General features: G+C 39.4%; 8 protein-coding genes across 10 annotated transcripts in view; 5 read left to right on the top strand and 3 right to left on the bottom strand.

The window, feature by feature from the left end:
* Positions 1-4304: 4304 nt before the first annotated feature.
* Positions 4305-10227, bottom strand: LOC139450083 (spermatogenesis-associated protein 4-like). Its single transcript, XM_071231722.1, has 6 exons — positions 10084-10227; positions 9393-9522; positions 8255-8373; positions 6895-7057; positions 5387-5573; positions 4305-4891 (listed from the first exon to the last, which is right to left on the bottom strand). The coding sequence occupies exons 1-6, from the start codon at positions 10158-10160 to the stop codon at positions 4776-4778; spliced, it is 792 nt and encodes a 263-aa protein (XP_071087823.1). The 5' UTR covers positions 10161-10227; the 3' UTR covers positions 4305-4775.
* A 233-nt stretch (positions 10228-10460) lies between these two features.
* LOC139449669 (MIT domain-containing protein 1-like) lies at positions 10461-26419 on the top strand. Its single transcript, XM_071231155.1, has 6 exons — positions 10461-10763; positions 12430-12531; positions 17294-17430; positions 22103-22189; positions 23041-23150; positions 24569-26419. The coding sequence occupies exons 1-6, from the start codon at positions 10616-10618 to the stop codon at positions 24735-24737; spliced, it is 753 nt and encodes a 250-aa protein (XP_071087256.1). The 5' UTR covers positions 10461-10615; the 3' UTR covers positions 24738-26419.
* Positions 26420-31995: 5576 nt separating this feature from the next.
* Positions 31996-37529, bottom strand: LOC139449897 (F-box/LRR-repeat protein 21-like). The gene is made up of 2 exons (XM_071231487.1): positions 37442-37529; positions 31996-34423 (listed from the first exon to the last, which is right to left on the bottom strand). Exon 2 carries the CDS (start codon positions 34396-34398, stop codon positions 32977-32979), a length of 1422 nt encoding a protein of 473 aa, XP_071087588.1. The 5' UTR covers positions 34399-34423; positions 37442-37529; the 3' UTR covers positions 31996-32976.
* An 899-nt stretch (positions 37530-38428) lies between these two features.
* LOC139450398 (putative ankyrin repeat protein RF_0381) lies at positions 38429-47897 on the top strand. Its single transcript, XM_071232089.1, has 6 exons — positions 38429-38497; positions 40152-40329; positions 40767-40876; positions 41666-41789; positions 42467-42666; positions 44454-47897. Exons 2-6 carry the CDS (start codon positions 40191-40193, stop codon positions 44661-44663), a joined length of 783 nt encoding a protein of 260 aa, XP_071088190.1. The 5' UTR covers positions 38429-38497; positions 40152-40190; the 3' UTR covers positions 44664-47897.
* A 2576-nt stretch (positions 47898-50473) lies between these two features.
* LOC139450099 (nocturnin-like) lies at positions 50474-67092 on the top strand. 3 transcript variants are annotated; one of them, XM_071231746.1, is made up of 3 exons: positions 50474-50518; positions 57707-57875; positions 60606-67092. In XM_071231746.1, exons 2-3 carry the CDS (start codon positions 57713-57715, stop codon positions 61421-61423), a joined length of 981 nt encoding a protein of 326 aa, XP_071087847.1. In that variant the 5' UTR covers positions 50474-50518; positions 57707-57712; the 3' UTR covers positions 61424-67092. The 3 variants fall into 3 exon arrangements, with proteins under 3 accessions (XP_071087847.1, XP_071087845.1, XP_071087844.1); XM_071231744.1 differs by lacking the exon at positions 50474-50518 and adding an exon at positions 52626-52690; XM_071231743.1 differs by lacking the exon at positions 50474-50518 and adding an exon at positions 52647-52690 and having other exon boundaries at positions 57673-57875.
* A 4067-nt stretch (positions 67093-71159) lies between these two features.
* Positions 71160-86024, bottom strand: LOC139449462 (dolichyl pyrophosphate Glc1Man9GlcNAc2 alpha-1,3-glucosyltransferase-like). Its single transcript, XM_071230871.1, has 13 exons — positions 85953-86024; positions 85354-85432; positions 84456-84649; positions 83882-84000; positions 82649-82716; positions 80537-80660; positions 78949-79052; positions 77233-77353; positions 76028-76167; positions 75310-75449; positions 72583-72680; positions 72079-72151; positions 71160-71437 (listed from the first exon to the last, which is right to left on the bottom strand). Exons 1-13 carry the CDS (start codon positions 86015-86017, stop codon positions 71194-71196), a joined length of 1569 nt encoding a protein of 522 aa, XP_071086972.1. The 5' UTR covers positions 86018-86024; the 3' UTR covers positions 71160-71193.
* Positions 86025-86366: 342 nt separating this feature from the next.
* LOC139450945 (large ribosomal subunit protein uL30m-like) lies at positions 86367-90946 on the top strand (the record flags this gene model as incomplete). The annotated part of the gene is made up of 3 exons (XM_071232769.1): positions 86367-86423; positions 87746-88006; positions 90260-90946. Coding segments are annotated over 3 exons (711 nt in total), but the record flags the coding sequence as incomplete, so codon positions are not given.
* Positions 90947-99763: 8817 nt separating this feature from the next.
* LOC139449405 (chondroitin proteoglycan 1-like) overlaps positions 99764-111315 on the top strand; it is a 13276-nt gene continuing 1724 nt past the window's right edge. The window contains exons 1-8 of the mRNA XM_071230775.1: positions 99764-99815; positions 101323-101485; positions 103607-103716; positions 104277-104405; positions 105408-105584; positions 106129-106250; positions 107693-107807; positions 108199-108207. Of these exons, the coding sequence (XP_071086876.1) occupies positions 99764-99815; positions 101323-101485; positions 103607-103716; positions 104277-104405; positions 105408-105584; positions 106129-106250; positions 107693-107807; positions 108199-108207 (877 nt within the window). The remainder of the gene's footprint in view (positions 99816-101322; positions 101486-103606; positions 103717-104276; positions 104406-105407; positions 105585-106128; positions 106251-107692; positions 107808-108198; positions 108208-111315) is intronic.

The raw sequence follows: 111315 nt of genomic DNA, 5'->3' as shown, positions 1-111315 counted from the left end.
AGGTTTGCTTCACGCTGATTGTCACAGGGTAGTGATTGTTATACCACAATGCATGTGAATGTTGTTATTTATCAGAAATGTAATTATGTTGGGTTTTTTCTATATTTCTATGAGATGTATTCATATATAATGGTTATAGTGACAACACGTTTCTATTTTGTCAACTGGAGGTTACAAACGAAGAGTTACAGCTGACGAGTGAATGCTCATCTTGTATAGCTCTGATTGGTAAAAGGAGTCATTATAACCATGCTGTTACCTATAGGTAGAAAAATCTTATTCTATCATGATGTTTTCAAATCCTCCAATCTGATTGTTCAGAAACAGTATCTAATCGATGTTAGACCATATCTTCCCAAGGCAAGGGAGTTAACTGACTTTAAAAGTTCAGTTTCCACATTTGCAGAACAAGGCTGGAATTATGGAATTATATTTTGGTTGAACTAACGAGTCTAATCATAGTCCAATCAAAATCCTGTAATGATATTGACATCCGGTTACTAAACAACATGTCAACTGCCGTGTTGAATTGGTTTTATTGCAGGATTTGCAGAGCATGTGTACCGTCAATTTGGAGTTATATTTATTTCCAAATCTTTTCATGTTTTTTAAATAAGGTGCTCAAGTGACAAAGCCTGTTTTATTACAATAAAAATTCTTTATTATTGATGAGATCATCATGACTGGATGCTTACTGTAATATTTAGGGGAGAATTATTTGTTAGGATATGAGTGAATTACTTGTAAGTATGTCAATGTTGGGCCAGTATAAATTAATCTTTAGATAAGTGCTGCCAGCACTGCCATTCTCCATGCCCACCCTCTTATCTTTTTGGAGCCAGACATTTAGGAGGGGTACAGATTTTGTGGCCATATATTTAGTAGGGGTACAGATTTTGTGGCCATACATTTAGCAGGGGTACAGATTTTGTGGCCATACATTTAGGAGGGGTACAGATTTTGTGGCCATACATTTAGGAGGGGTACAGATTTTGTGGCCATACATTTAGGAGGGGTACAGATTTTGGGCACTGACAGTTAGGTCAGGTAAAAAAAAAATAGGAATTCCAATTTCAAATATATATATTTTTATTTCGGCAAAATGTAAAGTAGCTAAGAAAGAAAATCGGGCCAGGATTTTTTTGACAAATTTTCAACAGGTTTTAATTATGGTATTTTGAATAATATGTTTTACTTTACCTGACGCAACATAGTGCTTTAACTTCCCTACATTTCAGAATAAATGAAATGTTTTAACCTTACTAGACGTTAGGTCCACCCGGGCTGCGTCCGTCTCCTCCTGGTTATCGTTTTGGCACCACTGTCTATGCGGTGCCTGCTATCATACCATGAAGAATATGAGGTTCGAGCCAAGGTGGGGTATCAGGGCACGGGCTTTAGTCTGTTTCAACTGTCTCTGTTCCAGTGCTGTCTATTTGTTAAACGTAGGGAAGCTTAAGCACTATGTAGTGTCAGATAAGTATAAAACATTGCTAATTCCCAATGCTCATATTTAAATTGATAGCGTGAGTAAATGAGTGGTGTTTCTGGATGGTTTTAAGAAAACACTTTCCATTGGTTTATTCTTTCACATTTCAAATTTTTGGAGTTGGATTTGTAAACATATGTAAAAACGTCTGGCCTCATATTAGACTAAAGTTTTGAGTAATTAGTGCCAATATTACTCAGGTGGTTATCATGCCATTGAACCAATTAAATGACAAATGCCTCTATCTCACTTTTAAAGAAACATGGATAATAGTCCAATAGTTTAAACTGGCTGATCGTATCTAAGTGTTGTGGTAGCCCTTTTGAATTTTGTACACAATGAGCTCCATCCATGTCGTCTGCTCAGTGACATTCGCTGAGCATTTCGATGAAGAATGTGAAAAGTTATGTTAAGTGTTAAGTGTTAGAAGGTTATGTTGACGTTATAGGACTTATCATTAGGTCGGGAAAATTACAAATCAAGATGACCTTCCCAAAAGAATGTCAAGAATGTGATCCAGTTGCTTGTCCAATTTGTCATGGCTTTCCCCAAGGATGCAAGAGCGCAAAAGGGTTTGTGGTCATAAATATTATGTCTATGTCTAGCCGTAAGACAAATGTTCATTTCTCTATTAATTGTGTATTTTTTGTTTTTAGACCTCCATTTAAGGTCAAGGTCACATGAAGAAACATGTCTCAGTCCTTAAGACATAATTGCTGTTAACGTCACAAAAATTCAAAGCAGTTAAACTGTACAAACCTACTTAGACCTGATAATTAATATGGAAGTGCTAAATGTGATGTCAGCCTCTTTTATTTCATCATCTAAAGCTGTCAGTTGCACAGCTTCTGTGTCTAATGATTCACAATCTGCTTGCAAGTTAGACAGTATTTTTCGTTTCCAATTCCTACCATCATAGCATGAGTGCTGATCACTTCTACAGTGTATTTTTTTTAATGTTGACTTCAACATCTGTTGTCAGTAGCATTATTTTTGTCATGATTCAAGAACCTTGCTACTAGCTCTGCATGCATAAACATATGCAGTGCCCTCTAGACAAGAGAGGGGAGATAACTTCAAATATAGAAGTAAACCAAAACAATGATGGGGAAACAATTTAACTCTGTTAAATAATATGTTACAGTATCACCCTGTGCTACATCACACAGTTGCTGCCAAAGATATCTGGTGGAAAATGAATCATGAAAATTAGGGTAATTGGCTTTATATGAACAGGGCTTTCCTCCCACATTAAGCTGACATGCCGTGATATATATGTTCAAGCGGCGATAAACTGAACTTACTCATTTAATTGTAGCTTGAAAGGAAGGGTTTTATTTATGATAGGTCTGAAAAATTGCATAAACACAGCATATATTAATTATTCAGTGACTCATAATGGACAATAAGACAGGCAGAAAAGATGGTATCAAGATACAGGGATCGATGATGTATTCTCAGAATCAGTTCTGGGTGATGCTGCATTCTCAGAATCAGTTCTGGATGATGTAATCTCAGATTCAGTTCTGGGGGATGTTGTGTGGTTGTAAGTTCTGGATGATGTTTCTCAAAATCAGTTCTGGGTGATATTGCATTCGCAGAATCAGTTCTGGATCATGTATTCTCAGAATCAGTTCTGGGGGATGTTGTGTGGTTATAAGTTCTGGATGATGGTTCTCAAAATCAGTTCTGGATGATGTATTCTGAGAATCAGTTCTGGCGGATGTTGTTTGGTTATCAGTTCTGGATGATGGTTCTCAAAATCAGTTCTGGATGATGTATTCTGAGAATCAGTTCTGGCGGATGTTGTTTGGTTATCAGTTCTGGATGATGGTTCTCAAAATCAGTTCTGGATGATGTATTCTGAGAATCAGTTCTGGCGTAGGTTGTGTGGTTATCAGTTCTGGATATACTGCCACTGTACAGTCAGTTTGCATGGAACCCTTTGTATCAGATGGATTGTGAAATGTAGCTCAGCAATCTCCATGCAAATGTTTTAGTTTTGTTTGAAGAGATTGATTGTAATCTGTGTGGTGAGCCAAGGATAATACAATTTATTGGTATTTAGATATGGATCAAGAAGAATTGATCCAATGCCGTGTATATATTGTTTCTTATGTAAGTAAACCACTTCATCACATTCCATACTGCAAGACCACAGAAACAACTGTTAACTATTTGTATAGATTGATGTAATAAAATTATACATGAGTAATTGTTTTGTGTTCACTCGTTAATCATACTCTGTTATTGACTGTCTGCTCTCTGGAAGGTTTGTGGACAACACTCTGCATCACTTTTGACATTGTGGTGTTTTGTTGGTTTGTTTATTTGTTGTTTAATGCTGCGCATCAATCCACGCAATGGGATACGATGACATGCATCAACCAAGTCAGTGAGCCTGCCAACCCGATCTCGTAAGTCACCTCTTACGGCAAGCATAGGTTGCTGAAGATCTATTCTACCCCTGATCTTCACAGGTCCTGTGATGTATGTAAATAAGTTATACATATATGCATAAGACTGTAGGATAAGAAATGTTGATGTGTAGGCATTTGTGGATAGATGTGACCAGTGTAGGGGATACATTTAAGTTTGATTTTCAGAGGTAAAGAATTTAAAAGATTTGTTGCAGCATGTTGGAACCTTTTCTTGCTAACTGGAGAGTTTGGGGGACTGCAAGGATTGGTCTTGTGATCCGAGAGTTCCAGCAGGAGTGTACATAGTAAGGATATCAGAGAGATACTCTGGGGCTTGGTTGTGAAGACATTTGAAGACAATGCATAGAAGCTTAAAATTCTTCTTGTGTTTTACATATTTATTCAGAATCATTCAATGTACAATGTGGAACATCAATGACTGATAATCATTATTTACAATTGTCTGTCATCTACAACAATTTTATATACAGTTTTATAACAGCATGTCAGCCTGACTGTGAGTACGACAACCACTTGTATCTACTTATGACAAATAAATACAAAATAATGTCAACACTTGCAAAAGACAAAAAAATATTTTTTTAATGAAATGAAACCAAAAAAATGAATGAATTAACCAAAAAATTAAAATTTCACATACCCACCGGTGTCAAAATCCTGACAATGATTTTAAGAAATGAGATATATTATACGACTTTTTCTTAGCTAATTTGTCAATAATGAACTAAAAAGTGGCAAGAGTTGATTTATTACAAACAACTGACTGCTTGTTGAATGATAATATCCCAAAGTTTGACATGCTGTTGTAGGCAGAAGCTGACAGTCTCCCCATCACGAGACTGGGACTAGTAGCCCTGGATGGGCATGTTGTAGAAGGCTGATTTGTCTACTTGATTCACTTGGACTTCCTTGAAGTGCACACTTGGCTCTCGTGGCATTGACTGGACGTTTGAAGTATCAGCTGAAATGTCATCGAAAATAGCAACTGTAACCATAGCAGTAAATAACACATGTTTGTGATTATTTTTCTGAGGTTATTGTTTTCTTTTATGTATGAATTCATCAAAGAAAATGACTAAAAACTACTGTTTTTTACAAAAAATATCATCCAAAATCATTCTTCTAATTTTTTCAGTTTGAAACAGTAATTACCAGTGTCTTGTGTGCACATGGTCAAGTCACACGCACATGCAATCCTGGTTTTGCCTCAGATACTAAGATTCCCGACATGGGTACAATGTGTGAAGCCCATTTCTGGTGCCCCCCTGCCGTGATATTGCTGGAATATTGCTAAAAGCGGTGTAAAACCATACTCACTCACTCGCTATAACAGATAAGCATCTTTATTTTACTAATATGTCCTGGGGGATATCGCTTGACCTCACTTAAGCTATATCTCCTGTGGAAGCCAGTTTTGGGTGATAATCATATGTATACAAAAATATATTCAACCTACTGTGTTCTCTAGCAGGCATACATTCAGTGTCTTCCAAGGCTTGACTTGCGTCAGACTTTTCCTTCAGTGGAGGTGGTGGTCTGCGTAGACTTTTTTCACCAATCGTTGCTTGGACATTAAACCTTTGTGGATCTTCAAATCTTTCCACCCTTCGGTGATCGATGTGATCATTGATTATTTTCTGTGACTGGAAAGATATTAAATACCACATTAGACACATATTTCAATTATTTCAGTTAAAAGTGACTGCATGAGTATGTGTTTGGGCGGTACACAATAGGGTACGCGAAGTACATGTATGTTTACAAATTAAACCCAGGTCGTGACGGGGGAATCATGATGGAATTCTGGAATCACTTAGCTATTGAACGACCATACATGAACATAGAGTTTTGAACCTCAGTACTAAAAGGTAACATGTCTGTGTTGTACAACGATAGAAACTAACAGGTTTAGCCCACTAGTCCTTGTAATGATAACATATAGCAAAACCCATAAAAAGTGAAAATTTCTACTAGTCCTTAGGATACCTTAACCATTGGGCAGTTTGGCAAGGACTATAGGACCAGTGCCAATTTCTAACACTGGCCTAGTTGTAAAGCGACTGCCTGTAGGGTGGAAGGTCCCAGATTTCATCCTTGGCTTCCTCATACCAAAGGGGCGGTCCGGTAGCCTGGTGGTTAAAGCGTTCGCTTGTCACGCCGAACACCCGGGTTGATTCCCGACATGGGTACAATGTGTGAAGCACATTTCTGGTGTCCCCCGCCGTGATATTGCTGGAATATTGCTAAAAGCGGTGTTAAACCATACTCAGTCACTCACTCACTCTTCATACCAAAAGTTAAAAGATGGTACTTGTTACCCTGCTTGGTGCTCGGCATTAAGGGGCTAAGACAAGCACTGGTCGGCTCGGAGTCGGTGTACTGTGTCGAGTGGGGTATTCATGTTAAATTGTGACATGATATCTCAATGGGTTAGCACTTTAAAATCGGCATTAGTCTGGACTAGTACACACACACGTGCATGCACGTCGCAATATACATACAAAAATCTTGAACACGATGTTAAACCCCATTTCACCTCACCTTGTGTCTTATGTTTTTAACCTTCAGCTACCAATAACAACCTATTCTTTCTCTGCTTCCTCTTAATATATTAATGACAAAGAATATCAGGAAAAAATGAATTTAGACTTTGTCTTGCTTTAACATAAAAAGCAAATTTGAACCATCAGGGCAAATATGGAGTATCTAACCAGAGTGTCTTTTGATATGAAATATATCAACATGAGTCGATAAAAATTTATCTCTCAGATTTGCCAATGTCACAATGGTCTGCAACTCATTGTGCTGCAAAAAAATGAAGTGAATTCTCTGAGGAGATGCCGCTTGATCTCTCTCCCAAGTGATATCTCCTGTGGCAGACAGTTTGATGAATCTGCTTATCTCAAAATGATTTCTCTTCACTCACTTGTTGATACATATTTATGTAAACAAAGAGGGACAAACCTTTTGTGCACCGAGTATGAGGTCCTGATCAGCCATGATTTCTGTGATACGTAGATTATTTTTTATCGACTTTGACGCTGTGGATCTGGCATGCATTGGCAGCTTGCTCTGGTAGGCCTTGTCAGTGAAGTCAACCTCCACCTCGGTTGGGACTTTTTTTACTCTGAATATGAAAAATGATCTCTTTAACAGCTCGATTGAGTCAAACAAACTATGATTGATTGATTGGTTTGTTGTTTTACGCCGCACTCAGCAATATTCCAGCTATATGACGGCGGTCTGTAAATAAACGAGTCTGGACCAGACAATCCAGTGATTGACATCATGAGCATCGATCCATGCAATCTGGATCGATGACATGCATCAACCAAGTCAGCGAGACTGACCACCCAATCCCGTTAGTCGTCTTTTAAGTCAAGCATAGTCACCTTTTACGGCAAACATGGGTTGCTGAAGACCTATTCTACCCCGGAATATTCACGGGTCCAAACAAACTATGAAACTGATCCTATGATCAGGCCTGATTTCCCAAAACAAACATAAGTTTTTACTCAAATCTCCAACTATGTTTGCAAAGACAACTCTGCTGAGTTTTTAACTCAATAGCATTTCTTGAATCAAACTCAGCAAAATCTCAGTTGTTGGACACAAGTGACACGATGTATAGAATTGTTTCCATCCAAAACCTGAATCAAAGGAACAGATTTTCATCCGACATATTATTCCAGTGGGTTTTCTCGATCAGTAAGCACCCTAGAAATAACCTGTCTCCTTCTCAATCTTTGCTTATGTCTATTAGCAATTGCTATTTTTGTTCATATCAAAATTTAAGTAACCATGTAGGCTAACCAAAGTTTTACGTGATTTCGAATTCAGTTTGAGTAAAAAATTGAACTCAGTTTTGTTTTAGGAAGGCATTTTGTTTTGTTTTCTCAAATTTGAGTAAAAACTCAGACTTAAGTCTGTTTTTGAACCTAAGTTTGTTTCTAAAAATCGAGGCATGGTCTACAGTATATTATTGTTGAATTGACTCAAGAAGCTTGAGATCGAGCATGCACCAGGTGGGAGTAATACAGCATCTTCTAGGTTGATTCCAAGTTCTAAGGCAGGTAAATTAAGATTTTGAGAACCACTAGGATGGATCCAGTGGTTAGTGTAGGTTTACTGAAATGCGAGCCCTGCAGATATAAAGGATGGGTTACCCAGTGGTAGAAACTAACACTTTTAGTCCACTAGTCGATAACATACAGTAAAACCAAAAAGAACGGCAAATTTCTACTAGTACTTATGCTACCTTAACTATTGGGCAATTTGACAAGTACTACAGGACGGTGCCAATTTCTGACTGGTTACCACTTACTTCCTGTTAGTGAGGATCTCGTACATCCTCTCTGTGAGAAGATTGGCAGCTCCCTCCTTGCAGTGAATGGTGCCTTCTATGAAGTCCTCAGGGATTTCAAGGTGCTGGCGTTTGATGAACTGAAAGGAGTTGAAAAAACAATTTGATTTGTCATCCTGGGAAGTGTTTTATCCAAGTATCATAATTGTGAATACACATGATATTGTGGATCAGATACTATGAAACTATCTGAATTGCTGCAGCACATAAAAAAGGTTATCAGGAACTAAGATAATATTGTAAGTTGTAGACGTATCACTCATAAAATCACATATGCCCCGAGTGATACAGTTACAACAAATGTATGTTACCGACATATTTTAATCTGCCATTGAAAAGAATTCAAACAAATTCAAAATTGATAGACAACAGTTGTTCAATTGAGCTGAGGTCAACTTGTGCTATGTCACGTGACTTTCATTGACTCGGAAAAAACATGCTGCTTTTTGCTTTGGGGTAAAATGGATTTATTCTCATGCTCAGAAATCCACATGCAGCCTGTCTTCTTCATGGTGGGGTATAAGGAATATATTCTCCCCCTCAGAAATTTATTTCCCTCCCAAGCGGGATATTTAGTATTTTATCACGATCATGTGAACAATTCAGATCTGATCATTCTGACATGGAGGTATCATAGGCCCATGTATATTGCACTACATTTCCATACCACACGGCCATGCTCAAAGTGCCAAACCATTACTGCCCAGTTAGAGGATCAGTGTGATCATTTAAAGAAGGTCGTTCTGACATGACCCTTAATGGGATATCCTCAGATCTTTGTTTAGCGATAGCGAGAACTAAGATCTGATTTGAATGAGATTGGTACTAGAATGGACAGCCTCTGGAATTGAAATACCTTTCAAAGATATTCCAACATCATTTGAATTGCTGAATCAAGAGAATACTTGAAGCAAATGTGCTTCAGTGTGGAGCAGGACTGAAGCCCTAGAAATACTCAGGAGTAAAGCTGCCAACACAGTTACACATCCAACTACTCACCACAACCAACAATGCTTAACTTCACCTGATTTGTGACCTGTGACCTGTACATAGGACCTCAGGCCACCACAAAAGTGACCCAGTGGTAAAATAAACTCACATTTTTCAACAAAGACCAGTTTTTCTGTTTGGGATCTAGTGATGTTCCATTGTAGTATGAATGCATCTGTATTTCTTGTGGAAAGTACCACGAAAATATCTCGGCTACGAGGTAACCATTCGTCAAGTCCCTGAAACAAATCAATATACATATGTAACTCACCTGACTGACAGGTACAATACTAGAAGAACTAGTCAATATGTTAAGGGAGCATGAATGCAGTATACCAGAAACCTTCCGCCATTTTGGTAAGGGATGTGTATGAAGTGTTCATTGCAGTCAATGACACAAATTATTGGTAAAGAGACATTAATTATTGTTATGATACTGACAGGGGTGATGTATAATAGATCATAAATGTGCTGTTTGTACATGATAGATCTGATCGGTAATTGAAAATTTTTCAAGAAAAAAGTACATGTCACCAACATCTGTGTATACAAATTATGGTGTGATAATTGATGGCACACATTAAGTTTAGGGTATTGTAATCCTCAAAATTGGGTTTTAACAAAATATTTCTCTCCCAGATATTTAAACAATAATGACTTGCCCGCATTATCTTGCACCTTTAAAAGAATTGAATTTCAAACACGATTTTGATAATTATTCATTTGAATCGGAAATTTTGTTGACTTCAAGCATGGGTACAAACACAGAAATCGCAATTGTTAGTTATTGATTAACATACCACTTCGGTGTTTTCATTTGCCATGTCAAATCTAGACTTTGGATCCACCTCAAAACTTCTCTGGACAACCCAGACATTATTAAAGCCACCAACAACGAGGTGTTATGAATGTGTGTTCTCGCTCTGACATACACTTCTCCATAAACTTCCGTCGTTGCCAATGACAACGCTGTGCTCCGATGTGAATATTACTTCATAAAATTGTTTTTATGGTTTTGAATACAGATTATTAATCTTAAACATTTCTATCGGTGTTTTTTAAGTCGAGTTACGTTTTTGTATAATATATGTATGTATACTTTAGGCTCTCTTTTAATATTCATAGATTTGGCTTTACCTCGGTACTTGCGGAAGCCAATGACTTCCGGTGTGAACAGACGATTGAGTCGACGAGTTACATGATCAATGTGTTTTGACAGTCTTTTGAAACTAGCTGTCATATAAAACAAAGTACTTCAGAACATCAGTTCGATTTTTTCGTTCATGATGATTTCACAGTTTTAACAGTGCATTAGTTTTATGTCTTGAAAGCATGGGTGATGCGGCGAAGTTGGCAGGAGTGGAGGCTTCTGCAATAAGTCTTTTGAAAAGAGCTGTAGAGCTTGATTCGTCCAGGAGGTTTGACGAGGCAGTTACGTGCTACCAGGAGGGACTACAGCTGTTATTAGAAGTGCTTAAAGGTAATAGTTTTAGCCTCTTGCTAGTACATTCTCACAGTGACTAAATCTTGCCGAATGAGCACCAAAACAGTTACACTCAGTTACACTCAGGATGCGTGGAAGATCGTTTGTCAGCTTGCAGCTAGGCTATGTTACCGAGACAATCTTACTAGCCAACACTTTACCATGCGACCATGGCCACATGTCAAATAATTAGTGCTTGTTTACCTAGTCATCAGCACCCGATAGTTTGCCTTGATATGCAGGCGTAATAGCCATGATTTCCTGCAAAACTTCATAATATTTTTATGGGTTTACCCAATATTACATTATGTATCCTTGTGTTTTGTGTTTTCGAGCCCCTTACAAGTATTTCTCGATGTGTTTATCGATGTGTCTAAAACAATCCCAATACACTAAAATTAGGTCTTACCTTTGAGAACATTTATTTCTGTCCATACTTGGATTGTTAAATGACCATGTTTCGTTAATTTTTTAGAGATAAGTAGATCAGATGTCATCTGTAACTGTCACATGATTCTGTGCCCCTCCATAAAAGTGAAGTTATGAATAGATGCACAACATGACCAGTCACATGACATTACAGACAGGAAATTTACAAACAGCAGCCGATGCATTTTCAATGCATACGATTGTTCTGATCCGAAAATATCATCACATCAAATTTGACTAAGATGTGCATTAGTGAAAAAGTAAGTTTGGGGGTAAATTTTCATTATTTATCATACTTCTTGAATATCTTACCTCATGTAGCTTAATTCATATCATAACTTTTGCAACAAATAGCATTGCTGTCTTCACTGGACATGGAAGCATTCATGTAGCTTAATTCATATCATAACTTTTGCAACAAATAGCATTGCTGTCTTCACTGGACATGGAAGCATTCATGTAGCTTAATTCATAACATTACTTTTGCAACAAATAGCATTGCTGTCTTCACTGGACATGGAAGCATTCATGTAGCTTAATTCATAACATAACTTTTGCAACAAATAGCATTGCTGTCTTCACTGGACATGGAAGCATTCATGTAGCTTAATTCATAACATAACTTTTGCAACAAATAGCATTGCTGTCTTCACTGGACTTTGAAGCATCTACCTTCATTATGTCATTTAATCGCTTTGTTACATATTGTTTACAGGATCGAAAAGAGGTGAGGCTAAAAAACGCCCATCCTGTCCATGAAGAAGAAAATCTTACACACCGCAAACTGTATTTGAGGTAATAAGCACCAGGGGCGCTCTCAAAATTAGAATTAGGGGGCTCTTATTAGAATATTATTTTGGTGAAAGAGTTGAAAGATCATAAATTTCGTGGTTTATGCTTACAGCCTGAATTGATGAAAAAGGAAAGTCTGTGCATATTATATACATGACAGATATATTTTTCCAGAATGTTTGCCCGTAATTAAGGGTGCATGTAACACATGAGTGCATACTATACACAAATAGATAAGTCTTGTGGACATAGATCAAGCAGAAGGGTGCTAATTAGGATTGTTCACTAGCCAAAATATTAGCAAATATCGCCGTAGGCGCTTATTAGAGCAGGGCACTTATTACCTCAAATACGGTACATATTGGATCGTGAGCAAGGTATCATGATACATATGGGATTGCACAGTTTTGTATCATCCCAGCCCTAATGTATTGGTTTACAGGTACTCAGGATGACACAAAGAAGAAGAAATATCGTGAGAAGATATCGGAGTACATGGCTCGGGCAGAAGAACTGAAGAAGCATGTCAAAGATGAAAAAGAGGGTAGGACAGTAATCTTGTCTCAAGCAACAAGTGATCTTTCAGCAGTTTTTCTTCAGCCTAAACTTTACCATTATGTGTAGTATTCCTTCTCATAATGCGCATGTCATTTACAATTCCAGTCTGTGGTCAACTGATAAATAATGTCATTACCACTAATACCAGGGGTAACTGTTCATTTCTTGTTTTTTTTAGAACCATTGATATGTATACTACATCCTACTCCAGTCTTCTCCCCAATGTCAAAAGTCCCACGAAGAAATATTTGTAATTCGACGACATGCTTGATGACTCTTCATGCTGTTGATGAATACATATTTAATTTTTGATAGAACTTTCTGTTCTTGATCTTAGAAAATCAATATTTTCTAGACCAGTCCAGAGGATTGGTGTAAACCTTACTTCGGTAGTCCTCAGAGTTTGTACCTAGTCCTTCTTGAACTTGACAGAGAATTTCACTATGTTTACATTTCTGTCTTGTTCAAGCAGGACCAGCTACAATCTCTGTCAGTTTAATTCAGTTCCATTTTGTAGAAAAATTAAAATAATGGAGAACTGGTTCAGAATTAACATGATTATGGCCCTCAAAAGCTTCTACTCAATGAAGACTACCATCATCATGATCATTGGATTCTTGCTGGTCCTCAGAACAATTAAGTAGTTTCTGGCTAGATAATGAACATGAATTTCAAAGGCTGTTACACTGTGTTCTAAAAGTGCAAAGTACAAAGATTGAACTATCATTCTGGGTATTTAATATATATTCAGCTTTCCAGTTCTTCGGTCAGGTGACATGAGAATAGTATAAATCTTAATATCAGTGTTTGAAATCGTTTTAAAATCCAGCAAGATAGTCCGTCAGGTGACCCATAAATGTTTTCTGCCCATCTTCAAAGTTACCTGTCCGCATTCAGACATTATAAATATTGAACAGTCGTGAAAAATAAGATACAAATCACATCTTTATGGACATGATGGTGTTGAAATAATGCCAAACACTTACTTGAGAATCTTAAGAGCGTTTATTATATAACTGAATACTTAAGTAGTCTTAAACATGTTAAAATTACCTGCAATGCAGGAGGAGAAAAATTTCAAGGAGCCAGACAGAAAAGTTACCAGCCACGGGCATTAGAGCAGTCAGTTATTTTGGACACTGTTTAGCATGCTTAAGTGATGTAACATGCTTAATAAGACATCAATTAAATTTTGTCTAGTAATATTCTATGTGTACCTCATCTGTATGGTGTAATTGTTTGTCTCGATGGTGTTTTCTCTAAGCATGTTCAGTTGTTGAAAATATGAAGATATATTTCAGAGCCATTGGATGACGGTAAGGCTTTGTAGGACCATCTGTGGGTCATTGGAGTTGTCACAATTGTTACCATGGTAACAAACTGATAACTATGGGACAGTTTGTGCACAACATGGCTTTTCTTTAGTCTGCAAGATTTTATGTTCATGCTGTCACAATCTCATTGAAGTCAGATATTTTACTCAGATACGATACCTCTCTGCATGAATATTATCATGATTAGAGCTAAAACAAACCCTTAAGTTGAATCTTCTAATCTTCTAATTAATGTTAACAGTAATAATCCTGATATCCTGTGTTTGGAACTTTCACCAGGATCACAGTTGACAGAAATCCCATTATCACATTCCATGGTTACAAAGAAAGAACCATTATATTTGAAAATTGGAGTTTCTGGATTGGCTCCATTTTAATTTGATCAATACTTGTCATCCTTCTTGACTTTGATTTCTGTTGGCCTTCTCAAGCTGAAAACACTTCAATGTATCATCTAGACTCTCCCAGGTACAGATATTTGGCAGTAAGAATGTAAAGTCTTGTTTGCGGTTGTTTATTATTTCCCAGCTTTTACATGTTTTAAGTCTGTGAAGATTCGGGTTAGAATTGGTCTTCAGCAACCCATGCTTGTGGTAAGAGGCGACTAATGGGAGCTGGTGGTAAGGCTTGAGTTGATGGCTCTGTTGATGCATGTTGACTGCTGTCATATAGCACTGATATAGCTGGAACCATGCTGAGGGTGCCATTAAACAACGAACAAACCAGTTTGGGGGTAAACATTTCCCCCAAATCTCATTACCACGTTTATTTGCCAATGAAATTTCACATCATGTTGCATAGATTTCTATGCACAGAATACAGTACTCTACATTTAATTATGGTGAAGTCCTAGACATGCTTGATGTTTGATTTATTTGAAGAATATTATTTATCTGGTTTGCTACAATCTCATTAAAATCAGATCTCAGTTCTTGCTATCGCTAAACAAAGATCTGAAGATATCCCAATAGGGGTCACGTCAGAACGACCTTTCGCGAACTTTGAGCGACCACCTGAAATGACTTACAAGAAGTCGACATCAGCCAATTAGAAAGCAGCTTTCTCGAGCTTTACGGCACTCGTTTCAACCTGGTGACTTCCATATCAGACTACGCTTGAAAAATATGTTGACATAGTTCTCGATTAAAATTTTGAACACTGAACAAACAAACATTCTGGAATGGCTAATATGATGGTTGAGATGGTATGGAAATACTTCCCACATACTGTGTAACGCCTCTTTTGTTCAAATGTTTCTCCCGTGGAAGCGAGGGTAGGCGATAGTCGTACGGGCCGTAGCTCGTTCGGAATAACCTGTGTTTACGTTTTCAAGGTTGCATGATTAGAAAACACATTCCAACTGTCACTTTCATGATCTGGTAAGTGACGATCTGATTGGTCGGATGAAAGGTTGTTCTGAAGTGACCCGTAATGGGCTCTCCTCAGATCTTTGTTTTGCGATAGCGAGAACTAGGATCTGATTTTAATGAGATTGGGTTTGCTAGTGCTTCCAAACAAAAGAGCTTGTGTCATGTTGTGAATAGTTAATTCCTTCTAGATTTACAATTGCCAGACCAATTATATTACACGTTTTACCATTGATTATTTAGGTCAATATGCATGATAAGAAAATTGATAAAACAAATCATGTAATTGGGTTCGAGTTGGTGTGAAAAACATAAAAATATAGAGAAACAAGTGGTCTCATTTTTTGTGGAAAATTTGAGCTGACGACTCATCAACGTTTTCCTATTTTGTCTTGTGTTACCGTGACTACTGATGGTGCTGATGAAGAACAGTGCCAGAAATAGGTGTGCAATGATGATTCTGTTTCACACAATCTTTTGTTGGGTACATCTTTACCAGTGGTTATCGGGGAAATGTTCGGGAGGGAACATGGTGAGTGGGTATTTCTGTATCATGTGTATGGAAGTGGCTGTCTATGTCTTCATGACCCATGAAGATCCAGGTTACAATTGGTTACAATTCAGCAACCCATGCTTGTCGTAAGAGGCGACTATGCTTCTTGTAAGAGGCAACTAACAGGATCAGGAGGTCAGGCTCACAGACTTGGTTGATGCATGTCATTATATTCCAATTGTGTAGATCGATGCTCATGATGTCAATCCCTGGATTGTCTGGTCCAGACTTGTTGATTTACAGACCGTCGTCATTTAACTGGATTATTGCTAAGTGCGGCGTTAAGCAACAAACAAACGAACTCTGTCTTCATAATGTTCATTGCTGAGATTTTTCATGATTTGGACTTTCATGATTAACCCAGTACTTGCTTATCCATGATGAGGAATCATTGAATGGCACAATCTCTTCCACATACAGTTTTTTGTACCACGATAGCTTCAGAACTCCAGAAAAGCTGTGTATTTGCATAATATACGCAAAATAAATCCCCACAACCCAATTTATCTGGAGTCGCTTGCATACAAAGTTCTTTTGGATAAAACAATAGTATAAGCATGATAACAACACTCTTCAAAATTAACTCATGTAGCCCTTTCAACTTGTGTACCTGTTTTTCTTTAAAGATTTTGTTTATGGCAGGCACCACAAAATACATACTCTACTGTTTAATGCATAAAAAGGACATTTGTCTCCCTTATTATTTATCAGACATGTATTGCTGTTGTGAGCTTATGTGACATCTGACACATTTGTGGCAGCACATGGTGCACCGGTGGCCCAATCGTCTAAGGCACCTTGATTCACATCGCAGAGTTGCGTCCCTTGGGCATGCCAGAAACCAATGATTGTGGGTTTGAATCCCGGTTCGCCCGATTATGTCTCTAGGTTAGTCAGCACCATACCCATGCTCGTGGGTTTCACCGAAGTGGTAAACATCTACATCACTTCGGTCTTTCCTCCCACATTAAGCTGACACGCCGTGATATAACTGGAATACTGAAAGTTACGTGAAAGAGCATTTTATGCAGAATTTTGTTTCAAATGTCTCCTCAATTGTATAAAAATTGAATAACTGTAACTTTCCTGATCTGGCAAGCGATGCTCTGGGCGGTGGGATGAAAAGTCTTTCTTACATGACCCGTAATGGGATGTCCTCAGATCTGTGTTCAGCGGTTGCAAGATCTAAGATTTGATGTTAATGAGATTGAAAATTATCAGTACCCAATGTAAAGATAACATGTGAATAAATACTCAATTGTTCAAAACATTATCTGTAGCCCTGGAGCTCACCATATGTTTGCATTGGACGCTGATTATAGTGATTATATATTTTTATAGGAGTATACGTAATCTGTCAGGCTGGTGGGTATTGCAACACGCAGCCTTTAACTTGTGGGTGTTCCTAAACTTGTTTTGAGTAGTATCTTTCTTTGTTTGGGGTTATTACATGTATTCTTCGACTTTGACACAACTTTCGTTTGTGAATTTCAGCTGGAAAATATCATGAGCAAATCCACATTGAGGCAAATGCTACAGGTCACACTTACGAGAACTTGTTCTCTCGCTTTATCGACAAGTCTGTGTCGGAAATAGAAGTGGAAGACCCCTACATCCGATCCCCTCACCAGGTAATATCAACACCTCAATCTTACATGGAAAGAAGTCAAGGAAGTCACCAGTCAATCATGATTGTTTGGGAATCATTTAATCATAATCACTGTGGGGAAGAAGAGGGATGATTGACAAAGGCCTGATTATGACTATCAATCTTCCGTTTGTTTCATTACTTAGAATGATAGTGTCATAAATATTATCAATGATTCTAATAAACAACAATATATGAATTTGTTTGTTTGTTGTTTAACTCTGCCCTTCGCAATATTCCATCTATGTGATGGTGGTCTCTAAGTCATCGAGTCTGGACCAGACAATCTGGTTGACATCATGAGCATTGATCCATACAATTGAGTAATTAATTCAGTCAAGTCATGGAGCTTCACCACTATTACCTTACTCTATTTAGTTGTCTCTTATGACAAGCAAAGGTTGCTGATGACAATGTATTTGAAATAAAAGCGACTGAATCCTTCCCATGAGCATGAGCATGTGTTGAATCACTATCAAATACTGACAACTAGGGTTAGGACGGGTTACTCGGGTCGGGTGGGTCCTGAGTAGGACCCAGGTACCCATAGGACTACCCGGACCCGTGGTTAGTCACGTGATATATTGTTTAATGACAAAAACATATCTTAAACTCTATGGTTACACTATAAGTCACTAATGTTCCCATTTCTTTCTGACAATGCACCCATTCCTTCTGACTTTTATGTTTGAATAAAGATAAAACTTCATGCAGTAAACTTTACACGCGTATCTAAATACATTTTGCCAGGGCTATGGTCAGCTTTTCCAAATCGGACAGTTTGTATCTATCTCTAAATATCTACAGCGGGTACCCAGGTAGGGTCGGATAATAGGGTGGTGGGTACCCGGGTGGTAAATTTGGACCCGTCCCAGCCCTACTGACAACATCTTTCACCTATAATGTGCTTAGCCAAAATATTAATCTTAAAATGTCTGAATCTTAAGAAGACTAGCACTGGTACAACTTATCTGTCTCCAATACCCTAGAGAATAAATTAAGAAAATAACCCAACTCAACATGCTCAAGTCTAGAAATTAAGTATTGTTCTGGGCTCCGTTTGGAGTATATTTTGTATTATGAAGATATATATATATATTTGTAGATAAGATAACTTTATTTCTGGAACTAAAGGTTAGTTTGTGGTATATCATATGTAATCAGATAAATCACTATGCCAAACCTGAAAAAAGTTGTCTTTTAACCATGTTAACCGTTGACTTAAAGGGGCACTGATCTAACGCAATTCCCCGGGACTGGTTGTTGCCTTTGTTATTGTTTTTTCCCAGTGAGTACCCGGATGTAGAGCAGAAATCTAGACTAGCTCGCGACCTCTGTTTCGCAATTCGTAAGCGCATTAGTCACTTATATAGATACCGGTAGTAATAAGAGCGTATGGTCACATTGATCAACAAAATGAAATACAGTTTTCGAGATAATAAGGAAATGTAGGTATCTTTGAGGGTAGCATCGGTAATGGTGACGAAGTTTTGATAAGTCACTTGCTTGGTAATGTTGCGATTTCGTTTACACTATTTTTTCTTGCAACACAAAGTAAATATTTCACCTGAGCATTGCTTTTTTTATAGTGTGTATATTTTTTTACTGTCAAAATGTGTAACATATTTATTAAACGTCTAAATATTCAGTTATTTGGCAAATTGACTGAAAAACATTTCCATCTGTATTATTATGATAACGAATTCCAAACATTTTGATGTTTAATGTCATCACCAAGAGACTGAAAATGTGACGTTGAAAAGTACATTTCTATGTTGTTTGGCTTCTAATCCTACATAATAATCTGTTGTGATGTTTGTAGGCCCTTTTGATCGTCTTAATCAATCTGGACAGATTTTTTAGTCAAATTGACTGAAATATTTACACATTTTGTAAATTGCCTGAGAGAATCACATTTTACAAATTGACGGTAATCTATACACGCTTACAAAGGGAATGACCTGTGAAAACAACGTCTATCGCACATTGAAGAATTTCCCAACCAAGACGTAGAGAAACAAGAACGAATCGGTTCAAATGAAGGAAAACAAAATGCAAATACCATAATTACAACTTACCAAATTTATGTTGTATAAATAGGCAGCTTCCTTATTCGAGGAATGTATCCGTGAATATCCACACAAAGGAATAATATCCCACTCGTCTGCAACTATACAAAATAACTTATTCGATGTCACGTGTCTCTGTAACTATCAAATATTCTAAAAGATATATATCGTTTCGGGATATATTATAACCAGTGTTCGTTTCTCAACTGATCACTTGGATTGTTTCAAGTGTTTCACATAGGTGTCAAGTCTCAAGGGTCGGCTGAGAAAGGCCACGTGACAACTATTTTCATTACGTCCACGGTTCCTGAAAAATCCATTGAGTTTGATAACAATGAGCAACCAATCAACGTATTATCAGTTAACCCTTTGAACAAAGTATGTTGATTTACATCGGCACTTCACGCCATGGTATGAGTGTATTCCCTTTGTTTTAGTAAACCTAGACATGTAAACACTCACTTTTGACATATCCACTGTGCAAGATAACAGTGATTAATCAACGTATTTTCTGTTAATCCTTTGATGACTAGGAACGTTCCGTTGATTTACAAAACAAAAAGTAAATCAACTGATCATTCATCTCTTGCTGGGCTGCCACATGCATATTACATAAGGCACATTTCACCTCACTTCAAACCTGGATTTAGATTGAATAATTACCCCAGACACAATAAATGCCAAAAGAGAACCTTTGTCAGGTAATCTAAGTGGTGCTACCACTAATTGTACCTGTAATAAATTCATTAACTGAGCATCAAGTGAATGACGACAAATACACAAGTGTAGGGTTATACGAGAAAACGTGGATGACAACAAGGGAGTAGTAATCGTATTACGCAATCCGAAATCTGAAAATGCTTTCACTGCATGGATACTTTTTTTAGTATTAAACTAAAACCATCTGGGGTATTTCCAAATGACGACTTCCGATGAGCTCCGCCGTTCTTTTTGTCTGTTTGTTTAGGCTGAAATAATTAATTAACATGCGCCCTTTGTCGAATCTTTATAGATCACAGTTAACCAATCAGTGTGTAAAACAAATATTGCCTCCAGCCTCTAAGTATATTTAGCTGTCCTTGCAGACGGTAGCCCAGTCTCTGGTCACGCTCAGTTGCGTTGCGTATCATCCGGGTACTCACGGGGGAAAAAACAATAACAAAGGCAACAACCAGTCCGGGGAATGGCGTTAGATCAGTGCCCCTTTAACATATGTAAAAATACTGTTTTGTTACCACATGTTTGATAGAACCAGACATCACCAAATCCTAATCTAAAAATAACAGTTATAAGTTTCGTTACCCAATTTACATGGCCTTGTTCCCCGTACAAGTGCAACATATTGTAACATTTTGGGGGTAAACGGGATTCCTGCATATTGAAAAGAGACAGCCAATATTTGACACATTTAAAAACATCAAGCAACTGAATAGAGTATCTACCACACTCGCCTAACACCCCATTATTTGAAGTTGATAACTTTACATTTAAAAGACGCTCACAGGCATACAATTGAACTTTTTCTAGTGGTTCTATATCACTGAACCCCAAAATTATTGGTGTTATCTTTGCAAGTGAGGCGAGTATGGTTTCAAGGAATGTATACTACTTAAAAGGACCATGAACACCTTTCTTGTCTGAATTGCAATATTATTTAAAGCTTTCGACCACAGTAATCTATTGCTAAAATACCAGACAAGATAACTGTATCCAGTAACTACTTCAACCGCATTTCCATCATAATACCACTTTTCATAACGCTATAAACCTCCCCCATTTTTAAAAACAACTATTTTTTGTTTTTGATAAATTCACTGGCATTTCCCATTTAGCAGTTTACAACAGTAATCATGCAAGATATTTAACTTCATTTGTAAGTTGTTGACAGTATTGCCAAACAAAACAAGGTCATCCGCAAATGGAAGTAGATATGAAAATATGAATAAATTCCGGATATAACTGAACATCAAAACAACAATTTTGTTCCATTTCTGTAACCAATTCATTTATAAAAAATTGAAACAAAAAAGGACTAAGCATACACCCTTACCTCACACCCATGAAGCAATCAAATGTACCAGATACTCTGTTGTTTGAACGAACACAAGCTTTTACATTACTGTAAATGGTTTGAAACCATGTTTTTCCAATAGCTTCCATAGAAGATGATGCTGAATGGAATTGAATGCTTTAGAGAAATCAATAAATGCTACATAAAACCTCTTTTTACGTGAAAGATAACGCTGAATGACAGAATTTAAAACAAAACAGTTATCAATAGTTGAATAACCTTTTCGAAACCCCGACTGACATTCAGATATTTTGTCAAGTGTTGCAGCCCAGTACACCAAGAGGCGACTAACGGAATCAGGTGGTGAGGATCGCTGACTTGCTTGATGCATGTCATCATATCCCAATAGCGTTGAATAATGCTCATGATGTCAATCACTAGATTGTCTGGTCCAGACTTGATTATTTACCACTGTCATATAACTGGAATATTGCTGAGTGCGGTGTTAAAAAAAAGAAGAAAAGTAACACACATCATAAGGAGGATTGTCAGAGGCTGACTGTTTGTCTGTACAGGTGTACAACTTCCTGCGGTTCTGTGAGCTGGTTGTGAAACGTGGCCCCAATGTGAAGAAGATGAAGCTCATCACTGGAGCTGATAATGTGAGTTAATCAGAGTACCAGTAGAAACTCAATAACCTTGGGACACTGGTGGCCCAGTCGTTTAAGGTGCCACAAGGGTGAATGGTTGTTTCAGAAACCTATGATTGTGTGTTCGAATCCCAGTTTGCCCCAATTAGGCTAAACAAAATAATAGTCTTGGTTATCAGACACCGCCTGCATCTTCATTAAGTACATGGCACGTTTCATTTATATTTCCATATTTTTTTTCAATTTCAAGAAATCCTCAAATATTCTGTGTCTCGAACACATGACTCAAGCTACAATATAGCATGCAGTTACTTCCCTTTACATGCGCATTGCTGCATGCGCATCTTGTATGATGGTCATGGCGGCAATAAGTGGTTGTGTGCTTGTTTTGCCATTTGTAAAGTTAGTCAATGAAAACAAGAAATTTACATAAATCATCACTAGACATTATGATTACAATTTCAGTGGTATTTGGGTGCTGTATGCTGAACAGTGTTTCATATGCAGAGATTAAGATCACATGTGTATTTGTCTCGGGAATGGCAATCAGCTCTCGACACATTTTCTATGCATGCTATGGGTGATTTAGTTCAAGCAATATCGGTACTTAATGTCTGCAGTACATTTCCTTCCACATTAAGCTGTCGTAGTGTGATCATTGAAATATTTGTTGCTTGCAGTGTTTTGCTAAACGTCCCTCACTGATCATGCTGAGAGGTCGACCTTTACTATGTTCACCAATATAGTGACAGAAAGCTGTGAAGCAAAAGATAAATATTTGTTTTCTTTTACCTTGTTTTTCAATGTGACAACTAGCAATATGATGTCAGCAATAATCGGAAGCTTTTGTTTCCTTGTTGCAGGAGGGCCAGGGGCAGCAGCAGCGACTACACCAGGTAGGGCAGAGTCTACACCAACATGGCATACAGCTGGAGGTAGACTTCTCAACAACTCTACATGACAGGGAGATCAGGTATGACTTTGACCAACACTAACTTTGACCTTGACCAACACTAACATTGACCTTGACCAACACTAGCTTTGACCTTGACTAATTGTTTAGACTTAGTCAGGAATAATCTGGAATTTTCATGGATCCTTGACCCATACTGTAACTTTCCCCTTGACTGATAGTTTAACCTTTACAGTCATGCCCCGCTTATACAGACTTCAGATATCCAGAAACCTCAGTTCCCGGACGATTTTCATTCAAAACGAAATAATTACTATATAAATTTACCCGTATATACGGAAATTCATTTTCCGGAACCGGATGGTCATTTTCATACACAAAACACTGAAATGCACACAAAATTGTCTCACTTACCCGGACAATACACTTCCGCTGGTGGTAATCCTTATGCTGGTGGTAATCCTTTGATTCGTGAGAAGTCAATTAACCAAGTGACACTGAGTTACGATTGAGACAAGCTTGTTTATTGTACATGTAATTCCATTTGATAAATATGGCATCTGTGGAGGTCAGAGGTCAAAGTTGTGACTTCAAACTGTGAGTATGGCCTGTCAACCACCAAAAACGTAGCGACACGCAGTTACAGCAAGCGAAAAAAGGGAAATTTGTCTGTTTAAGGAAAAACACCCGTCAGCAAGTTTGGAAACCATCAGTAAGCATTATGGCACTGAATTTGGACATACCATAGGAAAATCGACAATTGTTGACATTATAAAAGACAAACAGAAGTGGCTAAATCTCCCGGAAAGTTCAAATGACTTATCACGATCCCGTGAAGCAAAACACCAGAAGCTGGAAGATGCATTATATCTTTGGTTGTTTGACATGACAAGTTGTAATGTGCCCGTTAATGATGAAATGCTGATAGAGAAAGCTCGCGATTTTGGTGGCAAAATGGACATTTCTGAGAAATATTATCAGAACACAGGCGATCTGGACAATTTGGAATTATTGTTTAAAATTCAAACCTCAAAATGTGGTTAAGTTCAAACTTCCATGACAGATTTTTTGAAACGTGTATGTCTTGAATAAAGATTGAGTGGATGTGTCTGTTTGCTCTGTCATCTGTCATGAGTTGCATAGTTGAAGGGAAGTAACTCTTCCTGTAAGAAGCTGGTTTCAGTTATACGGAAATTCGTTTATACGGACGATTTGTGAAATGACGCAAGTGTCCGTATAAATGAGGCACGACTGTACTATTTTCACTCAGAGGATAATGTGAAATTTTCATTGATCATTTGTCATTATACCAATTCATAAACAAAATTTTAAAAAGATGTACAATTCCTTGCTTTTTTTTATTGTTTGTTTTTGGTTGATGTGAAACTGAAAGGAATTCCAATATTACCATGATCACAACTTTAATCCATTGTACATGGCCTACCAACCTCATTAGCGACAACCTCTTGTGGTTTCAGATTCAACAACGGCTGGGTGATCAAGATTGGACGAGGGCTAGACATGTATAAGGCCACAGAGAACAAATTCTCTATAGGATTCTGTGACTTTGAACTGAGACACTGCCATGAAACAACTGTTGATATTTTCCATAGGAAGCATGTGAAATCTGAGCCTTCTGAAAGCTGACATGTGAGAGATCTGACCCTCTGACCCTGTTATGTGCAGTATCAAGGTCGTTGCGTATGTGATACTCAGAATTACAGCTTCCACAATTCAGTGGTGGCGTGATTAAATGGCTGTTTTCTGCATATTTGTACACCATGAGTGTTGTGCGATGAATGACATGATATCTTTTTTTCTTGTAAAAGTTTCAATTACAAACTTTTTATCTCATATTCTAGAAAAGGTTACAAATTTCAAGCTTTTAGCAACCAGTATTTTAAATTGATGTCAGTGCTTATATCTGTTAGCTGCCATGATCTCCTGGTAGCGGTTTCTCCACAACATCAACATCATGATCATACCGGTGCAGCACATGGCTTTAGCAGACATTAATGCTGTGATAGAAATGAAACACCAATTGACACAGCTATATCTTTTTCAAAAAGAACAAAATAGATTTTACCATTATTTAGGGTAGAGCCTGGTAATTTATCATGGGGGGGGAGGGGTCATGAAATAATGTAGACCAATCTCGATCCTCTCGAATAGATTGCTCAAATAAATGACCCAGTCTCTTATACCATGGTATAAAGCTCTCCATTTTGAGCCCGTCGAGATCAGATTTTAGGGTTTGATTCCCCATGAGTAAGTTGTGTGAAGCCCATTTCTGGTGTTCCCAACCATGAAATTGGTGATCTATTGCTAATAAAAAGTGACATAAAACATTGCTCATTCACTCTCTTTAACAAAGTTTCCAATGCAGGGAGTGTGGGTTTGTTGATGGTTGTAGTTGATATTCCATTATGTTTAGCTTTGTTTTAAGTTGACACTCATGTACTGGTATGCAGGACAGATGTCTTTGTATATAAAGTGGAGTTTGATTGTACTAGTACTGTAGTCTATCACACTTTTTGATGTAGGAATTAAATATTTTATGATTATTGTGACAGATGCTTGTTGCTGTGCAACACTGTTGAAGCGATTCCCTGTTTTATCACTTTCCATCCTTGTTGACAGATGAATGTATAGAGGTGCAATGTACAGAGGTGGGATACGTAGCTGAATACGCCAGAAAACACGAAGGCCACGAACTGTAATACTAATGTATTTCAGATGAGTGGAAAATGGCAACAGGCTGTTCCTGCTTGTTAAACTATTCGGAGTCATGAAATGTAACATGGAAGCCAACATGGTCCAACATAGCTGATTTGTAGGACTTGTGAAGCTCTTCAAAGCTTCCATTTATTATATTTAGATTGGGTTATACTTTCTTTAGGCCACACTTTTTAAATTTTATGTCTCACAGATTTATTACAGCTTTTCCATAGAAAGTCGGTTGAAATAAAAATAAAATAAACAGCTAGCGCAATTATTTATTTATGTGAAGTCATTCTGCTGTGGAGTCACTGCAGCTAGCTTCTTGAATCACTGATACTGATGTAGACATGGAATTTATGATAACATTTTATATTGTGTAAGCATGGTAAGAGGGCCTATAGTACTGTCTGGAATCGTAATTAAAATAAATCTTTTCATGTTAAATTTATTTCTTTTCCCGCTGCTTTTCAGTAGGGGCGGTGTGCCCATGAAATGAAAAATATAAATTGTGTGGTCTTAAGTTTGTAACAAATAAATATATTGTCATGAATCACTATAATGGTCCGTATGTATTGTGTATCATTTCAGAAGGCAAAGTATTGAGGTGCGTTGAGAGTTTTAGTGTTTCACCCATTTGAATAAATGATATTTATGATGACAAGCTGTTTTCTTGTTTTCTTGTTTTCTCTCACCAAAACTGTTTTAACTCGGCTGAATGTAGCGTTTACATGTAGCAGGGCATGAAGTCATCTCTTACCTCATCATGTTGCCGATGGGGTTAACGTCTTTGGTCATGTGGATAAGGCATCCAACCCCGAATCAGAAGATTTTTTTTTAATCCCAATATTGGACCCAGAAATGCTATTGCTCATATCTTGTCGCCCAACATAGACCTGAGCGTGTTCATATCACCTTTGAGCAAAATATTTCTCGGTACCACAATATGCAGGCCAGGATGTGCCTTCTGTCAACACAGGAGTAAGCGTCACAGACACCATCTCAGAGACAGTATACTGACTCCGAGCAGTTCAGTCCTTGTTTTATCCCCAATATGCTGAGTGCCAGGCTGGGTAATATTATGCACCATATTTTAACGTCCTTTGTTATGACACGGCCAAGGATCAAACCACCAACCTTCCGCTCTCTGGGCAGATGTTTCTATCCAACAACTATAGACCACAGAGGCCGTCTAATAAACCACAATTCTGGGTTCTGGATTCTACACCGTCATAGGTTATTACAACACAGATATATAATAAAAAGATTAACAGTTTATTACAAAAGGTAAAGTTGTATTTAACTATAAACATTAAAAATTAGTAAAATGACATGTTTCTTGTTTACAATTATCACATGTCTTAATACATTAAACAAAACCATTGTCATCAGTTTGTCTGCATATATGTGTTAGTATAAAAAATGTTTGTGTTGCCATTGTGAGACTGCTTTAGACCATCTCCCCGAGGCAAGAGAGTTAACTGACTTTAAAAGTCCAGTCTCCACCCTTGCCGAACTAGGCTAGAATTACTGGGCCACCAGTGGCTATTGCCAATTATGCTCCTTCTAAGCCTCTCCTATGGACCAATCAGATTCTACCTCTCGTATCACTTCCGTTTGCTTCACACAAAATGGTGGCGCCCAGTCAGGATGATCTGATCCATAATAAAGATCTATATTATGATAAAACGGGCCCTACATCACAAAATGCATCAAATCACGTCAGCACCTTGATTAAAAACATGAAAAGATTTGGAAAATATCTGCTGACAACGAGTTGGCGGTGCACATGTTTTGCAAATCCTGCAATCGATCGAAATCTGCACGACAGTTTACGAAACCGGATTTCGATTTCGGTGTTCGATTTTGATTGGACTATGCAAAGACTTGTTAGTCCAGCCAAAATGTATCTCCATAATACCAGCCTAGTTCAGCAAGGGTGGAAACTGGACTTTTATTGTCAGTTAACGCTCTTGCCTCGGTAAGATGGCTTTTGACAGATAATAGCCACTTCTGCCACTGAGTGAGTGAGTGGATTTGGTTTGAACACTACTTCCATCATGTCACCTTGATGTGGGAGGACTGAATATGTGAACTCTGCCTTACAATTTCGATTGTTCATACGCCACAATGGTCTACATGTCTCCTTGAATTTGACCCATTCAAAATCTCCTGTGGAAGCAAGTTTTGGATAATAAATGAGAATTCTTTCACACTGAAGGCTGTGATTTTGATTCATTTGAAGTTACATTGTGAAAAATCCACAATTCACATTACCTCCTTTGATATTCTATCAAAATCATCCATTTCCATAAAAGGCAATTGCAACACAGAATTACAAGGTGTAAGTATAATATTAATATACATATGAACATTATTGCATGACATTAATACATGTATAAATGACATAAAATGCATTATCAATACTTCATGTGTCTGAGCAGTACAGGAAGTACAGTAAGCACTCTGAACCTTCACCTTGAACCTTCACCTTGAACCTTCACCTTGACCCAAAATATTTCTTTAATATTATGCCTACCAAGAAACTAACACTCTGTAACCGGGAATGCACATATTTAAGCCCAGGGCTAAATAATAGGTTATATCACAGTTTATCTGATACTATAACATAGAAAACTAAGCCCTGAGATTAAATATGGAAAATATGCAAATACACACACATGTACAACAAAGTCTCATCCAATTTTATGAACTAAGTCTTCTTAAATTCTGAGGTACAATAAAACACTAATGCTACCCTTAAACACAAAAACATCATGAAATTCAATTGAGGAGTGTGTATCATAAATAAGCCTTAAAAATGCATTCCTGGTACCCATGGACACAAATAAAATTAATATTATTTTCAATAATTCTCTCAGAGAGATATAAGTGCTATATGCTATATGTATTGCACATACTTTATGTGTTGTACTTGATAGTCTATACGTATTGCACATGCAGGCTTACCACCATATTGTCTATACACAATAAGGGCTGGACTTAGTAACTGTTGCACCTTAAGAAGGCATCTGTAAGGTGCTACTGTCATTTTCAGTAAAAAAGTGTTGGTGTGTCACGTATATATACACCACTTTCCCTTGTTGACAGGTGTATCAGTCAATACACATCGAGAAAACCATGGCAACAAGACTGAAAGTGTGGTATAAGAGCCAATTAAACAGACCACAGTGATAATAAGTTTGCAACAAAGCTCCTATCAGTGATACTTTGTTACCTTGATCTCATTTGGGTGGGTTAGGAAGTTGTCATGCAATGCCAGGGAGCTTGTATTGTAGGATGACCTCTTGTTCAAGTAACCACACACCCAAATTAAAGATTATGTATTATCCAAAGTAGAAATCTCACAATGCAGTGAACATTCACCGTGAACACCAATATTATTGCACTTGTACAACAAAATCATGTTGATCAATTATGACAAATGGCAAAGATTTGTTGATGTGAAATTATACAAAACAAATCGGAGTAATGTGGTAAATTTGGCTTCCACAACAGTGAAAAATAACAGCCAAAATGCAAGGGAGGTAACTCTAATACCTCAAGCACCTTACTTCTACAGTTCAATCTAAATCCAAATGCTACGACGGCACCTAACTCTATATAACTCCTGACATGTTTTTTTTAGGGCAAACTATTCACAGAAGCATCATAAATTTTGAAAAAAATGAATGTTATATTGGGACTGTTTAAAACTAAACTAACAACAGGGGAAAAATGTTGAATTAATGTTGAATCAATGTTGAAACAATGTTGTGCTTCAACGTTGTAATGACCTTGATTTATGGTTGGATTTGAAAGTTGATGATGTCGATGATGTTGAAATGTGGACATTGAATCAACATCAGATATCAATGTTGAAACAAATGTTTTATTTCAACATGTTTAAAAATATCGAAAGTTAATGTTGAATCAATGTTGAAAACAATGTAACATTTCAACATATCTTCAAATATCAAATGATGAAACAATGTTGCTACAACGTTTTTCAACATTAACCTGTGATCAACCAAATTTTAACCTTGAAACAATGTCATGTGCCTGCTGGAAATATCCTCACTTGCAAACAATTACTCATCAACTTCTGTCACCTCAATCCCCTGTTTTCTACCATACTGCACGTGATTTAATGCCATGTGTAGCCTACATGTACAGGTAAGAGAGTCTGTGTGTGATTGAGGTTTGTGTGAATATTTTTACTTGGAAGTCTAGTGTCATGTATTTCATCTCACAATATTGATTCCGAGGAGCCTCCGGCTTTCATGGGCAGAAGTTCCTATCTGTAACAGGATTCCATAGATAAAACAGTAATTACAACAAAAAACAATAAACAATAGAAATAAACAGCCAAACATACTTGCACAATTTTGGGCAAGATCAGTTTCGTCATTACCAAAGCTTTAAACAAAACAGCGAAACCTTGTAAGTCTGGGGTCTGTTTAAAAAAAAACCCTGCATTTCAGACATTTATTGTTGGCAATGTCTCTATATACATGTACTACTCAAAAGAAGTTAAGGAACACCCAATTATTTCAAGCAACGATAGGTTAACTATGGTAATATGAGTGAGTGAGTGAGTTGGGCATAACGCCGCTTTTAACAGTATTAAAAGTTACATCATGGCATGTCAGCTTAATGTGGGAGGAAAGCCCAAGGTGATGCAGGTCTAAGACGTTTACCAGTTCGGTGAAACCCAAGAGATTGCGTATTGTGCTGACAAACCTAGAAACATATTTGGGGCGAATAGGATTCGAACCCACAATCATAGGTTTCTGGCGTGCCCAAGGAACGCAACTCTGCACAGCGAATCATGGCGCCTTAGACGACTGGGCCACCCGTGCCCCCTATGGTAATATGAAAGAATTTTGTGTTCTTTTACTTCTTTTGAATAGTGTTTATCGAAAGGTACATAACCACTTTGCAATGATTCGTTAAGAGAAAATTCATTATTTTATATGCTATCACTGTGAACCATCTCAATAATATAGTTACACTGTGTATAATCTTTGCCTTTGGTATGACATATCCCTCTGATGTGGGAAAATAGCGACATTCATGAACCTCATGAGTGCAGTCAAGATTGTTTTTTTTCAACCAGTGACATTGTAAAAACCAAATAAAATTCCATTAACCCACCAAACACAATTAATAGCCTCACATAACGATTCTCTCTGTCTGAAACTGATAACAGAAACATGTTCAATAACAGTTTTCACAAACATCCACATGGTGTTATCCTGCCTATCAGCATTCATCTAAATATATACATGTATTCACAGATCTGTATCTTTTGCTGCTGATAATTAAAAGAAAAAATGCAAAGATCAAACACAAAATGTGCAACTCAAAAGACACCTGATTAAATGACAGATTAAATATAGTAATATGAAAATCGGACGGTCTTAACTTCGTTCGAGTAATATTATTGCAATAGTTTCAACTAAATTTCTAAATTGACTGTTTCCTAAGAAATACTCAACATTTTCCAAATTAATATCAACATAAAAAAAGCCATCAACATGAAGCCTGTACCCTGTATAAGCAATGTAAAATGTTGTAAATATGGGTCAGTGACACAAACCCCATGGTAAATGTGTAAAATAAATGCACTGCAAAACCTCCAGTACATCATCGTGTACAAGATGTGAGATTAACTGGGATTATTTCCCAAATGAGTACAAACCACAAAGGCCATTCACGATTCACAAAAGAGAAATCCTACCCAACATCACATCTACGTTCAATGTACTGCTTTATTTATAGTATTACCTTATTCATCGTACTAAGTGCAATGATCCAGAAGTGTCAACTTCTAGACCAGTCCGCAAGTAATCTTTAATAACTCTCCTGTAAGACCAAACACTTATATGACAGTCCATATTTTCTTGTGAAAATGACAGATTTGTTACAGTGCCAGCAGTACAGAATGGGTACATAATTGCCAAGTGACTATCATCAAAAACATTTTGGTTTCATCGACGTCTGTTCTTTAGCTCAATCTCTAAACACAAATTCCTCTTGTGTATGGTTTTAATCAGCACCCAATTTGGCAATTTTCAGAGCGCCAAGGACATTTTTTACAGCAACTACAGCATTATACTGTATGGATGTTCACCGGTGTTGGCAATATGTTATAAAAACATAATCCATCATCAACATCAAACTTTCTAATAATTAATCCTAGTTTAAAATTAAAGATTGAAATGAAACATTGAAAACAACAAGATGTGCTCATGGCTGGAACATTTCTCATACAACTTTCTATTAAAAAAGAGGTTGATGAAAATAAGTCATGATTGATTTTTCTTGTAAAACAGATCTACTGACTTTATCAAACTGATAATCATAACATCAATATAATAACCCCTGAACACATTTGTAAATAATACTGACACATATTTGATGTAATCTCATAATTCTTTGGTTTGGTAACCCCCAAATTCAAAACCTCCACAGCAAATCTATACTAAATGTCAATACTGAGGGACCATGCCGACAATAAGAGATGAAATTATTCCAAAAAGATTTTCAGCTTCTAACAGTGCAGTTCAGTTGCATCTGGAATGAACCATTTTAAACCCACACTGACAGTTACTTGTCATGCATTGCAATGCATGGGTTAAACCCCTAGTGGAGTTGAGGCGTGTGTTTTGGGTAGCTTTTTCCATCACCTTCAATATTGCGCTTTTATATTCTTTTTAACAGTCGTCTATTTTAACAGTTTCAAAAAAGCATCCAATCAGTGTGACAAAGGCATGAACAACATGTTCTTCAACAGTTAACCACATTGTCAACATACTCCGACCTTTTGGTGCTTGTTGGCATTCACCCTAGTTTTGCCCTCCAAAAAGTTAAATATTATATCACTTAAATGTTCTTCAGACAACGAAGACATTTGTTTATCTAATTTCTGATTTGTTGTCAATTTGTTTTGTGAACCAACTAACACACAAATAGAAGGGCTAAAACAGCATCACAGACAGGGCTGTTTCATAAACACTCAAAAATGGTTACATATTCAGATACTGTTTTGAAGAACAAAATAATCTGCAATGTCCTTGTATTTTTTCACCTACATGAACTGGTATTATAAAAACTTTTGTAAACCAAGAAATTAAAAGCCTTTGTGGCCTATGGACAGTCAAGTTTATACTGGCTTCCACTTGTACCCCATCACTCCTGAAACCACAGAACTCATTTGTTCAATTGTCTCTTCCCTGTTGTCGTCATGGCGATGGAATCTATGCAGCCCTACCAGTATATACTCTCCAGCTTCGTTCCTCCTGATGGCCTCATCCGCATCCACATCATCCCCATCTTCATCATCAAACGTGTCCAGTTTCTTTTCAACAAACTCCAGCTTTGACCACTGTCCAGATTTCTGTGTCGCCATGGTAACAACTGTGGAACACTTGATGCTCCCATGGAACACCAGAGTCCTCAGGCCAGAACACTTGGACACCAGGTATCTCAGTTCAATGTCTACATCAGAAGTGTCGGCATAACAGATGAAGTCTTTTAGAGACGACATAAACTTGTCTGTGATGGAGCCAATAATCTGCCCATTACATCTTGAGTATGGAAGAAAGGTGATAGACTTGAGCGGCACCTCAGGACACAGGAGGAGAGAGAGTTCCGGGTTCGGAACCTGGGACATCACAGAACACTCCACCTCCAGTTCCGGACTTGCCAGCACCAATGTCTTCCAGATGTCTGATGATATGTCTGGAATCTGGAAGGCTTGGTTGAAGGCCGAATATGTGACATATATCTGTAGCAACTTGAGCCTGCATCTGTCTGGAGAAGACAGCATTGTGAGAATGTCCTCGTTCAACATGGGAGATCTCACAGCAAGGTGAGTCAGTTTCTTCAAATCTGGTAGAAACGTCATCAGAAATGAGGGTGATGGTAAAAGAGGCTCTCGCTCAGACCATGCACTGTCGTCTCTCCAAAATAAACTCAAGGATTCTAGATCCTTCAGTTTTTCATTCTTTACAATGGCGTTGAAAATATTGAGGTTATTTTGAGTGAATATCGCTGGATACATTGGCCATGATCTGATATTCAATTGTTTCAATCTAAAAGCATTATTGATAAAATTTATGAAAATTTGTATATCTGACTTAAATGGTGGAAATCCACTTATATCAAACTGGGTGATCAATTTCCCTGCCTCAAGGGTCAGACTCTCCAGACGACAGACTTCGCTAAGTTTTGTCAAAATTAAACGACTGTCATCATCAAAAGTGCTCACATGACCAAATATTTTGATGGTGAGCTTCTGAAACAGATGGCCAAACTTGTCAATCATCTGGACCAGTCTGTTTGGAATATAAGTGTTACTGAGCGAGAAGTTCGTTGACCCTCCCGTCAAGTTGACCTTGACGTTGCTCCACAAGGAGGGGTGATAGAAGTGTTGATACAAAGCCTGACAGGTGATGGACAAGCTGTATCTGTCCTTCAGTTGTAGATACTGCATAATCTGAACCCATGCCACCTCTGGAAGCAGACCAAAGTCGTAATTCTCTCGTCCTGTATCCACAGTAATCTCACTTCCGGTAACCTCCATGGCTTTGCCCCGTCCTGGTTCAGCACTAGAAAACAGAAAGAAAATTCTAAGCATTACAAATATACTACCGTATTTTCTTGGATATAGTGCACACTTTCTTTCCCAAAACACAGCTGTGTAGAAGGGTGTGTGCATTATACACGCATAGTAAGTTTTGAGCTTTTTCCCCCCAATGCAAAGACATTACCGTGAGCATGTAACACTGGAAATACCATGTCAACAAATCCATACTGAAGTACAAATTAATAGTGTAATTACACTGTCTGGCTATAAAAAGTGTTCATTGTATATCCGGACATATGTTTGTAACTTATTTCATTAATTTTATTCACATTTCATGTTTAACGTTTGCACTTTTGGTTCCGGAGCCAGCACTGGACATTCTAAGCGATACAAACGGTAAATTTTTAATGTCAAATGTTCGCACATTCTGAATCCTACGCAGACCTCAAGGTTATTATTTTCCAAGGGATACACTGGGTCACCTTGTTATTTTCCAAGCTAAAACAATGTTTAAGACACAAACAAAATTTCACAAGGAGTAAACATTTAAATATTTAAACAATGTAGATCTAGTTTCACAGTCAAAACACTAAAGCATATTACTCGGTGGGGCCAAGTTCTGAAGATAAAAATTCCAAAGAGTAGAAACTGGTCGATATTTGAAATAGTTTCGAGAGGTTTTGTATTGAATCAGTCACATGGGGTCCTGGTCTAACAATTGTGTATCATATCTCAATTCTGTTGCGATAAATACCCTACGCCCTTTCACTACTATAGGATAAATTTGGAAATGATGTCAGTCACTGGTCACAAAGGTGACTTCATGAAAGGGAGAGATTGAGTGAGTGCATTCAGTTTAAAAGCACTTTGAACAGTACTGTAAATCGTGAAATTAACGCAACATGAATTAAATGCGAAAAATGCGAATGGTCTTTGCTCGCATTAATAAACATCGCATTTATATTAACAATAAGACATTTTGGTTAGCAGAAATATCAACTTAGACATACGCTAAAAACAAACAACTATGTATTCCACATCACTCTTTATTGAGCAGCACTTGTAACAAGTATATACACAATGTCATTCAAGCACTCATTACATCCTGTGAATTGTCAGCGCTGGGGCCAAGACAAGAGTTCTACTCACTTATGTCATCATGATTGTGAATACTAGTACTATTTAGTCATGTTATTTATACCCCAATATTGGAGACGAAAGATTTAACTTGAGTTGGTTCAGTTTTATTGTATTTCCTGTGAACTTCCTTAATTTATTCATATTGAATATATAGTGTCGCATTCATATTGAGTCGCATTTTTGGCTAGGGGTCAGTGGTCGCAATCTTTTGGAGACGCATTAATTTCACGATTTAAAGTATCTCAGTTATTTCACAGTGTGTCAGCTTCATATTGGAGGAAAGCTTGAAATGAATCACGTCTTAGACGTTTATCACAAGCACAGGAATGGTGCTGACAAACCTACAAACATAATCAGGTCAAATCCGGGTACTAACCCACGATCATAGGCTCCTGGAATACCTAAGGGACAAAACTCTGCACCACAAATTGCAACTACTGATAGATGAGTTGGTCACCTGTGCCCCTACTTCATGATAATCATTGAAATGTAGAGGTTGGTTGCACTGTAACCAGATATGGCCACCTAACACAGGGCTCTTCAGGTTCAATACTACAAGTATCATTTATAATTTTACTGATTCAATACAATTTTCCTTTTTGGAGACCTATGTACAGCTGTGCATGCCTATATATATTTTCATTATCATGATTGTCATTAAAACCAAAATGTCTAGGATATTACTTTTTCCGTTTTTAATGCATGGGTACCCGGTAGGATGAGATGGTAACGTGACTGTCAACTTTCTAGAGCCTGAAGGCAGCTTTGGTTGTATCATGGACACTAAGGGTCCATGGCTATATACTCAGCAGGGAGCTGAGACTGAAATGGAGTGCACATGCACTGATCCACTGACCGGGGTACTAATACCGTATTCGACATAATAAGTGCCCAGAGCACTCTCCAAATTAGAAATAGGGGGCTCCTATTAGAATATTATTTTGGTGAAAAACAAGGTTAAAAGATCGTAAATTTCATGGTTTATGCTGACAGCCTGAAATGTTTATATTCGACAGATGTATTTTCCTGAATCTAATTTCCCACAATTAAGGATGCATTTAACACGCATATTATACACGAATAAATACGTCTTGTATACATTGATCAATCGGAAGGGGTGCTTATTGGGATTGTTCACTAGCCAATATATTAGCAAATATAGCCGTGGACGCTTATTACATCGAATTCGGTAACGTACGTAGTGTCAAGAGCATTTACTTAATTGTGAGTGGAATTTGGGGCACTGTAAATATGGGCTTTTTAATATCTAGGGTTGGCTAAAAAGATCGATAATCTGAATGATCGTCGATGAGAAGAACTATTAACTATTATCGATACTAAATTGTTGTCATCGATAATAACTTACATAAACTATTGTGATGAAATATATTTAGATTTACTGGTCATGCATACACTGAAGTTGATTGAAGTTTTAAAACTTTATGCAAACATATAAAGTCAGTAGGAATATGTACATAGTAAGAAAGATATGTGAACACTTGTCACTTGTAGTGTAACCATAGTTTTCTAGCAACAATATAATCACGTGACTATAACCACGGGTTCCGGGATGTCCTGTGGGTACCCGGGTCCTACTCAGTTCCCATCCGACCCAAGTACCCGAGTTACCCGTCCCAGCCCTTATACTCTGTCGACACAACATAGACACAAACTATGACAATGTACAACAGTTTGTCGGTTAAATGACTCAAGCACCGAAAATAACTTTTCAGCTTTAAAGGATAATTTTATATATAAAGCATCACCATTTAAGATCATGAAGATACGATACTAAGATTAAACCCTAGCTAGGCTACTTCCGGGTTACTGCGTATATCAGTGGAACAAAGTACAATTGAAAAAGATTTTCTGTTGATTTTAACACATCTGATCAACATACCTTATAACATTGTCACCTGAAGCCCAGACGACGCCTCACACACATCTGAGGTTTGTCTCTAACCAATCAAGTAAATTCCGGACACGGGAATCTCCCTATGTAATATCTATAAATAGACCAAATGCGGATGCGTTCGTGCGATTGTTCGCGCGATTGTTCGTGTTCTTGAAACATAGGTTGAGCAGGGAATCGTAACAACGCGAAGCCCACTATGGCCTATTTGAATCTGTTTCGAACACAAAAATTATAGAAGTCGACTGTTTGTGGTAGTTTCTGCATCAAATCCTCAAAAAAAATTATTCGTTGTTTTTCTATGTGTTTATAGGTAAAAAAAAATATCATCAAAACAAATGTAACTATGTTGTCATGCTCAACTGCGCATATGTGGCTATACATTATTGGGGTGTATGTCATGTTGATGTGGTGTAAGGTGTATAATTATCTCCCAGTCATGCGACACGCCCTCAGTGAGAAACAGCCTCCGTGATCTAGTGGAGGAAGTCTGCCCGAAGAACGGAAGGCTGCGTATTACCAAAAGACGTTAAATTATACTTGTTGTTACCTTGCCTGACGGTTGGCATTAAAGGGGCTAAAACAAGGACCGGTGGGCTCGGAGTCAGTAAACAGTGTTTGAGTGAGGTATCCATGTTAAAGTGTGACGTGGGATCACAATGAGCTTGCACGTTGCTATATAAGTGCACTTATCTTGAACGCGAAGTGAAACCCCTCATCTTTCAACAATACACTATTTTTCATATTTATATGTTTGATTGGTGACTATCAAACACCATTAGTAAAAATCATGTGGCTCATGCTAGATTATGCAGTTACAGTTGGGCAATGTTAAATGAACTTTACCTCAGCTAAAAGAGCCTGAAAGACAAACTTAACTAAAGCTGCAAGATACGGAAACAAAGTGCGGTTAGGAGCTGTACTTTTGGTGATGTCGGGAGCTTAACACCGACAACGAGAGTTAGCTCCCTTTGTAAACACGCTCTGTCATGATGTGTTGATTGTTGATACTTCGTCTTGCAGAACAGAAGAGATCGTAGTTAGGTATAACTTTCTTTTCGAATGTTAGTGTTAGTTGATACAACTATAGATATACACAAATTTTAATTTTTTATGCTTTGTATACGAAAGTCACTCGAGCCGAGAATAATCTCACGGTGCCACATGACTTGACGACGTTTGCGATTAGAGTGAGTGAGTGGATAGTGTTTTAGGCCACAGTCAGTTGTTTTTGCAGTAGCCTGAGCAGCGATCTTGTTGGTACGATGATACACAAGCAGCCCGGTCATACATGGTTGTGAACAATTCTCGAAAGATCTTTACTTAAGATACTAATTCTTTGAATGTATAACAAAGTATAATAATTAACAAACTGCATGGTTGCAATGAAAAGAATGCTCATTGTTAGGAGAATGAAAATCTTAAAACAGTCTTTATATCGAGTATGATTTTTGCATTCAGTCAACTGAAGAAATATAAGCATAAAGTTTTGTAGTGTCTATCGATGTTTGACGTTTAGTTCACCAAAATGGAGACTAAAAAGACAAATTTTCACACCCTGTTCTGGCTATCAAAATGTTTTCTTCTCCTGTTCAAAATATTATCAACATTAAGATTCTAACCACAGACCTTCTGATCCGAGGCTGGGCGCCTTGTCCACATGACCAAAGAGGTTAACCCCGTCAACAAGATGACAAGGTATAGGATGTCGTCTGTGGGACGACTCCACACCCTGCTACATAATCCCCAGTCAACAGAAGGCACGTCTCGGGCCAAATTGTAGGGTACTGAGAAAATCTCATTAAAATCAGACCTTAGTTTTCACTACCACTAAACAAAGATCTGAAGACATCCCATTAGGGGTCACGTCAGAACGACCTTTCATCCGAGGTCGGACAACTTGTGCACATGACCATTGAGGTTATATCATATTTTGCAAGAAATATCTTCTGAAATGCTTGTAAATTAAAACCAACAAAACACTTCTCATACCGGTAATCATAATAAAAGCAGAGTCCATTGTAGGATTCCCACTATAACATAACCATGTGTTTATGAATCTCTAAAGTAGAGATTCTAGCAGGTGTTCGCAAACAAACATGGGAATGCATGGTACATGTTAAAATTTGTTTGTTTGTTTGTTGTTTAACGCCACACTCAGCAATATTCCAGCTACATGACGGCGGTCTGTTAATAATCAAGTCTGGACCAGACAATCCAGTGATTGATATCATGAGCATCGATCCAGGCAAGTGGTACACAATGACCTGCATCACCAAGTCAGTGAGCCTGACCACCCAATCCCGTTAGTTGCCTCTTACGACAAGCATAGTCGCCTTTTACAGCAAACATGAGTTGCTGAAGACCTATTCTACCCCGTATCTTCACGGGTCAAAATAGGAGGTGAGTGAGTTACATTTAACGTTGCTCAATGTTTTCCACTTTGGTGAAACCTAGACCCATGATCAAGTGAAACCAGGATTGAGACCCACAATCATAGGTTTCTGGCGTGCCCAAGGGACGCAACTCTGTACAGCAAATTGCAGCACCTTACACAAACTTTAAAATGTGTGAACTTTGTATATTTTCTCCACATGTCTACCATTAACTTTTTGAATGAAGCTTTACTAATTCTCCGAATGCTGTAACACAGATCACATATAAAGACAAAACTTAATATTCTGTTCTTTGTTCACAGTCCACAATGAAATAGACAGAAGAACTACAAATTACGATTATGTCTACCCTGGAGCAAGAGTTGCACAATGCAGTGAGGGGTGGTCAACTGCCCCAGATTCAATCTTTGCTCAAGAAAGGAGCCAAAATTGATAGCATCTACTATGGATGGACGCCACTGCAGCAAGCCATTGATGTTGGTAGGTGTTAAGAGAAATAGGGAATTGAACATGTTGAAGCATGGAATTATTTCCCTTTTGTCTAGAACAAGGAACATTTTGTAGTAGCACCAGAAGTGTTCAAAATAACAATAATAATAGTTGTTTTAACCCTAATATAAAAGGTACTTTTTCTCACTGTTAATTGTGTTCAGGCATGTAGGAAGGGGTAGAAACTAACATTTTTAGTCCACTAGTCCTTACAATGATAACACAAAGCAAAACCCTTAAAAAATGGCAAATTTCTACTGGTCCTTATGATACCTTAACTATTGGCCTGTTTGGCAAGGACTACATGACTAGTGCCAATTTCTAATGCTGCATTTGGGGAGAAAAGGATAGTTCATTAAAATACAGTTATCACCTAATTGTAACATTTCTACCCTGTGTTGTACTATATATTCAAATTTCTTCCCAAGGAAATGAAGATGTGGCGATATTTCTAATAGGGGAAGGCTGTGACATCAATTACCATGACAACAACCATCTGGCACCATTTGAGAATGCTGTCAGAAAGAACCTGGCCAAAGTAAGATTCCTTAGACTGAATCCATCTGATGCCATCCTGTTAATGTAAAAAGGGACAGGTTTGCAAAGCTCCAGATAAGCTGTGTATTTGTGTAAAATATTCACAATAAATCACCATGACCAAATTACTATTGAGTTGCTTGCACACAAATATGCATGAAGAAATTTGATACCCCAATAGTATAACAACACTGGCTTAATTACCCATGTCTTATTTAAGGATTGACTGTGTATTTTTTTTCAGCAATGCTTATAATTAAATTCAACAACGAAAACATACAACATATATATATATCAAAAGAGGCAAAAATGACGAAATTGATAGACATGACAGTTGAGGAACTGAGGCCTGCACGTTTGCTGTTTCATTCCTTCTCGGTCTCAAAGGGTTGTTTGGACAATGAATATGCATGAATTTCGCTAAATATCTTGTGCATGACGATACACATGAGCAGAAAGGGAATTCTCTCGACTGTAATATTGGAACTCCCGAACATTCTGTAGTTATGTAACTGTGACATGTCCCCGTTTAACATGTTAAAAGCCAGTACCAAAACAAAATTCTATCTCAAAGGTTGATTGCTTGTTTAAAAAACATTGAGATACACAACTTGAAAGGTTGTTTCTGCTGTTTGTGAAGAAGATACCTATTAGTGGAGTAAGTGATAACATTGTGCAAGGGTGGTTTCAGCATTTTTTAAAAGGGTGGGTTCCGGGTGGGGGTCTGGACCCTCTCTGATCTGCCTTTGTTCTGTTGGTGAAGACTAAATCGCTAATTTATGACTTTAAGGTGTGTGAAGTATTCCTGAAGAAGGGCATCGATGGTAACCTTGCGTTGTCGGATGGGGAGACACCGCTGAATGTTGCTGTGGAGAAAGGCAGCACCAAGCTGGTCAGTGTGCTGGTCAATGAAGGTATTGTATCAACTGACATGACTCTCTTGTAGAAGATAAAGACATTCACTTTCTTATGGATTACTCTTTGTAATGACGTTTCATGGCAACTTCTTGCTCATTTCTTGTCACCATTTGTTCAAGAAATATACAACTAGTGGGTTTTGATAAGAAGTACAAGCTTTAAAAATATTTAACCAAATTTTGATAATGATGATACCCTCAATAGAATCCAACCTCGGAAATGTTGGACAAGTCAATTTTATGAACAGGTGGGCAAAGTTTGGTATTTCCACTCACAATCCTCACGTCGATTACCTGTACCTTTTTTCCTAATACCAACTGTCAGATCTCTCCCACTTTTGGATGCAATTGTTTGGCCACTGCGTTTATCTGTGCATCCCAGCTACATCTCTGGGGAACATCTCACTAGACACTTGACTCAAAAGTAACGTTGTCCAATACATGATGTCATCAAGTTTGGAGTGCATATTTGAATCATCAGAAATGACGTCATGATAGAACAATTTTCTTTTGTGAAATAAACCACGCTTCTTTCTTCATAGCTCTTTGCGATTTATCGCATAGCTCTCTCATGATTTATTCTCCCTCGAGTCCCTGCATTGTTTAATTGTACAATCAACAACCATGAGTCGTTTATTTCTATCTAGTTATTACTAAGTGGTTCTGTTTCTCAGGGAAAGTTGACCTGAGCTGTAAAAGCAAGCGAGGACAGTCGCCGCTGTACGTGGCGTGCTCCGAGGGCCTGACTAAGATTGCCTCCATGCTGGTGACCTCAGGGGCAGATGTCAACTTTGTCTGTGACGATGATGGGCAGACTTCACTCATTGCTGCAGCTAGCAGCGAACACCTGGATGTGGTCAAGCTTCTCTTAAAAGTAAAGTTTTTATTCTAGCTTCATTAAATGTGAAAGATCCTGACATTCACATTCTCACTCACAGTATTACTAGTTAGCTTTGCTGGTGAGTGGGTATGCTCTAACATAACTGAAATACTGTATACTTATAGTGATGAGAGGGTATGGTTTTATGGCAATTTTGGCAATTGGCAGAAGGCACCAGAAATGGGTTCACACATTATACCCACATGGGGAATCAAACTCAGCCTTCAGTATTTCAAGCCAACGGCTTAGCCACTAGGCTACTCCACCACCCCTGCTACTGGGCAGGTGACCATGCTTGTCATAAGAGGTCACTAACGGGATTGGGCGGTCAGGTTCGCCGACTTGGTTGATGCATGTCATTGATCCCAATTGCGTGGAGCGATGCTCATGATATCAATCACTGAATTGTCTGTTCCAGACTGGATTATTTACAGACCGCTATCATATAGCTGGAATATTGCTGAGAGAGGCGTTGAACAACAAACAAACAAACAAACAAATACTACCGTGCTATACATATTTGTGGTTTATGCTCGGCTTGGAGGACTGCCTGCTTGGTCCTGTGGATAGTGTGTCTTCCCAGAGAGTGGAAGGTCGGTGGTTATGCTCAAGCATGTTAAAAGATGGTCCTTGCTTCCCTGCCTGGTGTTTGGCATGAAGGTGATAAAAAACAAGGCTGGCTCGGAGTCAGTCTGTATGTCTGAGTGAAGTGTTCATGTTACAATGCAGCATGGTATGTCAATGGGTTAGCACTAACAGGAATTCGACATTAGCAAATAAAAAAATAGCTTCCTAGAGCTTTACAGCAGTAGCTTCAAAATGGCAACTTCAGTTCCAGACTAAGCTTTGAAACTTGAAAACTGAAAAAAAAGTATTCTGGAATGTTTAATAGATGGCCAAAATTTTATTGGCAGTAATTCGCCCGGGCAATGGAAATTCTTTTCTGTTTCATATGTTTATCGTTTTTGAAGCAAGAGATGGACAATGTCTAGCATTCAGAATCAATCTACAGCCCGTAACTGTCATTCGGTTAGGCCTCTGTTAACCTTTTCGAGGTTGCATGATTAGAAGACACATTAAGAATTTGGCGAGCTCATAAGAAACACTCTGACTGGTTGGATGAAAGGTCGTTCTGACGTTATCTGTAATGGGATGTCGTTAGATCTTTGTGTTGGGGGAGAGAGCACTAAGATCTGATTTTAATTCAATTTCTGGTAACATGGGTGTGTGTTGCTAGTAAACACTGTGCCAGGGTATGCTTGTGATGCAGTGATTAAAACAAATTTAAAACCCCAGAAGTGACCAAAAGTGGGCAGGTGACCTTAAGATATTGCCTGCCCATCTTCAAAGTTACCTGCCCACATTCAGACATTATAAACTTTGATAAAACTTAAAAAAACAGAGACAAATCTTGATTCAGTTGAAATAATGCAAACAATTACATGTACTTGAGAATCTATGAGGAGTTCGGATAAAACTGAATACGTAAGTGGTTTTATCTGAAAGACAGGCGGGCAGTTTGAGGAACATTTCATGCAGCCTGACAGAAATGATTCCAGCCATAGGCAGACAGGCAGGCAGTTATTTCAGACTGGGTTTGTCTGTACCATACCCATGCTCATGCTACACTGAATGGGTAAATGTTTGTGCATCAGGGTGGGTTTTCCTCCCACAATTTGACATAACATGATCTGAATGAAGGACAGCTCATAGTGGCATTTAGGTGACATTTAACTCACGCACTCACAGAAAAGTTGACATTGTTTCCCTCTTCTGTGCAGTACAACGCAGATGTGAACCTCCAGGACACAGATGGGTGGACGGCGCTGTGGCACGCTTACACCAACAGCAGCGAGGACATCATCGAGCTGTTGCTGAAGGCAGGGGCAGACAGAAACATCCCCAACAGCGACGGCCTCACCATCATGGAGGATGCCAGGGAGAACGAGGATGACGAGATGCTGATCTTGTTCCAGAAGTATCTCACATGACACTCGTCCAGAGCGTCACAAACTCACAACACAATGAAAGTCCACTTTTTGTGTCATGACAAGCTTTTCACATTTCAATTTCAATTATAGGTTCGGGTGTTTGTTAGTTGAACCCATGCTCAAAAAAACCCAGCATATGTCTCACTCATCACTTCACATTTAGCCATGGGTAATCTTCAATCATTATGGTATCATACTTCGCTCCTATGATTATCAACCAATCAAAACATGTGACACAAAGCTGTGGCACTGATTGGAAAGGGAGGTAGCTCCAGTGTGCACAGACTGTTGCACTGACAAGCTCCTTCCCAGCGCGTGACACCTTCCTTACACTCTCAGTAACATCGCTGCCACCAGTGTGGGCGCGGCCATTACAAAAATCTTGAAATTTGCCCTCTAACCCCAAACGTAGTAACTTTGATACTTTTGTTTGTCTTTGGGAATGCCATCATATTTCATTTTGAAAAGGTTTACGACTGACAATGTTTTCCAAATGAATTTACTTTGTTGTTTTAATAATCAGATTGGTTCGAGATTGCAGACTAACGGAAAATAAACCAACTTCTCCCTTACATTCTTACCATATCAATAACACGATAGTTTAAATGAAACAGAAATTCAAATTGACAAACGAAGAAAGTAATTTAGCAGTGATAAGTGTATTCGACAGTCGTCACTTGTTTGTAAACATAACGGTCATTCGGTTGCGAGTTAAACTCCAAGCATGGTTGTGGCCACCTATTCAATGTGGGGAGTTTTGACTGGTGGCAGCGATAGTATAGAGAGCTCCGCGAACGGGCTATCGCTGTGAGGAGCTTGTTGCACTGATAGGGAAGGGAAGTAACTCCAGTGTGCAGAGATACCTAAAGAGAAGGTGAAAAAATTTGGTTGAGAGAAAATAAATATATAGGTTCCAGAGCTCCAGTTATGCTTCTTATTTGCATAAAATATGAAAAATTATTACCCATACCTAATTAATTGTAAATGAGTTGCCATCACATACTTTGCAATGACATACAACAATCTTAGTGCTAAGATCACTTTGTGTCCTGGCCTTCTGAATCGTGTACTGAACTGCCAGTAAAGAGTAACATGACTCCTGGCCCCCATTTCATAAAGGTATTGTAGCACTACGACAGTCGTAAATATATGTTAAAGTATGTGAGTTAATATATTCATAGCGCTTTGTGGGACGGGGCCCAGTAGTTCAACCTACACAGGATAGTCTGACACTTTACTTTTATAATGCTTTTCCATGTTTCAATGGGTATCATGGTTTTTATTGGGAGAGGGTTTCCAACTTGTGTTTGCTTGTGTTATTATCCCATCGTTTACTGAAAAGGTATTATGTGTCATTTCAATGTTGTTTTCTACCTTTCCACACAACACCCTCTGTAAATAATTCTAATTTGATGGAATCGCAAGGTCTCAAATATAATGTGGCCCTTTTTCATTTCATTCCATATTGATCCATCTTCTCGAGGCAAGCGTGTCCACTGGCCTATATCAAGGCCTAGTTTCTACCCTTGCCACATCAAGGTCATTTTTCTTGGCTCAACCCTGGCGCCACCTCGCGTAGATCATGAGTTGTGTTTCTTGTAATGAAAACACAATATCCAATCAGATCGCTGTTCTTATTCTGTATGGCTTCACAAAGTTGGCAACTACCATAGGCGACAACCTAGTCGATCAGATAACGAAAACATTCAAATTTCATCCCTGACGCAAAAACATAGGCAATCAATGAAATCAACTACAATCGTGGATGTTGATTTTGTGAAACGTTCTCTGATTGGACTATCGATATGTGTGATAGTCCAATCATATTTAGCACAGGAAAGTGGGCTTGATGTGGCAAGGGTGGAAACAAGACTTTGATAAAAAGGCTAGTGGACGTGCTTGCCTCGGGAAGATAATATGGAACATGTTGAATAGCTTTACATTTACTTTGGTCAATTGTATATGACAAACTACAATAAGATTGTATCTGTTATAAACAGCCCATAAGTGTAATTACTGAACTTGCAGTACTTACATGTTGTGTCGGACATGTTTCATGATTCAGATTGTACAAAATGAATTTATGATTATAATTTATGACTTTTTTATTACAACAGAAGGAACATATCTTTTGAGGTAACAAAAGGTCCAAACTGAAAATTTTAAAATTAGTTCATGTACAGGGTGTTCATCTCACATGCATAAACACCATTGTAAAATATGTCGAAGTTGGATTAAAAACGTATATCTGAATGCCAACAGTTTCCAACAATTCAAAGTTTTGAAACGGTGCTAGTATTTTATCTTTGATCTTCATAGCACACCCAGTTAACATGCGATGGCCAAAGTGTGCAGTCACGCGTACCAGTACCCTCTCTCGAGCAGTCACCTGTAATATCCTCTACTGGTTAAGCACAATCCCTACAATAAGTGCACTATCCCTACAATAAGTGCACTATCCCTACAATAAGCGCCTTCTGGAAACTGTCTGAGGATAGCGGCAAGTGTACAGGAACAAGGCATTGCTTGCTCCCATGTGCCAGTACTTAACTCACAACCATTCTAACCAGACTAAGTTAGAGAAGAGATCTTGTGGTTTAAATCGGAGATAAACATGTATTTTCAAATAGAATTTGGAACCAAATGTGCAGCGTGGACACTAAAACTAGACATACATTCCTTTAGTCAATTTCTATCATGTTTTTTGCTCAAAATGTATTACCAAAACATACTTTGAATATTGTACTAACCACAAATCTGCATTTTGTAAGTTATAACTGTACATATTATTTATTAAGAACAACTACCAACAATTACTGAGAAAGAAGTACTTTTGTTTTTAATATTAGTCCTGGCTGTTTCAGTCAGAGGTGGTTATTGTGATTTAATACCTCTAATGGACCAATTAGAATCGACTAATTTTCAAACTTATGGTAGAATTCTTGTTTTACAGATTAGGCCAACATATAAACATGCAGGGGAAAAAGAAAACCAAGTAAAATTAGTAAAACAATAATATATGGATATTATTTTTGAAAATATTTTTCTGTATGTTCACTTTTGCAGGGGTGGGGTTGTGGTTTGGGGAAAGGAGGCAATGGCCGCACTGTCAGTCTACATACATTATATTATTCTTTCAACTGTCTGGTGTTATTGTTCATACTTAACAAGTAATATTACATTCCGTCCTTGTGGATATTTTTTATTGTTGGAAGAAATGTTTAATTTCTATATTTGCAAAAATTGGAATAAATTGAATTACATTGTGGAATTGCTTTGTTTGTTCTGTGTTGTCAGTTTCAGATAGAAAATTTAAGAAAACTTCACTTTGCAATATCAAAGATTTCATGGTAATAATTGTTCAGGGATTTGATTACAGAATGTTAACATCTTTTGCCATCTTGATTATCCGACCGCCTCCGTGGTCTGGTGGTAGAGTGTCTGCCCAGAGAGTGGAAGGTCCAGGGCTCAATCAACGGCCGCGTCATACCAAAAAAGACATTAGAAGATGGTACTTGTTGTACCCTGTCTGGCGCTCGGCATGAAGGGGCTAAAACAGGAACTGGTCGGCTCAGAGTCAGTATACGGTGTCTGAGTGGGGTATTCATGCTAAACTGTGGCATGGTATCTGAGTGGGCTAAGTGCAATAATCTTGGACGTGGCATTAAACCCCATTTCACCTCACCTCACCTCTAGATTATCTGTGGAATGTTTACATGTTTTTCTTGTGGAATCGGGTCATCAAATTCTTTAAATGGTTATATGTCATTGTATAGATGGCATGGGATCTTACTCATGCTATTAACGGGGCGGTCGGGTAGCCTAGTGGTTAAAGCGTTCGCTCTCCTTGCCGAAGACCCGGGTTCGATTCCCGACATGGGTACATTTCTGGTGTCCCCCGCCGTGATATTGTTGGAATATTGCTAAAAGCGGCGTAAAACTATATTCACTCACGCTATTAACCACTGGTTGATTACATGTCACTGGAATATTGATAAATGGGGCGTAACACATTCACTCTCACAATCTATGCCTACACACCACATTCACAAAATATTCAGTGTCAAATAGCACGCATATTCTTAAAACGCTCTTGGAGGTGAGGTGAAATTGGGTTTAACGTAGCGTCCAAGATTATTGCACTTATACAACGACATGCATGAACGTGTGTGTGTGGCTGCTTGTACTAGTCCGGACTGATGTCGATTTATAGTGCTAGCTCACTGAGATACCATGCTGCAGTTTAACATGAATACCCCACTCAGACACAGTATACTGACTCCGAGCCGACCAGTCCTTGTTTTAGCCCCTTAATGCCGAGCGCCAGACAGGGTAACAACAAGTACCATATTTTAACGTCTTTTGATATGACGTGGCCGGGGATCGAACCCCGGAGCTTCCGCTCTCCGGGCGGACGCCCCACCACAAGACCACGGAGGCGGTCTTCTAAAACGCTCTTGGAAGAAGACCTAATACATGTTTTCTTTATACTTCATGATGTTCATTTTGCTCTACACTGAATTGTTCCTCAATACCACTCACAGGGAACAGTGGTGCATTTAGGGCCACATTTCCATGATCTGATTTGCACCCTTTCATCGCAGGTTCGAACATCAAAATTACCCTATTATGATTCTTGGTCTTGTCAGAAGCTGTATTTCATAAAGTGGTATTTAAACCTCTACGATCTCCGTTAGTTTAAGATTCCTTTGGAGTGAGTGAGATGGGTTTAACACCGCTGTTCACAGTGTATATCGCTGTGTGTCTGCTTATTGTGAGAGGAAAGCCCGAAGTGATGCAGGTTTCAGATGTTACCACTTTGGTGAAACCCAAGAGCACGGGTATGGTGCTGACAAACATAATCGGGGCGAACCGGGATTCGAGCCCCAAATCATAGGTTTCTGTCGTGCCCAAGGGACGCAACTCTGCACAGCGAATCGCGGCGCCTTATATGACAGGACCACCCGTGCACAGTGCCTTGGAAGTGTGCTGACACGCTTTATTATTTCCGAAACCCCATTCAAAGCGGTTATGGCTGAAACGGCATCAAGAGAAAACGGTACCTTGACTGTCACGGTATCTTCATACTATTGCTATACTATTTTGCAACAAGAAAACTAGACATTAAATAGGTGTCTTATTTTAAATTATATTCAACTGTACTTTCTTACAGGGTATGAAGATATATTTTCTTCACATGCAATATTTCCAACAATATATCTTGTAAGCTCACTTCTCCTAAATAAAGATGTATAGTAACTGATTCGCGCAAACAGATTTATTCCAAACATAACGTCTTGTAACAATACCTTTTGCCAAAGAAACCAGTTAGTAAAGACTCGCCCGATAAAATAAAGGTGCATATAAACGCGCAGACTTTTTACCAACAGTGCGTCTTTTAATCACGTCTTCCTACTAGTGAGTGGACACGCCCGTTTTAGCCTAAAACCCCTTCATAGCAGATTTAAACCCAAGTCACTCACTGACTTCAACAATGGCGTTTGCTTCTGACAACAGTTTGAACAACATCGCTGCATTGAGTGCAAGAACTAGTGACAAAGCTCACTTGCCATCAATGTTCATTGCAGGGCGTGCGGTTTGTCCTTGGACGTGTCAGTGACATACATCCAAATGGTAGGTTATTGTTTGTTTACAGCAGGATTGCATGCAATTATCACGCATCACACTTGTTGATAAATATGGATATAACTACGCATTGTCCCCTCACGGCAAACTTTCTGCACACTGACCTGACTTCCTTGTGAGTCACTGTGAAGCACAGATCCGGAATACAGCAACACGGGTCAAGTCTTCCGACTCCTGTCAAGCCAGCTTGAAGCGTTTTTCTGATCGTTGTAAGTTTTTATTGTTTCTAATGCACTCAACAATATTCAAATCTAATCAAAAACAGATCTCAGAGCTCGCTACCGCTGCACGTAGCGAGAACGTAGCTGCGCCCCTCGTGGTTTATCGTCCCTGCTGTGTTTTCTTGTTCGATACACAACTCTCACTCGTCGTTTATTTATTTGTTTGTTTGTTGTTTAAATCCGCACTCAAGATATGACGGCGTCTGTACATAATCAAGTTTCGGCCAGAGAATCCAGTGATTGATATCATGAGCATCGATCTACGCAATTGGAATATGATGACATGAATCAGCCAAGTCAGCCAGCCTGACCACCCGATCCCGTTACTCGCCTCTTACGACAAGCAATGTCGCCTCTTACGGCAAGCACGGGTTGCTGCATGAAGACCAATTCTAACCCGGATCTTCACGGGTCACCAATTTTATGAAACGAGTGAATAGTTCTGGTATCTGACGAGCGAAATCGAGTCAAATACCAGAGCTGTTCACTCGTTTCATAAAATTGGGAGCGAGTATCATATTTTTTAACCTGTCGTTTATTACTTCTTCTTTTTAAATTTCATTGTGTGTCAATAGGTAGACATCTGCACTATCCACAGAATAATCCAATTGAGTTTAACAGAATAATACTTCAAATACATTGAAAATTGACACGTATAATTGTAATACCATACAACGGCCAACCTTTAGAATTCAGTGATCCGCTCTACATAGCCACCTTAGCGCTGGTGTGATCGCAACTCCCATACTTCAACAAAAACCGCTACGGTCGCTTTGTGGAACGGGGCCCTGCGCCGCAAGGTTAACAAACACGTCATAATGTCCTATGAATTTTAATGAAAGATACACCGGCGAAACAATGCCATGTGACGTCAGCCAAGCAACAGGGTTACTGGTGTTATCAAGCGTACAATAGCTCCTCTCAGTAATCTATCATCTCTACATGCAAATGTCATTGAATAAACCCGGTGGTGTTGAGAGTTTTCATTGTTTGTTAGCAAAACCGGTTGATATAGCTAAACTATAGTTCCTGCAGTAAATACAAGCACGCGTTTTGATATTCTAAGACTTGCATGGTCTGTTTTGGATATATTCCCGTGTTATGGGTTTTCGGAAGCTTAAAAAACACTCGTAGTTTTCTCGCTAATCGCAACTGTAAAACATCTCACTCACTTATTAAAGACGACTTTATCTTAAAAACAGGCGATAATCTGAGTATTTACAGTGTTTGTAAAATCTGGTCATGCATACACTGAAGTTGACTTATGTTATATCTTTATTCAACGATATGAAAAGTCAGAAGGAATGGGTGCATAGTCAGAAAGAAATGCGAACTTTAGTGACTTGTAGTGTAACCAGAGCTCTAGATACTTTTTGTCATTAAACAATATGTCACGTGACTAACCACGGGTCCGGGTAGTCCTGTGGGTACCCATCCGTAAACGTATGATGTCCGAAAACCTATGATCCAACGATATTTATTTCAGGGTCTGTACATGTATGACAGACTACTAATTGTTGTTCCGAAACGTTGTGTTCCTCATAATAAAGAAGTTGACAACCATATATTACCGGTATCTTCCTTATGTGTATAACTTCTAAATGCCTTTCAAAGCCCCGATTTTCTTGTTGGATTCCACCCCCCACCCCACCACCACCCCTGAAAATGCCAACATTTTCACAAATATTTAATAAATTTCCGAATCTTCCAAATTCAAGCGAATTGAGAACCAGATTATTCTAAATCAATTTTTTTTAAAGTGAGTTACAATGTACTTTTTTTAACTATGTACAATACATTGTTATATCACTCTATTAACTTTCCAAGTAACTTCAGTTTTTGTTGATAACCTTGATGTTTCATCATCTTTTAATGTGTAGCGCGATCTCACAATGCCTAACCGAAACTAGTGTGAATAACTACATAAATTTTGTATTTGAGTATGGTCAAAAACTCAAAACAACAAAATATCTTTCTGTTTCACAAAGACTTATGGGCGGATCGCCCTGGCCCATCCTGTACAAGCCAAAGACGTTCTTTTAGTTGCAATGCGCGTCCTCTGAGCGCATCTATAGACAGGATCCTAGTAATTTATGTCACATTGCACTTCCGGTACGTTTGTTGTTGCCATTGACTTCGTTTATAGAGATTATAATAAGGGTAAGATCCAAAGGGCATTTGTTTTGAAAGGTTAACGTGACATTGTGAAATATGCTGCCTGTATACAATATACTACATAATGTTAAATAACAATATCCGGTTTCTGAACTCTTGGTGTTTGAAAATGACGTGCTGTGTCCGGATTTCGGTCAATAACTTTCCGTTTCGAGCGGCGTTTCGTTACAACGGTTGTGCTTGATAAATAATCGAGTGAGTTTGATACTATCTGACATCGTTAAGAATGGTTGAGATCCACATATCCTTTTTGTCAGGTAATAAATAACAGTCTCAGCAAGTTGGATTCAAGTCATTCATCTGTGTAATGGTTTTTGATCAGCTGATGATGTGGATCAATCAAAGTTTTAACGATTTGCTTGAGTACATAGAGGCTTTTCACATGTGGCACTTATTACAAAATATAGACAGCAAATGGGCAGACAGGGTAAAGAGCAAGGGAAGGTCATGTCAATACAGTACAGAGTTCAAATCCCAGTTCGCCCCGATTATGTTTCTAGGTTTGTCAGCCTATACCATGACTTGAATCCAACTTGCTAAGACTGCTATTTATGACCTAACAAAAAGGATGTGTGTATCTCAACCATTCTTAACGATGTCAGTTGGTATCAAACTCACTCTATTATTTATCAAGCACAACCGTTGTAAGGAATATGGTGCTCGTGGGTTTCACAAAAGTGGTAGCCCTAAACGTCTGAGACCTGCATCACTTCGGCATTTCCTCCCATATTAAGCTGACATGCCGTGATATAGCTGGAATACTGTTTAAAGCAGCGTTAAACCAAACTCACTCACTCAGTCAATACAGTTCATTTCAGGCAAGCCCATATAGGCTAAGGTAGGGCTGGGATTGGGATGTGTAACTCAGGCACTATTGAACTCACTCACTCAATACAGTTCATTTCAGGCAAGCCCATATAGGCTACGGTAGGGCTGGGATTGGGATGTGTAACTCAGGCACTCAGGTTGTGTGGATCCTGAGTAGGACTTGGGTACCTACAACGCTACCGGGCCCCATTGTTAGTCACAAGATATATTGTTTATTGGTGCCAACAATAAAGCTCTGTGGTTACTCTACATATTGCTGATGTTGACATTTCTTTTTGACTATGCACGATTCCTTCTGACTTTTATATGTTTGAGTCAAGTTAAAGCTTCAGTCACTTCAGCGTAAGCAAGGTCAGATCGTTTTATACGTGTATCTGAATAGGTTGTTCCAGGGCTTGAGACCTGAAAGGGGGTCAGGTACCTGGGTAGTAAATTTGGACTCGTCCCAGACTTAACTATAATATATTGTCCCAGTCCTAGTCATGCAATTCGCTACTCAGAGTTGTGTCCCTTTGGCGTGATAGAAATCTATGATCAGGGGATTTGAATCCCAGATTCACCCGATTCTGCTTCTAGGTTGTCATCACCAAGCTCTTGGATTTCACCAAAGTGGTAAATGTTTAAGACCTGCATCGTTGTGTGCTGACACACCATGATATGACTGAAATTTGGTTCATAGCTATGTTAAACCCGGCTCACTCACTCACTCACTCACTCATAGAGTTGTGACGATACACATTGAAACCGATACGATACTTATCGCGATATTTGCTTTACGATTCAATTCGATTCGATATGTATAACGATACACAATTTACTGCTGAACATGCCTGTTTTTAAGAAAATCAAATCTATGAACTAAGTTCCGCAGTTTTGTTTTCTGTAATCCATGTAATTTTGTTCTTAAATTCAAGAAGTTAAATGAAAAAAAGATCTCAAAAACTTTTTATTTGAAACTTTTATTTAGGAAAATACAAAATAAAAATCAATTTGGCACACAGTGTAATTTGGCACACATATGAAAATAGATATTTCTTGGCCATTAAACCATGATTGGGTAAAACACAAAGAATTTTCATCACACTGAAATCAATATATTTTCTATTTATGCTGAATTTGCTTGTCCCTGAGCAAGAAATATAATCAAGCTTATAATGAACAGTTAGGAATGGACTTGTGGAGGAACTGAAACTCAGTTTTCATACCCTCAGTTTACACAACTTGAACTTTAGAACACACAAAGTGTCACAACTGACAATACTGTTACTAGAAATATTCAGTAATGATTGCAAAAGTTCACTCAGTCAAAATGTTAACAAAAATAATATCAAATATCAATCTCAATTGGCACTTGATACAGTCAGAAAGGTACAATAATAATTAGCACCATACCTGTTTATGAAGGAATTCTTGCAGAATAAAAGACTTGAATGAGTTAAAATGACCAATCACTAAAATTCATTCAGTCAAAAGTGCTAATACCATATATGATCTATCAAAACATATATGACATTGCTAAGTGTTCTTAAAAGTCAGCAACAAAACTAACAAAACAGTACTTGCTTTACAAGTCAGTCTTGCACACAAAAATCTTAATCTCAATAATCTGTCAAATTCTTAACAATTAATAAAAGTCAATTATCATCATTAAACAAAGATTGCTGCAAATGACTATCTGAAAGTGTGTAACACTTGTAAATGCAAATTCAAATAATTCAACTGAAATGAATAATGAACCTTATAACATTAGACTTTCACATGTCTAGAAATGCTTAACATTCTTTTTCAAGAAAATCATTCTATCCACATGCTTCCAACTCAGATTGGCCCTTTGAGCTGTCATGATGTCCCCAGCAGTAGAGAAAACTCTCTCTGAGGGTACTGATGTGCCTGGAATACATAATACTGACTTTGCATAGTGTGCTATCATTGGATACAGATGATGATTCACTCTCCACCAATCAAGTGGATTGGCACCCTGATGACTCGGCACCACTGTCTGCAGTGTCTTGTTCTGTCTTGACAACAGCGACATCTTCGTCAACAGATGAGACTGGATTCAAATTGGGCAGGGGTGGGTCCATTGGTGCTGTGTTCGGTTCAGGTTCCTGCTTCACCTTTGTCAGTGGCTGGAAACTGAAAATAGAGATTGCATTGTTTTCATAAATTCATGTACCCGGTACATGAAATATAAACTTCAGAAGAAAATTATACAAATTTCCAAATTGTCATTCATAACTGATAAATTTCATTCTAATTATTTTTTACTTTCTTAATACAGTGAGTTAGTATATGGAATATGGCCTGTGACATTCAAGTTTAAAGGGATAGAATAAACTAGATATACATACACAATTGCTATCCCAGTACTCAGCTACAGATGTTGATAGATCTGTTAAGACAGAAGCCTTTTCATCATCCTACAAGAAGGGCAGGGACTTGAATCTTGGATCTACTGCTGATGCAGTATGTAGAATTTGCAACACTTCTGGTTTTGTATACCTCTTGTTGAGATCAGCAGATATGGCTGTCTTGACCTCTTTCACAAAAGGTGGATCTTCATCTTTGATGCACATCTGAGTCTTTATCAAATGGAGCTTTGGGGCAACAATGGACAGTGTTGGAAACTTCTCCTCACAAAGGACTTCAGTTGCTCCTTTGAGTGGCCGCAGAAGATCAACAAGAAGCTCTAAGTTTTGGATGTCTGTCTCGCTGAGTGTACTGATATCTGTTTCCTTTCTCTTGATTTCCTTAGTTGCAATGAGAGTGGCATATATGGCAGGCTGACGTTGGAGGTAACTTCGAATCATATCATGAGTGCTATTCCATCGCGTAATAACATCCAATTTTAGTTTTGTTTTAGGCAGATCAAGTCATTCTCGGTTGATCTTCAATTTGGCAAAGTCCACTGTGCTCCTGTGAAAGAACGCCACTATCCTCCTGAACCCTTCCCAAGAGTGTGGTTACTCTGGGTAACTTGAGTCCTTTTTGGGTGGCCAAATTCAAAGTATGAGCGAAGCAGGATATGTGTTTCATGTCTGCCACCTCCGCCGCTATCCCCATATTGGCAGCATTATCTGTGACAAGGCCAGCCTGTTTATGCTGAAGACCCCACTCTTCCACTGCATCTTTCAGCACTTTACCACTGTTTACCCCTGTGTGTGACTGCTCGATGATTCTTGTCTGTGGAACAAAGGGAACTATTTTCCATTCAATGTTGATGTGTTGGCTTGTGATTGTAATGTATCCCTCAGTGGATCAGCTGGTCCACCCATCAGTGGTTAACGAAACTGCTGACTGAGTTTATCTATGACTTCTTGCTTTGTCTCCTCATACATTTCTGGAATTATTTTCTTTGATAAAGTTTTTCTGTTTGAAGTTTGTACCTCGGCTCCAGAGTTTCAATTAAATTCACAAACCTTTCACTCTCAACTATTGAAAATGGCTGGAGATCTTTGACAATAAACTGAGCAAGAGTCTTAGTGATAGCCTTAGATCGTTCACTATTAGGAGGCAGTTTCTCTTTACGACGAAACATGTTCATGATATTCTCACCAGCAGAATTCTTCGACGACGAGTTGGAAGTTTGAGGATCCAGTTTTGCCCTCTTGTGAATTTGAACATCTTCACTAGCATGGCGTCTCTTCAAATGGGCTGCCATATTCATCGTGTTGTCATTATATGTTGACATGGTATTGCAAATAGTGCACGACACCTTTGTTTTGTCTCTCGACAGAAAGAAATGCTTCCGCACAGCACTTTTAAACGATGCCGGAGGCTTTATAAACTCTGACACATTGCTTGCTTGTCAAGAGCCGGCATTTTAACTAGCGAGGCTAGGCGAGATTAAACGTTACATAGCAACCTCAAACATGGCGGTGTCCACGAGACAGCGTTTCCGGTTGTATTACGAGTAAATGTTTTGTTTCAGAACAGATTAATTTATTCAATGAAATGTATCATTATTGTATGGATACATAGAAAATCATATCGATATATCGTATCGGATACCTAGAGATCGTGATTCAAATACATATCGATTTATCATCACAACTCTACTCACTCACTCACTAATGTTTCTCATTGTAATTCCTGTGAATTGTACAATTTGACAGAGATTGTTTTGATTGTGTTTGCAGGGCTAATGTATTTTTGATGCCATCTCATTGCCAGTTAAAGATGAGTGCTGAAGAATCTATGGGAACTCAGGTTGTGTTAAAGGAGGTGCAGACTGCAGTGTCCAAGAAGAATCTACCCTCCCTTTTAAAGAGGCAGTTTAAATCCCTAAGTGATGAGGATGGCCCCTGTGTAAGAATATTTCAATGGAACATTTTGGCGCAAGGTACTTTTCTAAGCTATTTTTATGCAGGAATAGAACTAAATATTTTTGTGCAACAATGTACTTGTTCAATCTCATTAAAATCAGATCTAAGTTCTCGCTACAGCTAAACAAAGATCTGAGGACATCCCATTAGGGGTCACGTTAAAACGACCTTACATCTGACCAATCAGAGCGTCGCTTACCAGATCATGAAAGTGACAGTCGGAATGTGATTTCTTATCATGCAGCCTCGAAAACTTTAAAACGGGGTATTCTGAACGATAGTTACGGGCTTAACGACTGAATCTATACAATCTAGACCATATATTAGCCATTCGAGAATGTTCTTTTGTTCAGGTTTCAAATTTTTAAGCGAGAATTTGTCAAATATGTTTCGAAGCGTAGTCGCCAATTTGAAATAAGTGTCGTAAAGCCTTCTGATTGGCTAATGTCGACTTCTTGTCAGTAATTCCATTGGTCGGTCAGAGTTCGCGAAAGGTCGGTCTGACGTGACCCGTAATGGGATGTCCTCAGATCTTTGTTTAGCAGCAGCGAGAACTAAGATCTGATTTTAATGAGATTGGTACTTGTTTGGATGTTTTATGTGGGCTCTTAGGAACCTAAGTGTGACAACGAGACAAATACTGGTCAATGAATCAGATTATGATGTGAGTCTATTAATCTTGTAATCAATATATATACTCAGCTTCATTATTGAAGGGTCACCTAGGTATGTAGGGTGTCGAACATGAACATATACCAACAAGCGTCAGTAGGTCCGCATATGGTATGAAATGGTTCATTCAAGATGCCACTGAACTGCACTCTTGGAAGTTCTACATTTTTTTCATATTATCGGTGTGATCCCTCAATTATGATGCTGAGTATAGTCCCACACTCAATATCACTCCATGGTCACTCTGGTTAACATAGAATTACAAGTTAATCAACCATAGGCCGACACGAGCCAGCACGCATGTATTGTTTAAGCGGAAGTACTCTACTCAGCGCTAATAAGCGGTGCTATTTGGTGTGTGATTGGATTAATGTATGTTTGGATTAAAGTGAGGATTCTCCTGTTAACCTGACAGAGGACGTTTTCTTTAGATATAAATCCACTGATGCTTGAGAGGAGGGGGTGTCGCATTCATATTGAGTCACATTTTTGGCTAAGGACCAGTGGTCACATTCTTTTGGCGACACATTAATTTCACGATTTACAGTAGCTTAGCTGTTATGAAATTACTGATTGTAATCTTGACCCATCATCTTCCCGAGGCAAGGGAGTTAACCGACTATAAAAGTCCAGTTTCCACCCTTTCAGAATTAGGCTGGAATTATGGAGTTATATTTTGGCTGGACTAACGAGTCTATGCAAAGTCGAATCAAAATCCTGTAACTAAATCCCCAACTGCCGTGCAGCTTTCACAGATATTTTCCAAATCTGTTTGTCTTTTTGATCTAGCTGCTCATGTACTTTGAAGCACTTAGCCTGATAAGACCCTCTTACAGATTTTAATTATCGATCAGATTGTCTTGACTGGGCGCCACCATTTTGTTTGAAGCAAATGCATGTGATTTGAGAGGTGGAATCTGATAGGTCAGTTGGAGTGAGTAGGAGGGACATAACTCATAATAACCACTAGTGGTGCTACGATCAAGCCCATAAATTCCAGCCTACTTCGGCAAGGGTGGAAACTGGACTTTTACAGTCAGTTAATGCCCTTGCCTCAGGAAGATGTGACCCCTAAGCTGGGGGTCCATCTTTAAACCCATTCATTATCATTTCACATAGGGCTAGGCAGTAAGGAAATATGTTTGCCACCTTCTTTTTCTTTGAGATTTATAATATACTTTCCCCAAGCCCAAGGTATATTTTGTAAATAATATTGTGTATTAAATGGTTTGTACAGTTTACTTGTGTGAAAGTACATTTGTCCCTTATTTATCCTTTATATAATAACCATTGTCAAAAGGTATCAAGACATGGGGTTTCTGGGTTAGAATAGGTCCCCAGCAACCTATGCTAGTCGTAGGAGGATTGGGTGGCCAGGCCCGATGACTTCTTTGATTGCGCTGCCATGTACTCCCAGGTGTGGATCCGTTAATCATAAGTTTATTTGCAGGCCACTGTCGTATAGCTGGAATATATATAGCTGAGTGTTAGTTTTACCTGAGTGTGTATGCATCATGTATCAAGTATCATGTATCATGTATCAAGTATCAATCATCAAGTATCAAGCATCATATATCATGTATCAAGTATCATGAATGCATCAAGTATCGTGTATCAAGTATCAAGCATCATGTATCATGTATCATGTATCAAGTATCATGAATGCATCAAGCATCATGTATCAAGTATCATGTATCATGTATCAAGTATCATGAATGCATCAAGTATCATGTATCAAGTATCATGTATCAAGTATCATGAATGCATCAAGTATCAAGTATCATGTATCAAGTATCAAGCATCATGTATCAAGTATCATGAATGCATCAAGTACCATGTATCATGAATGCATCAAGTATCATGTATCAAGTATCAAATATCATGTATCATGTATCAAGTATCATGTATCATGTATCAAGTATCAAATATGTATCATGTATCATGCACCAAGTATCATGTATCAAGTATCAAATATCATGTATCATGTATCAAGTATCAAGTATAAAATATGTATCATGTATCAAGTATCAAATATCAAGTATCAAGTATCATGTATCATGTGTTGGTTGTTTCAGCCTTGAGTCAGGGTGATGACAACTTCTGCCTCTGTCCAATTGAAGCTCTGGATTGGGACAATCGTCACTTGCACATCCTGGAAGAACTGCTCACCTACAATGCCTCCGTGCTGTGTCTTCAGGAAGTGGACAGATTCTCTTTTCTTGAGGAGAAACTGAAATCTGTGGGATATAAGGGAGTATTTTTCCCCAAACCGTACTCCCCGTGTCTCGACTGTGACATCTCGTACGGACCAGATGGATGCGCAGTCTTCTGGAAAACTGAGGAGCTAGATCTCCTCGACCAGGAGAACATCGTCTTGCAGAATCTGATGGGATATGCAACAAATCAGGTCTCCATCATCTGCAAATTTCAAACAAAGAAAGGAGGCAAGCAGTTTTATGTTGCTGTGACCCATCTGAAAGCCAAGAATGGATTTTCGGATGTTCGATATGAACAGGGACATTTTCTTAATGCTACACTGGAGGCTATGACTGGCAACCATCCGGTGATTGTCTGTGGAGATTTCAATGCTGAACAGACAGAGAAAGTCTATGAAGTGTTCCAGAAAAGTAAGGTGGGACTGGTCAGCTCCTATGCCCAGCTGTCCGGGGATGGGTCCGAGATTCCCTTCACCACCTGGAAAGTCAGAGGAGGGATTACCGGCAAGAAGGAACTGAGTCGGACAATTGACTACGTGTGGTTCACGCCAAGCAAGATAGGTCTGAAGTCTGTGTTGATGATGCCAACCGTCCACGAGATTGGAGAAAACAGACTGCCATCACACACATATCCGTCAGATCACCTGTCACTAGTCTGTGACTTTGTATTGAAGTAATTGATGATTCCACTTAGGACAACTCTAGGATATTAGGCTTAGGGACGACCATTTTCTTTTTTTTCGAAATATGTAAAAAAATTATTCTTTTTCATTCTTAATACACTCTACATACCTTTTTTATCCAGTTTTCGAAAGTTGAACGAGATTAACAATCAGCATGATTTTCTAGGGCTGGATAAGCGTTATCGTGGGGCTCTCGCCATACATAAAATGGTCCGTCTCTGATGTAATGTACCTCATTCCCTCACATACAATGACTATTGACCAACACCTCTTGCTTGTGACATACCATTGGTATGGATTACAGCTGATTTTATTTATGTATTTATGAATGTCAAAATACCTGAATATAATTGGTCAATCAGGGGGGTGTCAAAATCACAATAAAATGCCTCTGATTGCACAGCCTTTTTACTGCTTTATGTTACCTAATTTGAGGTATATAAATTAGTTCGTACCAAACACTTTTGAGTCTACAAGCACAAACCTGCTATATGGCATCATTTTCTGTAGATTTTAGAGTTATTATATGGTCTTTTATTATTGTTTTTGGTTTAAAAAAATAGATTATGTTTAATGCAGCACTCAGTGATGTTCCAGCTACTTGAAGGCAGACAATAGTAGCTGAGATTACAAGACCGGAGAGAATGTTACAGTACTCAAGCTTGGAACTAGTGGCTTAAATCGACCGATGAAATGAGGTTTTATATATACTCCAGATATATTCCAGATTAAAAATTTGTCAAAATATGTTTCAAAGCGTAATCACCAATTTGAAATTTGTGCCGCAATGCACGAGAAATCTGCCTTCTGATTGGCTAATGTTGACATCATGTCAGTCCTTCCATTGGTCGGTCAAAATTCGCCAAGTGTCGGTCTGATGTGACCTGTAATGGGATGTCGTCAGATCTTTGTTTAGCGATGGTGAGAACTAAGATCTGATTATAATGAGCTTGAGGAATTCCAAAACAGATTCCCAGTTGTTCCTCATGAGAGGTCACAACATGGGAGGTTCAGGACTTCAGAAAGTCATTGTGTTCACAAATCTGATAATGTTTACTGGAAAGCTTGTCCTATGGATACAGATTTGGTTTGGGTTTGAACAAGTGCTTGTAGCAGGGTCTATAAAAGCGACTATGCTTGTCGTAAGAGGGGACTAACAGGATCGGGTGGTAAGGCTCGCTGACTTGGTTGATGCATGTCAACGGATCCCAATTGCGTGGATCGATGCTCATGATGTCAATCACTGGATTGTCTGGTCCAGACTCGATTATTTACAGACCGCCGTCATATAGCTGGAATATTCCTGAGTGCGGCAATAAACAAAAAAACAAAACAAAAAAAACAGGGACTATAAAATTCTATCATTGACATGTCTAGGTTCATCATCTGACGACATCCATTGCGGGTCACATAAGAATCACCTTTTATCTGACCAATCAGATTGTAGCTTACCAGATTAGGAAGTTGACAGTAGGAATGTGCTTTCTAACCATGCAATCTTGAAAAGTTAAACACAGGGTATTCCAAACAACAGTTATGGGCTTTACGATAGAATCCGTCAAAAACATAGTCTATCTGTCGCTTCAGTGGGACAAACATTTGAACGGAGACTTTGCATAGCCCATGGGAAGTATTGCCATAGCGTCTAGGCCTTCGATTAGACCGTCCAGTATGTTCTTTTGTTCAGTTTTCAAATTTTGAATCAGGAACTTGTCAAAATATTCGCCAGTTTGAAAGTAGTGCTGTTTAGTGGAAGCAAGAACGAAGATCTGATTTTAAAGAGATTGCTCAGATTGAGTGAGAATTAGCCTGAATGTATTTCTACATGAGTTAATGCAGTGGTAGATAAATGGGGATACACCCAACTCGCCTAAAATCCGACTCGCCTAAAAAGATTTTGACCCGACTCGCCTAAAAAAAATTTGAGTGAACTACGGTCGTTTTTTGTATTTTAGAATAAGTATGTAACTATCAGAAATGCATAGTAATGCATTTTATACACATAATGTAACTAAATGTTAGTGTTGTAGTCTCGGTCCCAATAGCGTAACCGACTGGGCTCTGACTCACTGACTCAACATGAAGTGCAGATGTAAATATGACAGAAGACAAATTCTATGGATGATACGTTGTTGTTTTTTATATTATTTCCATACTTGTGTATGAATATACTAGTAATTGTGATCATTAGGCCTAACCTAAGTTATATTTGCCAAACACATACCAAAATATCATATATATTTTTTAGGCGAGTCGGATTTTAGGCGAGTCGGGTGCAACTCGATAAATGGACAGGGAGCCTGCAAACAGGATAGGAGTAATGTCAGCAGAACCATCTTCATCACCAATGGCTTCAATTTAATAAAGTACATGATATTTACAGAAGTATACTTAAGGGTACACCGGATATTGGGCCTAAGGTTCAGATATATTTTTTAATCTGTACATTCCAAACATTCAGCATGGAATTCCAAACACTTATGTTGTTCGAGGCTGATCCAGTGGATTCAGACAAGGTTGTAGGGTGCACACTTTCTGAAGCTTTCCAAACACTAATACTTTCAGAAATGTACAAGATGCTGGTTATACTAAAAGTAAATGTATGACATGACTATATTGTTAGCTGAAATGTTTTTAATATAATTACAAGATTATTGAACACGATTTGCCCATTCACAAAATACACTCGTCCTTTCTGAAATGATGTATGAGACTAAAAGTATGTTTTAACACCACATACATATACTCACTTTTAAGGGGGAGGAAAGTGATATTTGAAAAAGTGTTTTGGTTGAAGTTTCTGGTACAGAAATTACAAATTATTCCTCACCTATACAAATTTGTTTTTAAGTTGTGTGCCCTACCTGAGTGTGAAAATGTATTCTAGGAATCAATATTTTCAGGATGAAAATATAATATATCTAGCCATTTCCTGAAAACAAAGTTCTAGAACTAGATTAGGACCAGAAGATGTTGAAGGCATTTTTGGGGGGAATATGAAAATATGGATGACCATTTTTTAGAAATATGTTTTTAACTTCTGACCCAAAACACTTTTGTGTTAGAATAAAAAAAAATATTTCTAGAATCTTGCAAAGCAGTACAGAGACGACTTTGCCATAAAAATAGATACTTTCCTGAAGGAATTACTTTTGTACTGAGTAATGTGACAATGCAGTGTTAACAAGCTCCTCACAGCGATAGACTGTTCGCGGAGCTCTCTATACTATTGCTGCCACCAGTCAAAACTCCCCACTGTGATAGGTGAGCACAACCATGCTTGGAGTTGAACAACGCAATCGAATACACTTACCCCTGCTAAATTACTTTTCTTTGTTTGTCAATTTGAATTTGTATTTCATTAAAACTATCTTGTAATTGATATGGTAAGAATGTAAGGGAGAAGTTGGTGGATTTTCCGTTTGTCTGCAATCTTGAAACCAATCTGATTATACAAACAACAAAGTAAATTCATCTGGAAAATATGGTCAGTCGTAAAACTTTTCAAAATGAAATATGATGGCATTCCCAAACAAAAGTATAAACGATACTACATTTGGGGTTAGAGGGCCAATTTCAAGATTCCTGTAATGGCCGTGCCCACACTGGTGGCAGCAATGTTACCAAGAGTGTAACGAAGGTGTCACACGCTGAGAAGGAGCGTGCATTGTTGGGGGGCACGGGTGGCCCAGTCGTCTAAGGCGCCGCGATTCGCCATGCAGAGTTGCGTCCCTTGGGCACACCAGAAACCTATGATTGTGGGTTCGAATCCCGGTTCGCCCCGGTTATGTTTCTAGGTTTGTCAGGACCATACCTGTGCTCGTGGGTTTCACTGAAGTGGTAAACGTCTGAGACCTACATCACTTTGGGCTTTCCTCCCACATTAAGCTGACACGCAGTGATATGACTGGAATACTGTTAAAAGCGGCATTAAACCCAACTCACTCACTCACTCACTCACTTGCAGTGTTGACAGTAAGGGGAAGTAACTCACTCCAGCCAGTCAGAATTTATTTATTTTTTGGGAAAAAGCCATAAACTATCATGCAGTAAATATACAGAAAGGATGCTTAGTGTAACATTTAAAAAAATGACATTGGTTAAATTGGTTAAAGGTTTTTGGTCTATTCCAGTTCCAAAGTTCATTGAAGTGTGAAAAACAGATTCATCAGATTTGAGACACACTCCCCAAACCACCAAAATGCTTGATTAACTTTGAAACTGTTGACACCGTCCAAGAGAATGAGATAAAAAGTTACCCCCCAATTCTTCCATATTACTATGGTTAATCAGTCATGTCATTTCGTTGTAGTATATAGAACCTTGGATATTAAACGACAAGTTATGGTGAAGCATTGATCTCACAGATGGCCTTGGATACTCACTTGTGATATGTGTACATATCTGTGACTGTGATATTTTCTAGAATCGTTTAGGTTTATAGAAAGTTTTAATGAATGAAATACCTCAGTCCCTGTAGTAGCATCTTCTCGAGGCAAGGGAGATAACTGACTTAAAAAGTCCAGTTTCCACCCTTGCCGAACTAAGCTTGAATTCCTGGGCTCGCCACCAGTGGTTATTATGAGTTATGTCCCTTTTAACCCTCTCCTATGGACCAATCAGATTCCAGCTCTCGTATCATTTGCATTTGTTTTAAACAAAACGGCGGCGCCCAGTCAAGACGATCTGATCGATAGTCAAGATCTATATTATGATAAAACGGGCCTTAGTTGCGAAGTGCATCAAATCAAGTGAGCACCTTGATTAGAAACATAAAAAGACTTCGAAATTATCTGTTGACAACGAGTTGGTGGTGCACATGCTTTGCAAATCCTGATATTGACCGAAATCTGCATGACAGTTTACAAACCGGATTTCGATTTTGGTGCACGATTTTGATTGGACTATGCTTAGACTCGTTAGTCCAGCCAAATTGTAACTCCATAATTCCTGCCTAGTTCGGCAAGAGTGGAAACTGGACTTTTATAGTCAAGTTAACTCCCTTGCCTCGGGAAGATGCTGTAGTAGATGTGTAGGTATGCTTGAACTTATGACCTACAATTGTCTGTTATGAACACCACATACCAAGTTAGATGAATAAGCGTCAATGTGTAGTTTGTTGGTGTGCAGGTTTGTTTGTAGTCTGTCTCCCAGACCCTAGAGAATAAATAAAGAATGAATCCAACACAAGTCTAGAATGATTTGGCAAGTCTAGATTGCCTTAGCTCTTTGTCTGAAATTAAGCATTGTTCTGGGCTCCATTTGGATTTTATTTTTTAGATATAGATTTTTTAAAAAGAGAACTTTATTTCTGAACTGAATGATAAGGTATGATTGGTCCATGTGACCTTGATAAAATACGATGTAATGGTATGCCGCCTTGGATGGGAATAAATTTCTCAGCGGAAGAATAAATCCCTTATGCCCCAACACGAGAAAAACAGGCAGCATGTGCTTTTCTGAGAGGAATAAATCCCTTATTCCCTGCTTCAAATCAAATAGCCTCACTTTGTCCATGGAAGGCATGTGACATAGCACAAGTTAACCTCAGCTCAATCGAACTGCTGTTTTCTTTCAATGTTTAATTTATGTTAATTCTTTTACAATGTCACATTCAAACATGTCGGTAAGATGTATTTGTTGAAGCAGGATCATGGGGGGTACATGGGGTTTTCTGGGTCCCTTGTTAGGTTTCTAACCTATAAAACGGGGGGTCCATGAAACCCCATGTACCTTTCATGATCCTGCTACAACTGATAGTGTTTTTACGTTGTATATTGCATTTGACTTTGTTTTTATATATCTGGGGCGGTCGGGTAGCCTAGTGGTTAAAGCGTTCCCTCATCACGCAGAAGACCCGGGTTCGATTCCCGACATGGGTACAATGTGTGAAGCCCATTTCTGGTGTCCCCCGCTGTGATATTGCTGGAATATTGCTAAAAGCAGCGTAAAACCATACTCACTCACTTTTATATATTTCTCCGGTGTATGTCAAGTGTGTGGACTTTTATGATTATCGAAAGTGAAAGAGGAAGTACTATATGGTGTTTGATTCTTGGGCATAAAATTTGAGAATGAAAATGGGCCTGTTTTAATATCGGACTCATCATTCTCAAAATTACATTTACTGAATTAGCCCATACTCCTTTTTTGTTGGTTAAGGCCAGATGTTATTATTCTTTTTCTGATTTTGATAGTGAAATAAACTATACTCACTATAAGTATATTATTTGAAATACTGTTACTAAAACATTTTGAAAAATTATCTTTGAAACTTCAAAACAACGAATTATGACACATCATGAGAGAAATTGAATAATGTATTTGAAGCTGGAATTTATAATTCTTTGAACTAGCAAATCTGTAACCCCCCCCCCCCCCCCCCCCCCAAAAAAAAAGTGTCTGTCCAGAACAGGATTCATTAGATATTAGACACTAGACATGAATTGAAATGTTTTCATAGGGCCTGTATAATAACATTGTAGAATTAGAGTGAAAGCCAAAAAAAGTTGAAGTGTGCAAGTATACTACTCAAAAGAAGTTAAGAAAGACCTGATTCTTTCATATTACAATAGTTAATCTCTCATGCCATGACAGATTAACATTGCAAATATGAAAGAATCGGGAGATCCTTAACTTCTTTTGAGTAGTATATATAACGGGATCATTATCTCATTACATCAGGTCTGAGTTATCGCTACCACTACACAAAAGTGGTAATGAGCACTAAGATCTGATTTTAATGAGATTGAGAGGATCACCACTGACGTCCGTCTTGTCATGTCATCACAGTACTATATTATTCCACGTTTGAAAGGGATATATCTCTTACCGGTATTCTATCACACTCCAAACTGCTTACTTATGCACATATTCACACTCAAACAGAAGTTGAGCGGTAGTGGTGAAAGTATTAGTGAATTACCAGCTTCATGGTACACATTATAGGGTAGCACTGTCCTACGTTATTAGGTGTATGAACGTCAGTGTCAAAGGATATCTTGTTATTCATTACATAATCAAGACGTTTCCACCATTGAGCACAGTCCCAGTGCTTTAAAATGTCTGTCAATTATATGGCAAATTGTAATCCCAATCAGACACTAATGAGACAATGACAACACTGATCAATGAGGCTTATAAAAAAAAAGAATTGGTTCTCAGGCAATGGTTTTTGAAAATTTAATGCAGGCGGGCGGTGCCTTTTTTGTGTGTTTTTTTGTTGTTGGTTGTTCATACTCGTTTGTTACCAAGAAACAATTGTGTAATCAATAAAAAATTGTGTACAATGAACCTGGAAAAGGGCCTCCCTACAGAAATGTATTCCTTGATGAGTAAAATACTGGAACACAGTATTTGACTACCGTTGGGCTTCGAAATAAAAACGAAACGTGCGGCAAACTTTATCATGATGCAGGCGGTGCCTTAGAACCAAGACTATTATTTTTTTTAAAGCCTTATATTGATGTGTTTCAAGCATTCAAGTTGTGATATACACACAAGTATTATGAACACAAGTCAGATGTATACATATGTACTATCTACTAGTATGAATATTACAGTGAGTGTCTGTTAAGCATTAGCCATGTCAATTAATCAAGTTATTTACATCTTGTGAGAAATAGTCTGGACCAGTTTCTTAGTCACCAGGTATGTGTCTCAATAAGTGGGTGTTAGCACTATTGTGCATGACCAGTGAATGTATTGACACTTTGCATGTTGGAAGTACAATAAAAGTTTAGTTTGGGTATCAATGAATTGTGTTGTGTTGACATTCAATGTTCTGTGTTGGATTCCAGTCAGAATAGGTGCCGGTACCTCATATTTGTTGCAGAAGCTGACTTACATCAGAATTGGGTCAGGCTGTATGTTTGCTTGTTGTTTAACGCCGCACACAGCAATATTCCAGCAATATGACGGCAATTTTTAAGTAATTGAGTCTGGACCAGACAATCCAGTGATTGACATCATGAAGATCGATCCACAGAATTGGGATAAGATGACATGCATCAACCAAGTCAGCGAGCCTGACCACCCAATCCTGATAGTCGTCTTTACGACAAGCATAGTCGCCTTTTACAGCACGCAGGGGTTGCCGTAGACATATTCTACACCGGATCTTCACGGGTCGTTGGGCTCTGTGACTTGGCTGATTGCGTGTCATTGTACCCATGTTCAGGGATGTGAGCAGGTTTTCCCCCCCAAAAGAGGAAAACTCTAGGGGGGTTTGGAGGCATGCCCCGTCCCTCCTCCGAAATCTCTTAAACATATGATTGCATTTTAAGCAATTTCGTGCAGTTTGGACACCACCAAGAAATGTAATAAGTCAATGGCAAAAGTCAAGTCAAATAAACCAAGATTGCGGATGCAGTAAAATTTTGAAGTTTAATCAATACTTTTTAAAAATAGGGCATCGCTTCCGCTCACTCAGCTAGCCACCGGGTCTGGGAGCAATACTGCCATAAACTTCACCCCCATCCCCCAGACACAAGGACAACTGTCACAAGCGTGCAATGTCTGACGGTTGGTTGATTGGTTTGTTGTTTAACGCCGCACTCAGCAATATTCTAGCTATAGACGGAGGTGTGTAAATAATTGAGTCTGGACCAGACAATTCAGTGATTAATATCATAAGCATCAATCCACGCAATTGGGATCGATGACATGCATCAACCAAGTCAGCGAGCCTGATTGCCCGTTAGTCGCTTCTACCCCATGTGACGTGGAGCGGTCTGCATGCTGTCAGTCACTGTTTTGCCTGGTCAAGATCAGCTGGAATAGTGCTGGAAACAATGTTTGCCCACTAATAGTAAATTAATACTGATCATCTTCCTTAGAGATCCCAGGTCCCTAGCACCCGAGTCACAAGAGCCAAATAAACTGAGAATTTGTATGTTCGCAATGTGTGACCTGGCTGTGTCATATTGTGTCCGAGCATTATGGATTGTTGCTGCTATTCCTTGCTCTGATTTCTAGGCATCTCCAACATAGCCAGGCTATTGCTGACTGGTGTCAAACAACATTCACATACTTCATTACTGATAACTGACGAAGCTCCTATCCGTCTTCATCTTGTGCCAAAACAATTAACATTCTCACATCCGATGCAGCTCCTGTGCTGGATCCCCATGAAACTATATAATCAGTAAACGCTGAAGTACAGCGAGGCAACACATAATTATAGCAAGGGAACACTATAAATGTGTATTTTTACCATGATAGATGGGACCTTCTGCAGATAAACCAGTTGTTTGTAGTGTTCACCTTGGTTGAAAATCTATTTGTACATTAATAGGTTCTTGAGACCCGTGAAGATCCGGGATAGAATAGGTTTTCAGCAACCCATGCCTGCTGTAAGAGGCGACTAATGGGATTGGGTGGTCAGACTCGCTGATTTGGTTGATGCATGTCATCGTATCCTAATTGCGTTGATCGATGCTCATGATGTCAATCACTGGATTGCCTGGTCCAGACTCGATTATTTACAGACCGCCTTCTTATAGCTGGAATATTGCTGAGTGCGACGTTAAACAACAAACAAACAAAACAAATGTTGATGCAAAATTGTTAATTGGTAAGGTGCAGTACAGGAAACTGAAGACCAATTCTGACCCGGAATCTTCAAGGGGGATCAACTCTTGACGATTTATCGGTAGTCATAACAGTCATGGAATGCTGATGCTTTCAGAACACTATCACCATGGTGATAACAGAACAGGCAAGGAAAAAAAACAAAAAAACATTTATTTACATTTGTATACAGATTAACTGCTTTTCTGTTTCTTTGGTCTATCAGAAAGTGTAAGCCAGTAAAATCGAAGCCAGCAGTATGTGATACCAAATGCGCAATAAACGGATGTCAATAGCAGGGGCACGAACGGGAATCTCTGTGACAGGCCCAGTGCCGAATGCCCAACACTGTTGTATATTTCAAGGGGGACGATCCCCAGCAGGTACAGGCTCTCCAGGCTGGACAACAAAGGCAAGGCTGTCGGCCGCGCCGGGATGCTGAAACATCAGGAAATTTCAGAGTTATAGCTGGAAGTTGATCGCATGTTTTCAGTGAATGATTGAGTTTTGGTTAGTGCTGATTTAAGTAGTATTTCAGGAGGAAAGTCCAAAGTGATGCAGGTCTTTCCACTTTGCATTTTTGTTGTTGTTGTTGTTGTTGTTTGACGCCGCACTCAGCAATATTCAAGCTATATAACGATGGTCTGTAAGTAATCTGGATCAGACAATCCAGTGACTGACATCATGAGCATCGATCCACGCAACTGGGCTACAATGACATGCATTAATCAAGTCAGCGAGCCTGACCACCCGATCCCTTAAGTCGCCTCTTACGACAAGCATAGTCGCCTATTACAACAAGCATGGGTTGCTGAGGACCTATTCTACACCTGATCTTCACTGGTGGCCACTTTAGTAAAACTATGACCATGAGGGTGACAAACCTAGAAAAGTTATCAGTGAGAATCTGGAATTTAAACCCATGATCATCTGTTATTTGGGATGCTACTCTACACAGCGTATTGTGGTACCTTGGATGACTGGGCTACCAGTGACTCCCTGTTTTATTTACTATATTTGGTTTAGTCAGCTCTAGTTTGCCTGGATGGGATTCCTCGTGCAGTACAGGAACAACTTACCCATGAATTCTTCCCAGACTTGTAAAAGCGTAAAAGGTATAAAGTGCCAGAAGAAGAATTTTTATTGGTGTTTCTGAAACGAAAAGTACAGAGTTATACAACTGGTGTGAGAGGGTGAGTAGGGTTCGACGCTGATTTGAACAGTATTCCAGTAAAATCACAGCATGTGAGCTTAATGTGGGAGGAAAGCCGAAGTGATGCAGGGTTCAGACATTTACCACTTTGAAACCCATGAGCACAGGTATGGTGCTGGCAAACCTAGAAACATACTTGGGGCAAACCGGGATTCGAACCCATAACGATATGTTTCTGCCATGCCCAGGGGACATAACTCTGCTAGACGACAGGGCCACCTTACCCTTCTACAACTGGAATATACCACAAATCTTTGTCAGTATTTTCAAAACAGGTATAATCAGAAAATTGTGACTAACAACACACTGGAGGCTGTAAACCAGACACGAAATGAACCCGGCTTTGTTTGAGCGAGACAGCTGTACTTACCGAACTGTGTAAACAGAAGGGGAAACAAGGAGTAGCCACCGATGGTTGATAAAATGAGAAATATCTGAGCTTCCTTCTTCCTCTCTGTTGACAATAATCTGAAACAATGTTATAAACTAAACATGCTTAACAGCTTCGAGTGAGTGAGTGGGTGTTGGTTGGTTTGTTGTTTAACGCCGCACTCAGCTATATTCAAGCTATATGACGGTGGTCTGTAAATAAACAATTGGGATACGATGACATGCATCAACCTAGTCAGTGAGCCTGACCACCCGATCCTGTTAGTCGCCTCTTAGGACAAGCATAGTCGCCTTTTACGGCAAGCATGGGTTGCTGAAGACCTATTCTACCCTGGATCTTCACGGGCCGAGTGAGTGAGTAAGTATGGTTCTACACCGCTTTCAGAAATCACCTGTATATATACCCGAATTTATAGAATGACACCTCCCTGAATAGAATCCGATCTCAGCAATATCAGACAAGACCATTTTATGAACAGGGAACTGTGAACTGCGCCCCTCATGATTTATTTTCCCTGTAGTGGTTCATTACTCCTCCCTGTTGATTTTTTCGTAATGACAGTCTGGAGTAGTGCCAGTTTCACAGCACTAGCCCACAGAGATACCATGCCTATGGATATCCTACTCAAACAAACAAACAGAGAGACAGACAGACAGACACAGAATATTGATTGAGTTGACCATTATTTGTTTTAGTCCCTTAATGCAGAGCACCAGGCAGGGTAACATCTTTAACCATGACTTGAACAGGGATTGAACCCCCGACCTTCCACATGGAAGGGGTCAGGAATCGAAGGGGTATCTTTTCTGACAGAACATGCTTTGACATACCCTGGAAGTCGTGATCTACCATCAGTTCAGTAATGACTATTAATTATCATCCAAAACTGGCTCCCACAGGAGATATCCTTTGGTGTGATCAAGCGATATCTACATTGTAGCTATCGCTGCAATGAAATTGCATCACAATGCTTTGCAGACCATTGTGACGTCATTGGTTACCATGACGTCACAATCAATGTTATTACTAATGGCTCTGCTACTGAAGCTGTTAGCAGAATTTTTTACACTTAAGACACTGCTTATTACTGTCTGCAAATTGAAAAAGTTTCAAGAATGATGTTGGATAAATAGAGAATACTACACTCATTCTCGTTAGATACCATTTTTACGAAACGAGTGGACTTTCTATGGTATCTGACCGAGCGAAAGCGAGGTCAGATACCATAGAAAGTTCACGAGTTTCGTAAAAATTGTATCTAACGAGAATGAGTGTGGTATTTTATTTATTACCCACGTTAAATATATATTTAAGTGTAAATACATAACAACTTTCGTTCGTTGACAGACCAAACTGAAACCGGTTGCAAAATCTGGTTGTGCATGAATATTGATATATGACCAAATATGGGCATTGTTGACATGTTTATGCATACGCATTAACAACATGCGCCTGCTGTTCTGTTTGCAAACAAACCAGCACCGACGCTCAAGATCCTTTTGGAAGAAAGTCTTCAACTTATGGCAATTCAAGCGCCATGTTGTTAGTACGCAGGACACCGATAAGAAAATTTGAAATGTCACATTAGCGCCGCGCTTTGAATATCGGACCAACAGTCGGTCACACTGCCGGGGTCCTGTCTGTGCAATCAAAATGGTTCGGTTTCCTTGATCTATCAGCTGAATTTATATCATGTCCGTACCATTTTGGAAGAGGGAAATCAGACTGTTCGCCAAAGACATTCATGTTAACTGTGCCACCCTTTACTGAAGACGTGAAAATCAACAAACTCAAGTCTGCTTGCATGTCAGTGACAGCTTCGAACGATCGAAGGGCAAGGTCGCCACCGTAATAAGAAAAGACAACCGCGATCCACTCACAGCATTTTACGCTAGAGATAGGGAATGTTACTGTTCACATTTGGGATGTTTGGGGCCACAAAATCAGAAGTCAGGCACACTTCCACGGAGTTTTCGAATGATTTTTATCGGAACTGTGAACTTTAAGTGATCTGGTCGTGCTGTCGTGTTCGTTCATTCATGAACAACACCTACCGAAACAGCGCCACAAAATACGCTTCAAAGGGGACACCGATGGCACAACCGGATCATCGCAAGTAAGTCTAGATATCTGTCCAGATAGTTTAAACAGACTTCATTTCACCACGCTTATCCTTTTACGTTAAATCAAATTGAAAGTTGCGAAAATGGTCGGGTGCGTCACGCTCAAGGGACGCGCTCGATCGGCAGTCGTACATTGTAAATCGATTTATAGATCTAGCTCGATTATACGTCTGTAGGAGCTCTATGCATAACTTATATTGAATGCAAACCGAATTTGATGCGTGTGACTATCTTGTTTGGTTTAATAAAGTGTTTGTAAATATCTCTCGTTCTCATGAATTTCTTCAGTTCTGCCTTGTAATCGCAAAATGAATGACGTCTCGCGATTTTTTATGAATGAAAAAAGTAGTCCCGGTGTGACAGAGGTCACGGTTATCCAATCAAAACGAATAAAACAAGGTCAACCTTGTACGACACACGTGTGACGTACGGATTTAGTATCTTACCACCTGTATCTTCACCACGTGGGTAATAATAAATAAAATCTTACCCTCGTGCCTTTTGATATGAAACATATCAACGAGTGTTGATATATTTGATATCAAAATACACGAGGGTAAGATTCTCTATGTACCACACTTACATCAGCGGGATGAGGATGAGTAAAATGGCCTTCTCATGGACGTGCCAGCCGAACATGTAGGAGGCGAAGGCACACAGAGTGAGACAGCGGAGGAAGCTGGTCGTGCCGCGTGGGTTGTACCACAGCTTCAACATAGCAGGCTGAAACAGAAGATGACAGAGTGGAAGCAGTCTTGTTTCACAAACACATCTGTGTTTGGTCCATCACTGTAGGTAGCTATGACTATCAACCTATTTTAGCATCTAGTTTTGTCACTGAAACACAAGGGACATACGCTAATGTTTCCCAGTGTTGGAACTGCTAATTCTGATTACTCATAGTTCAGGATTTCTCAAAATGGTTACAACCCTAAAAAAAATAAATGGTTGCTATTTGGCACTTATTTGAAAACTTTCATGAAAATATGTAAGTATTTTCAAATAATTTCTTTATGATCTGTCAATATTAATAGCCCAAAAGCAACTTTATCATGCATTGTTATTTGTTAGCAGAATTGGTAAGAGTGAGTATTGTTTTCGTCGCTTTTAGCAATATTCCAGCAATATCACGAGGGGACACCAGACATGGGCTTCACACATTGTACCCATGTGGGGAATCAAACCCAGGTCTTTGGCGGTCTTCCACCGCCCCTAAATTGATAAGAAGAATAAAAAGATTGTGCATGAAAGTTGAGAAAAGTCCAAGTTTATGACACTGTACATAAAAAGTGGAGTCTGACCATCATAGCAAGGAGTGTTAGCAGCATGGTGGCCAGCGGGGACACAGAGGGCAGCACTGTATGTCGGAACTCCTGCACCAGGCCGCCGGTCATCGTAGCCGACCCGACTGCATCTGGCTGGATGACCCTTAACTGGACACCTGGACAGAACAAGACACAATAAGACACAAGACACAATGAGATACACTGAGACACAAGGCACAATGAGACACAAGGCACACTGAGACACAATGAGACACAAGGCACACTGAGACACACTGAGACACAATAACATACAATAAGGTGCAATGAGACACATTTCAACATATTGCCAGCTAAACATTTTGTGTATACATATTTGAAATTTTACTGAAACATGGACAGTGAATGAGATTATGTCTCAAAGAACATTTTTCATTAATACACACATTAAGAGGAGATATTTTTGTACAAAGGTCATAAATGGAAACATGTAGGTCTTTCTAGACACAACCCACCCCACGCCTCCCATCTACTGTACTTACCCTGGACCTCAACCTCCCTCCCTAGCCCCTCCCATCTACTGTACTTACCCTGGACCTCAACCTCCCTCCTTACCCCCTCCCATCTACTGTACTTACCCTAGACTTCAACCTCCAACCCCTCCCATCTACTGTACCTGCCCTGGACACCCCTCAACCCCACCCCATCCCGTTTACTGCACCTACCCTGGACACCCACCAACCCACCCCGTCCCATCTACTGTACTTACCCTGGACCTCAACCTCCCACCCCCTCCCATCTACTGTACTTACCCTGGACCTCAACCTCCCACCCCCTCCCATCTACTGTGCCTGCCCTGGATACCCACCAACCCACCCTCTCCCATCTACTGTACTTACCCTGGACCTCAACCTCCCACCCCCTCCCATCTACTGTACTTACCCTGGACACCCACCTACTCACCCCCTCCCATCTAATGTACCTGCCCTGGACACCCACCTACCCCACGCCCTCCCATCTACTGTACTTACCCTGGACACCCACCTACTCACCCCCTCCCATCTACTGTACTTACCCTGGACACCCACCTACTCCACCCCTTCCCATCTACTGTACTTACCCTGGACACCCACCGACCCCACCCCTCCCATCTACTGTACTTACCCTGGACACCCACCTACTCCACCCCTTCCCATCTACTGTACTTGCCCTGGACACCCACCTCCCCCCCCCATCTACTGTACCTGCTATGGTGGCAGCTTTGTCAGCCACATTGTAGAGGGCCCAGAAATTAGGTGCCCAGTAGGCATGGCACAGCCCTCGCTTGAATGGGAACAGTCGAGACAAGACCTGAGGCAGCTGTCCCTGATGGATGTACACAATGTATCAGTAGGATAGACACACATGGGCAACACAAAAGGAGTGAGTGAGTTTGGTTTTTACACTGCTTTGATCAGTATTCCAGTTATATCACAGCATGTAAGCTTGATGTGGGAGGAAAATCTGAAGCAATGCAGGTCTTAGATGTCTACCTCTGTACATGATAAACCCACATGCACAGATATGGTGCTGACAAACCTATAATCACAATCAGGAAACATTTGGAACTCAAACCCACAACCATAGGATCCTGGTACTTCCTTAAGGGACATAACTCTGCACAGCAAATGTGCAGAATCTTAGACAATGAGGACACCTATTGACCTGCATCAAATAAAGGAATCTGACCAATGTATGGCATTTATTTATTTAAACTTTTCAGGTGTCAAAAGTCTACCCAACCACATTGTTAATCTTAAAGATAAAATGCTGATACAAAGCTCAATTCCCAAACTAAAACATCAGATTAATTTGTATAATTACTGTTTTAATATTGTTCATTAGATCAAGTGAGGGGAACAGAGGAGGATGGAAATATCAGACAGTACTTCATTAAAATTCAATTAAATCCCATCTGCAGACACAATCTGGCCTTCACATTAAGATGTTATGTCTAAACATTACAATAACATGACGAAATTCATCTCCATATTAAACAAGCTGTTCCAAAAAGTGCTCCCTGACCAACTGATAGACCAATCTTAATAAGCGGTCCCTACTAAGACCTAAGAGTCTATTTTATTAATGTTTTATTACAGATTTTGTTCCACAAACAACATGATCACAGAAGAAGTATATAATTGCCTTGTAACTATTAAAAAAAAGGTTTTTAGTTTCATTGATGTTTGAACCAAGATAGTTTGAACCTGCTCAATCTCTGAAACAAATTTAACTTGTGTATAGTTTTGATAAGAGCTTCAATTTTGTCAATTTTCTAAGCGCCTATTAAGGAGAATACGGTATGTGTAATTTTGGGGTAACTACTTGTCTGAAAAACACTATTGCGATAACTATTGATATTGAAAGAAACTATTGCGATAACTATTGATATTGAAAGAAACTATTGCGATAACTATTGATATTGAAAGCAACTATTGGGATAAATATCATTAGTTTTCAGTGTATCTTTTTAGATGGAATCTAGAGTTGAATTAAACCTTGCAGCTGAAGTTTCCTTTGAATGTGATAACGACAAGACTTCGAAACACTCAATTTTCCACCCAAGTTTGTCACAAACTCCACTTGACTGTCACCCTCCGCCATTTTACTTTCAGAAAGATCGGCTGTTAAGCATCAAGGGCAGTTAAATCTAATCCTCACTCGGCAACGTTCGAGAGCGTGTTTTGGTGATGATATGGTAAATACAATCGAAACTATCGATATTCCTAACTGGAATCGATACTATTGATTGGAAACTGATTTAACAATACATTTATTGACTTTAAGTGCTTACCAATAGCAATATATCGATATTTCGATTTATCGTGACACCCCTAGTGTATTCCAGAACAAAAGGAACCCACACTAACATGAGCTATGGAGGAGTACCAAGGAAAGCAGAGATTTCACTGAAGTCTCACCATGTATAAGAATGGTCCGAATGATACCCCGAAGACTGACAGGACTGTGAGGCCGAGACTGAAGAGCCTGGTGATGGAGAACGATCGCCACTGTATCCTCCCATCTGCAACATGAATCAACAGCTCCAGCTAATGTTTGGAGTCATTGAGCATTTACTCACATGTTATCACTCACATAGGGTTTTGATTGGTTGGAGGGGCTTTCCATATACATGTAGGTCCAGTCTATAGGGTAGTTTTGCACCATGTAGTAAACTTTTTTCTTAAAACAATAATTCTGCTTAGGCTTACAAAAAAAAATATATATAGTGCGGGCGGGCGGTGTCTTCTTTAAAAAAAATTTTTGGTGGGGAGGTTATTCAAACTAGTATGTAACCAATAAACAGTTGTGTAATCAATAAATAATTGTGTACAATCAACCTGGGAAAGGGCCTCCCTACATAAATGTATTCCTTGATCATGTTGATGAGTAAAATACTGGAATACAGTATTTGACTACCGTTGGACTTGGAAATATTTAAGGATTTTAAAAAAAAATATATTAAAAATTGAAGCAAAAACAAAACATGCGGCAAACTTTAAGATGATGCGGGCGGTGCCTGAAAACCAAGACTATTTTTTTTAGCCTTATAAGTTTATAAAGGAGATATCAAATTTGCATCTGTTTATTTGTTGCTCCGACAGGGCTTGCTTTAAGGAACTTGATTTACCCTGCACTATGTTGACATGAAAAGCCAGTTGCACCAGAGAAAACCAGGTTGCACCATGGTGCTATAAATTTATTGAAGTTAAAACACAGATGCATAATCAGGCAAAGTACAGAATTTGAAAAGTTTCGCAAGTACAAAAGTACTAATATTCCAGCGATATCATAGCAGGGTGCATCAGAAATGGGCTTCACACATTGTACCCATGTGGAGACAAGCGAATGCTTTAACCACTAGGCTACCCCACCACCCTCTATTTACGTCACATTCAAGAATGATGCACTTTTGTCTGTCTGTCTGTCTGTACTGGTCCAGACATGCCTGTTTTATAGTGCTAGACCACTGAGATACCATGCTGCAGTTTAACACAAATACCCTACTCAGACACGGTATACTGACTCATAGCCAACCAGGCCATGTTTTATCCACTTAAATGCCGAGCGCCAGGCAGGGTGACAACAAGTACCATTTTATAATATCTTTTGGCATGACAAGGCAGGGGATCAAAACCCTGACCTGTACTCCAGGTAGATGCTCAATACACTATACCACGGAGAATGTCCGATGACTTAGAGATTGTCATCATAAAGCTGGAATATTGATGGGTGCTGTATTGAACAAAATAGTGAGTGAGTATGGTTTTACGCCGCTTTTAGCAATATTCCAGCAACATCACGGCGGGGGACACCACAAATGGGCTTCACACATTGTACCCATGTCGGGAATCGAACCCGGGTCTTCGGCGTGACGAGCGAACGCTTAACCACTAGGCTACCCGACCGCCCCTTGAACAAAATAGAACACAAACAAATCATATCACGAGAAAAATTACCCATTCTCCTGCACGTATTCATACATATTTGACCTTGACATTCTGTTACCTGGGGCACTCCTGAAGCAGTAGCAGCGGAGGAGGTAGACGAAGTATGCGGGGGCGATGTACAGGTAGATGTGCTTCAAGTTGAGCAGCACAGCAAACCAAAAGGCACTGGAAATATTTCTGCCCTGAAATAAAGAATTAACATTGATCGAAGGTAACTAATACTGGCTAGATTTCTGATACAAAATGGTCCTCACCATGTTCTTGCTTGTGGTCAAAGCCATCATTAAATGTTCCCAGTCGTAAACTGCCATATCAAGTGGGGATCAGGTTAATTAACTTTGATTGTAAGTTACCGTACCTTGCCAATCAACCACTAGTTCCTTACATGAAATTGTTATATATACAGCAGGGCTCGATTTATGGAACTTGATTTAACTTGTACGAGGTGCATGTTGACATGAAAAATTAGTTGCACCAGACAAAACCAGGTTGCACCCTGAACCCATAAATCTATCAAAGTTCAAACATGTGCACATAATCTTGAAGTTCCCACATTTCAATAACGTCAAAGCCCTCCCCGAACCAAAGACAAATTACACATTAAAAAGGGTCATTGACTTAATTTTGAAAATAAGTTTAGATGTGTAGAAATATTGAAATTTCCTCTGATTATGTAGGATAGATGGTAGTATTTACATGGTAAATAGCTCCCTACCGATATGTAGTTTTCTTTGGGACAGCATGTTTCAGATCTTGCCCCACGTGCGTTTGTCGGCTGCATGCCAATTTAGTGTTTTCAGTTGTGGGTCGTATGGTAAGAGCACCCCAATTGGTTGGTGACAGACGGGATTAGCAAGTGGCTGTACTGTTTAGACGTGTTGACCCAGAGGTCACATGTCCTTGCGAGTATATAAGTGATTATCGTGAATGCTCTCATGGGTCTAGCATGATCGGGAAGATCAATACAGGTGAGGGAGACAACAGCAAATTATCCTGTTTGGAGGTCAAACAATTCCCCAATCACTAATGATTTTCGGCAATAAAGCTCTAAATTATGTGGCAACTTTAGAATTTATGGGTAAACTGCTATAAAGGTGGGTTGGACGGGTGCATTTAATTAGGAAATAATGTAAGCTATGTGATGTAGCTACATTGACCGATTGTGTTCAGAGGTTTGGTAGGGTTTGTTTGTCCTCGTAGACTGTGTTAAGGATGCTGTAGTGATTATTTATTAAAATGGGTTAGTTAGGAGTTTGTTCGTCTGCTTTAGGCTGCTTCTGAGTTTTATTCTTAAGGTATAAGTAAGTAGGATTTTTGGCTTAATAATGTAAATTGTAGTTAGGAATATGATTGACTGATTTGTAATTGTTGTTGAGTTTGTATTTATATTTTGTTCATGTTGTTACAGTCGTTTTTTTATTATTTTCTGTAATAAACTGTTGAAACTTGATTATATTTTGTTGTGAATCACCTCCCTACATCCAACGAACTCAGGTCGTAAAGGACAGACGGAGGGACCGTAGACACAATCTTTAGTATTTTCGGCATCAATATCTCCTTGATAAAAGAATCACAACGCAAAGTCATGAAAATATTAGGTTTCTAAATGTGCCCAAAGCCTGATGTAATGAATGTGTTCAAAGATCAAGTTGTGTGGATGTGTAAGGGTTGACCCCAATTTAAAATTTCTTCACATGTACTTGGCACATGTACTCACAAATTTTAGGTTGCATTTTTCAATAACAGGTTGCACTGGGACATATTTTGTACAGCTCAATCGAGCCCTGTGTACATGTTAGGTGTTTCTGTTCTACCAACTTCTTAATACCAATCCCTGACTTCCCTAGTAGAATTAATAACTACATAACTTGCCATTTCACACAACTCCAAAGAATTAGTGAGTGACTGAGTATAGTTTTATGCCATTTTTAGCAATATTCCAGCAATATCACGGCGGGGGACACCAGAAATGGGCTCCACACATTGTACCCATGTCGGGAACTGAACCCGGGTCTTCGGCTTGACAAGCGAATGCTTTAACCACAAGGCTACCCGACCGCCCCTCCAAAGAAGCAAGCAATTCTTATGCAAAGTTGATTTAATGGTAAGCAATAACTGATGAGGCTGCAACAAATCATCAAAATATGGTGCATCAAATAGTTCACCTTACCTCATGTAGTCGTACAATAGACAGGAGCAGCACTCCGGTCAGGAAGCCATTGTACTGGAAATGTATGTCTGGTTGGTTAAGTCAAAAGAACATAGACTCTTTAGTCTAGCCAACATATAACTCCATAATTCTAGCCTAGATCGGCAAGGGTGCAAACAGGACATTTAAAGTTAGTTAACTCCCTTGCCTTAGGAAGATGAATTACATGAGTAAGCACAAGCTCCTTCCTGGGTGTGACACCATCATTGCCCTCCCGGTATTGTCGCTGCTCCCAGTGTGATAGCAGCCATTACAAGAGTGTGAGTGAGTTGAGTTTAACGCCGCTTTTAACATTATTCCAGTTATATCACGGGGTGTCAGCTTAATGTGGGAGGAAAGCCCGAAGAGATGCAGGTCTCAGATGTTTACCACTTTGGTAAAACCCACGGGCACGGGTATGTTGCTGACAAGCATAGAAACATAATAAAGGCGAACTGGGATTCGAACCCACAATCATAGGTTTCTGGCGTGACCAAGGGACGCAACTCTGCACAGCGAATCGCGGTGCCTCAGACAACTGGGCCACCCGTGCCCCCTCCATTACAAAAATCTTGAAAAGGTTTCCTCAAACCTCAAATGTAGTGACCTTTATATTTTTGTGGATGTCTTTGGGAAGGCATTGTAGTGAATAGGGAAAAGGTTGATGTTAACTAAATATTTCCCAAATGAAATTACATCTGTTTTAAGATTGCAGACTTATGGAAAAACACCCATCTTTCCCCTTACATTCTCACTATACTTCTTACATGATACTTAGAAATTACAAATTAGCTTGGGAAGGAGTGTTTGAGAGTGGGGTGACCATGAGTGGGTGGGTATGGTTTTACGCCACTTTTAGCAATAATCCAGCAATATCACTGCGGGGGACACCAGATATGGGCTTCACACATTGTACCCATGTCGGGAATCAAACCTGGGTCTTCGGCATAACGAGTGAACACTTTTAACCAGGAGCCTACCCGACCGGCCCAAAGGAGTGTTCGTCATCACAACAATAATCACTTAATTGCAAACATAAGGCTCAGTTGCCAGTTCAACTCCATGCATGATTGTGGCCACCTAGCAGAGTGTGGTGCAGTGCCAGCGATACTATAGTGAGCTCCACAAATAGGCTATTGCTGTGAGGAGTTTGAAGAAAGCTAATCAAAGGGAGATAACTCATCCATATGGCTTTTCACCACAAGACAAGGATACGGTCAACAATCAGAAGTCCAAAGTTGGCCAGCAGCAGAGCACATGTGATGAGTTTGGGACTCTCAAACAAGTCCTGAGTCTCATCTTTTCGACTTGGCTTCAAATATTTCCTACAAAACCTGGAAAGAACAGATAAATTGCATCTATAGTCCCAATTTTTCAATAAAGAATAAATAATACAGATGGGCCATTTCTATTCACTGCAAAACATTTTAGATGAAATAAGGGATTTTTTTAGTTAGATGAGACAATACATTTGGAAAATTTATGTCAAAAACGCCAGAGATACAATGAAACAAGTTGCCAGTTGTAAATTACGTACCTATAACATTATAGCTTGTTGAGAGAAAACATTTTATTTCTCCCAAATCATTACGTTGTCAAAATATATATAAAAAGTACTGAAATTTTTTTTAAAGAACACCTGATTTATTTCATATAATGATAGTAAATTATCATGGCCACACAAAATTCTGCTTCCACGAAATAAGACGTTCAATGTCCATGTTGCTGATTGAACATTGAGGTGGCAGTTTTTGACATAATATTACCATCTGAAAACATAGTTACTTACTGATTCACTGCATAGACAAAGAGGAAATCAGTCCCAATGACTGACAGTTTTTGAAACAATACTGTGGATTCGCTGGCATAGTTTAGGTTCGAGACAACCAGCATGTTCTTGTCAAAATACTGGGCCACTTGGGACAGCGCCATCTCCAGCCAGGCAAACAAGGGGGGGTAATCCAAGGTCCATTCAGATGTCTTCTGCAAAGACAGTTTTGTTGTACATCATAAGTCATTAAACATGATAAACTCACAAATAAAATACACTTAGATCATGTTTAATTATTACTCATAATATGAAAAGTTTCGGACTCAAGTAGAGAGTGGAAAATACAGTTTTCACGCTGTTATGTATATTGTTTCGGATTTGGAAAGGGATGGTTTTGGGGTTTGTTGTTTTTAGCCACAGTAATCAATATTCCAGATGTATCATGGCGGCCTGTAAATAATTATGGATGGGACTAACAAACCAGGTGATTGATATTATAAGCAACATCCTACACTATGGGGGCGGTGGTTAAAGCATTCGCTCGTCACTCCCAAGACCCGGGTTCAATTCCCGACATGGGTACGATGTGTGAAGCCCATTTCTGGTGTCCCCCGCCGTGATATTGCTGTAATATTGTTAAAAGCAGCGTAAAATCAAACTCACTCACTCACTCCTACACTATGGGTATACACTGTTGTGCAATCAGCCAAGTTACTGAATGTGACAACACAATGATAATGATAATTTATTCACCTTTCATTATATATATATAGGATATCTCTTTAATACAATATACAAAATTAACATCATGCTAAGTATGCTAAATTTATGTGGTTATCATGTTTGATAGTATTACTCATAATGATCAATGTTAGGAAGTATTTCTAAAGTATTTTACAAACATATAAAAACCTACCTCATAATACCAGTCTTTGATTGGCAGACTATGGGTTATTGCCAACCAGTTTCGATGAACTTCAAAATCTGTTGATCTGCTGCAAAATTACGGAAACACAAAGGTACAAGTTAATAGAACATCATGATATTTACAACCTCACAAAACATCTATTCATTCTCATTTCATGATTTAAGACTGACATTTTGTTTTAAAGAAAATATGAAGGTTGTTTGGCACTACACTTGTCATGTGAATGGCAATATCAATGTTTCGTTTATTTACATTTGGCACAAAATACTGGGTCTAAAACCATTGCCAACTTGTGAAATCTTATGCGGTTAAATCACCAGCTCACTACTACTGAATGTAGCCCACGCAAAAAAAAAGAACACAATGCTGAAATTATCGGACGCGTGAGCAAGGCAAACGGAAAGTAAGGGCCCAATATTCTCATTTAACCTGGAATCCAAGTTATTTCCCTTTGCAATGTCCCGGCATGTGACACGTGTACATGTTGACAAACATCAACTAAGCTTGTCATATTTCCAAAACAATATATATGTGACTGAAAGGTCTTCAAAAAACGTCTGTACTAGCCAAATAGGACAGACACGTACTACGTTGGCATCAAAAGTAGTTTGAAACAAGTGATCACGGAAGCGACGAGCCAAAACGTCGCCATCTTGAATATTTTGTACCTCCTTCACAAAAGAATTCTGGGCAATTTATTGCCATATCTCGGTGTAAGTCCCATCTATTACTAACAATTATTGGTGCAGATGTTTTAAACCAAAACATTTATTATCGATTTTATTAACTTAAATAATTATGTTGTATGGTCTATTTCCTTTCGCAGTACCTAAAGGCTTATTCAATAATTGGTGCGTGTGAATTATCCAATGAGTACTCCCAAGCAAAAATATAGTTTCGAATTTATCACAACGTTAACAATGACATTAGATTTGTTGTATTTCTCAGTGAACTTTAATTAAATTATAATTACTTACAGTAAATACAACATATAACTTTCAATTGGGAAATACGAAAGTAATATCACCCACAGATTCAAAATGGCGTCGCTCTTGCAGGTACATGTGTTATAGAACAGCATGCATTTGTATTTCCCCTGCTTATCTGGTATCAGATATCTGTTAAAGAACGGAAGCAAAGCAAATCTATGACAGATACAATTCTGTATATATATCTTCTTAATGTGTGACAACCTGTGTTTATGACAATGTTTATTTTTTAGAGGAAACAGATGAACGTGATTTTCTGTGACTTTGGTCCTCGCAATTGTTAATGAAAGTTGGATATCTTGAGACCTAGTTCTAATTACGATAACAGGCAGGACCCTGAACAGAAACGCTTGGAAGACGGAAGGACCACTTTGAAACCAATGAAAGGCCAAATTATATTCTTTGACATTTTGCATTTGTGACTCGATAAGTTGATTGGTTTGTTTACTCCACGATAATTAAATTTTCGTTGTCTTCATTGAAATTCCTGCATTCTGATTAGCTTAATTGGTCACGTGTTATTGCATTCATTTCCCAATGAATGTAAAAAATTAAGCCACGCCCACCGATGAGGACTTCTTTTATTACTGCGGAATGTCGGCGATCCCAATATTACAGTCGAGGGAATTCACTTTCTGCTCATGTGTATCGACTTTTGTAAGAATCCGCTATGCAGATTAATACAGTTTGCAGATTTTTGATTTTTTTCGATTAATACCTCAATGAACCCAAAAAAATACACAGTCAATCCTTAAATGAGATGTCCTATTTCACAAACTGATGACAGACTCTGCTTCCATACATGGGGTTATTGAAGGCCCTGTAGAAAGGACACAATGTTTATTTCTGTTGATTAAGGATTAACTTAGCAATGCAACACAACCGGGATAAACATGACCTGTGTAAATATGTCCAAAGTTATGTCTCTTGGTCACCAAGGTGAAGTAGATGAAGTCACCCTTGACCGGGTTATCATCAGAATGTACCCTGGGTACTAAATGATATACTGAGTTGTATCCAGATTTGTATTGCTGTATCCTTTTGCAGCCTGGCCATATCTCAGTGTACCCTGATTTTTGTATGAAATGTTTACGACATCAACCCATTTTGCACAAGGTCAGTGTTGGACTTTACCTCATGCTATTAGTCACTTGTTTAAGACCTGCTTGTTTACATGCCTCAATGGTGGTAATATACATGATATAGCTGGGATATTGCTGACTGCAATGTTAAACAACATCCACTCACTTCGGTCCCCTAGTCATACCATGATCTATGTTTCATCAAAGTGTTAAATGACAAAGCTGGCACACAGTGTACAATTGAAATACTGTTAAAAGCTGGTTAAACCCAACTCACTCACTCTTTATCCAAGTTCTTTATCCTTGCAGAGAGTGCCATTTCTTCGTCCAGCATGTCATGACTTGACGTTTGTAAGATGGAGTTTCAAGAAAAAGAAAATACCAAAGTGGGCTGACCCTAACGACATGTCCTGGGCAGAACCATTGTTTGAAAGGCAAAGGAAGCTGGAGGCTGAGGGACGGAAGAAGAAAGAGGTGTCCATGTTGCACCTGGTCCAGAGAGTGAAACCTTTGAAAGGTCGACCATACTGGGAGAGGGAAACCATGAAGACTCTCAAGTTAGATGGAAAGGTGATCAATCAATCAATCAATAGAGGTCATAGGCCCTTGTACACAGTGTTCCTGCTGGCTTTTGAAACTGCCAGTCCTGATAGATGGGCAACTCTAAGAAATTACCAGTCCCCCCTAATTTTTGTCAGTCCCGTTTTTCAACAAATAAGAAAAACTTGTAAAAAATACCTGGTTTCAATTCTTTTAACATCGTGTTCAGTGCAATTGCGTCATCTCTGAAGTAAGTTGGTTAGATCTACATGTCTTTCACACAAAGTTCAATGACAATTGTCTCTTTTTTCTTGAATATTTCGCTACAATTAAGTCGCTGCAATTATACATTTAACCATGTTTACCTCAAGGCAAAGCAAAATGTTATTTCCTTGCACTAAAAATAGACAAGGGGAAACCCTGATGATAACAGACAATCTGACACTGTTTGACTTGTATGAATATCGCTGATCTTTTGTTCAACAAGATTTATAAGGTTCTTTATTTGCCAGTGCACAGGGACTGGCAGTCACATGAATTACCGGTCCAAGCCTAATTTTACCAGTGAAAAAATGGCAATTACCGGTAAATGGGAAAACTGATACAAATAACAGTTTACAAATATGGTAGTGGCCAAATATATAATTTTAAACATTGTCTAACAAATACTTCCTTCTTTCATTTGCTTGATAAATATACAGGCAGAGTGATTATATTTGTTCTGTATCATTTGTGGCAATTTTCTTTTTTAAATGTATGCATATTTACACTAGTTATACATGTCCTTGGTAGATCTTTCATTCTAATAGCATCAAAAGTAGAACATACAAGTAGAAAATGATATTTTGTCCATATACTTCAATCACATTAAGGACAGCTTCTCATGCATATATCAATGTTTTGGCCACCTACCTTCATTATTTCTCAATAAGAGTCCCCCTCAAAACCTCACTGAAATATTTTTAAGCTTTTATTAAAATGAATTCGCTACTTGCATAAAGATACTTTTCTGGCTCTAACAAACATATATATTCTCTATTAAGGTTAGGAGAGATGGAAAAAGTAATGTTGGTTCTGTATGTTTTGGTTTGGTTTGTTGTTTTATGCTGCACTCACCAATATTCCAGCTATAAGACGGTGTTCTGTAAATAATCAAGTCTGGACCAGACAATCCAGTGATTTACATCATGAACATCGATCCACGCAATTGGAATTGATGACATGTATCAACCAAGTCAGCGAGCCTGACCACCCGATCCTGTTAGTCGCCTTTTACGAAAAGCATAGTCGCCTTTTACGGCAAGCATGGGTTGCTGAAGACCTCTTCTACCCCGGAATCGGTTCTGTGTGTAGGTCGTACCCGGATTTTGTTGTTCATAATATCAACCACTGTTTTTTTCTGGTCCATTCTTGATTACTTACAGGCCTTGTTAATGGCTAGAACATGATGAGAACATGATGAGAAATTGAAAGTTAAACGTTTGTTTGAATGATCCAAGCAATGCGGCCATTTTATATTAATTCGACCAAAGACCGCCTCCATGGTCCAGTGGTAAGACCGGCTGCCCAGATAGTTGTTGTTGTTGGGCATTGAGGGGCTAAATCAAGGACTGGTCGGCTCAGTCAGTATACTATGTCTGTGTGGGGCATCCATCATGTTATCTCAGTAGGAAAGTACTATGAAACTGACATTGACCCCCATCCCCAATTCGCTGTGCAGAGTTGCGTCCCTTGGCATGCCAGACACCTATGATTGTGGGTTCGAATCCAGGTTCGCCCTGATTATGTTTCTAGGTTTGTCAGCACCATACCCATGCTCGTGGGTTTCACCGAAGTGGTAAACGTCTGAGACCTGTATCACTCCTGGCTTTCCTCCTACATTAAGCTGACACGCCATGATGTAACTGGAATACTGTTAAAAGCGGCGTTAAACCCAACTCACTCACTCATGCTTGTCGTAAAAGGCACCTGTTTTGATGAGGTGGTCAGGTTCAGTGACTTGGTTGATTGCTTATTATCTGATGGCATAAGACATTTCTTCTAATATCAAACACTGAATTGTCTGGCCCAGGCTCTTATATTTACAGGCCACTGTTATATAGGTGAAATATCGCTAAGAGATGTTAAACAAGAAAACCAAAAAAGCCTGCGAGTCATGGACCTGGGTTCTAACCACCCCCCCCGCACCCCACCCACCCCCCATTCCATCCTAGCCAGTTGAGAAGAACATTTACTGTTTTATGTATAAGATCATCTTGTGATGTTTAATTTTTTCACCAACAGATGGGGATGACATATATTCACAAGAACATCCCCTCTGTGAATAAGATGCTGGAGAGTGTGATCCACCTCATCAAGATCACCCCCATCACATTCCCAGATGGGATTCCCGACACACCAGACGACATGGAGAACTGCTGGCTAAAAGATAACGGAGAGCTTGTGGTTAGGAAAACAGTTTATCCTGTGGAGACAGTACACTGTAAGAAGGAAGATAGAGATGTATGGACCATGGACTTTCAGACATTTGAGAAAGAGCATGAGAAGAAAATAGATACTAAAAGTGTTCACAAGGAATATTTTCCTCCCCAATATCGGTATAAATACAACCAAGATGGCAAAGAAATGAGGTATAAAGGGGATACTAATATCGGCTCGGACAGGGAGTGGAACTGATGCTGTAGTCATCAGAAGCAGTTTTGTATCTGGTCAGTGTTTGATAGTAGGAAATATATTATGAATGCAAAATGTACATGTTGTTTTTTCTTGGGTTTTGTTTCTTTCGAAACCTTGGGATACCAAGGGTTAACCAGATGAAATCCTGCATCCGAAACCTATACAAATTGAAAATGGACAAATGGACAAACCGAGTGCATGCACTGGGACGCAGAGAATTTGTATGCATGTTAAGGAATAACTGCTGAAAATTCATAATTTGCTACCACTTTCCATACATAAAAATTTCAATACACAGTCAAAAACTTCACGGTCTTCTCATGATAGTACTTAGTGTTGTTTAAGGAATTCCATATTTGTTTTTAACTCACAGCCTCTGAGCATGTGAAATATGTTGGAGTACCTCATCAAGTGCCAGCAAACATGAGTAAAACTGATATATGGTATTATATATTAAATTAAATAAAAATATTTGAATTAGAACATTCCTCAGCAACTCATGTATGCCATTAAAGGCGACTATGCTTGTTGTAAAAGGCGACTATGCTTGTTGTAAGAGGTGACTAACGGGATCGGGTGGTCAGGCTTGTTGATATGGTTGATGCATGTCATCGTATCTCAATAGCGTAGATTGATGCTCATGATGTCAATCACTGGATTGTATGGTCCAGACTTGATTATTTACAGACAGCCGTCATATAGCTGGAATATTGCTGAGTGCAGTGTTTGACCTCTTGACAAGGGTGTAACAACTGATCAAACTCGGCTGATGTACCCGTTTCTCTGCCCTGATCCCATAAACCATTGTGATTTTGACCTGTGTCTACAAAGAGCTACGACTACCCGGCCTCAACTATGCCAGTACTATTAAAATAATTTTACATCCAATACTATACAGGCACAAAGAGGGATCCAAACCCACAGTCGACCCTATTTGAAAACCACAGACACTTAGGAAAACGTTATTCACTATATTTTTCCATTCTGTATTTTCATATATCCCAAACTTCCATTTATCTTTTGGACATGTCTACATGTGGCACTGATAGTATTTTGATATGTTGCTAAGATACCACCAATGCTTCCTGGAATGTTCCTCCAGATGGTCACAAGAACTGGCCATGTTATAGTTACACATCATTATATAATCACTTTAGGTTTCTGTTTGGTGGTGGGGTGGCCTAGTGCTAGCGCCAAAGACCCGGTTTGATTCCATACATTGGTATACCGTGCAAAACCCGTGAATATATGGGTTGGAAGAGGTCTTCAGCAACCCACGCTTGCTGTAAGAGGTGACTATGCTTGTCATATACAGGATCGGGTGGTCAGGCTCGCTGACTTGGTTGATGTATATCATCGTATCCCACAGGTACTAGTATCTAATCTTTACTATTTCTTACATATGATTTAAAGTATTACTACTTAATTGTATACTCTAACAATATCTATCAATTCTGTGTAATTTATAGACCAAGTTACCTGTACATTTGAGCAAAATATACATTGGAATTCGACATTATCATCTTTACAACAGAAAATGAGAACGACATTGCTCATAATAATATATATCTTCTGTGTAAAAACAATCCTCATTCACAACTGAAAGATACGTTGAAATTAGAGAACTCAATTCGTTCTCAGGAAGTAGCTATGGGGACAGAAAGAGGTATACCCTGGAAAACGTACTGAACGAATGACATCATTTATGTTTTAAGCGAGTGAACGAATTATACATTGAACAAGGGTTGCATTACATTTTCGCTAATCATTTACAAAATACGATTTCTTCACATTTTAAAGTAATATGGAACCCATTAGAGCCAGATTTTGAATGCCAATAAGAATGTGTATTTCCTTGTCAAACTAAAATCAGTAACTTTGAAATTATAAATAGAATAGTTGAAACCTTAACGACAGTACAAGGACAATATCCGCCGTTTTCCAACAACAATATATGTATATTAATTTACATGGTAATTAACATCATCATTGTTTATAATACCGAGAAAACGAAGCGAAAGTAACCACGAATAAAGTATCACAGTTGCAAAAAACTTAGACAATAAAACGTGTCCAAGGTGAACAAGATCAGGCGCTGAATCAATGCTTTGTGCTCACTCCGGTTTCAAAGCTCATGTTAAAGACACTGCTGTCGGTGAAGCCAGTGATATCCATCTCTTTGAGAAAAGATGTGAACAAATGATAATACACCTGTGTAAGGGACAAGGTAAATGTTATACTCTCTAAAAGAAATGGGGGATTTACGATAACAAAGCAGCTGAGTACAGAAATAGAGAGAAATCAAGTGATGACAATGAATGGACAGGGAAAAGGTAGGACTTGGCCCTAGTTGTAGCATGACAATCAGCAGAACATATTGGCGGTGTACTGAGAAGGTGCAAACAACCAAGAATGTTTGAGATGACTTGATTAGTTATGGGTCACGAGCTCACGATTGCACGAACATTCGTTTATGGTTGTGACATGGTCCGAATCAATCTTCAAATGGCAATCTGAGGTAGTCTTGTATGGCCAAGTTCGGCTAATTTAGGATGGCCTTTGACGTTGGCGAACAAGTCTCCTTATCATGTCCCAGGCGTGCTCTTTGAGATAAAGGTCAGGACTCATGGCTGGCCATTGCGTTCCGCGATCTGATGACGTCTGAACGACCTTTCATCCGACCAATCAGAACATCGCTTACCAGATTATGAAAGTGACAGTCGGAATGTGATTTCTAATCATGCAACCTGGAAAACTTTAACTCCGAACGATAGTTACGGGCTTAACGACTGAATCCATACAATCTAGACCATCTATTAGCCATTCCAGAATATTCTTTTGTTCAGGTTTCAAATTTGTAATAGATAATTTGTCAAAATATGTTTCGAAGCGTAGTCGCCAATTTGAAATTAGTGCCGTAAAGCAGGAGAAAGCTGCCTTCTGATTGGTCATTCCATTGGTCGGTCAAAGTTCGCGCAAGGTCTGTCTGACGTGACCCGTTATTGGATGTCCTCAGATCTTTGTTTAGCTGTAGCGAAAACTAAGAACTGACTTTAATGAGATTGTCTTAAGACGCGTCCACGCCTAACCAGAAAGTCAAGGGCAAACCTTGACTCTTCTGAAAACATTACACGAGGCCATCGGCGATTCACCCTGTATCTACCATCTGAACACCATTGGCGTCTGGCTAGAATGTGTTGATTTGTTAACGGTGATACAACACCTAGTCGACGGTCATGAGATCAGCTTCATGCAGACGATTTCTAATTGTCTGATCTGTAACTTGAACTCGGGTGGCCTAGCGCCTAACGTTGGAGTGTGTGAGTATGGTTTTACGCCGCTTTCAGCAATATTCCAGCAATATCACTGCGGGGGACACCAGAAATGAGCTTCACACATTGCACCCATATCGGGACTCGAACCCGGGCCTTGACGAATGAACCCTTTAACCACTAGGCTACCCGACCGCTCCCCTTACGTTGGAGGCCAATTGTGTGGATCGATGCTCATGTCGTCAATCACTGGATTGTCTGGTCCACACTCGATTATTTACAGACCGCCGTCATATAGCTGGAATATTGCTGAGTGCGGCGTTAAACAACAAACCAAAATTAAACCAAACCTAACGTTTGAACAGCGAGTTGACTGGCTGTTTGGGCTTAGTGTTCTTTGTTCAACAGTATCACAGGGTTGTAGACTTTCGGTATCACTCCTTTCAGCCTTAAGGATAATCAATATAAAGGAGTTAGTTAAATCAATGCAGTAAACATCATAGAAGCTATCTAAATGAAGAATACTTCAAACTACAGCAATGTTGAATTTATCGCATTAATGGGGCCGTCACACCATGACGTTCTGGTCAGCGTTCTATGACGTTTGAGGAAACGTTGGTAGTCGCCCATGGTCGCTGGGATAGCGCCAGAAGAGCGTCGAGTGAACGCTAGTGAACGTCGGTGATCGCCGGGAATCGGCGGAGAACGCTGGTCCGGAAAAAAAGTTTTGAACATGCACAAAAGTTCTCACTGAGACCAGCGTTCTTCAACGTTTAATTTTAAACGCTGAAGAACGTTTAAGAACGTTCTTGGAACGTTTTACTAACGTTCGCCGAGCGTTGCACGCGTTCGGCTATCGTTAGTCAGTCGTTACTCTAGCGTTACTTGGTTGTTACTAATCGTTTGCTTTGCATTGAACGACTCACTGGCGACCTGTCAACGACCGCTGAACGGTCCCCTAGCGCACCGTAAAAATAACACGCCAGCAAGACGCTATTCTGTCGTTATTCACACGTTAGTCACACGCTCAACACGCTCGTCTAACGTTGACAAATCGTTCGTCATGCGCCAGTGGCACATTAGCACACGATTATGGTTTTCAGGGGTATCTTACTTGGTCGCTGTTACACGCTTCTCGTGCGTTAGGCACACGCTAGTCATGCGTTAGGTACACGTTAATCACACGCCAGATGTGTCATCCTCATTCTAGAACGCTAAAAAATTGAACGATTGAAATGATCAGAGAACGTTGACCAGAACGTCATGGTGTGACGGCCCCTTAAGCAACATGGTGAATTATCGGTATCACCATTCCTATGTGTACAGATTTAGGTGCATCTAGTGAGCTCATTTTAGTTGGTATATTTTGACATTTTTATACTAAAACTGTGATATTTTCAAGTGTTTGCTTTATTTCTGGTGTAATCCGTTCAAAATGGAGGATGTTATTCAGATCTGCCGTTCAGCGATTCCATACCGTGTGTAAGCGGTGTTTCACATTCTCCCAGGCGTGTACAACTGGGTTAATCTTCCACCCAAAATCAGTGTCGGTTCCTTACGGGAAGAGAGCTAAGCGTCCCTTTTCTTGGTCAAGCACATGCACTGCAATTCAAATTGATGTACCCAGTGGTGTGAATGAGACCAGACACTTGGATGATGTGGAAGATATTTCGAGTTGCTTCAATGCGTAAGCGCAACCTACACAGGGAACCAGGCTGCAGAACATCGAGTCTCAGGTTATCTCCCCTGCCCGTATCCTATAGTTGAAAAATAACAGATGCAGTGTGAGTTAAAGCGGTTGTTGCTCGCCCACATGGACAATTACACTCAGCTGGGATTTGCTTTCCAGAAAATTATTTTTGTCATTTCTGTAAAACATGCACACACATTTGGCGTTTGGCTCCCGCAATATATTAGAATCCTTGCGTTCATACGGCGAGTTATTTGGTACAGGCCAACAACGTGACATCGTTACACATGAGTACCGTATTTCCTGTAATAAGTGCATCGGCTTATTTTCTTTGAACACTCCTCCAGGCTTGGTGGTTATTGAACTACAGTTGCATGAACTACAGTTACTAATACTTTGCCAAACAATTGAAATTAATGTACGTGATGCAAAATCTATTTCAAGATAGAGAGCGAACGTAAACTGACATGTCTATTCACATGGAAGCCTACTGTAGGCCAAATTACAGTACGGCCGTAACCCCCAAGGTGATGTTAAAAACCGGAAGTGCTAAAACGGGTCTCTTCGTGTCTAAGCTTTTATTTATTCGAGGAGAAGTAATTCATATCTAACACACCCGAGGCCTATTGTGTTGTACGCTGCCTCGCGTTGATCTGAGGCCGCGCCTATTAGGTAATTGACCTTTATAAGAGGAAATACGGTACATTCAAAGCGAGCTGCTATTTCGTCAGTGACGTGGGCTGTTCGTTGGCTACATGTATTATATGTGGTCTGTTTGATGTTAGAGAACAGTATGGTTTCAAAGTAATAGCCTTTTTTCTAATTATATGGTAATAAATACACGTATATGACATATCCCCACATGTTTCTGCCTGTTCCCAGTGGTCGTCCCGTCGGGTCGGAGAATTCGAGAGTTATTTATTTCTCCTTGATAGGATTATTTTTTCGTAATAACGAAGACAAATTATCAAGAGGATCAGAAAGTGTTCATCTCCGCGTGGAACTGTTAGTGTGTGGTCGGAGAGTCTATATATAAAATTGGCGCGTACTGACTCTCTTGGTGGCAGGCAGGTTAATTGAGCGGGACATTATTACCATCTTCATCACGGGATCAACAAACACACCTGATACTGTACATACCTGCCATTGGTAACAGATAGACGGTCTGGATACCACCTGTTGCTGCAGCGCTTCTTGATATTTTCTTCTGGGTCTCGTTCCTTGTGGGGTTGCCCAGTCGTGGCGCCGTTTTTCGCTTGGCCAAGTTACGTCCCTTGGTTACGTCAGAAACCTATGATTGTGGGTTCGAATCCCGGTTCGCCCCGATTATGTTTCCAGGTTTGTCATCACTATAGCCGTGCTCGTGGGTTTCACCAAAGTGGTAAACGTCTGGGAACTAAATCACTTTGGGCTTGCCTCCCACATTAAGCGGACACGCCGTGATATAACTAGATACTGTGATATACAGTATAGATAATACTGTTCGAAGCGGCGTTAAACTGATCCAATTCACTCAATCACCCACCCGTTCCTCGTGCATCTTCACGAGGCAAGTGAGTTAACTGACTATAAAAGTCCAGTTTCCACCCTTGCCGAACTAGGCTAGTATTATGGAGTTACATTTTGGCTGGACTAACGAGTCTATGCATAGTCCAATTAAAATCGCGCACCGAAGTTGAAATCCGGTTCGTAAACTGTCGTGCAGATTTCGATCGATTGCTGGATTTGCAATGCATTAATCAAGGTGCTCTCGTGATTTGATGCATTTCGCATGTAAGACCCGTTTTATCACAATATAGATCTTGATTATCGATCAGATCGTTCTGACCAGGCGCCACCATTTTGTGTGAAGCGAACGCAAGTGATACGAGAGGTGGAATCTGATTGGTCCATAGGAGGGGCTTAGAAGGGACATAACTGCCACTGGTGGCGCTACAATCGAGCCCAATAATTCCAGCCTAGTTCGGCAAGGGTGGAAACTGGACTTTTAAAGTCAGTTAACTCTCTTGCCTCGGGAAGATGTTCCTCATGAGGATTTCAACAGATTTTTTACCATTTTGCGCATCCAACTTGTCCACAGCTCATTTCATCTTCCCGAGTCAAGTGAGCTAACTGACTTTAAAAGTTCAGTTTCCACCCTTGCCGAACTAGGCTTGAATTATGGAGCTAAAGTTTGGCTGGAGTAACGGGTCTATGTATAGTCCAATCAAAATTCCGCGTTGGAGGTTGATCATAATACCAATCACTAGATTGCCTGGTCCAGACTCGATTGTCTACAGGCTGTCGTCATACAGCAGATATATTGCTAGGTTAAACAACACTACGGTGTCAACCTCTACATGGTATAAAAAACATAAATCTTTGGGCACAACCGGTAATACAAACAACGTTCCACAAGTAAACACTATATGTTTAAAGAATTGGCAGATTACCTAAAGTAATAGGAAATAGCTGAGTGTCCCTTAAATTTAGTTTACTAGCATATGTTCGGTATATGGAGTTATGGTACTTTATATTCAATCCATCGGATTAAGCAACCCCGATTATACAGTTTAAAATAGGTATTGAGAAAAAACAAAAAAACAGTCTGGATATGGAAGAAAGAATACAAGTGTAACCATCTGGTTATGGAATACTGTAAGGGACATTCTCACGTTCTCGCAATCTCGACTTTTGGAAATCAGCTAAAATTTAAAAAAAGTAGAGAATGCGAAAACGCAAGGATGTCCCTCATAGTACACAAACACACTCACGCACGCACGCTCACGTGGATGTTCAGATGTGAGTGTCAAACAAGCGAAGTGACATTTCAAATAAGCCCAGTCTTTTGAACGAACACTGCATCGAGTTTATGTATAATGTGTTGAGAAGATCAGCAACCCCGTAGAATCGCTTGGGTGAAGTCGGCTGGCCAGAAAAGTGAAACAGAAGACTCTCTGTTTGCTGCTCAGGACCAGTCACTTCCCACTCGAAACCGTGATTTTGCATCAAAATGTAAATATGAAATGTAGATTATGCAATTAATATAATGAGGCTGTCCAACACACTGTCACTAGATGCCCAGCTTTGGCACAGACACAGCATCTTAAGCGACATGATTGGGTGGCTCGATCATTTTATTACCGTGTACGCCATGCTTGTGGTTTGGATATAGAGGTCCATCAATGGTACGACCCGAAATATGAAGAGGCGTCATGGCAAATGATAAATATACAATTCTTTGGAATAGACCCGTTTACAGCCTCAGACATATCCAGGCCAACAAACCTGAAGTCCAATGAAATCATTTATAGCACTGAATTTTTTGTCCCTTTTGAAACTAATGTAATTGACAAGATTTAGGAAAACATGGCAAATATGTGGTACTCGCTTTCGAAATGCCACGCTTGCATTCCAAGTACCAAGTTGTTCGACTCCCCATTGTTCTCAGTGGTTCGGGTTTGGTACCTCCCAATCTGTTGCCTGACATTGGGAGAGTACCCGGGTTTGCTACCAGGAACACAACCCTTCTGACATTCTGTGTAATGCAGACGGTTGCAGTGCAGGGGAGTCTTCACATTCTTTGAAAGTTCTGGGTGGGTTTGACTAGGCAGCACTTCCTGGGAGAACAAAAACAACAACAACAACAATAATAATAATTATTTTAAAAAAAAATGTAATATTTATTTTTTATGCTGATGAAAAATAATGTAAAATACAATATGAAAACATGGCATGACAACATACTAATCCGATAAGACACCAAGCGAACCATGGTTTTCAACGAACAAATTAAGCCAAACAAATGACGTAAGGAAATATAATTTCCAAAACCACTTCCTTGGGAGCATAAATCACGGACACAAAGCACTAATTATATATCCCTCTCACACCCAACAGTAGCCACAGATTATCGCGGGGATAATCCCAACCTCGTCCCCCCTACTCTAGCCATGCCACGTCACCAGGACTCCGATTCAGTGATTGCTCCCATTGTTGAGACGGTCTAATACTGTTTACTGCATATGATTGGTGATTACTGATGTCGTACAAAACCCGTGGTAACAGGGCTTCGTTAGATCCTAACACAGTCTGAGTACAGTGAGGGCGCTCGGACTATCATGACACAGGGATAACTACGGCACACAGAAGACTCCCATTTCGCAAACCATGATGAAATCACTGATTACTGTGTGTCTTCTAGTGTTTTGTAAAAATGCTGGTACGTAATTTGTTTATTAATTTATTATTTTTTTTAAATGGGGATGGTACATCGGGTTTTAGGTTGTGATAACATGGATACTTGGTCGTATATTAAAGAATACATTTCTAACGTCTCAGTATAACGTTTACATCTATATTATTATAGTGTGTAAGATAAATATTAGGATTCAGCGATATTAATTTTGGGGGTCATTCCTGAAGCCGAGTTTCAGTTCCTCAAGTAACTAGAGCTATGACTCTTGAAAAGGTGTGGCTGTTACGACCGTAACAACATTGAGACGTCTTTGTTGAACAGGTCCTCTGGCCACATGATTAACGCAGGTCTTGTATATATATATATGTGTGTGTGTGTGTGTGTATGTGTGTGTGTTGTTTAACGCCGCAGTTAGCAATATTCCAGCTATATGACGACGGTCAGTAAATAATCGAGTCTGGACCAGACAATCCTGTGATTGATACTATGAGCAACGTCCCACGCTGTCGGGATACGATGACATGCAACTAAGTCAGCGAGCCTGACCACCCGATCCATTATAAGAATACTTTTAGGTTGCTGGGGTCATTTCTAATCCAGAATCCCAACTGAAAATAGGCGTATGTGAACCGTACCGACATTTCGTTCACGTTCGCATGAAGTTGCGATAATATAACATTATATATCGCAGTTACGCTTGTCCACCTTGAACTGCATCAACCATAAACCATTTATATAAATGTCAATGGAACAAAGTGAGTTTAATAATACGCTATCTCGGAAATAGTACAGATTCAATGACTGTTCCACAATTCATTGCACAAGTGTTTTGACATTGATATAACAACATCTATAGCAACCATTCCATACTCGTGCGCCGTTTCATGTGCAGTGCTGACCAAGTCCTATGAAACTATATCGATTAATCAGCAGTTCGATAGAACGGGAATGTTAATGTTTCGATAGATATTCAGCAGTCACAGAGTTACATCGCCTTAAATGATGTGTCGAGTTCACGAAGTTTCAGTTAACGAGGGTTTGTTGTATATATTTGGACACACATCCACATAATTCCGCGATATGTACTAGTATCCACTTGCAGCACGGACCCGTGAAGATCCGGGGTAGAATAGGTCTTCAGCAACCCATGCTTGCCGTTAAAGGCGACTATGCTTGTCGTAAGGGGCGACTAACGGGATCGTGTGGTCAGGCTCGCTGACTTGGTTGATGCATGTCATCGATCCCTATTGTGTGGATCGATGCTCATGATGTCAATCACTGGATTGTCTGGTCCAGACTCGATTAATTACAGACCGCCGTCATATAGCTGGAATATTGCTGAGTGCGGCTTTAAACAACAAACAAACAAAACCTGCAGTACGAAATGTGGTCCTTGGAATTAACAAATTTAAATAATTGTGCAGTGATGTACTTCAACGAATTTGTATTTAAATTCTTACAAATTCTGCAAAATATTTCCATTAAATTCATTAAATTATATGCAATGCTTTATTTAAACCGTACTTTCCAGATGGCGCTTGCACGTTCCCGTCTGACCTCACAGGGTCGTGGGTCACCTCGACGATGGGCACGATCACATTTACGACATCCCAGGTGACGATCCCGTCAGTCTACACCTTCGGCAACCTCGTCTTCGACTGTGACACGCTAGATGGCACACAGTATCTACTCAGGTAATGGGGAATTATCCATCGCGTGGATATGTGTATAACTGTAAACAGTCGAATATAGGTCAGGCAAACCACTGGTCGATAGCATGAACATCATCGATTATTCAGCGTATCATATCTCCAATCTAACTTACTATCATACTCATGAGTCTTTCACCACCAAAACTTCGTTTCTGATGTGACGTCATCGTTTCCATCGTGCTTATCACTAACTTAGAGCGAACCTCATCTATATGATAGGTGAAATGGGGTTTAAAGTCGAAATCAAGATGGCTTCACTTTGCAAATTCTTGCGAATTCTGTGGCCATTCTGTCGGGTCGGAGACGTCGAGGTGAGGTGAAATGGGCTTCACGTCGCGTTCAGTACATCTTCCCGAGGCAAGTGAGGTTACTGACTATAAAAATCCAGTTTTCACCCTTGCCGAACAAGGCTGGTATTATGGAGTTACATTTTGGCTGGACTAACGAGTCTTTGCATAGTCCAAACACAATCGCGCAACGAAATCGAAATCCGGTTCGTAAACTGTCAATCAGATTTCGGTCGATTGCAGGATCTGCAAAGCATGTGCACCGCCAACTCGTTGTCAACAGATTTTTTCCAAATCTTTTCATGTTTTTAATCAAGGTGCTCACGGGATTTGATGCACTTGGCGATGTAAGACCCGTTCTATCACAAATAGATCATCTGGGTATTTTTAACAAGTCTACAAATTTATATAAACATATGTCATATGGTTAACTTTCATTGGGAAAATATCCTAAATCGTGAAATACTATTTTCATTTGCGTAGCATGGGCGGATACAGAGGGGGGTCCGGGGGTGCGCAGCCCCCCCTTTTTATTTCGAAAAAAATCTTTATTTCTGTATAAATTACCACGAAAGACAATAAATAGATCTTATTTGTGCACACAACCCCCCCCCCCCCCCCCCTTTTCTAAAAAGCTGTATCCGCCCATGTGTAGTTATCCTATGTTTACGTTGGTTGTACGGCTCCACGTGCTGTCATCGAAGCCCTACGGAGAGCTAGCGATACGGTCACTTTGATGTGTAAATATGTCTTGTCTACAACTCACTGTCGCAGTTGTAGCAGCATAATTATCCATATAATTATGCAATACAATATGCAAAGCGCCTCTAAATACGTGCATTAGTCCGATTTCTGAAACAAAAGCGCGTTTGTTTACAAACAAGAGAAAAGTCCGGTCACGTGATATGCAAATTAGTATGTGGCAGTTGTGTTATGCTATGTCACCACTGCGCCGGAGTGTGAATGCAGGTGATACGAGAGGTGGAATCTGATTGGTCCATAGGAGAGGCATAGAAGGGACATAACTCATAATAGCCACTGGTGGCGCTACGATCGAGCCCAGGAATTCAAGCCTAGTTCGGCAAGGGTGGAAACTGGACTTTTAAAGTCAGTTAACTCTCTTGCCTCGGGGAGATGCGTTCAGTGTTATTGCACTATACTATTATTGCCTTTCCACAGTTTAACATGGATATCCTACTTAAACACAGTATACAGAACCGACCAGCCCTTGTTTTTCAATTCTGTAGTAAATACTAAGATCTATGGCTATCACTTCTGTAGTAAATAATAAGATCTATGGCTATCAATTCTGTAGTAAATAATACGATCTATGACTATCAATTCTGTAGTAAATAATAAGATCTATGACTATCAATTCTGTAGTAAATAATAAGATCTATGACTATCAATTCTGTAGTAAATAATAAGATCTATGACTATCAATTCTGTAGTAAATAATAAGATCTATGGCTATCACTTCTGTAGTAAATAATACGATCTATGACTATCAATTCTGTAGTAAATAATAAGATCTATGACTATCAATTCTGTAGTAAATAATAAGATCTATGACTATCAATTCTGTAGTAAATAATAAGATCTATGGCTATCACTTCTGTAGTAAATAATAAGATCTATGGCTTTCAATTCTGTAGTAAATAACATGTCAAGATCTATGGCTATCTCTTCTGTAGTAAATACTAAGATCTATAACTATCATTTCTGGAGTAAATAATAAGATCAACGACGACATGTTTGTGGTTAGTAATAGGATCTACGACTGTCACTTATGATAAGCTCTATTCTGTTACTCCAGGTCAACAACGACAGTGACGGTCCTCAATAACCAGCTCGACGTCGTCACCTGCTTCAACAATATCACCATGCTCACCACCAGTGTCAAGTACAAACTCCAGCATGCAACGAGTCAGTACTTGGAGCTTTGTTTGTTTGTTTGTTGTTTAACGCCGCACACATCAGTATTCCAGCTATATGGCGGCTGTCTGTAAATAATCGAGTCTGAACCAGACAATCCAGTGATTGACATCATGAATCGATCTACGCAAATGGGATACGATGACATGCATCAATCAAGTCAGCGAGCCTGACCACCCGATCACGTTAGTCGCCTCTACGACAAGCATGGGTTGCTGAAGACCAATTCTACCCCGGATCTTCATGGGGGATTAATTCTTGAAGATTTAGTCTTAACTGTCATGAAATGCTAATACTTTCAGAACACTATCACAGCCAAGGAAAAAACAAACCCAAACCCCCAAAATACAACATTTGTTAACATTTGTACACAGATTAACTGCTTTTCTGTTTCTTTGGTCTTTGTTGGGGACTTGTTCTAACCCGCATCTTCACAGGTGGTTTATCGCTGTACTTTGGTAGTATTTTGGGAATAGAAAAGTGGAATAGAAAACCCGGCTTTATTGAATGATGAAACAATAAACGTATGTTTACTGCTTCCGTTTATTCAGCGACACTGAATGATGCGAGCAACTGGCGCATAAAGGTCTTCCCCACCGGGACAACGCTTGCCGCCAGCTCCCTTTGTGACGTGACAACCCCATACGCCATCGGCAGCGAAGACATCCTCATCAAAGATGGTGAGATTGATATCAATTTTAGACAGAAAAGTTCTGATTTACTTAAATATATTTAGAATATTACAAGATATGATTACCACACCGTTGTGAATGTGTGAGTATGGTTTTACATTTTAACACCTTTCCAGCCATGTCTGCAAATAGATGCCATGCGATGACCAGGGGGAAAAATCATTCGTTTTGAAAAAATAACATCAAACCTGAAGACATAACACTCCTTAAATGTTTGTCCCAGTAAAAGAATTAGGCGCCGCAATTCCCTGTGCAGAGTTGCGTCCCTTGGGCACGCCAGAAATCTATGATTATGGGTTCGAATTCCGGTTAGCCCCGATTATGTTTCTAGGTTTGTCAGCACCATACCGTGCACGTGCACATCACCATCGAATAAACATTTTTTTTTTTGTAACATCAGAGCCACCATTAAACTTTGGGGTGTATTTTCTTCTTCGTGCACGTGGGTTTCACCAAAGTGGTTAACGTCTGAGACTTGCATCTGTTCGAGCTCTCCTCCACATTTAGCTGACACGCCGTGATATAACTGGAATACTGTTTAAACCGGCGTTAAACTGATCCAGCTCACTCACTCACTCTTTATGCCTGGTGTCAAAGACCACCTTAAACCTTAAACGGAGACCTACGACAGTCGTAACTATGGAACTAAAAAAAAAACAAGCAAAAAGTGTCAGAATGTAACTAAAGCGCGACAATCCGACAGCGCGACATGATCAATATGTCGCACTGTCGCGTTGTCGCAAATTATAATGCCTTTCTCACACATTTTTAATTGGGCTACTATGCGACAATGCGACATATTTTGACCTTGAAAAATGACGCGTTGTTGCGTCGTGGCGACAATGTCCCTTCCAGGATTCCATACGTACCGCTAAGATCGCCCAGGTACTTTTCTGATGAATATGGGCTCAACTTCGTGACCACCATGACTGTATTAAGATGTAGATGTAGTCTGTGACGTTCAAGTAAACCATCGCGGTACATCGCCAGGTTCAGCCAGCAGTGCCTACAGCCAGTGCCCAGACGCTTTACTGGGGACGTTCGCCTACACATACGACGCCGGAAGCGGAGACTTGTGCTCTAGCGGCTCCAACCTCGACGTCTGTACCGACCTCACAACCATGACCTTCAACCTCTCCATCTGCAGTCAGAAGGTCGCATTCTCCAGTACGTGTTGTCTCAGGGTCAGAGATATTACGGGAAGTAGATCTCCCATTGTCCAGTACGTGTAGTCTCAGGGTCAGAGATATTACGGGAAGTAGATCTCGCATTCTCCAGTACGTGTAGTCTCAGGGTCAGAGATATTACGGGAAGTAGATCTCCCATTGTCCAGTACGTGTAGTCTCAGGGTCAGAGATATTACGGGAAGTAGATCTCGCATTGTCCAGTACGTGTTGTCTCAGGGTCAGAGATATTACGGGAAGTAGATCTCGCATTCGTAATGTCTGCTGGCATCTTGGAATGTTTTGCTAAGTATCTATTTATGCAAAAGTCGTGCATTTTTTTATAAAAAAGATGTGTAATTTATTGAATGGACCGAGTAAGATGTGACGAATCGTGATGGATTGATATGAGCTCTGGGTAGGAGTGTGGGGTAGCACGTTGACCGCAAGGAACCCTGGGTAGAAGGGTGTGCAAGTTTGTTATAGCAGTGATAGTCTTGTCTCCCGTTCATTCTTGATCCTAAGAAAGCGAGGTGATGGCATTTCAGGTGGGGGCGTGGTCAACTGTGTGTACAACCAGACCGACACGTCCACGTCCACGACATACGTCATCGTCTACAACAACGACACCACCACTGACGAGAGCTCAACGTACAGATATACGTGTCTGGTATGTTTATATGTTCAATATACTTCACTATATACACAGCCGAGCAAAAGAACGTATACACTTAAAAATTGGGTTTAATCAACAAATTACAAACTTTATCAAATTTTTACTTGTCTGAAAGCAGTCCCCGAAACACTACAAACGTATGGTCCCAACACAACTCTGATACCCGTCTCAAATACATACATCACCATCGAATAAACATTTTTTTGTTTGTAACATCAGAGCCACCATTAAACTTTGGGGTGTATTTTCTTTTGCCCGGCAGTTTACTAGAACAGTAAACAACAGGCGTGAAATGTCCCATTGACCTACGACTTTGGTAATCTCAGAAGGGTTGTGTTCATATCTGGTGAGGTGAGGTGAAATGGGTTTTAACGTCGCGTCCAAGACTATTACACTTATATAGCGATGTGATCATGTACATTGAAAAAACATTTCGTTCGATTCATCACTTGCATGCTTTGGAGTATGACAACCATGCTGTAAAATTAAGGATAGTCTTGCATACAAACCCTGAAACAAATATATAAAACACAGCCCATGCACGTCTAAAGTTTGTGTGCATTGTTTCCACGCCGTAATTGGTAGACCAGGCTTGGAACCCATGATAGCATATCATTTTCCTGTCTTCTAAACTGAGTGTTCCCTGATTTATTTCCATCAGTATACTTGGAAAGTCTAGACTACTACAGTTTCAGTTCTGAAAATGAAGAGTCTTTGTGCTACTTTTTATTATATTTTATTACGATAATTTGTTTCTATTCTGTAAAACATTTTAATTTCAGAGACTAGTCTTTGTTCGAGGCTGATTTCCCTGGAGATATAGACAAAGACTCATTGTTAGATTTCAGTCACTCATCTGAGCCACGTGAATTTATTTTTACATGTCAGATGTCCAAAACTTGCAAGTGTAAGAAGAAAACAATTAGTTGCCATTTGAACATGTCTGAGTTTTTTCAAACCAAAATTTCAAAAAACTTCACAAGAAGACAATGACATTGTCAGTTGGTCAAAAATTCGCTTATACCTCGCCGTTTGTTTGTCTGTGAACCACGAACACTTTCCACCCGCCTTGGCGTTAGACCGACACCTGTTGTATAACAGTCGTAACGCTGTAAGAACGTATTATACTTTGTTCATCTGTGGCCAGGTCCTAAGCCTGATTCAGTCGTCATCACTCGTCCCTTTCCGTTACCGGCTTGTCCCGGAATGAAACGAGTGGTCACGAATAAGACGAGGAATTTCGCACTGATGAACCAACACCTATAGTTTTGTCCCGAAGAAGTAACTAACTATGGAAGAAGTAACTACCGGATTCTGTTAGAGTGACGACGTGTCATGAAGCCAACGTTGAACAGTTTTACTTTGTTGTCCTACTAGTGTCGAGCTGTAATCATCGACTATCTGTGTTTCACCATTGGTGCCCTTGCTGTCCACAGGCCGTCTCAGAGATCGGAAGTGTTGTCAACGTCAGCGAAAGCGCACAAATCTGCCAGGGCAACCAAACCTCCACCTACGTGGCTACCGGAGCCACACTTCAGCTGACTTCTAACCGTAAGTTCAGACTCCTCTATCTATCCACGCGTTTGAAGTCTAAGAGACCCTAGTTCGTTGTATGTCACCCCGCAACCCGGATCCGCTAGTCGCAAGTTCGAATCCCAGTTTCGTCCCAAATATAATCCTTGGTTTGTCAGCAGCATATCCACCCTCGTTGGTTTCACCAAAGTGTTAAACGATTTGCGTGCCCTTGAACTTTCCTCCTAAATTAAACTGACACGCTTGTATGACAAATCAGTGTTAAAATCAACCGACCAATATTTTTTCACAATAACAGCGTGATCTATTCAAATATGATTGATGTTAAATAGCTATTTTTTAATCATGAATAGCATTTATTTATGTGTATTTATCAGTCAAATTTAATTCTTTGATTTCCAACTTTCAGAGACCTGTGGTAAGTCGCTGCGTTTTCTTTAGTATCTTGAAGTGAAGTGAAGTCAATCTCTACAACGCTTGTCTGCTCTAGTCAAGCATCCTCCCCTTCTGTTACCAATGCACATAGATCAGCGAGGTAGCCAAATGGTCAAAGCGTTCGTCGAAACGCCGGAGACCCGGGTTCATATCCCAGCATAGGTACACTGAGTGAGGCAACCCATTTTAGTGCCCCTCGTATGGACTGCTATATTGCAAAAATGGGCGTTCAACAATAACCACTCATTCTCACAATGCACATATTCTCACTGTATCTATGCACTCTAATTCGATACTGCATGCTAGCATCCTTTTCACCCTAGTTCTGCTGTATCCATTCACCCTTTCACCGTCGAAGCACGAGAATCTCAGTTCAGAGGGGCCTCAGATGTTAGTGATAGTTATGTTTTAAATGCCGCCATTGTCGACTTCTTCATCTCAGCATCATTGACGTGACTGACCGCTGACGTGTATGGATAAACTGGTCAGTCCTCTGTGATGATTAATGTCCTTATTGGATTGTTTGTTTGTTGTTTAACGCCGTACTCAGAAATTTTCCAGCTAAACGACGGCGGTCTGTGAAATTATCGAGTCTGTACCAGACAATCCAGTGATTGACATCATGAGCATCGATCCCGTTAGTCGCCTTTTACGGCATGGATGGATTGCTGAAGCCTTATTGGTCAACACTGACCAACTTGTAATTCATAAGTGCCATTAGTTAAGCTTTAAACAAGAAAACTGACCGCGACATTTGTGTGATATTTTTGCAATTCATAACTTGCGTTTCCCATGTACGAGTTTCGCGTAAAATAGGTGTTAAATATTGCTTGAAAAAGATTGAGAAATTAAAATAAATTTTGTTGTCGGAAACCATCGCTTTATATTCGATTAGGCATTACCCAGTACATTATTGCCTATGGAATTAGTAAGACGAGTAACCGCGCCCTACAATCAAGAGACAATGCACTGAAGTGTACGTGTCTCTTTACAGTGCCGACCCCGACCCCTACACCAGCAGCAGTCGCAAGTGCTGACGTCACTTCCGTCGTCTCCGGGACTGTGTCATTGCTCCTGCTGTTGGTCATTGGCGCGGTGGTCCTCGTTGTGTTTTTCAAACTGAAGAAAAAGAAAGTTAACCCAAAGGAGGAGACTGTTAAACCCAATTCCGACATAAGGCCCAAGTCTCGCATCGCTGTGTCTATTATGGATGTGGAAAACGACGTGACCAGCCCTCGTGACGTAACTGTATCTGAAAACGAGGCTGTCACTTCGTCTAAGGATGCCGGAACTGAAACAGATGCGGCAGGGGAAGGCCATACTGACTTGACAGTTGAGGATGGTTCAAATGACCTCTTGGCTGTACCTGACGTTGCAGCTGATCCTGAAGGCCCAAGGGAGGCTACTCAGACTGATGTTGCGAGTAGTACCGTCGCTAAAGTGCCGAAGATCAACACGGACACTGATACGTCGCCCCGTGACGACAAAACTGACAAAGACACATCGAGATCAAAGAAGTCCAAAAATGAGACATCACGCTCCAAAAAATCGAAAAATACTCCGCGATCGAAGAAGAAAAAGTAACAAAATAGAACACTTTTAATCAAGAGAAAGAAACAATTCATTAGTTTTTTGTTCAGTTTGTGTTTAAAATGTTCTCTGCTTTATAGTACTCTAAAGACAAGATGTGGAGGTTATTCCAAATTTGACCAAATGTGACGCATCAGTGACCAAAATGATGTCCGATGCAATTCCCTGTTTTGTAACATATGTTTGTTAAGATGAAGAATTGACTTACCTTTGCATGTGTTTGCAATGGGTGCCATCGGGTGGGCAGGATATCATCAACGTTTTGCGAATACCTTTTGCCATGACTATTTTATAGTGACTCCTAAACACATGCTAATGACATAGTCGGACGAGTACAATGGAGACTCCTTGGGATTGTGGAAATGGTTTTTGTCGCTTTTATTTACATACACTGACGTCAAAATGGGTAACATACTTGACGGACGATGTTACTGACAAGATGTACGTCATCGTTATTGGAATTCTATTATTAGACTCCAAAATATTAAAAGTGACGTCAGTGTTTGCCTCTTGCGAAATGTATCTTTGTTAATGGAAAAGACGACAAGAATAACTGTTGCATTTCATTTTAGCCCAATCAGCACACTTTTTTCACTCTTTCGTATTTATTCTTTCGCACACGTTTTGTCTTTGCATGCATACTTATTAATGAACATGCATATTAAATGCATTTCAGCTAGGTTGTTTTGGGGTAAAATTCCATATGTTTGACTGAAATATTGTGTGCAATGCAACATAACGCACAATGGTAACGCTGCTGTAATTTATTGACATTAACTGTTTATCATTGGCACGTAAGCGTGGTCTTAATATATTCATTGTTTATGTGAAGAACATAAATGTTTCTTTATATAAACATACAGAAATGACGAAAAATCAAAAGGTCAGTGGTAGGTAGGGAAGTTACTCTGTATAAGTACCAGGTCTTTGAAAGGCATTCAGAAGTGATACACATAAGGAAGAGAATTATGAGGAACACAACGTTTCGGAGTATATGCTTACTCCTTCATCAGGTGAATGAATGCCATGAGGCAGAGAGCATATGTATGTACAGGTAAGGACAACGAAATTAATAAGATAACAAAAGGTATTATGTAGCATGTTTCTTTCAGTTCATGTTTTCACACTACAAAACATATTTATTTTAAAGTCTATTTCGACCACCGATTTAAGATTTTGAAAAGAATTGATCCAGAAAAAAATGTTACATAATAAAGCGTTTTTCATCACTCCGAGAGTCCGGGTTCGATTCCCCACATATATACAATGTGTGAAGCCCATTTCTGGTGTCCCCCACCGTGATATTGCTGGGATATTGCCACAATTAACTTAAAAACACTCACTCACTCTATTGGTGTAGAACGTGAACACGTGTTGATAGAGTAGAACGTTTGATGTTTTAGACTGGTCAATGTAAATCTTCAATATGTAATATACCGTATTCGACGTAATAAGCGCCCCATTGTTATAAACGCTCACGGCGATATTTGCTAATATATTG

The sequence above is a fragment of the Haliotis cracherodii genome, unplaced genomic scaffold (assembly GCF_022045235.1).
Source record: "Haliotis cracherodii isolate W230 unplaced genomic scaffold, xgHalCrac1.p SCAF_8, whole genome shotgun sequence".
NCBI lineage: Eukaryota > Metazoa > Mollusca > Gastropoda > Lepetellida > Haliotidae > Haliotis > Haliotis cracherodii.
This window is presented reverse-complemented; position numbering and strand designations above follow the sequence as displayed.

Excerpts from the sequence above, each read along its gene's own strand:
- LOC139450398 (XM_071232089.1), top strand. The coding sequence starts at position 40,191 with ATGTCTACCCTGGAGCAAGAGTTGCACAATGCAGTGAGGGGTGGTCAA. Across the intron at positions 40,877-41,665 it reads TCAGAAAGAACCTGGCCAAA|GTGTGTGAAGTATTCCTGAA; the intron begins GTAAGATTCCTT and ends TATGACTTTAAG. Across the intron at positions 42,667-44,453 it reads TGGTCAAGCTTCTCTTAAAA|TACAACGCAGATGTGAACCT; the intron begins GTAAAGTTTTTA and ends TCTTCTGTGCAG.
- LOC139450083 (XM_071231722.1), bottom strand. The coding sequence starts at position 10,160 with ATGTCTGGGTTGTCCAGAGAAGTTTTGAGGTGGATCCAAAGTCTAGAT. Across the intron at positions 9,523-10,083 it reads CAAATGAAAACACCGAAGTG|GGACTTGACGAATGGTTACC; the intron begins GTATGTTAATCA and ends GATTTGTTTCAG. Across the intron at positions 8,374-9,392 it reads ACTGGTCTTTGTTGAAAAAT|TTCATCAAACGCCAGCACCT; the intron begins GTGAGTTTATTT and ends AACTCCTTTCAG.
- LOC139449897 (XM_071231487.1), bottom strand. The coding sequence starts at position 34,398 with ATGGAGGTTACCGGAAGTGAGATTACTGTGGATACAGGACGAGAGAAT.
- LOC139450099 (XM_071231743.1), top strand. The coding sequence starts at position 57,689 with ATGCCATCTCATTGCCAGTTAAAGATGAGTGCTGAAGAATCTATGGGA. Across the intron at positions 57,876-60,605 it reads ATGGAACATTTTGGCGCAAG|CCTTGAGTCAGGGTGATGAC; the intron begins GTACTTTTCTAA and ends TGGTTGTTTCAG.
- LOC139449462 (XM_071230871.1), bottom strand. The coding sequence starts at position 86,017 with ATGGCGACGTTTTGGCTCGTCGCTTCCGTGATCACTTGTTTCAAACTA. Across the intron at positions 84,001-84,455 it reads TTTGTCTATGCAGTGAATCA|GTTTTGTAGGAAATATTTGA; the intron begins GTAAGTAACTAT and ends TGTTCTTTCCAG. Across the intron at positions 79,053-80,536 it reads CTGCTTCAGGAGTGCCCCAG|ATGGGAGGATACAGTGGCGA; the intron begins GTAACAGAATGT and ends TTCATGTTGCAG.
- LOC139449669 (XM_071231155.1), top strand. The coding sequence starts at position 10,616 with ATGGGTGATGCGGCGAAGTTGGCAGGAGTGGAGGCTTCTGCAATAAGT. Across the intron at positions 10,764-12,429 it reads GTTATTAGAAGTGCTTAAAG|GTACTCAGGATGACACAAAG; the intron begins GTAATAGTTTTA and ends ATTGGTTTACAG. Across the intron at positions 12,532-17,293 it reads TGTCAAAGATGAAAAAGAGG|CTGGAAAATATCATGAGCAA; the intron begins GTAGGACAGTAA and ends TGTGAATTTCAG.